We start from the raw sequence: 144,179 nt of genomic DNA, 5'->3' as shown, positions 1-144,179 counted from the left end.
GAGCTCTCTGCAATTACTTTCAGTAAAAGTTCCTTTTGAAATAATGCTTGTTTCAAGAGTCATCACGAGAGGAGCCCCGACTGCTCATCTCCATGATTAGGGCATGCTAGCTGAAGAAGCAGAAATTGACCAAACCCAAGACAAGTACCGCATTGGCAAAGCCCGGAAGAGGCCACCTCCCAAAAGGAAGAGAGAGGTAGTCAAAGCTGAAGCCCAACTGATGGAATCCACCACTTGCTTTAACTGTAGAAAGAGGGCTTACAGAGCCATAGATTGCTGAGCTAACCATCCTGTTAAGAAGGGAAACCAGGCACTGGAGGAGGAGCTGAACAACCACAACCCCACACAAAGGAAATGGCCCTGAGGAGCATGGAGGTTGTAGAGTTCACCCCCTCACCTAAATGAGAGGAGGGAACTGACCCCACAAGAGGAAGACCAGGGGTTTATTGATAACAATTCAGATGACAATCCCTTGATAAGTGGCCTGATCACACCTATCACCATGCCCATAGAGTGTTGTGATTCCTCGCCAGCCAGTGCATCCGGCAGCTGAGTTTGAGGAATCAGATGAGCAGGAGGGAGTGATGTTAGAGTCAGAGGAAGGCTCTGAAGACTCCAAGACTTACAGTCGGACGAGGAGCCTGGCCCCTCTACTCGTGCTCAGGCTGAGATACAGCTGTGCTGGGACCCTGAGCTGGACAGTGATGAAGAACAGTTGGGACAAATCCAGGATGCACAAAAGTGCAGGCAAGAGAAGCGAGTAGGACAGAGACAATGCAATGGAGTGGCTGCAAAGGCAAAGGATAAGGCATTAGGAAGCCACGCCTTGGCTAAATTATAAAAGGGAAAGTGTGGGAAGTGCTAGTTACCAAAGGCAACCGTTCGTGTTGAGGATCACATTTCTGTGGACTGTGTTTGTTTTCCTTGGGACATTTACTCAGGCCTGTGAGAATAAAAGGGGTTGGTTTTTTTCTTGTGGTTCCTGCCTGTTTCTTGGAAGAGGGGTTTCTCCTTGTGAGCATAACAAGGACTCACGTAGGCTGGGACAGAACATAGAGCTAAAACCTCCTAGGCATTGAATAGAAGATACCCACTGTGAAGGGGTTAGCAAAGATGTTCTTACATCACATCTACCACCTGCATGGGGCACCACAATGAATTATCTCTGGCAGGGGGGTCCAATTAACATCAAAATTTTGGAGACTCTTTCTGGACTTGTTAGGTACTGACCAAGGGCTCAGTTCTAGTCACCAACTGCAAATGAATAGGGGCATCGGACAAACAAACTCAGTTTTGGAGCAGTGTCTTCAGTGCTTCATCAACTACCGATAAGACAACTAGACCAACCTCCTGTCTTCTGTGGATTTGAAGACTCTTCAAAGCTTCAGAAGACAAATGGGAAAACTATGGGTGGAGGGCGGAAACTCATTGTAAGTTCTTTCCCCTCATTTATTCTGTCATTAACCAGAGAAATGAATTCATGGAAGGTAACATTTGGGAATAGTTGGCACAACAAGTCCTGAACACTTCGGACCTTTGTCTGGTGGGAGGGAAATCTGTCAAAGATATTTTTTTCTACCTTTCTTGTAGCAATAGCTGCACACCCACGCATCATTCAAAACCTTCACCTACCTCTACATAAAACTGCACCCTAGGCACTAAGGTCTATTCATACCTCCTTACCAATTCCACAGGTAGGAACTTGCACCCCCAGACAAGTAACAATTCTTATTCCCTCACTGAAAAGGTGGCAGAAAAGATAGCTCCTATTCCCAATACTTGATTGTGACTCACAAACAGTGCTGCCCAGGAAGGCAGAATTTGTTGTACTGGCAGTCTCATTAGTGGGAGTCCCAGAGCTCACTGTGCCTAATTTCACAAATATTAATAGCCTGGCTTGCACATTGGCTAAAAACCTCAAGTCGACATCCCAAGCCCTGGACAAACTAAACCGATAGCCAAGGTATGTTCAGGAAGCAACTCTCAAAAATAGGGCAGCCATTGATTATTTACTCTTAAAACATAATCATGGCTGTGAAAAATTTTGGGGCATGTGTTGCTTCAACCTGACTGGAAGCTCACAGCTCATAAAAAATGACATCAAATGTCTAAGAAAATTGGCACAAAATATTGGGTACTATAAAATTTCCTTTTGACTTAATAGGACTATTGTCCTGGCTGCCAGACTTTCACTGGGTGAAAGCTCTCCTTTGTAAAACCACTGCCATAACCATCATGGGAATCCTTCTTTGCTGTCTTCACAGGTGTATTTTCCCTTGCCCCAATAGCCTGCAAAATAACCTCCCATCTCAATAGACACCCAAGTAAGGAAGCCAACCAAATATCCCTCATGATGTGCCAGATAGACAAGAAATACAGAGACTGTTCTGACAAGGTGTAGGTTGGGCAATATATGTAAATATACATAGCCCAAAAGGGGGAAATTGTGTGAAGGGCCCCCTCACTAGAATAAAATATTCTACAGAATATTAAAAGAGACAGAATAGAATATTTCCTCTAAAGGAGTAGAGAAGAAAAAATCTCCTTAACAAAGGCAGAAAGCAGCGCCAGTCTTTGTGCTATAGGAAAGCCACCCCAAGCAGGAGCCTGAAGAGGCTACTAGGGATTATAAATGGGCATTTTGTATGCTTTGATAAAGCTGGACCAGTCTATTTATAAACAAAGGGCAGCCAGCAGCTCCGAATAAGCAGCACAATAGGCAAGGAGCCTAAACTGACAAGATTAGTTCAAACAAAACACCTAGGATTTGCATTTCCCTTTTTGCCTGTGGAGCCAGTCATGACCCCTACATGACCCCATAGGAATCTGGCAATAGCCATTAAACTATTAAAGGACATATTGCACAGGAACAGACATCTCAATCACCCTAAAATTGTATAAAAACTCATATACTCTCAACCCCAATTTGTCAGCCACCCCAGAAATATGCTACTCTTACTGTTGTTTCTGGCTACCAAATGAATGGAGACCTTCTTTCCAAAATTGCAGCCTGCCTCCAATTCATTTTTTCTTACATCTCTCTCCCGGCCTGGAATAAAACACAGCCCAGATTTTACTTCCAACAGTTTTAAGTAGGAAGAGAAAAGGTAAAAAATAGTTACCTGCAAAATAATAAGTAATGGTGGAATAGAAACTGAGAGCTGCTCAATTCATCTTCCCTTAGTAAGATCTCTCTGGAAGTAGGAAAATGTACAGTGTATCCACTTTGATAATTAGTTCCATTGTTGAATTGCTTTTACAGTTAAGCTTCTCCTAATGTTCAGCCAGAAGTTCATTTCCTATCACAAACCCTCTTTTGTCAGGATTCTGTCCTCAAGAGCTGTGGTTATTAAACCTTGGCCTTTCTTATGTGACAGTCATTCAAGTGTAATGTCTTCCCTTCGTCCTTCAACCTTCCTTCTCATGGACCGGTTATTTTGTTGCCTTCCTCTTAATCTATTTATATTTTCTGCTTCCTTCTTAAACTAAAGAGTCTAGAAATGGAGCACAATTCTCAAGATGACTTTTCCTAAGGAGAAACTATTATTTTTCATGACTAGATGCTGCTATTCTAGTCATGTAGTAGATATTCTGTTGGGGTTTTGGGGGTGGTTTTTTTTTTTGGTAGACACATCCTATGACAAGACCAGTGATGGCGAACCTTTTAGAGTGCCCAAACTGCAACCCAAAACCCACTTATGTATCATCAGGTGCCGGGTGGGTGTGGCCCATTGGGTGGGTGTGGCCCATTGGGTGGGCATGGCTGCAGTGGTAAGAGCAGACTGGGTGGGACTAAAAAGTTCAATCTATCAATTCCAACTTTGTGAGATCTTTTTTTTCCCCGCAAGAAGTTGAAATTTATTGTTTGATTGAACCTTTTTTTTGCACACAGCGGCAGAGGCCTAAAGCAAAAAGGTTTTATAAAACTCAGCTGAAGGCTTAGGGCTGGGGTGACAGCATGCGTGCCCACAGAGAGGGCTCTGCGTGCCACCTGCATGCCATAGGTTCGCCTAGTGCTTTTTTTCTAAAAAAAAGGTGCCGGAACTCTCATCTTGGCGGGTGCAGGAGGTGGGGGGGTGGGGGGTGCTGCTGCAGTCACAGGTGCAATGGGAGTTGGCGGCGGGCTCCCCTCCCTGGGACCGGAGCTGGCGCGGCTGGTGCTGTGGGAGCACCACTCTTATATGGCGGGGCTGCACAATGCAGGCAGCGGAGGCGGTGCGGGCCAGGCGATGTTTTAATCTTATGATTTTAAAAATATATTTTTTCTATTGTAAGTTTCCCCAAACCTCGCATGTGGATTGCATACAAATATTATATAATTGGTAAATAAAGGTAGAACATATGTTAAATATATATCAAATGATAATATGCTTCCCTACAAAGTCAATTCTTGCTCAATGACAGACCAAAGAGTTAACTTGGAAAGGCAAGAGGAAAATCTAGAAGAGGTCTGTGCAGCTCTTCAACATCTTCATCAACGATTTGGATGAGGGGATAGATGGGGAACTCATCAAATTTGCAGACAACACCAAGCTGGCAGGAATAGCCAATACTCCAGAAGATAGGCTTAAGATACAGGAGGATCTGGACAGACTCGAATACTGGGCACTATCGAACAAAATGAAATTCAATTGTGAAAAAAGTAAGGTTCTACATTTAGGCAGGAAAAATCAAATGCACAGGTATAGTATAGGTGGTACCTTGCTCAACAGTAGTAGCTGTGTGAGAGATCTCAGAGTCCTAATGGACAATCACTTAAATATGAGCCAGCAGTGTGCTGCAGCTGCCAAAAAAGCCAACACAGTGCTAGGCTGCATTAACAGAAGGATAGAATCAAGATCACATGAAGTACTAATACCACTTTACAATGTCTTCGTAAGGCCACACCTGGAATACTGCATCCAGTTTTGGTCACCACGATGTAAAAAAGATGTTGAGACTCTAGAAAGAGTACAGAGAAGAGCAACAAAGATGATTGGAGGACTGGAGGCTAAAAAATATAGGGAACGGTTGCTGGAATTGGGTATGTGTAGAAAAATAGGGACCACTATGGTGGGAAGGTAACAGCGTTCCGTGCACCTTTGGCATCTAGTCATGCCGGCCACATGACCACGGAGACGTCCTCGGACAAGCGCTGGCTCTTCGGCTTTGAAACAGAGATGAGCACCAGCCCCTAGAGTCAGAAACGACTAGCACACACGTGCGGGGGAACCTTTACCTTTACCTTTTTTAGTTTAATGAAGAGAAGGGTGAGGGGTGACATGATAGCAGTGTTCCAATATGGTATAGGGTTTTCTGCCTGAGCTGGGGGTTGGACTAGATGACCTCCAAGGTCCCTTCCATCATCTTCTTCTTCTTCTTCTTCTTCTTCTTCTTCTTCTTCTTCTTCTTCTTCTTCTTCTTCTTCTTCTTCTTCTTCTTCTTCTTCTTCTTCTTCTTATTATTATTATTATTATTATTATTATTATTATTATTATTATTATTATTATTATTATTATTATTATTATCTTGTAGAAAGGAAAGGCCCACACTGATAAATTAAAAATCTTTGTGGTCTGCAAAGGAATGCTGGTGGGCTAATCAATGATTTGGTGACTAGAGGAGCATCTACAGTGTTGGAGCTTGTGGTCATCATAAGCCATGGAGGCACTAGGCAACATGACTTTCAGGACAGTGGTGGTGATTTTATTACTTTAAAAAAAAAGTCTGTGCTCTGTCCATGGGTGCTTGGTAGGCAGCATGTACAGGCCTGGTTTAGAATTTATTTTGGAGCATTCAACTATCTAGAGCAGGCATGTCAAACTCATTTTGTTTGAGGCAACTTTTTATAAAAGAATTGCCATTAATTTGTTTTAATAAAATAATTTAAATCAATTTTTCACTTGATTTCAAATTAAATGAATGAGATTTTTTTAGTACAATTGCCAAATGCAATAAACTGTTTTTAGGTATATGTTACTGGAAGGACTGATCCCAGAGAAACATTTGCATGTATGCAGGTACTGATCCCAGAGAAACATTTGCATGTATGCAGGTATCCTTAGGGTGCCATAGTTATGGATGAGAAATATTGGTTGCAAAGTTGGCATTTCTGGATGTAATACAGATATTTTGGACTTATTTTTGTTTCTTTGCATGTTTGATATTTTTAAAAAGGCATATGCTACTGACTACGCTTATGCACATATGTAACATGATCACTGCTTGTCCAAAATTTTACTATACAGATAATACCCCCAGAAATTATTTTAGCCTTTTTAATAAATGTTGTTATTGATGTTAAGCTCACCAGGGAAAACATCATATATTGTTATGTATATACCGTATTTTCCGGCGTATAAGACGACTGGGCGTATAAGACGACCCCCTACATTTCCTGTTAAATTATAGGTGTTTGGGCTATACTCGCCGTATAAGACTACCCCTCTTCCAACGCACACCAAATAAAAATTAAAAAACATCAGATTTGATTTTAATATGGTAATTTTAATTCAAATGCTTATGACATGCAGGTGCTTAGTAGGAAAACTGTCACTTATAAACATAAGGCTGTTTGTCATCAAACATGTAAACATAAAACTGCAAGTGGATTAAACTATAATAATAATAATAATAAGAAGAAGAAGAAGAAGAAGAAGAAGGAGGAGGAGGAGGAGGAGGAGGAAGAAGAAGAAGAAGAAGAAGAAGAAGAAGAAGAAGAAGAAGAAGAAGAAGAAGAAGAAGAAGAAGAAGAAGAAGAAGAAGAAGAAGAAGTAGTTGTTGGAGGGGACCTTGGAGGTCATCTAGTCCAACCCCCTGCTAAGGCAGGAAACCCTATACCATTTCAGACAAATGGCTGTCCAGTCTCTTCTTAAAAACTTCCAGTGTTGGAGCATTCACCACTTCTGGAGGCAGGTTGTTCCACTGGTTAATTGTTCTAACTGTCAGGAAGTTTCTCCTTAGTTCTAGGTTGCTTCTCTCCTTGACTAGTTTCCATCCATTGCTTCTTGTCCTGCTTTCAGGTGCTTTGGAGAATAGCTTGACTCTCTCTTCTTTGTGGCAGCCCCTGATTCCAGCAACCATTCCCTATTTTCCTAATTCACTTTTTCACTTTTCCTAATTCACTCTAAAGCTTTCCCTGCGCAAAGCCTTAAGTAACACAAGCTGCCTGCAATTAGTGCAGGTTCGCATCCCACCAGGCTCAAGGTTGACTTAGCTTTCCATCCTTCCAAGGTAGGTAAAATGAGGACCCAGATTGTTGGGGGCAATAAGCTGACTTTGTAATAATGCTGCTTGGGGGGGGGGTGAAAGCCCTAATAAACAGGCATATACACAGAATGAAGGCTATTGCTAAGCACATTGATTTGTGCTTTAAATTGTAAGCCACCCTGAGTCTTCGCAGAAGGGCAGGATATAAATGGGATTTTTTTTAAAAAAGACCAAATGGGAGATCCGCTCCAGGTTTTCCAGCCAGCCCGCCCAGTTCCTGAGTCAAATGTGTCCTTAGAGCTAAGCTGCTGCTCTGGCTGCTGCCTTCCCCACCTGCCTTTCAAGTTGGGATATACTACAGCTGCTCTTCAACTTTAGAAGGAAAGACGCCCAGACCCCAGCCTGTAAAAAATCACAGACTGCAGCTTCTTCTCCAATTGGTCCCGCTTTCCCTGCTCAGACTAAATGGGAGATCCGCTCCAGGTTTTCCAGCCAGCCCTGTCCCTAAATTTTCAGCACCCAGCGTATAAGACGACCCCTGACTTTTGAGAAGATTTTCATGGGTTAAAAAGTAGTCTTATACGCTGGAAACTACGGTACTAGGTTACGTAATTATTTAAAGACTGAAGTGCAACCTAACTAGATTCTAAATAATCTATTTTTCAAAACACACCAGTCCAAACAGTAAAAGTAAAGTCCAAATTAAGAATATTTCATTCTTAAGAATTGTTTAGATTCAAAATAGTTTTCAAGAGTGTACAAAAGATACTATTTTTTTTCTAGAATCAGCTAAATTAGACATATTACATTGAGAAAAATATTTCTCATTTCTTTCCTGTTACCTTTGATTTCATTGCAGAGATGTTAACATAATAGATTATTTTGTTATCTAATTTTACCTTCCAAAAGACAGAAGCAGATGAAAAATGTGAGGTTCTTTCCTGTTGGCTTTTCTGAATTAGCTGTTTTAGATTCTAAAAGTTTACTTTCTAAAGAAGTAATCCTGTAAATATTTTTAATGTCCTCCTCTAGTGCAGGCTCTTTTTTTTTTTATTGAAAAGTTTTAAAATACAGTTTTCCTTTAAAAAACCCCCCTTCCCCCTCCCTGCTCCCCCCCTACCTCCCCCCAACCTCCCTCCCTCCCCCCCTCCCTCCACCCCCCCCTTCCCCCCCCCGACTTCCCAGAGCTAAATACAAGGTATATATATATAAAAAGGCAATCATAAACAACCATATACTAACAACTATAAATTCTAAAATCCATCACTCTCTAGCTTATATAGGATAAGACACACCTTAACAATATTAAATATATATAAAAAACTAGAATAAAAAAAAGAAAAAAAAACGAAAGAAGACTTATTCGAATGCTACATAAAACTTCTTAACCCTATACTTGTTCTGGATAAACTCAATCCATTTTCTCCATTCCATAATATAACGTTCTTGCGAATGATCTTTCAAATAGGCCAAGATCTTCGCCATCTCTGCCAGGTCGGAAACCTTTAAAGTCCACTCTTCTATGGTCGGCAGTTCCTCTTTCTTCCAATATTGGCCTATCAAAAGTCTTGCCGCCGTAATTAAGTTCAACATCAGCTTGGTGTCCACAACTGTAGTGTCTGCAATTATTCCCAACAAAAAAAGTTGCGGACAAAACTTTATCCTCTGTTTAAAAACCTTCTGCATATTCCACCAGACTTTTATCCAAAAAGCCTTAACCTTCTTGCATGTCCACCATATGTGAAAATATGTTGCATCTTCATCACCACACCTCCAACATTTAGGCTGATAATTCGGATACATACTTGCAAGCCCGTTTTAAAGCAGCACGCGTTACTCTTTGCTCTCTAGGATCATCCAAAGAAGTTGTAGCTTGATCTCCTCCAGCACCACTTTCCTCTGTTTCATCCTCTTGATGTTCTCCTTCTCCAGATCCCTTTCCAGCTTCCAGAAGTGTTAATGGGGTTGCTTTTAAGACATTATTGTAGAAATCACGCGCTTGCTTCACAGTAATCAGCCGATACCTTTTACCTTCATGCATCACCATCAGCCCATCTGGAATCTCCCATCTGAACCTTATATCTCTTTGCTTAAGCTCATGCACGAGAAATGTATAGTCCTTCCTTCCCCTTAAAATCCTTGGAGGAATTTCTTTTAAAACCAAGACTTCTTGTTCAGCAATCACCACTTTAGCATCATAGGCAGCTTGTATAACTTGATCTCTAATCTCTCTTTTTGCAAAATAAACCACCACATCTCTAGGCAACTTTCTCTGTCTGGCAATCCATGAGTTCACCCGAAACACTTTATCCATAGCTGCTCTTATTTCAGATGCTGGCTGGTTTAATACCACTTCAAGAGCCTCAGAAATCAGCTGCTTTAAATCTTCTTTAATGTTCTCTTTTAAACCTCTGATTCTGACAGCAAACTGCATCTGGTAATATTGGGCTAGGCTTACCTCCCTTTCCACTTTGTCTCTTGCATTTTCATTCTCCCGTGCTTTTACTTCTAATATAGCATTCCTTTGAGCCAGATCATCCATTTTTTCATCTAATTCTTCCACACATTCCGCCACTTTATGCACTGAAGACAAAATGTCTACCTTCATCACGCTGAACTTCTGTTCCATCCTCTCTTCCATTCTCTCCTCCAATTTCTCCAATTTCTCCTCCATCTGTGCAAATTTATCACTCATTGATTGATTGATTGATTCCAAAAGTTTATCCAGAGCATCTCGTAAGTCCTTCGATGTCAGCGCTTCAGAAGGGTGCAACGCCTGTAGTGATGATTGTTGCACCGGCGAGGATCCACCGCTCCGAAGAGTTTTAGGGGGAGGTTTCGCCGCCATCTTTTAGTCCTCAATTATGACGCACTTTCACTTAAAGTTTAAAAAGTCCAACAAGCTAGAGAGTATAGTAAAATAATCCTCTTCACCTTTGCCACTTGTACCGCTCTGCCTGCTCCTTTAAATCATAGTCCTTTCTTCAGGCAGGGATGGTTCGCAGACGCCTGGCTCTGCTCCAAGAAGTTCGGAGCAGAGACGCCGGCCAGCTGGGAGCAACCCAGGCTTCGGGGGAGTTCAATCCTTCAGCCGCCCAAGCTCCAAGCTCAGGCGGCCCCGGAGAACTCTACCCCTACCAGGGGCCTCACCCCCTCCTCTTCTCCCGAGGAGGGGGCTTCAATTTCGCCCGAACAGCTGATCGGCGCTGTTTCGGGCGAAAAAACAAACAGCTGAGCCGCGGGCAGCCCGGGAAGGCTGTCTTCGGCGCCGCGCCACCACCGGAAGCCTAGTGCAGGCTCTTTTATGGCTCAAGGACTTCAGCTCCCAGAATTCCTGAGCCAGCATGGCTCAGCTTGGAAACCTCTCCCTTTCCCCTCAGCATGGCTGTCTCAGGATTTCTGGGAGTTGAAGTCCACGAGTCATAAAAAAGAGCCAAGATTGCTAGCCCTGCAATAGGCTTAGGAAAACCAATAAGGGAGCTGGGTTGTTTTTTTTGGTTGGTTTTTTTTGTGCAAAAAAAAAGGTTCTGGAACACCGTTCTGAGTGTTCTATGAGAAAAAAAGCCCTGGGTTCGCCATCACGGGACTAGACCATGTTAAGCAGTGAAAATGAAACATATGTAGACTGAAAATAGATAAAAGAAGGGCTTAACAAGCAATTTAATAAATGCTTTGAGAATGAATTTGTACAATCTCTACCAATATACAATGAGCTCTATCCTACTGGGAGGACAGATACCAAAGAGTTGAAAAAAGCCCAATATATCAGTAATATCTGAAGAGGGACAATATTTTTGTAATTTGATTCTCACAGGCTCAAGGTTGACTCAGCCTTCCATCCTTCCGAGGTCGGTAAAATGGGGACCCAGATTGTTGGGAACAATATGCTGACTCTGTAAACCACTTAGAGAAGGCTGTAAAGCACTATGAAGCAGTATATAAGTGTAAGTGCTATTGCTATTGCTATTTGATTTTAAAAAGAAATCCTGGATTGATATAATTATTGAACAATTATTACAAGTTATTCATAACAATTCTAGCTGATATAGTGAACATAATTTTGGAAGAATTTATTTGTGAGGATAAATGTGGATTTTTACCTAAAAAACCCCATTAAAAACAATGTCAAAACAGTGTTGGATATTTTAGAATATTTGGAGCAACATAATGAAAAACAAGTCACAATGATTTTCTTAGATGCAGAGACCTTTGACAATTTGAACTGGGAGTTTCTGTTCAAGGTTTTAGAAAATAGAAATTTTGGAAAGAAATTTATAAAATTGTAGGTCTGATTTATATTTCACAGTGTGCTGCCACCACGTGGCTGTTCTTGGGAAATTATGCCTACAAACATCACAGTCACCCCAGAACTGCAAGGGCCTGCACACCTTCAACACCACAGCACAAGTTCATCTTCAGCACTCCCCACTCACCAGTCAGAGACCACAGAACTGCCAGGGCCTACACCTTTTCTTCAAAGCAACACAGGTGCGTCAACCGTGCTTCCCACACACAGCACAGAAGTCCCGTGCCTGCCAGGGCCTACACCTCTTCTTTAAAGCAACACAGGTGCGTCAACTGTGCTTCCCACAAATAGCATAGAAGTCCCGTGCCTGCCAGGGCCTACATCTCTTCTTCAAAGCGACACAGGTGTGTCAACCGTGCTTCCTACGAACAGCACCCAGACCCCAAGCATGCAGAGACCTGCACCTATTCAACCCCACAACACAGGTGCGCCAACACTTCAAACGGCATCAACTCTTGTCAATGACAATGTAATTCCCAATAATGATCAATGGTTGACTCCACAGCCTGCACAAACCGCAGGGCATACACCACAGCTGAATGCTCTTGCAACATCTTTCCATCCCGGTGCACCTCATCCTGCTTCACCAGAGAACCTTCACAACCAAAGAATCCCACAGATTTCTTTGGCATCACGGACTGAGGGGTCAAAACGCTCTGATCATGCCAAATATATGTTTCGCCGAGAGCTTCTCAACTCTATCCTCTCAAAGTTTAATGACCGTCCAGAGAAATACAGATTCTGGAAAGCAACCGTTAAAGCTGCTATTGCCGATCTCAACTTCAACGCCAGAGAGGAACTTGAACTACTCATAAAGTGGCTGGGCCCAGAATCCACAGATCATGTGGAAGGGCTGAGCGTAGCACACGTTGACTCCCCAGACACAGGTCTTGCTGCTGCATGGACAAGACTTGACCAAACCTACGGAAGCCCAGAAGCGTTAGAGGCTGCCTTATACGAAAGACTATATAACTTTCCAAAGATAAGCAACAATGACCATTATAAGCTTCAGAAACTAAGTGATCTCCTTACAGAAATAGAATCGGCAAAAAAAGACCCACGTCTAGTTGGTCTATGCCACCTGGATTCCTCCTACGGTGTTAATCCACTGGTGTCCAAACTGCCATACAGCATGCAGATGGACTGGAAACGGCAGGGCACAGATTACAAACGACGCCATGATGTTTCTTTTCCCCGTTCTCACTTTTTTGTGAATTCATAAGTCCACACGCCTGGATGAACACTGATCCCAGTTTTAACCACCCTCGATCCAGTGCGCATGCTACATCATCATCATCAAGGTTCACCGGCAGACACACCTGGACAAGAAACGATCACAGTTTCAACCAACATCAATCCAGTGTGCCTACTGCATAATCATCATCATCAAGGCATGATTGCACCACACCTAAACACAGAAACTCACGTGGAGCTGTGTTTACAAACAAGACGGACATCTCACCTCCTGTATCATCCCCTACTCAACGGAGTGGGGCAGCTGGTGGAGAGGAACATCCCAATCATCAGTGTCCTATTCACAAAAAACCTCACCCTCTCAGGAAATGTCGTGAGCTTAGAGCCAAGACTACACATGAGCGGAAAGAGGTTCTCCAAAAACTTGGAATATGCTACAGGTGCTGTGCTTCATATAACCATATCGCTAAAGATTGTAAAGCCCCTGTCAAGTGCACAGAATGCAACAGCGACAAGCACGTTACAGCTATGCATCCTGCCCCACTTCCAGGCAACCGACAGCAATCACCTACATCCAACCCTGCTGCAAACCATGGCGGGGAGCACCAACGTCATGCTCCAGTTACACATGTGTCAGCTTCATGCACTGAAGTGTGTGGACACAATTTCACTCATAAATCCTGTGCCAAGATATTTCTAGTTAAAATATATCCAAAGGGTCAGCCTGAAAAGGCCGTCCAGGTGTACGCCATAATAGACGAGCAAAGCAACAGATCCTTGGTCAAACCCAAATTCTTTGATATCTTTGGCATAGAAGGACATGCAACACCATACATGCTCAACACCTGTTCTGGTCGGATAGAGACTTCTGGCAGAAGACCTGATGGGTTCATGATTTCCCATATCAAAGTGATTAAGGGCATACCGTTGCCATCATTGGTTGAGTGTGACCAAATACCAGACAACAGGGCAGAGATTCCCACCCCAGAAGTTGTGTATCACCACCCCCACTTAAGGCACCTGGCTACGGAGATTCCACCAATGGATATGGACACCGACATCTTACTCCTGCTGGGAAGGGACATGATCAGAGTTCATAGAATATACCAGCAGTGCGTAGGACCTGTTGATGCCCCACGTGCACAAAGACTTGACCTAGGATGGGTAATAGTGGGAGATGTATGCTTAAATAGGATGCACACGCCGGCTGAGATCAACTCCTCTAAAACCAATATTTTAAACAATGGATGGGCATCTCACTTCAGACAATGTCCTCACCACTATGAAATGAAGGAGAAACCTCTTGACATCATCAAGGTATCTGATTTTACCTCCGTCACCTGTGATGACAACTTAGGCAGCACAGTGTTTCATACTACACGTGATGACAACAGAATAGCCATGTCTGTTGAAGACAGAGAATTCATCAAAGTGATGGACACTGCATTCTCCAAAGATATGTCTAACAACTGGGTTGCACCTTTACCCTTTCGTTCTACCAGAGCCAAACTCCCAAACAATCGCAATCAAGCACTATCTAGACTCAAATCACTACAACAAACATTAAAGAACAGGTCCGAAATGAAGGATCACTTCATTGCCTTTATGGCAAAGATCTTTGACAACGACCATGCTGAGCCAGTCCCACCTCTTCAAGAACATGATGAGTGCTGGTATTTGCCTTTCTTTGGTGTGTATCACCCACGCAAGCCAAAGCAAATCAGAGTAGTGTTTGACTCCAGCACCAAGAATCAAGGTGTGTCCCTGAACACCGCCCTTCTCACTGGTCCAAACTTAACCAACAACCTTGTAGGTGTACTTATGAGGTTCAGAAAAGAACCCGTAGCCATAACAGCTGACATTGAGCAAATGTTTCATTGCTTTAAAGTAAGAGAAGACCATAGGAACTTCTTAAGGTTTCTGTGGCACAGTGATAACAACATGGACAATGACGTAACCGAATATCGCATGAAAGTACATGTCTTTGGAAACAGTCCCTCACCTGCTGTTGCAACATATGGTCTACGAAGGACTGCTCTTAAAGGTGAGAAAGACTATGGTGCAGATGCTCGACATTTTGTCGAAAGGGACTTCTATGTAGACGACGGACTCAAATCCTTACCCACAGATGAAGAAGCCATAGACCTGCTCCAAAGGACACAAAGTATGCTTTCTGAAGCTAATCTTAGACTCCACAAATTCGCCTCAAACAGTGCTGCAGTTATGAAAGCCTTCCAGCCAAGTGATTATGCCAAAGGATTTAAAGACCTTAATTTGGGAGTGGACACGCCCCCCGAACAGAGAAGTTTGGGTCTACGGTGGAACTTATCTAACGACACCTTTGGTTTTCATGTCAGCTCCATCGATAAACCATTCACCAAACGTGGCGTTTTGTCAGTAGTGAATAGCCTATATGATCCACTTGGTTTTGTAGCTCCCATCACCATACAAGGTAAATCCTTACTACGACAGCTTTCAGAGTCCACCAAAGACTGGGACACACCATTACCAAGAGACAAGCTCCCAAAATGGGAGTCCTGGAAACAATCTCTACATGCCTTAGATGGGATCGACATACCACGCTGCTACACTCCAGCCTCCCTTACAGCAAGTCAGACAAGGAAAATTCACATTTTCTCAGACGCATCCACTGAGGCCATAGCAGCTGTTGCCTACCTCAAGGTTCAAGACTTTATAAACCAGAAAAAAAGACTTTATAAACTTTATAAGACTTTATATTATTTTTTATTTTTTGCCCAAGATGGCAGCGACCACGGGCGGCGTTTGCTGAGCTCTGCGGTGAGCCGACACAATGGGGGACTGGGAGGCTCACAAAAGCCCAGCCGAGGGGCATATTCGGAGGGGGGGTGTAGGAACAACAGGCTAGCACCGTTTCGCGGTGTGGAGCCTTTCCCCCCCCAGAGAAGTAGCAGCGGTAGCGGCAGCGGCCGGGCGGCCTGTAACCTGCCGCCGATCAGCTGGTGCTCTGGATCAGCTGTCGGGCGCTGTGCTGGCTTGAATTGATCGCTTGCTTCCACTTGCCTCGGGCGCTGGGGAGCTTCGTCAGACTGAAATGACTTCGGCAGCCTAGGATCCTGCTGCGGACCCCTGGATGGATTATCAGGCGCCTGAACTCAATTGGAGGGCACCGTTTGCAGCCGCGTGGATCTCTCTACTCCTGACTGTTACTACTGGCCTTTCCGCTTATAAAATGGCCACGGATTCCCGTTTCAGCGTGGAGGCCATGGGGGAGACTTTTCTGTCTCCTTCTTTGTCTCAGAGGACGATGGAGATTTGGCTGCTTGAATCTGAGCACTTGACATTTATGACTGAGTTCCCTGCTGCCCTAGGAATGGATTTAGCGTGTTTGGATGGTCTTTGCTTGTTACTTTCCAAGATGGATTGGAGGCTGGAACAGGATTTGGGACATTTTTTCTCCTGTTCCCGTGACCTCCCTATGATGTTCCGGAAGGAGTCTAGGACAGGCCATGGTGAGAGGGCCCTGGACTGGCTATCAATCCCCTGCTGGTGTGACAGACTAGCAAGGGGGATATCTGCTCCCCCAGCAATGCTGCCCTTATCCATCCCAGGCTGGATCTCATGGCTAGGTGAGAGGACAGTCATGGGCTCTTGTCTGGACCAGCTCAGGTGAGAGCAGAGCCGGATTGGCGGATTGCTGGATGAAGACATGTTCCAGACTTAATGTTTTTACATCTTAACTAACATCTTATCATCTTAATAACATCTGACCCCATTTGTGAACAATGGGTCATATGGACAGTTCTATCTCATGGCTCGAGTACAATACTCTAGATCGGACTTGTATGCCCTCAGGGGGGTTTCTCCCTCCTGGATACGACCAGCCTCCCTTTCTAACATTTCCCTTGATGATGGGCCCAATTGCTGGGACCCCGAGAGGTGGCTGGGCTTAACTAGGGGCCTCTGGTGGAGACGCATTAAGAGGCCCCTGATATATTTTTAGCTAGGTATTTTAAAGGGTTAGGGATGGGGAGAGACAGTAGGGTGGGGAGGGACTTTTTAATTGGTACCCAGTCTGGGCCTATGAAGGGTTCCGGCGAGATAGGGTTGGGGGCGGAGACTGCTGGTTCTGTGTGTGCTGGGGTGGGGCTGCAAATCCCCACGACGATAGGGAATGGTGGCAGGTGGTTGCACGGAGGGCCATATCAACATCTGGGATCGCGCCCCCGCTGTCTTCGAGCGGTGGCGCACTCCGACCCTCCGGTTAGCACCCTCTTGCCCGGGGGTGAGGGTGATCAGGTCCCTGAGCTTAGGCTGGTTTATTTTAACGCAAGATCCGTTGTCAACAAGGCTCCCCTCATCCGTGACTTGATCGAGGAGGAATGCGCAGATCTGGTGTGCATTACGGAAACTTGGGTGGGCTCGGAGGGAGGGGTCCCTCTGACTGAATTTTGTCTCCCAGGTTTCCATGTGCTACACAGGCCGCGGGCTCAGGGCAGGGGTGGAGGGGTGGTGGTGGTTATCAGGGAGACTTTATGTCCGCGGGAGACCACCATTGTCCAGACTGGCGGGAGTGAGACCCTCCTCCTGAGATGTGGCCCTCGGGTTCAGATGGGCTTGTTGCTCACATACCTGGCGCCCAGCTGTGTGGCAACAGCCCTGCCCGAGCTGCTCGACACTCTCTCAGGGTTGGCAGTGGAGTTCCCCAGGCTTATGGTACTGGGTGACTTCAACCTGCCTTCACTGGGAGGGTCGTCTGAGTTGGCTCGGGAGTTCATGGCTTCCATGACAGCCATGGGCCTGACCCAAGTAATTCAGGGCCCGACTCATGCGGGGGGTCACACTCTCGACCTGGTGTTCCTGTCCGGACAGTGGTTGGATGTTCTAGGAGGGGGTTCACCGGTCATTGTTCCCCTGTCATGGTCCGACCATTATCTCCTGCGGCTGGTCTTCCGTTATGCTACACCCCACTGCTGGGCGGCGGAACCGACCAGGTGGTTCTGCCCCAGGCGCCTAATGGACCCGGAACGGTTCCAGATGGCGCTTGGGTCCATACCCATCGCCCTCACCCACAGCCCAGTTGAGGCCTTGGTTGATGCCTGGGATAAGGCAGCCACTGAGGCACTCGACTGTGTTGTACCCTTGCGACCCCTGACCCGGCGCAGATCCCGTTGGGCTCCATGGTTTTCTGTGGAGCTCCGGGAGATGAAGCGTCGGAGATGGGGTCTAGAGAGCTGTTGGAGATCCACCCAATCCGAATCTGACCGATTGCAGTTAAGAACCTTTATAAGGTCTTATCTTGCGGCGATGAGGACAGCGAAAGCTGATTACTTCTCTGCCCTTATCGCGTTCGCAGATAATCGCCCGGCCGCCTTGTTTAGGGTGACTCGCTCCCTTCTTAACCAGGAGGTGAGGGAGGATCCCTTGCAGGGGCGGGCCGAGGAGTTTAGTCATCATCTGATGGACAAAATCGCTCAGATCCGGGCCGGTTTGGACTCGTCCGGTCTCCAACATCCGCTTTCTGGCGAAGGTTGTTGAGAGTGTGGTGGCCCATCAGCTTCCTCTGTTCCTGGATGAAACTGATTATCTGGACCCGTACCAATCGGGTTTCAGGCCTGGGCACAGCACGGAGATGGCATTGGTCGCGCTGGTGAATGATCTCTGGCAGGCTCGGGACAGGGGTTGTTCCTCTGTCTTAGTCCTATTAGACCTCTCAGTGGCTTTCGATACCATCGACCATGGTATCCCACTGCGGCTGTGCATACCGGCATCTCAGGTCAACCAGACTATTCCATCTCTAACGATGGGGGGTGAGGTGTTACCCCCCGTTGATAGGGCTCGCAACTTGGGCGTCCTCCTGGATTCGCAGCTCACTTTTGAAGACCATATAGGAGCTGTGACCAGGGGGGCTTTTGCCCAGGTTCGCCTGGTGCACCAGTTGCGACCCTACCTGGACCGAAATGCCCTACGCACAGTCACTCATGCGCTCGTGACCTCCCGTTTAGACTACTGCAACGCTCTCTACATGGGGCTGCCCTTGAGGACCACCCGGAGGCTTCAACTGGTGCAGAATGCGGCCGCGCGAGTCGTGATGGGGGTCTCCCGATACTCCCATGTAACACCTCTACTTCGCGAGCTGCATTGGCTTCCATTTGCCCTTCGGGTGAGATTCAAGGTGCTGGTGATGACCTATAAAGCCCTAAATGGCGAGGGTCCGGGATATTTGAGGGAACACCTGCTGCCAGCATCAAGTTCCCTTCGTCCAGTGCGCTCCCACAGGGAGGGTCTCCTCAGGGTGCCGCCAGTTAAAGACTGCCAGCGGGTAACACCCAGGGGTAGGGCCTTCTCAGTGGGTGCGCCTGCCCTGTGGAACCAGCTGCCTGCGGAGCTTAGGACTGCCCCCAACCTCCGTTCATTCCGCCGGGACCTGAAGACCTGGCTCTTCGAGCTCTCTGGCCCAGGCTGAGAATATTTTTAACTTTAATTTTAACTGGGTTTTAATTTTCTCAGGGTTCTATTTAATCTCTTTTAATTTGTTTTAACGTTTGTATTGACTGTCTTTTAAATGCCCTGTAAATTGCCCTGAGTCCTTCGGGAAAGGGCGGTATATAAATCTAAATAAATAAATAAATAAATAAATAAATAAATAAATAAATAAATAAATAAATAAATAAATAAATAAATAGATAGGGTTTTTGTTTGGCAAAGCCATGTTGGCACCCAAGCCTGAGCACAGAATCCCTAGACTTGAACTTTGTGGGGCCGTATGTGAGACAGATTCGGGGTGGTTGGCGGCCAGGAGCCAACCTCATGGGTGGCTGCTGATTCCAGGGTGGAACCAGGCCAGTGGTCCCTTGCTGGGGCTCCAGCAGGCTGGTCTGGGCCGTCCCGTTCCCCTTTGGTTGGTCCACCGTTCCAGAGTCCGCCCGGTCTCGGTGTGCCCCATGAGGGCCTGGCTCCTGCGGCCCTCGGCCGGGGTGCTGCGGGGATTTGGTCGGGAACAGACGGCAGACCCGGTCAGCCGTCAACACGGCCGGTTGGGCCCCCCCCGGCTTTGGGGTCACAGGTGGGCTCTTGGGGACCTGGTGTAGTATGGGGCCCACCACCACTGTCGATTTCATACGACGGCCACCCTGACCGCTTGGCGATGTTCTTAAGCCAGGTGATAGGCCACATGGACCAGTATGCCCAGGCCTATGTATCTCAGTGGGCAATGGTGGTGGCGGTGACGGCTTGCCTGCAAGGAGAGGCTGCGGCCTGGGCGGTCGACTTATACAGCGACCATGCCCGCGAGCTCGGGGATGTTGGCCTCTTTCTGGAAGCGTTACGGGCCCGCTTTGAAGACATCTCCCGAGTGCATCGGGCCGAAGCTGACATCCTGTCTTTACAGCAGCGAGGCAAATCGGCAGTGGATTATGTACGAGAGTTCCGTAAGGTGGCCGGAAAACTGCGCTCATGGCCAGAGCGCCTTCTTGTTCACCATTTCAGGGCCGGCCTGGACGGTGCCCTTCATTTGGCTTGTGTGGTACGTGGTGTCCCGGCTTGGCTGCAGGAGTGGTTCCACGTGGCTGTGGAGCTGGACGTGGGGTTGCAGGACGTTCGGGGATGGCCCAAAGCCTTTCCTGGTGGCCGGCGGCCCACTGAGAAGGCAAAGACCGTAAGAGCGCATGCCCAAGATGGCGGACGTGCTGGGCTGAGCTCAATGGAGTGTTTCCAGTCCTGGCGTCCTTACCGGTCTTCTGGGGACCCTACGAGCCCACGGAGATGCTTTTCCTCTGTGTCGAGGCTCGGAGGGACGATTGAAATGAGAGGGAGGAAGGGTCGGCACGCTGTTGGAGTTTCAGCCCTCCATTTTTCCATCCGAGCTTCGGCGTCTTCATCTTGGAGGTCCCAGTGGAGCTGGGAGGAGCCGCGGCTTGGAGGGCTCTGAGTGGTGGATCCTCGGAGCCGATAGAGCCGCGGCCTAGAGTGGCCTCTGATACCCCCGTATGCTCTGCAATGGAGGTTGACTTGGCACTGGGATAGAGTGGTGGAATGGTCGGTGGTCGGCGGCGAGCAGAATGGAGGCGTTTTGCCGGTTCGTGGTCTCTGCGAGGTCTGTGGAGGATTGCTTGAGGCTGCTTTTTGCCTGTTCTCGACCGGGAGACCTGTGGCTGGCGTGGGGCCATCTGACTTTGGGCGCTGTGTGTGGCTGGCCAAACAACATGCTTTTTGCCACCCGGTCTTCGGCTGCCTGCATTGGGGTCCATCTGTCTGCCATCCGGCGTCTCCTGCTCTCCTCGCTTTGCTCTTCCCGCCTTGAAATGAACCGTGCTCTCCAACCTAACCATGGTTACCTTCAGGTTATGCCTGATAACTGCTGCTCTTTTCCTTCTCTCCCTATGGTCCCTATTGTATTAAGAAGGTCTTGAACGAGCCTCCCTGAGAGGGCGGCTCGTTTGTATTTTCATTGATACCAACCTATACCACCTGCTGCCTCCCTAGAGGTAAGAGATCTAGGGAGGTATGCCCTACTGGGTTGGTATTTTGTCCATCCCATGATAGATTCGGGCCCTTTGTGAGAGGGAGGTGCCTGTTCTATTTTGGAAGTCACCTGAATGGTACCCAGCTCAGTGGCAGGGAGCTGGTGGACTGGACTCTCTTGACCTTCCAGTTCTTCATCTTTAGACTGACGGACTGCCTGACTGGACTTACCCGGACAAATGGTTTATTTATCTTACTCCAGCACAGACTTATTTGCGCTCAGGGGTGCCCCCCTCTCCTGGGCGCGACCCGCCTTCCTTTCACATTGTTCCTCTTGATGACGGGCCCAATTATTGGGACCCCCAAGAGATGGCTGGGCAGGGACAGGAGCCTCCTTTGCAAATTTAGCAAGAGGCCCCTGGTGTGTTTTTTAGCGAAATATTTTGTGGGGTTAGGGAGGGGGGTGGGTTTACAGGTTCGGTTGGAAACTGGGGGGGTTCCACCAACCGTTTCTCAGACCAGGTCGGGGATTGATCGTGCCATGGTGGGGGTTGGGTTGGGGGCCTACGGGGCCCCAGAGTGGGGTGTGAGATTGCCTATTCCCATGGCGGTAGGGAATGGCCGCAGGTGTATGAACAGAGGGCCATATCAATATCTGGGAGTGCGTCCCCGCTGTCTCCAAGCGGTGATGCGCTCCAACCCTCTGATTTTGGCCCGTGGTACCGGGAGCGAGGATGAGCAGCCACCTGAGCTCAGGCTCGTGTATTTTAATCCCAGGTCCGTAATGAATAAGGCTCCTCTCATTCGTGAGCTGATTGAGGAGGAGCATGCGGACCTGGCTTGCATTACGGAGACCTGGTTGGGCCCAGAGGGCGGGGTCCACATGGTTGATCTTTGCCCATCAGGCTTCCGGGTGCTGCACCAGCCTCGGGCTCAGGGTAGGGGCGGTGGAGTGGCAGTAGTTGTGAGGGAGACCTTATGTCCGCGGGAGGCCACCATAGTCCAGATAGTCGGGTGTGAGTCCCTCCTCCTGAGATGTGGCCCTAGAGCTCAGTTGGGCTTGCTGCTGGTGTACTTTTCGCCTAGTCGTGTAGCAGCAGCCCTGCCTGAGCTTCTCGATATCCTTTCAGGGTTGGTGGTTGAGTTCCCCAAGCTTATAGTTTTGGGTGACTTCAACCTACCATCCCTGGGAGGATCATCTGAGTTAGCTCGGGAGTTCATGGCTTCCATGACGGCGATGGACCTGATGCAGGTTATTCAGGGCCCAACTCATGGGGGGTGTCATACGCTCGATTTGGTTTTTCTATCCGGACGGTGGTTAGATGATCTTGGTGGGGGTTCCCCAATTATTACACCCCTGTCATGGACCGATCATCATCTCCTGTGGTTGGTCTTCCGTTTTGCCACTCCCCATCGTGGGGTTGCTGAGCCTATGAGATGGTTCCGTCCTAGGCGCCTGATGGACCCTGAGTGGTTCCAGGCAGCGCTTGGGCCCCCACCTGCCTCCTTTGCCCACAGCTCGGTCGATGCCCTAGTGGAAGCCTGGGAAAAGGCGGCCACAGAGGCACTCGACCAAGTTGTACCCATGCGGCCCTTGACCCGGCGCAGATCCCAATGGGCTCCATGGTTCTCCATGGAGCTCCGGGAGATGAAGCGTCGGAGATGGGGCCTAGAGAACTGTTGGAGATCCAGCCGATCCGAATCTGACCGGTTACGACTAAGGTCGTTCACGAGAACTTATCTCGCGGCGATGAGGGTGGCAAGGTCTAAACACTTTGCCACCCTCATCGCGTCCGCAGATAATCACCCGGCTGCCCTGTTTAGAGTAACTCACTCTCTCCTTAATCGGGAGGTGAGGGAGGAACCCTTGCAGGGTCGAGCCGAGAAGTTTAGTCGATTTCTGTCGGACAAAATCGCTCAGATCTGGACTGGTTTGGACTCCGACTGGGCAGAGTCTGACAACGAGGATACGGGCAGCCTTGTCGATGTTATCTGGGAGGAGTTCAATCCTGTGACTCCTGAAGAAGTGGACAAGATCATGGGGAAGCTGAGCTCCACCACGTGTTTGTTGGACCCGTGTCCCTCCTGGCTGACTTATGCGGCCCGGGATGGGACACGAGGCTGGCTCCAGGCAGTGATTACTGCCTCTTTGAGTGAGGGTAGCTTTCCTGCCGCCTTGAAGGAGGCGGTGGTGAGACCCCTCCTCAAGAAGCCTGCCTTGGACCCAGCAATAATAAACAACTTTCGTCCGGTCTCCAACCTTCGCTTTTTGGCGAAGGTTGTTGAGAGCGTGGTGGCGCAACAGCTCCCTTTGTTCTTGCATGAAGCTGATTATCTAGACCCGTACCAATCGGGCTTCAGGCCCAGGTACAGCACGGAGATGGCATTGGTCGCGCTGGTGAATGATCTCTGGAGGGCTCGGGACAGGGGTTGCTCCTCTGTCCTAGTCCTTTTAGACCTCTCAGCGGCTTTTGATACCATCGACCATGGTATCCTGCTGCGACGTCTCAGGGGGTTAGGAGTGGGAGGCACAGTACTCCAGTGGTGCCCGTGCAGTACGAGAGCACTGAGGAGCAAGAACAGGAGGAGGACCCAATGGTGAGTGCTCCGGTGTGCCCTTTTGTGTTCCCTGTGTTATTAGTCAGTCCCCGTATGGGGCAAAAGAGAGCATACAAAGCCCTGGTTGATTTGGGCAGTACTCGATGCCTCATGAGCCAGGCAGTGGTGGTTGGGTTGGGGGTCACAACAAGGCGGCTGGCAACTCCCCTACGGTTCCAACAGGTGGACGGGTCTCTCCTGGGGGCGCGCCCATCACCCATGTCACAGAGCCTGTCAGGTTGGAGATGGGTGACCATTGGGAGACCCTGCGGTTCATAGTAGTGCCCTCCATGACAGAGGCGATCATCCTGGGGCTCACGTGGTTGGACCGGTGGGGCCCCACAATTTGGTGGGAGGGGGGGTTGTCGCCATCTCCAACTGGGGTTGAGGCCCCAGCCCCCTCCAGAACACACCTTTATGGGTCCAGCCAACACGGGGGAGCGGGAGAGGGCCTGTGGGGGCGGGTTGGTCCAGGAAGTCCAGGTGCCTCGGGACTACTCCAACCTGATGGATGTGTTCGATGAGCATGAGTGCAACACACTGCCACCCCATCGTTCTATGGATTGCGCTATCGAATTGGAACCTGGTGTCAGACTTCCGAAACCACGGATGTACGCCATGTCACCAAAGGAAATGCAAGAACTCCGGCGATATATCGATAAGAACTTGAGAGGGGGTTCATACAGCCAGCACGGTCCAGAATGGTGGCGCCCATCCTGTTTCGCGAGAAGGACGGAGGGCTTCAGCTGTGTGTGGATTATCGCGGAGTGAACGCAGTATGTGTCGAGCATCTCTACCCACTCCCGCTGATGAAGGACTTACTAGCACATCTGGCTAAAGGCCGTGTCTTCACCAAACTGGACCTCAGAGAGGCATACTACCGGATCAGGATTAAGGCCGGGGACGAGTGGAAAACAGCGTTCAACTGTCCCCTGGGGAGCTTCCAATTCCGGGTGATGCCGTTCAGGTTACAGGGAGCCCCTGCTGTTTACATGCAGCTGATCAATCAAGTCCTGCATGAGGTTTTGTACCGCGGAGTCCTGGTCTACTTGGACGACATTTTAATCTACACGGCAACGTTGGAGGAACATGTTGCCTTGGTACGGCAAGTGCTGATTAAATTACGGGAAGCACGGCTCTACGTAAAGCTGTCTAAATGTGAATTCCACAAGACACAGCTCGACTATCTGGGGTATAGGATTTCCGCAGGAGGGGTGGAAATGGATCACAAGAAAGTGGAGGCCATCCAACAATGGCAAGCCCCACGGATGCGGCATCAACTGCAAAGCTTCTTAGGCTTTGCTAACTTCTACCGGCAGTTTATACCGTGCTTCGCAGCCATCGCCCTGCTGCTCACGGACCTCCTTCGTACGCGACAGCTGACGGTACAGCCACAACCCGGACTTCGACTGGCATGGTCTTTAACGTGCCAACGGGCCTTTGAGACACTCAAAACCCTCTTTGCCAAAGAACCGGTTTTGCTGCATCCAAACCCTGACCTGCCCTATGTGGTCCAGGCGGATGCGAGTGATGTTGCTCTCGGGGCCGTCCTCCTCCAACGGAACAAGGAAGGGGTGCTCCAACCATGCGCCTATGCGTCCAAGAAGTTTACTCCCATGGAACGTGCCTGGGCGATATGGGAGAAGGAGGCTTTCGCGGTTCGCTGGGCCCTTGAAACGTGGCGACATCACCTGGAGGGGGCTGTCCACCCATTTGAGGTGTGGACAGACCATAAAAATCTGGAGGCCCTACAGGCACCCCGACGGTTGTTGCCCAAGCATGTCCGGTGGGCACTCTACTTCTGGTGTTTCCGTTTTGTGTTAAAGTATTTCCCGGGGCGGAAAAACTTCCTGGCAGATGCGCTGTCGCATATGCCACAATATGAGAGCAAAAGGGAAGACGTCGTTCAGGCACTCGTACCAACCGGGGCAGAGGGAACGGCCTGGGAGGGGGACGTAGTCCTAGCGACACAGGATGAGCTGTGTGTGGACCTTCGAAAGGCTCTTCAGGGGGACGACTGACTGCAGACCCACCCAGGGCTCCTGACAATGCGGGATGGTTTGGCTTGCTACGGAACTTGGATGTACGTGCCTGCGTCCTTGCGGGAACAGATTTTATACCAGTGCCATGACACCAAACAAGCAGGACATTATGTGTTCCTGAAAACCCTACACCTGGCACGCCAACAATTTTGGTGGCCCCATATGAAGAAGACCGTAGAAGAATACGTGTGAAGGTGTCACATCTGTGCTACCACCAAACCCATGGTTGGGAAACCATTGGGCCTTCTCCAGAGGGTAGCTGACCCCACCTGGCCATGACAAGACATCGCTATGGACTTTATCCTTGAGCTACCTGAGAGCAAAGGCCACAATGTCATCTGGACATTCGTGGACTTGTTTTCCAAGCAGGCCCATTTTGTCCCCTGTAAGGGTTTGTCCTCGGCCTGTCGGTTGGCCTGGCTCTTCGTGACACACATTTACCGTCTACATGGGGTGCCGCACCGTATAATATCAGACCGAGGCGTGCAATTCACGGCACGCTTTTGGAGGGAGTTCGTTCGGTTCATCGGGTCATCACAGGGGCTCAGCACAGCATATCACCCTAGCACCAATGGTGCAGCAGAACGGGCCAATGCCACCGTAGAACGTTACTTGAGGTGCTATGTGTCCTACCAACAGACCAACTGGGTAGACCTTTTGGCATTTGCAGAGGTGGCATACAATAACGCCGTTCACAGTAGTACGGGGTTCTCCCCCTTTAAAGTAGTGACTGGCAACGAATTTGTCCCGATCCCTGAGTGCACCCAGAAAGACGGGGCCCCCTGTCAGCCTCAGGAATGGATGATGCAGATAGAGGAGGCCTGGGGTGCAGCAAAGAAGGCACTAGAGCAAGCTGCGGTAATGTATAAGGAGCAGGCTGACAAAAAACGGAAGGCATTCGCAGTACCAGGGGTGGGGGATCTGGTCTACCTGTCCACCAAGTACTTGCGTATGCAGGTTCCCTGTAAGAAACTGGGGCCCAAGTACATCGGACCGTTCCGGGTGGTACAGGTGATTAACCCCGTAACGGTGAGGCTCCAACTACCAAAGATCCTGGGTAGACTCCACCCGGTCTTCCATAGTAGCCTGCTGAAGCCCGCCACCGCGGTCTCTACTGCGGCAGGAGAGGGGGGACCTGGGCCCATTCACGACGAGCACTTTGAGGTACAGGAAGTCCTCGACTCCAGGGGACTGATCAGATGGAAGGGGTACCCCGTAGAGGAGGCAACATGGGTGTGGGAAACGGATGCGCATGCTCCTTGGCTAGTGCGGGCGTTCCAGCGACAACACCCCGGCAAGCCGAGTGGGGGACGGGTGGAGGCCGCAAGCCGGGTGAACGATTGCTTACCCCTTATGTCTTTCCCTGCAGGAGGGGCCCTAGTAGGAGGGGCGGCATGTCGTGCCCCGCGGGCCCGACATTCAGTGGGGCTCCGACAACTGGCGCTGCACCCCCAGACCCTCGCCTTGAGGCACCTGCACTCCTCCCGTCTCCCTGGCGAGCCTGATCTGAGGCGGGCAGCTCCTGCACCTTGCCCTTCGCTGGAGCAGCAGCGGCGGCAACACGGGGTGCACGGCCAGCTGGGAGGCACGCACATGCGCACGACGAGCCTGTTTCTGCTGCGGCGCCTGTTTCCACGGACAGCTGGGAAGCGCGCGCATGCGCAGAACGGCCCGGTCGGCTCCACTCGGTGCCGACAGGCTCTGCGGCCTCGTTGGGGGATGGGCCTGAGTCTGCCGCGAGGCCTGCAACCGAAACGACGCCGGAGCCGGTGGAAGGACTCGGCCTCGGCAGGCCTGCGGGGAACTGCTTTCTGCCTCCTACCCTCCTGTGTGCAGGACAAGGGACTGTGGCTTGTGGACCGGCTAGCAAGGCTGAGAACCCGACAGGCTTACATACCTGACGGTGTGGGGGTCCGTGGCAGGGCGGGGAGGTGTCTGGGGATCGGGGATGGGTGGCGCCGGCCCAGGGGAGGGGTGTGAGGGTGGCACATGATGGTGGTGGGTCAGGGTATCGGGTGGGGGCTTACCTGGGTGATGGAGGGTGCCGGGTGCCAGGACAGGGATCGAAAGGAGTTTCCGGGGAGGGACGGTCTTTAAGTATGGGATGGGCGGATATGGGTGCGTTTGGGTGGGGTGTGGGCGTTTACATTCGACAAGTATTTAGCAGCGTTTGTTGCGGGTAGCGGCCAACGCTGACTTTGTTTCCTTGGATTTGCTGTCTGTCGACAATACACCTTTCCCTGAGGACTTGGCGCTCATTTCGGTTGCTTTTTTCCCTGCTCTCCGAACGAGGGCTGAGACAGTACACATTGAGGTTTTGGAATACATGGATACCTCATGTTTCATTAATGCTCTAAGGCGATTTCTTGCCATAAGAGGACCAGTAAACTCATTAAGATCTGACTGTGGAACTAATTTCATCGGAGCCTGCAGAGAATTAGAAATCAATTCTAAGTCAGTCCAGGACTTTTTAGCTGGAAAGGGCTGCACTTGGATCTTTAATCCTCCTCACTCTTCCCACATGGGCGGCTCATGGGAGAGAATGATAGGAATCACACATAGAATATTGGACTCTATGTTAATGGACTTGAACTCCACAAGGCTTACTCATGAGGTCTTGACCACTTTATTAGCAGAAGTGTCTGCTATAATCAACTCAAGGCCACTAGTTACAGTGTCTACTGATCCAGAATTCCCGACTATCCTCACTCCAGCTACTCTTCTCACTCAAAAGCTCAGATCTGTTCCTGTTCCACCTGGAGATTTCAGAAAAGGAACTCTGTATCATGATCAATGGAGGAGAGTAGTACACCTTGCCAACTGCTTCTGGAATCGATGGAAGATGGAATATCTTTCTCTGTTGCAAAGTTGCAGAAAATGGAAAAATCAATACCCCAATCTTCAAGTTGGAGACCTTGTTCTGCTCAAAGACCAACAAGTTCAAAGAATTGAGTGGCCCATGGGACTTATCGAGAAGGCCATTCTTAGTGATGATGGGAAGGTACGTAAAGTGGAAGTAAGGGTCGCAAAGCAAGGCACCATAAAAACCTTCATCAGACCCATTACAGAACTCGTTCTGCTTTTACCTCTTGAAGACTGAACTCGTTTTCCTTCTTGAATCCTGCCTTTAAGAAGAAAAGTGCCTTCAACCTGATCCAGACTATTGAAGCCTGAAAAGGCAGTTCTTATTATTGCAATATATATGCATGTTCTTTTATATCTTTCAGGTCTCGAATGCAACAAGCAAAACCTCAGCCTGAAATGGCAGTTCTTATTATTGCACTATATATGCATGTTTATTTTATATATCTCAGGTTTTATGTCCTATATGGACGCATGTTTACCTCTTATGACTCTCAGGTTTTATGCCTCATATATATCATGTTTGTTTTGTATTCCTCTGATTCATGTCTTATATGTATGAATGTTTATTTTTATATATGTTTCTCAGATTTATTACAATATTTCTTAGGTGTTTTATGACAACAACAAACCACAAACGTGTATTTGCATTTGCATAACTACCGTTATGGGCTTTATATGGTGGTATTATGAAATACCAGACGGGGAGTGTGCTGCCACCACGTGGCTGTTCTTGGGAAATTATAATATGCTAATTGGGTCTACCAGTACCTTCCCCCTTTGTGATGTATTTCCTATCCTGCTCATGATGCTGCACTAGGATCCACCCCTTCTGGGTTGGACTTCCTCCTTCTCCTTGTTCCCTTGTGTTCCATCCTCCATTGTAACATCTGAACACAAGCCATGTGGACAGTAATCCTGTTACTGTCTTTTGACTTTAAAGTACCGTCCAGTCTTCACCTGACCACACCTTCTCTGCTGTAACCTTCTTCTACATGCAAAATAAAGGTATTTCAGATGAACCAGGTGCTTTATGAGTTCACTGTCTGGAAAGGGCCATTAAATGTGACTAAATTCGCTTAAACAGACCAGCAAGAGTCTTAACAAGGAATTAAATCACGATTACAATGTGCTTGATCCAGAACACACAGAAAGCACAAATAATTGTTAATGGAGATATACTGTAACAAAGGAAAACAAACAGGTGCCAAGGTGGTGCAGTGGTTAGAATGCAGTATTGCAGGCTTACTCTGCAAGCTGCCAGGAATTGAATCCTGACCTGCTCAAGGTTGACTCAGCTTTCTATCCTTATGAGGTCAGTAAAATGAGGGCTCAGATTGTTGGTGTGATGACTCCCCCAGGCGTTTCCCCAGTTATCTCTCCAGATGTCAGCTCGGAGGAAAATGTTAAGTTTAATAAGCATAAGATGAAGATGTTAACAAAAATATGAAAATAAAAGATTAAACCATTGCTGAATTCAACAGGTTTTAAGATTGAGAAGAAAGTAAAATATTTGAGTATCACCATGATAAATATGAATTGTATGTTATTTCAAAATAACCAAGTGAAGACGTGGAATTAAGTTTAAAAAGATATGTTAAGGTGAAAGAAAATACAATTGTCATTGTTGGGGAGAATTTCTGTGATTGAATGTGAATGTCTTTTCTAGAATGTTGTATTTGTTTCAGACAGTACTTGCTTTGACAACTGATTCACCATTTAAACAATGGCAAAAGGATATATCTAAATTTCTGTGGCAAGGGAAAAACACAAGATAAATATAAGTTATTACAAGAGGCAAAGAAAGGAGTTGTTCTTCTGAGTCTTCTTGAGTCCAGGAGATAATGTGTAGCTGGTCTATCTCAAGCTGTGAGAGCAGTTTCATTTTCACTATGTTGAAATACTAACTGTTTCTTAGTTAGTGTGGGTGCAAGTTATCTGTCCATTCATAGTTCCCTCATATGTTTCATATATTCTCTTTCATTAAGTGGACTGTGTTAGCATTCTATCAGTTCCAAGTTTTCTTGTCCAATTCTTTGACAAGGTGACAAAATTAGTGGACCAGAGGAATTCTGTGGATATTATTTTGCTTGGATTTCAGTAAGGTATTTGATAAAGTAGACCACAACCTACCACTTGATAAGATTAAAAAAATGTGGGTTAGACAGCATCACCACCAGATGGATTCGTAATTGGCTGATCAACTGCACTCAATGTGCAGTTCTCAATGGAACTGCATCTACATGGAGGGAAGTATGCAGCGGGGTACCCCAAGGCTCTGTTTTAAGCCAGTACTCTTCAGCATCTTCACCCATGATTTGGATGAGGAGATAGATGGAGAACTCATCAAATTTGCAGATGACACCAAGTTGGCAGGAATAGCTAATGCTCCAGAAGATAGGCTTAAGATACAGAAGGATGTTGACAGACTTGAACATTGGGCGCTCTCTAATAAAATGAAATTCAAATAGATGCTAGTTTGACAAGACAACAAAGAAAAACCCTGAAATCTACACATGATGCTAATTCCAGAGAGAAAGTCCAACTTGGAAACTCCATTAAATAAAATATTAATATTATTACAAAACACTCTTATCTGTTTTCAGGATATTAATCAAATTAAATTCTCTGCAGATCCTGAGAAATAAGCACATACCTATGGAGAGTGGTGGGATTCAGCCAGTTCACACCACTTTGGCAGAACTGGTAGCTAATTTTTTGTTTCCCAGGCCCAGAATAGACTTCTGGAAGCAGCATCCACCCAGAGAACCGGTTGTTCACATATTTGAATCCCACCACTGTCTATGGATGACTTTGAAAAAGATTTGAAATAAGCAATGAAATAATGAACAATAAAATACATCACCACTAGGTGTCAGGCAACCTTCATCGTGCCCTTTTGGGTTGGGTGCATCAAAAATTCAGAAAATGCCTAACTTGATTCTCCTGGCATGTCATCCCCAACCCACTGAATAAAAGAGAAACAATTCTTTACATAAACATTTATTTGAAAAAATATAGCCCAATCATGTATGTTGTTGCAAAGAACATCAAATAATTACACAAATGAAATACGAGTGAAACAACTCAAGAAGGTCCGGAGATTGCGTGAGCACACCTCACTCTTGTGGGGCCTCTGAAAATTGTGTGAGAACGGCGTGTGCCTTCGAATAGTTGTTGCTGGATGTTGGTGAATGTTGATGTGTCACTCAAAACATGGTATGTCGCCTTTGATATGCGTGTCATACGTTCACCATCACTGCCCTAGAATTTCTTACTAAAGGATTTTTATCTTTGATGAACAATTTCTGATCAGCTTCCCAAAATATATGTGCAGCAATCCATATGTTCCTTCCTGACAAATTTTCTATAGCAGTAAAAATAATGGAAACATTCATGAGAAAAGGAAACAAGGTTAGTAACAAAGCAACACTGAGCTGGAAGAGTTACTCTATACCAGTATTTCTTAAGGTTTGGTCCTAAAACCCCTGGGGGTCCCCCACCTCCAAAACCCTTTCAGGAGCTCACAAAATCAAAATGATTTGCCAGGCTATGTTGAAAAAAATAATAGAAAATTTAAATCCCACCAAACAATTCTGAGTGAATGCATCAACTTTGAATGTATACCTGCATTCAGTATTTGTCAATCCTGAGCCCTGAGAAGAAAATAGCCCAACCCTGAAACATTAAGACTAACATCCCACACCCAGCAGATCATGAAACAGAAAGTCTCAATCCTTTTATTGTTTAACTTTAGCAAGCTTGTTAAGTTATGAAGATTAAACTACTGTAAGGAAACATATAGCGTGTCTCCATATTATTTTCACTTTCCAAGTTGCATCTATTGCTTTCTTTGTTCTGGCCCTTTCCCAAGTACCTTTAAACTACAAAGTCCTTTATAGATTTTGTTCAAAATTGTACACGTAGACTAGATTATCTGTATTTTGGCTTGACTAATATATTAGACCGAGAACATTCTTTGCATCACCCACTTTGAAAACTTCTTGTTTCTTTTTTACCATACTATGAACTCAGATACCCACAGAAAAAATGTTTCCCTTAAAAAGACAGAGTAATCTGAGTTTTGGGGGATGGGCATTTATTTTTAAAGCCTGTTCATCTGTAAAGCATGAATGCTAATTCTGTGGTAATCACTTGCTACAGATTGTGAATCTGACTGGAAATTTGAACTAACTCCCCAAAATGTTCAAAAATAAGTGCATTATTGAATAAACCTATTATGCATTAATTAAAATTTTTCTAACAGCTTCAAACCAAGGACATTCTGGATATAAGACAAGTATTACCATTAGACTAATAAAGGAGAAAAAGTATTATAGCATCTTTCTCAGGTATTATTCTAGAAAAGGAGGGGAAATGAGGGGGGGAAACATTCCTGACTCTGTGAAATAGCCAGTAATATGTGGGAGTGGCACTTTGTAATAAACTTACTGTATATGCTCATGTATAAGCTGAGAATTTTAGCTGCCAAAATGCACCTAAAATCAGGTTTGGCTGATCTGTGGATGGATTTAGCTGCAGTTACAAATGGTAATATTTTTAAAGTGCCTATATTTCTCATGTATATTACCAGGTATGCCCACACCTAGGTAAGCAGGCCCTTAACTTGATAATCAAAGCATCATGAAAAAACGTGAGAGAGTTTATTTGCCAGTGGCACATTTTTCATGATAGTTTTGATAAAAACCTGATGGTTAGATCCACCTCCTTGGGCATATATGTGAGTATATTTAGTACCTCTTCTAGATCTGTAAGAATCTTGTTTTCTTGATTGTGAGCTGCTGTAAATGACACATTCATACTGTATTGACTCTTTTTGTCCCATTATGCACGTCACACTTCTGTGAAAAGCTCTCATATTCTAGCATCAGTGCAAACACCTGCACAAACAGGTATGAAGAGAGTGCCTACTAATGGGACTTTCCAAATGCATATGGTCTGTGCACAAAATCTGGTTGCGTTTGGTTAAAAGGATCGTATTATCCCCACATGATTTGATAAAAAGTTGTGTGCTGAAAGTCAGCGTAGATTTCTTCAAGAGAGGTGAGATGAAGGATCCGGCCCAGTAGAAGGCAGTTGTCTACTTTGATAATATTATCATTATCATTATCGTCATCATCATTATCATCATCATCAGGCAACAGTAATAATACGTTGTTTTTTTAAGAATTTTCAGATTCCAGAACATCTACTTGAGAATTATAAGGAAAATGGAACCTAATTTGGAAAGAAAAGAAAAGGGTCACCGTAGGATTTTCAATTATTTTGTTAATTAGATTTCTCATCTGTGAGAGCCAGCATGTCAGTGTATTGCCACTGCTTAATTTTCTACAAAAACAGGGGGAGGGGAATTAAAGCACAAGAGTGGGTGCTCAGTTACCCCTTCCCCAACTGCCTTTTTCTGGTTGAAACTGCTTTTCTTAAAATGTGCATATTCCCCCTTATGGTATAGATTACCTCACTCAAAGAAAAACAGCCAGGAAAGGGAAGAAGAAATTCTGAGGAGGATCAACAGTCCCCCTCCATCCATGGATTCTGTGCTTTATATTCATTTTCCCCTCCGTTTCAGAGGAACCTGGCAGCAACATATGGCTGCTGCCATCACGTCTAGCTTGGTCCTTCCTTGCTAGCGGCACAGCATGTGCCTTTTCTTAGCTTCTGATTACTTCAAGATGTTAAACTGTTGCTGAGGCCAAAGGCGAGAAGCAGAAATTCAATACATTGCCAGAAGTATGGCTTAGAACAGATACTGAATTAGAATATATACTGCACATTTAAAAAAAATAAAAATAAAAAAGAAAGTACTGGCTTCCTATTCATGTTTTTATTTATTTGCTTTTGATATCCACTTTATAAGGTCCAATGTCTTTCATGTTCCTCTGTTTTTGAGTGGAAAGACATATTAATCCACTGCAGCAACTATAATTAAAGATTAGCATAATCTAATGCTAATCTAGCAAAAATATAGAAAATCTTTCCCATCAAAAAGTAAAGATTTCAGATCCTATGAAAGTTCAGGTCAGATTTAAATTAATAGTATGTACCATTAATAAACATGTGATCATGTCTCTCATTCTTTCCCCACATCCCTGCTACCCCATTCCCCATTTTATGGAAAAATAAACACTGGGGATTTCATACAGAGTGGGTTTTTAATGTGAAAGCTGAGAGAAAGCTTTTAACCATTTACTCCCTGCTAGGTTTTCATTTCTGATTAATAATCTAGATTTGAAAAAACTCAATTCTTTATCAGGGGACTTTTTAGAAAGAGGTAAGATAGATCTGAAGAATTAGGTTCAGGACAACATTGATTTGTATACCAGTCTCACTTGAATTACTTTATAGTTCTGAACTTCTGATAAACTTTTTTTAAAGATAGTAGCTAAATTATACATCATTTATAGGGCAATGTTTGTAGAGTGGAGAGGCACGTGCTTTTTATATGTATTAGATTAGGAAGTATTATCTGGGGTCTTTCAAATCTTTTTGATTACAAAGGCCATTGCATGAATTCGGTTCTGCTTCTTTTAAATTTCATAAATTGTATTAAACATTCTGTAGAATTACACATTAAAGTTTCATAAGTTCTAATCTAGAGAATTTAGAAAGCCATATAGCTTTTTAGAAAAAATATTTTAGCAGATGTCAGGTTATGGAGAAATCATTCTCTAGTTATCAGAGGAACTCTAGAGGAAATCTAAATAAAGCCTATTAAATCGCACCAATCACTCTCCATCATTTTATCTTCAAAAGTAGGAAAAGAAAGGTTGAGATTCAAGAGTTCTTTACAACACCATAGATTTTCATTTGATGCTAACATGCCCGCACATAAAACCTGCATAGAGGAAGAGGATTTTAAAAAAAAACTTGGGAAATTCAGGTAACATTTCAGGGTTCATTTCTACAACAAACTCAAGGGCTGTTATAGAAATGAAGATACAAAGATTAAAGGCTGACGAAGCAGTATCAGTAGTTTGCATTTCACGAAGGTAGCTCTGTCGGCAGTCTTCTGCAATCAGAGCCTCCAGTCCAGATCATCAGGACACTTATCGTCCTTTCCGGGAAGCCCAACCTTTGCCCGTGCCACCTAGAAACGATGGGCAATGAAAGTCACCGGGTGGCTACAGTTTCTCCAAGACAAGTGTATCGCTTGACCTAACACACATTATTTTAGAAATAGATTTTCTTCTTCAGACTTCATTCCATACACATTAGACTACAACTCCTATTTCATACAAGCTTTGGTCACAGTTGGACTGGATTCATAGTACAAACGGAACGGAACAGATTTAATAGAGTTGGAAGGGACCTTGGAGGTCTTCTAGTCCAACCATCTTTCTCAGGCAGGAAGCCGTTTCAGACAAATGGTTCTCTCTCTTTCTCGCTTCCTCCCTCTCCTTCTGGAAGCTATTTCTCTATATGGGGATCCAATCCCCCTCCCTATGCAGAATTCCTCCCGTCCCCCGCCCGCCGTCCTCTATCCCCTCTCAGCCGCAGGCAGGCCCGTCCCATCCCGCGTAACCCACCTCTCGCCGCCAGCACCGAGTTGGAGGCGGGGCTTTCTCCTTGGCGCCGCCTCTCCGTGAGTTGCCCGAGAACTTTTGTTTTGGGCACAGCATTCTGGCCGGAGGGAAGTTTTGTGGAGGCAGCTGGGCGCCCGAGAACTGCTCGACCGCGGATCGGGGTGGTCGAGGTGGTGAGAAAGGGGAGCCCCAGAGTGCCCGGATCGGATTCTGCAGAAGTCTGCCCTCGCCGCCATGGAGGGGTCTCGGGGGCTGCCACTCTTACTGCTGCTGCTGCTGCTGGCCTCCTCCGCCGAAGGTAAGGGCGTCTCTCCAGCCTGCTGGATTCCCACGGGCGGGACGCAAGCAGTTCTTTGGTTCCCCTCTTACGGAGGTGGCAGAAAGGTGCTGTGCCTCACTGGGGACTAACTATCCTGAATATCGGGGCGCCCGAAGAGACTGGCCAAAAGTCGGGGTGGAGGGCTGATGGGTCGTGACCTGACACTTGCAGCTGTATACACAGAAAAGGCTACTAACCGGTCCTCTCCTCAGAGGCTGGTGGACAGAGTACAGCCCTTCAAGGCAGGAATCTGGAAAACACCCATAAAAGAATGTCTGCGGAGATTCTCGCTCATCCAGGTCGCGATGGTCCAATAGGTGCTTTTTCGAAAGGCAACCGGACTTTCTTTGTCATGAGAAATGAAAGGTCTTCAAGGAAAAACCAAGTCCAGTTTCGGGGGGAAAAACACCTTTAGGACACCCATAATGAATGCTGATTTCCATTTCCCGCATACCAAGTATTCCTGACTAGTTTCTAGCGCGGAGGCAGGACTATGCCAGAACCAGAAAGTAAGACGTGGGTTTTGTCTGAACTCACCGAATCCTCAAATGTTTCCTACTACGGGGAGCCAAGTCCAAATGGAAACCTCCATTGGAGAGGCCTGATATGCTTCCTGGGATGCCCGGGGCGAAGACAGTTGCCTGCCTGGCGCCTCTTTTCCTTCCTTGTTCTGGATGAGGCTCTAATCCTCAGGCTGCAATGCTTAGCCAGGCGCTGTAGAGTCCAGCGAGGAGATTGCAAAGAGGAAACTCGCATCTGCAGAGTAATCTCCTCTGAAGCCTGTCTCAGGCTGAAGCTGGTTACTTAATACTTCTTCCACTTCTTTATTCTAGTAAATGTTCAAAAAGGCAGCTTAATCAGTAAAGGACAATGCTAGATGGGGCTGTTGAAGAATGCTTTGTTTGTGCCTATTTTGAATGAGACAAACTTATGCTGCTGTAAGACAAATTCTGTGTTTAGAGAACCATTTGGTCAGGGTGAGATATGTACAAAGATAATTATTTGTGTTATGTTGAATTATTGGTCATGAAGGGCAGAATGCCCTAATTAAACAGAGATGATTAGATTACAATATTTTTTAAAAATTAATGATAGATCTTACACAAATAAATACATGCTATAATCTGTGCTTGCATTGATTTTACTGCTAGCTGTTCTTATAAAAATAAAGAACTAGGAATAATGGATGTGTCCCACAGTGATGTGCTAAACAGTGTACAAGAACCCCAATTCTAAATCTCATAAAATTATCTTCTACTCAGTTTTACCAGCTCATAAAATTATTCTCAGAAAACATTATTCTGCATTTCTTGGATGCAAATGTGATGAACTAGCATGGTAAAATATATACCAAACCTGCATTTAATAATGCATGTATGCAAGAAAACTGAGATCCAGTACCATTTTTGGCATGGGTTTAGGAAATGCGTGCCAGCTGGTAATATGAATCAGGCCATATCTGAAGAAAAATATGCTAAAGAAAAATATAGCGGCATTAAAAGGCTAATCTACAGTAATTATTCTGGGGATAGGAGGGAGCTATTTATAAAAGCCAAAGCTAATTGATTCCTTTGGTGCGTGCCTTAAAAAAGTCCTCTGAAATACCAAAGTCATTTTACTATAATCTGGAGTTTGGGAGTGAGGCTGGAACATGTGCTTCTTCAGCCTTTAGTTGTTGTTTTTTTCAAATCATAGTAATTATTTGCTAAGCAAGTCCCCCATGGATTACTTACTTTACTTACTTTTATTAAATTTGTATACCGCCCTTCTCCCGAAGGACTCAGGGCGGTTAACAGGGCATATATAAATAACAATACAAAAATTAAAAAGGAATTAAACAAGTGCCCAATTAAAAATTACAATAACAATAAAAGACCCATTAAAAACCCTAACGTTCCCCATCAGGCCAGACCAGCTAGTTCAAATAAGTGGGTCTTCAGCCCGCGCCGGAAGGAGCGAAGGTCCGATGCCATCCGGAGCTCAACCGGCAATTGGTTCCATAGCGCCGGAGCGCCCACAGAGAAGGCCCTCCCCCTGGGGGCCACCAGTCGACATTCCCTGACCGGAGGCACCCTGAGGAGGCCCTCTCTGTGGGAACGCACAGGGCGGAGGGGAGTTGACGCCGGCAGCAGGTGGTCCTCGAGGTACCCCGGACCCATGCCATGTAAGGACTTGAAGATCATAACCAAAACCTTGAATCTCACCCGGAAGACAACTGGTAACCAATGTAGCTCGCGGAGCAAAGGTGTAACATGGGAGTACCGGGAAACTCCCAAGACAACTCTCGCGGCCGCATTCTGTACCAGTTGGAGCCTCCGAGTGGTCTTCAAGGGAAGCCCCATGTAAAGAGCATTGCAGTAGTCCAGGCGAGAGGTCACGATTCCTCCCTAAAGGCAAAATCCATAGTACCCATGCAGTGAGGTGTCTGCACAAATGGTAGATATGCCAGAGATGCTTTGTCAATTCATGCTTCTAAAGGCAAAGTGCCTGCTGGATCTCTTCTAAGACATCTTCAAGCAATGCCTATCTCCCATTAAAGTACAGTGACACAAGCTACATTTTCAGTCATCCCTAATATTAATCACGCTAGCTGAACAGATTAGACTGAGGTCCATGATTATGTGGACGTTCATGATTTGCCCATGTCTGGTAATATGTGATTATTTTTCTATTGCTGCTATTGCTTCAGAAAAGGAGAACAGCTCCCCTCTCCCTTTTAACTAGAATACCCCATCTATTCTTTCTAAGAAGAACTTTTCAAGATTTTCTCTCTTATTAATTTCTGTTCCATAAGGAAGGTAAACTATTACTATACAGTTGCGGACAAATCAAGAGAAGTGATAACTATTAGATTGAAATAATAAGGCCACACTTGGAACACTGTGTACAGTTTTAGTCACCACAATACAAAAAAGATGCCAAGACCCTAGAAAGTGTGCAGAGATAGGCAACAAAGATGAGAAAGGGTCTGGAGGCTAAATCATACGATGAACAGTTGAGGGAGGGAGATATCAAATGCCCTTCGCCCAGTGCGCTCCCACAGGGAGGGTCTGCTCAGGGTCCCGCCGGTAAGAGACTGCCGGCGGGTGACACCCAGGGATAGGGCCTTCTCGGTGGGAGCGCCTGCCCTCTGGAACCAGCTGCCGGTGGAGCTGAGAACTGCCCCCGACCTTCGATCATTCCGCCGGGGCTTGAAGACCTGGCTCTTCGAGCTCTCGGGCCCAGACTGAGGAGGAATTTTTAATTTGGGGTTCTTTTTAACTGACTACAGGGTTAATTTAATATTTTTTAATTTGGTTCTTAATTTTTGTATTTTGGATTTTTAATTCCCTGTAAACCGCCCTGAGTCCTCAGGGAATAGGGCGGTATATAAATATAACTAAATAACTAAATAAATAAATAAATATGGTTACCTGTCAAAGAGAAGAATTAGGGGGGACGTGATAACTGTTTTCCAGTACTTGAGAGGCTGTCACAGAGAAGAGGGACTGACATTGTCCAAAGCACCAGAAGCAAAAACAAAAAGTAATGGGTGGAAGCTTATTAAAAGAAAGATCCAACCTAGAAATAAGGAGAATTTTTCTGACAACAATAAGAACAATTAATGGAATAAATCAGGGGTTCCCAACCCCCGGTCCATGGCCCAGTACCAGGCTGTGGCACGCAAGCAACTGGTCTGCACAAACAAGCAAAGCCCCATCCACGGGATGCAGGCAGCATACAAAACCATGCACCCTCCAGTTCGTGGAAAAACCTCTCTCCACGGAACCAGTCCCTGGTGCCCAAAAGGTTGGTCTCCCAGACATGTGGGTACTCCTCACTGAAGGTTTTCCAAAATAGACTGGACGACTAATTGACTGAGATGGAATAAGGTTTCCTGCCTTGAGCAGGGGGTTGGCGTAGAACAGGGGTAGGCAACCTTGGCTCTTTTATGACTCATGGACTTCAACTCCCAGAATTCTGGAGCCAGCATGGCTGGCTCAGGAATTCTGGGAGTTGAAGTCCATGAGTCATAAAAGAGCCAAGGTTGCCTACCCCTGGCCTAGAAGACCTCTGAAATCCCTTTCAGCCCTATAATTCTATATTTTAGTTTTGTTAGTTTTTCCTTCTTTTTTGTCTGCAATTGTAGTGGAGCTGTCAGCAATAGTATTAAGGGGAAGTTATGACAGTTTGATTTTTCTTTAAATCAAAAACAGTAAAAATGCAATAGTGTTGAAAAGAAGCAGGCTGAGTATGATCGCATTTTTAAAATTTGAATAAGGTGATCTGATAAGGTTTCCTCTTCATCTGCCCCATAAATTTCACCTTTCTTTTTGAAACTCTAAACAGCAACCCCTCCATCTCCAAAAATGGGCTCTCCCAAATCCAGAAGGTAGCCTTCCTGCTGAGCAAAATAATAATGGGGATAGGTGAGATGAGTTTTTCCACTGTGTATGGACATATTATTGAATGAATCACACGTTGTATCTCCAAACAAGATGAGGTATTAATTATACACTAGAATTCAGCTGAAAGTACAGTCAAATTTTGACATAAACCTTTAAAATCCCTACCACCAGTTCCTTAAAAAATAAAATATCTGGGACAAATTCTGGAAATACAACAATTCAGAAGATCATGGATTCTGAAGAAGACATAAAGAAATGCAATTAATGTCAAAAGAAAGGCAAGTGCAGGCGCCCCTTTCTAGCACCTCTCTGGCTCCTCTGCATTCTGACAACATGTAAGGCAGAAGTCTGTCACTTTGGAAGGTAGACAATGGAAAGTTCAGTTAACTTTTTCTCTAGATGAAGTTTGCAAATATGCAGAAATTAATTAATCACAATGTCTGTGTTTACAACAGTGAGTTTAAGGTTTCACACATGCAGTCCTATAGAAGTTCTATTTTGGGAGCAGGAATGATTTCCAATTTCATGCCTGCTTCTCCTTTGACTTTGTGGGAAGCTGGCTGGGAGCATTGGAAATCACAATCACATGATTATAGTAGCGTGGCAGGATCCTTAAAATTTCAATTACACAGGAGTGAATGGTCCTGGATTTTCTATGCATTCTTCAAGTTAGCAGGTTTAAGGTCCTTTATTCAAAAATTATTGTGCTATCCTGCCCTGTTTGGGATAATTAAAGGTTACAAACAGATAAGCAGGCAGGAGAGTTTTAGTACTATATAGATTATTACATAAATAATAAACCTTTATAGTCAAAGTACAACATGTGTACATTGAGATTAGCTGAGCCTCCCCCCGTGCTCTCTCCCCCCAACACACAGTGACAACAAACCCCCCATCCTACCACACCATGTAAACCAACTACACCACACACCGGCCTCCCAAGTCAATTCTGCATAAATTCAGAGAGATTATATCCCATTTAAAAGCCTAAAAGCCCACGGATGAAAGCTATTTTTCAGCCTGTTGGTACGGCTGGCTATATTCCTATATCTCCTACCGGCTGGCTATACTCCTATATCTCCTTGAATTGAACCTGGAAGCAAACTGGCAACCAATGTAGCTCCCAGAGCAGAGGTGTAATGTGTGCTGATCTGAGTGCTCACATAAACTGCCTGTGCTGCTCCACTTTGGGCAAGCTGAAACTTCCAGATGCTCTTCAAGGGCAGCCCCATGTAGTAAATATTTGTCATGTGGAACTTTAGTTTTGCTGAAGACGATATTTGCTGTTTATGCTTTTTTCACAACATTCTAATGTATAAATGCATTGGAGTCTATAACCCATTTCTTTGTGAGAAAAGTTGTTAATAAATGTCTCAGAGGCTCTGGGGTGTCTGTCTATCTGTATATGTGGGTAACCTCTAGCAAAGTACAGCAGCTGGGAGAAGGTCTTTTCCTCCATATCCCAATAGGACATTAATTATCAGAGACAACCATGGATTAATAAAGGGCTTCACAAAAACATCCCTCCCACAAAAGCACCTTAGATGTTTAGTAATAATTTTTCATATCAGAAAATAATCAAGGAAAACAATACAGAAAAAAAAGAATTCTTACAAAACTGTTGTAAAGGAATGTTTATAAAGAGCTGTTGTAAAAGGTTTTGTTAAGAAACTAGCACACAAATGCAGAAGCAAAACTATTTGGCTGAAATATGGTGAAGACAATAAGAAGTTTTGAAGATAACAGGGAGGACATTGTTTCCGAAATTGAAATTGAACATGATAAAACTATACCTCTTAATTTACAGGTCTTGCTAGTGGAAAAAGAGAAGCAAAGGAATTTGCCTTGACAACATCTACAAAGTCATATTCATATGAGATGGACTCAGTTGATATACAACCGGTAGCGCAGTCCTTTCTGGCCTGGTTAAATTATACTTCTCCAGTCACTGCATTGTCATCTCCTATGGATTCCAGGCTTGCAAAGATCAATACAGTCACCTCATCAGAAGATCGTGCAGGTCATCTTCTCCAGTCAATTAAGTTTAATCCTACAGTAGGAATTATACTAAGCGCTGAACATATGGATATCAAATTTAATTGCTCGATCGATGTTCCCAAATCACTGGTCAAGCAAGACTTCCCACCTTTTACCTTGTGGAAAAATGGAAAGGAAATTCTTGATGTTGGCAGGATAGCCAGCCAATATTACCAGTTTGATGATAATGAAGTAACCACTATGAAAGTTGCTTTCAGGTAATCAGTGTTTATTCCATTTAATTTTAACTTCTTAAAATTTTCTGGAGTTAAATATTTATGGAAGAATCCATAGATCACAGATGATTTTCACATTTACTTATTTAGACTCACCCTAGGGGACAGTTTTTCCTAACCTGTTGCCTTCCTTCTTCTCACCTGTTATAATTATGTGTTTTCTTCAATGATCCCAAAATCAACTTACGTACTACTCTCCAGATATATTGAGACTATCAGACACTTGCTGACTAAGAAATCTGAAAGCTCACATACCATGCGTTTGAAAGGCACACCACATTTAAGAAATCTAATTTTAGGACTGTTGTAAAAAATTCAAATATGAAACAAAATAGGGAGAGTGAGTGAATTGATTTCATTATCTCCTCATCTTGAATTATGGAACATTTATTTCACTGAACACCCCGAGACAAGATAAAAGAAATTCAGTAACTACAATGCAGCAGCAAGTGTTCTCTTGCTAAAATATTTCTGTACCTTATGGGATGAATGTAGTCACTGTGTTTGCAAAGAAAAGATTATCTAGAAATGTATTTAGAGAGCTTGTAGCAAAACACAGCATCATTACTTTTGAGTTTGGATTGTGTGAGCAGATGCCTCCTTGTAGTGGTATGTGAGAATGACCTTGGGAGATAGGAGGAAGAGCCCTAGGTAAGACAATGGTTTTATAAACAAATATGAGTGTGAAGGAGAAGGGGTGGCAAAAATGTCTCTGAAGGAACCTTCCCTAATTTTTTGGAGCGTAAAAGTGAGGGATGGGAGAGGTACTTTCATATTTGCAATATTCTATTAATGTAACCTTATAATAAGGATAGAGCTAGTGCTCTTAGGTGTGCTTCTTATGTGGACTATTTCAGAAGGCTAAGAATCATCCTCTATTACCCATACATCTTTCCCCTCACTATATATATGCAAAGCAAAATGAAATCACAAACCATGGAATTGTTACTCTCTCTTGTTATTCTGTCTATCCCAGGAGGCTTTCTGAAAGCCACATATGTAAAACTCTACTTCGCTCTTGCTAATGAGAGCTATATGCATCCATTTTGGGACTATGAAGAATGAGCATACACCACGCTATTTCCAGTACTTGGAAACATTTTTAAGTGCTGAGAATGCTCTTTTTAAAAAGTCCCAGAGTTATTTCCCTTGTGGGCTGCCTTCCTATGATATTTATTTTTAATGAACCTTAAAATACTGCAGCATTTATTTCATTATGAAGAAGGAATACCAGAGTCTTGACTAAGTCACAGAGTGAACACTGATGGCCTTATAAGTCTTTTTTCCCCTTTTCTTCTGTAGTATATCCAATGCTCATCATTCTGATAATGGGTCTTATAGCTGCAAGTTGAAAATTCAGAATGAGGAAATTGAATCAGATCCTATTTTGGTTTTGTTGGAAGGTACGTTTAGATCTGAAATAAATACTTGTTGCCTAATGTGTGGGATGATTTTGCAAAATAATCTGACAGTGATAATTCCTAGAGAACCAGAGGTACAGGAGAAATAAATTAAACTAAGACAGGGAAATTTTTTATAGAATAAGTAAGGAAGTGCATGGCTGAGGTGCTTCCCATCATGCTGATTCCTTGAAGATATTGGAGAAAAATCTATCTTTCTCTCTGTGTCTCTATCAGTTTCTAGGAAATAAGTGGAAATTGACTACCCCTTGCCCCCCTACATAGATGCTACTTACTATAACTTTTAACATTCTTATTTTGGTACTTGTTGTCTAGATAACTGCAATTTAGCATCACCTGGGAAAACCCAATGTTTCTCACATCAGTTCTAGCTGAGGGTGAGGGGAGAAACTCCATGGGTAGGTGGAATTGTTTTTAAATGCAAAAAGAGGACCGTTGTCTACATTCTCACATTCTCCTTTGCCAAGGAAGAGATAGAAATATGGTGGTATTACCTGAATGATAGAGATACTTTGGTTGTCCCTGAGATCTTTTTATGTTCACTTAAATAACATCATTGGTTACATACTGTTCAAGAGAATGGAGACCAATCACTTCCCACTTTAGTGAGCAAGTACTTAATGCATCTAACGGGACTGGATTATTCAAAGTATACTTCAGGCTGTCTTCCGTTACAAACTTAGAAGTCACTACCTTGTTAAGTTAAAAGGGACTTCAAAAACAACCTAAGGGACTTTAATATGGATTCCAACTCTCAGAATTCCATAGATAGCATGTTGGCTAGGGTATTTGGGGAGTGTACACATCTTGAAGTTGCTGAGGCTGAGAAAACTGACTTAAAGTAATTTTTCTCATGCTGGACCCCTACAAGTGTGCTCATTGACTGGGAATACTGGAAACTGTAGCTCCTAATGCACCAGTTTGAAGCTGTTGGAAGGTTGGGACATCATGGTATTACATTTGATGATTTGCTCCATTATTGGGGAGGAAGATTTATCACCAATCCATAAACTTCCCACTTCAGATCTGCTGTAATAAGTCAAGATCTAGTATTTAGTGCTTGATCCATGGAGGCTGTTTACTTGAACCACACTGGGCACCTGACTGGGCACATAGAGACTGAGAGAACAAGGCCTTGGGGAATCGCTGTGACTCTCTTCCTTAATGCATAATTTCCATCTAAGTAGACAGATTTTTTTTTTAAAAAAAACCCTACAGTAGGAAAACAGAATAGGGTATGGATGGCAGTGTGAGCCAGACCAGCACCACGCCAGACTGGTAGAAATAGCAGGTTAAAGGAGATCTTGATGGACTATCAGATTGATTTTACAATCAATTATATTATCTATTAATTAAAATATGAAGGCAAAGAGGAAATGCTCTAAAGGCATGCAGAGCTTTTAGATTTTGTACAGCGTAAGTCCTATCTCAATTGATATGGGTAAAAATGAGAATAGCAAGATTACTACTCCATCTTGCTCAATTGCTTAATTCTTTCATGCAGTGAAGACCTTTGGAAATTATTTTGAAAGTACTATTTTGGGGCTTGAGTTTCAAGTGCTCCTATCCATTTTGGCTGGTGCACTTAACTTTGTTGTTAATAAATCAATAAATAAAAATACAACAATTCCAGCACGCCATTAGTCATTGTGCTGAGTATCAAGGCTCTTTCCTTACCTTTTTTTATATAATTCACCATTTTTAAAATACACAACATGAATTGGTTCAGTGATCATTCATATATGTGTGTGTGTGTGTGTATATTCATTCTTATGTGATTGTAAAAAATAGTATTTAAAAATACCATAATGGAAGATTACTGTATAAAACATCAAAAGAACCCACAACCTCCTTGCTTGTTTTAAAATTGCATGGTGGCAGGAGTTTGGGAGTTGACGTCCACACATCTTAAAGTTGCCAAGTTTGAGAAACACTGAACTCTTGTGTTTATCATTTGATCATATTAAGATTGCTCGTCTCTAGCTATTAAATATGGCACTTAGTATCTCAGGTTCGAGACTGAATGACACTGCAATGAGAAATCATTGTACTTAATGCTTAAAGCTTAATCATATAAGTCCAGTCTTTCCAATTTGAGGAAATCCAGATGTTATGGTTTATAACTGCTGTCATCCACAGTCCCACAATGGAGAAACCATCATGGGTTGGAGAGGCCACTGTAGTCCTACGTGTCTCTTGTTTTCAACTTCTTAGTAGTGCTTTTACTTCTGCTGCCTGCAGGACTGCCACATTTCATTAAGCAGCCCCAGGGGCTGAATGTTACCCGAAATAAACCGTTCAGTCTCACATGTCATGCTGTGGGGCCTCCTGAGCCTGTTGAGATTCGCTGGCATTGGAACAGCAACCAAATCCCAAAGAAAACTGACAGTTCTCCCTCTGTGCTGAGCATACCAGGTGAGTTAAATCCATCTGTTTTGACAAAAATCTAGCATGAATGGTTTGCTATTCTGCATTGGAACAGCGGGACAATAAATATAACTGAAGTGTGTAATTTATCATATAGTTGAGTCCTGGACATTCTTGTCTTGTTTTTATAATGAGGAGATTAATGATAAAGTTATTTTAAAGGGAGTATCCCAAATGGACTAAAACCGTTTATTTTATTTTTTTGCCTATTTCTATAGGAAACAATTTAATAACAGAAAACAGAGTTTTTTAAAGTCAGCAATATATATGTGTGGGATGAATGCACACATAATACAGTATATATTGTGTGCAGATGGATAGAGAGATACTTTACATGAAGATGATCCTAGATTTAATTAATAATATGTCATAGTTAAAAGACTAAAATAATATTTATTATGCTGTCATAATAAGTTGTTTTAAGATGGATGGCTATACAAATGTTAGAAATCAATCAATTCTTCAGGTTTTTATAGTTGAATCTATTGGTAGATAATGGATTTAACTAGTACTTTAACTAGTGATGCTACTAATAGAGTGGGCATTAGAAGATTGTTATTTAACCTCACTATTTGCCATATTACTTCAGTATTTGGCAAAATCTATACCTTAGATCAATTAAAGTTGTATTTAAGAGAGAGAGAGAGAGAGAGAGAGAGAGAGAGAGAGAGAGAGAGAGAGAGAGAGAGAGAGAGAGAGTAGAGTGATGGCTCAGGTATTAGATTTGGAGATCTGTTCAAATGTACTCTCAGCTTTGGAACATCAGAGAATGATTTTGGGTTCATCAATCTGGTAGGATTATTGTGGGGTTAAATGAAGGGAGATCCTATGTAAAATGATGAGAGTCCCTGAAAAAAAATGCAAAATATAAGTCTAGGAAAGAAACAGTAAACATGTATTGTAGGAAATTATTTTAGAACCCTAAGAACACAAATCAAGTTTTCAGTAACTGGAGAAACTGGGAAATGTGTAGCTTCACACCTAAGGTTCCTCAGGGTTATTGTTGAAAGTTTTTATATGGGACTTAAGTATTTTTAAATAATTTCAGAAAATCATGCAATTTCCTTGATTTGATGGATTGTTTTAAAGGGTATTATCCTTCCAAGTAGTTAATTTGTTGTTGTTTTTAAACTCAACCATTGAGAAAGTTATTTCAATAGTATAATGGACATGTCTAAAATTTATTTAAAGATACTTTCAAATGAAATATAATTAATATAATTTATATCTATATAACTATTTTGAGTATAGAGTGCTTGTGGAAAATGCACAGTGTGTGTGTGTGTGTGTGTGTGTGTACTAGAAAAGAATACTCGAACACCAGGATAAAGTCAAAACTAACCAGTTTAATATACGTAGCTTTCGTTGGCCAACGTATTGTCCTGAGCTGCCCCATACTCACTCTCATCTGTGTGTTCTCAGGTTGAGGGTGTTGCACCCTCCTCGTAAAGTGTGAATGTGTCCGAATGCCCGTTGTCAAGGGCAGGTCGTGAGCTGTTCTTTCTACCGCGATCAGCCCTCCCGTTGTCACACGTGCCTCCATGGTAGGTGTCTTAGGGGTTCCCCTCCCTTTTTACCAGTCACGATGCGCTGGTGCCGCATGGCCAGGGAGTCCTGGTCCTGCCTTGAAGGCACCCTCTGTAAGTGCTTGCATTGCTTGCATTGCTCCTCCCAGCTCCTCAGTGCCTGATAGGCGGGGAGCAGATCTATACGGCGATTGATTGAAAACTCTTCCAAAAACCAAGCCTCCTTGAGCAGTTGGCCGCCCTTGGTGCTGTCCTGGGCAATGGCCTCGGCTCCCGCCAAGTCAAAAGTATGGTTATGACTGGCTGTGTGTGTCCACACCTGTGAGTGTTGTTCTTGCCATCTGACAGCAAGCTCATGCTCATGCATCCTGGTCCTCAGCCATTTTGCTTTCTCCCCAACATAGTTACAACAGTCCTCACATCTCACCCTATATATCACTGAGGATCTTTCCTCGTTGGGGAGCGGGTTCTTTGGACGCATTACCCTGGCACGCAGGGTTGGTCAGGTTTATAGGCAATACTGACGTTATAGGGAGCTAATATCCACGCTGTGGCTTCAGATACACCATTGATATACAGCAGCGTTATCCATGCCACCAGCGTGCCCTCTTGTTGGTCCTTAGGGGGTTCATGTGGCCTACTGTACTGTCTGATAAAGTGCAATGAATACCCGTTACTCCTGCAGATATGGTAAAGGTGGCACCTCTCCTCCTCCCTTGCCCTGTCCGTACTGCAGTGTATATCCACCCACTTGAACAGCGTCGTGATACAGCTGACCTTATGGGCTATAGTGTGGTTGCTGCTATAATGAAGAATTCTGTCAGTATGCGTGGGTTTGCAGTAGACTGATGTATGGAGAGAACCATCCAATTGGCGGCTAACCAACACATCCAGGAAGGCTAAGGTTCCATTGACCTCTACTGTAAAGTGGATATCTGGATAAACGGAGTTCAGCTCACTCATGAACATGGTTTTGTCCTGCCTATTGATGACCACAAACGTGTCATCCACGTAACTAGCCCAAAACTTGGGATGATATGTGGACATCACCTGGGCCTCCAATTGTTGCAGGACAGCCTCTGCAATGACCCCCGAGATTGGGGACCCCATGGGTGTACCCTTTACCTGCTCATAGATGACATCTTGGAACGTAAAATACATTCTGACGCATAGGGTCATAAGTTGCATGAGGTACTCAGTGTCAAGTGAGTCCTGGTGTCACCTTGCCCCCTATTGCAGGCGATTCCTTATCACCGCAATCACTAAATCCTGCAGGATTGAGGTAAACAGCGAGGTGACGTCATAAGATATCATGACCTCATCCTCCTCTATGCTCAAAGATCTTATCTTGTCCAGGAACTCCCCCTACGAGCTTACTGTGGTGTCACTATCCGCCACCAGATACCCAATCCTACCACTCAGTCATTTAGCCAACCCTGAGGTTGGGGTTCCCCTGAACAACACAATAGGTTGCAGAGGAGCCCCTTCCTTATGGATTTTTGGAAGTCCATAAAACCTGGCCATGGGCACATCCCTAGGACGCAAAGCTCTCAGCACGTCCTCGATCTTCCCCTGTTGTTTGAATCTGTCCAGCACCTTGGTGAACTAATTTTTGAGGGTTGCCATCAGATCCTTTTTAATCACCCGGTAGGCACTATTATCACTGAGCAACATAAGGGCCTTATGGATATATTCTGGCCTGTCCATGACAAACGTTGCTCTGCCCTTGTCCGCCAGAAGGATGATGATGGTCTTGTCATCGCACAGTTGTTGCAGGGCCTCCTCCTCCATAGCCGACAGGACCTGGCATCACCTATGGGCCATAAGCAGACCCGTAACACGCTGCCTAATTGAACTCCTGGTCTCGTCATTAGCCCCAATCTGCTGTACAGCTGGCTCTAAGGCAGCCAAGAAGTCGACAGTCCGTGCATCCATTAAATTGTGGCCGGCATCCCGTTGCAATAGTCCGATCTGTCCTTGAGTAAGGGTTTTAGATGACATGTTATGGACTAATTTGTCAGCGGGGCCGGGGTTGTCCAATGCACGCAGAGGCTCCATCTTGCGGCGCAATATGCTGCCTAGCCCTCTCTGTGACCTCACGTATATGGTGACCAAGGAACTGGTATATGGTGACCAAGGAACGTATATGGTGACCAAGGAACTTGTGAGAGCCTGACAACAACACTCCTGACATCCATGGACCCCTGTCATCAAAATGCCAATTCGCGGACTTCCGGCATGATGTCAAAGGAAAGCGGAATGGTAGGGAAAACATTCCTGAACTGCCGAGCTTTGTTTTTTTGTCTACTGAGCGGCTAAATGAGCTGTTGCTGATCGTGGAGCAATTGGCAAAGAAGGATAGAGGTCCGGGCTTGCTGGAGTAGTGTGAACCTCCGGTGAAGTGAAGGACAGTCCTGATCTCCGGTAAAGAGAAGAGGGCCCTGCCGAGAGGATATCGGGCCCATCACCATGACAGAGTGCTTTTGGGTAAATGGAGCAGAAGTGGTGTTGGTACAGTATTAATTAAACTGCGAGAGAGGAATGGATCGCCCCCTTAAAATTGAGTTTGAAGGGATTCGGGAGGTGTAAGACTGGATTGCGGCTGGAAGCGGCAGAATAGTTTTTCTTGTGAGCAGCTCAGAGGTGCTGTGAAGACTGGGGAGATCGGGCTCTAGACCATTTGCTGAATTAGTAGAACTGATTGGGCGCAGCTTTTTCCCCATTTCCAGTGTATTTGGGAACCTCCTTGGACTTTTTATGATCTACTTTTGCCGCTGTGGTTTTTTTTCCTATAAACTCATTTGACAATCAGCTGGCAAGCGGCAGGAAGCTACCTCTTATTGTCCCTCTTCTGGCTTGGATGTGGATTGTATGGTGATTAAGCTACTGCTATAAATTAGCCACGGGGAACTGCAGGAGAGCGGTGAGGAACGTCTGCAAGAAAGGAGACTTGTAACATTGTTATATATATCTTTGTTCCTTTCTACTGGTTCCTTATCCATTAGCCCACTAGAATATTAATTAACTATTGGGGGGGCTGCAAGGTTGCGGACTGCTGAGAGGAGTTTACAGACCAATTCATTAAATGTTAAAGCCAAGGAAGCGGTAGATGCTGGTAAACATCAACCTCTTTTATTAGACCAAGAGGAGTTAGCTCATAAGCTTAAAATGGCCAGACAACACCACTTTGAGCATGCTAATAGGGCGGGCTGGTGGCTCACCTATAAATTAAAGAAGGAAAGGGAAAGTAGACAGATAGATCAACTGCAAGATAAGAGAGGAGTTATACAGGTGGATAATGAACGGAAAAAAGAAATTGCTCAGGAATTTTTCTCACAACTCTATACAAATGAGCAGATATCTGATAAGAAAATTAAGGAATACTTAGATTGTTCGAACCTCCCCAAATTTCCAGAATCAGCCAGGGATTTGCTAAATAAGGATGTTACGGAAGGAGAGATAGAGATTGCGATCAAGGGACAAAAGACAGGGGAAACCCCTGGCACTGATGGCCTACCAGCAAAGATTTATAAAATCTTCACAGATCTATTTATAATATATATGAAGGATATCTTCAATATGGTGTTGAAGGAGTCTAAAGTTCCTAAGTCATGGTTAGAAGCCTATATTTCTTTGATACCGAAAGAAGGGGCGGACCACACTCTTATACATAACTATAGGCCCATTTCACTTCTTAACTCTGATTACAAAATCTTCGCAGCTGTAATGGTGGCTAGACTTAAGCGATACCTCAATGAATTTATTCATATTGATCAAAATGGGTTTTTACCTGCTAGACAGCTAAAAGACAATGTGCGAATTATAATGGATGTTTTGGAGTATTATGAGGCCCATCCTGAAAAGCAGGCGGCGCTTCTCTTTTTAGACACCCAGAAAGCCTTCGACAGGGTTAATTGGAATTATCTCATATTACAATTGAAATATATGGAGGCTGGCGATTATTTCTTGAATGTAATTCAGGCCATCTACAGTCAACAGAAGGCTAAGATTTTGGTTAACGGCGAAGAGTCGGATGAAGTGACGATAGCGAAAGGCACGAGACAAGGTTGCCCACTTTCTCCATTGTTGTTTATATTCTCTCTAGAACCTCTGCTTAGGTCAATAAGAGAGGATTTGGGTATAAGAGGGCTGAAGGTTAGAGAACAAGAATATAAAGTTCAGACGTTTGCAGATGACCTAGTCTTTGTCTTAGAAGAGCCATTAACTTCTGGCTGCCAACTTATTGATAGGATACAGAAATTTGGTGAAGTAGCTGGATTACGAATAAATAAAGAAAAAACGAATATTATAGTTAATATTGTAGTTAGAACTACAAAATACTTTGGGCTTCCAGATAGTTCATAAAATTAAATATTTGGGTATATGGCTGTCCGATAGATGTTCCTCAATAAAGGTGGATAATCATTTAAAATTGGTCGGACAATTGGAGAAAGAGAGAAATGGGGTAAGCTACAACTTTCGCTAATGGGTCGGATAGCTTTGATCAAAACCCAGGTCTTGCCTAGATTGGTATTCCTTTTTTAGACGGCCCTGGTTAGATTAGATAAAACTTTTTTTAGGAATTTGGATAGGAGTACCAGTAGATTTATTTGGCAGGGCAAGAAACCCCGAATTAGATTAAAAATGATGCAGAAACCGAAAGAACAGGTTGGATTCGGGGTTCCAAATTGGCAAAACTATTATAATTTGGCGATCCTGGTATGGATTTGTGAATGGGTCACACTGGCACGTAAACGTTTGTTGGTAACTTAAGGCCACGATATCCCGCAGGGGTGGTACGCCCACCTATGGTGAGAAAGAGGTAGACCCCCAGAATACTTTACTAAATATTATTTACATGGAGTTTTGATTGAGATCTGGGCCAGAATTAGGAAAATATATTATAATAAAGTGCCACCTTGGACCTCACCCCTGGAAGCTGTGCTATCCGACATTATAGAATTTTGAGAAAAAGTTGACTTATAAAGAGTTATTAGATCTAAATGGGAACTTAAAAACAAAGTTATCACTTCAGGAACAGGGGTTAAATTTAGATTGGTGGACCTATCTGCAAATTAGTAGTAAATACATGAAGGACAGGCAGACGCTTGGAATTTGTCGAGAGCTCCATACCCTGGATAGGATTTTGTTGGGAGTGGATGATAAGATCTTATCTAAGTGTTATAAATTTTTTATGGCTATGGAAGTAGCTGAGGAGGGCGCGAAGGCCTTGATCCATGCCTGGGTGAGAGATTTAGGTTGCTCAATAGATATTGAGAGGTAGAGCGAAATTTGAGTTAAGAACATTAAGTTAACACGGTCAATAGCATACAAAGAAAATATATATAAAATGGCATATTGTTGGCATTTACCGCCGGCTAGGCTCGCCAAAATGTTTCCTGGAACATCCCCAACTTGTTGGAAATGTGGTGTCAACGAAGGCACATATTTCCACCAATGGTGGACCTGTCGAGAGGCTATGAACCTCTGGAAGAATATCCAGAAATGGCTAAGTGAGATGTTGGGATACCATATACAATTGTGTCCTGAGGTATTTTTATTGGGGATAAGACCACGAAATATAAACAGAACTGCGTGGTACCTGTTGTTACATATAACCACTGCTGCAAGATTGGCGTGGGCCCAATATTGGAAGATGGATGTTAGCCCACCCGACCAAATAGTAATTCAGAAAATAATGAACTGTGCGGAATCAGTTCGGCTCACTATGATGTTAAAGGGACGAGAGGACACAGATTATTATTTGTCTTGGAGTCAATGGTACAATTGGATGTCAAAAAGAGCTATTAGTTGAATTTTATTACTTGTTATATGCAATAAGTTTTCCTTTCTTGGTGGTTGCTTTCTTATATGTAACGGGACAACCTTATTTCCTCATCGCAAGGTGATGTAAACCGCTATTGACTTAATGTTTGCTTGATACACAAATAAACAAAAAAATAAAAAAACGCTAATTTGCCTAGGGTGGTCATTAATCAAGGCAGGTATGGTCGGATGCTGGAATTGGCGGACCGCAAGCAGGCATTCCACAGAGTCCACAAGAGGTCTTCTCTGGAGTGACTTGGGAGGCAAATCACCCTGGATGCAGTCATGCAGGAAGGGCAATTTGTGATAGATGTGTTGTGACCCCGGCCCCAGAGGGTGCTTTATCTTCGTATGCTGACTCGGAGGATGACTCAGAGGATGATATGGGAAAGGAGGAAGCTGACACGAGTAACGTACCGGAGGGGCCAACTCCCCTGATGAGTCAGCAAGAACTGACTGTGGCTGACGTGCCTATGGACCCCAGCCAAACAGAGGAGGAAACAGAACAGCATGTTATTTAATTCTATTTTAATTTTAACTGTATTCTAACTTTTGTACTGTTTTAACTGTTTTTAACTTTGCCCTGTAAACTGCCACGAGTCCTTCGGGAATAGGGCGGTATAGAAATCTAATAAATAAATAAATAAATAAATAAATAAATAAATAAATAAATTGCTCTTAACCCCTCACGCCTCTCCAGTGGCTGCCAGAGGCCTCATTTGGGGAGGGTCCACCTCCATGCATTTCAGGAGTATCCGCAGTGGCCCCGTCCTTCTACCTCACTATGTAGGGAGCAGAGCTAAGGGGAACTGCCCTGGCTCTCCTACTTCCCAAGATACGCTAAGGTGATCTCTGCGGTAATGCCTCTGGTCTCTTTCAATGCCTGTCCATAGCAGATGCTTTTTTTAAAAAAATCTATTTCTTCTTTGTAATTCCAGATTGCTTTGAAAAACCTAGCCTCCATCCCCGTCGGCTTCAGGCCTTTGCCACTTCATAAGCAGGATCCCGTCTGTGCCAGGCGTGTAGGCCTTTTACGTCAGACACAGGCAGCCTTTTCTTTATCGCAGCGTGTCGTTCGCAATCTGTCTCAAAGGTTTTGTATAAGAGTTACTTCATCGATGGCATGTGGCATTGAGTTCCACAGGCCCTGCTTCCTGGGTCTTCGCGGTAAGATGTTGACTTTCTGATTTCAGCGTGTGCCTTCTTGCCGTGGAGAGTGGCTGGGCGTCTCCTGATGGTTTCAGCATTTTTAAATACCTCGGTTTGCATTTCCTGTTACTGTCTGTCCAGATAGAGTTGCATGTTGTCCTCTTATGCAATGCTCACATCCCTTCCTCAAAACCTAATCGAATGGAAGGGATACGGGCCCGAAGACCTCTCATGGGTGGATGCCTCCTCCGTACATGCTCCGGACCTCGTACGGGCTTTCCACGACCAGTTTCCGTCCCGACCACATCCAGACCATCAGACCCGGGGGAAGGGCCCTGCGGTGGGGGATAGTGTTGTGACCCCGGCCCCGGAGGGTGCTTTATCTTCACATGCTGACTCGGAGGATGACTCAGAGTATGATAGGGGAAAGGAGGAAGCTGACACGAGCAACATACCTGAGGGGCCGACTCCCCTGGTGAGTCAGCAAGAACTGACTGTGGCTGACGTGCCTATGGACCCCAGCCAAACAGAGGAGGAAACAGAACAGCAAGCAGAGGCCGGCAGCAGCAACGGGGAGCCCCTATTAGATGCAAGAGAAAGACGTAGGATACGTCGTCAGCAGCAGCAGCAACTATTGCAAAGTCCCAAGCGGTGTGGATGGGAGACATAGGGCCACACCCTACAGAGTATAAAAGGGGCGTGGCTGCGCAGGAAAGGAGTGGTGAACAAGTTTTTTGCGTTTTGAGTACTGTGTAATTACAAACTGTTCTTGAAATTTGTAACGTGTCTGCCTGTCTACATCTGGACTTTGAAGCTGCTGGCCATCTGCCAAAGACCTTGGAACATCGCCCGGTAATTACAAAAGTGCTATATGATTCAAACCTTGGGAAGGAGTTAACTGTTAAAAGACCAGCTTCCGTTTATTCAGCCTGCGTTTGCTTCTGCTGGACTTTTGAGCCTCTTTAAGGCTACTCATTGGGAGCGGACAGAACAAATTTGTTCACCACCCTATAACAAGCCACCTTTAATCAACATGGACCCCCAACAACAACAGCAGTTGCTAGCTGAGAACCAACTGCTACGCCAGCAAGTCACACAGGTTGCTGGTCAAGTGGCTCAATTGACTGTGCCTGCCCCTCCCCAGCCACGTTGGAAATGTCCAGTAGCCATGCCAGATACGTTCACTGGGCAGCCGGACATGTTCTCAGCATTCATGGGGCAGTGCCAACTGTATATGGCCCTAAGAGCGAAAGACTTCCCAGATGATCGAACTAGGGTGGGGTTCATCATCAGTCTTCTCTCTGGCTCTGCTGCCCGATGGGCCACGCCCTTATTAGCCCAGAATAGTTCCCTTCTGACTGACTGCCAGGGGTTCTGGCGCCACCTACAGCAAATGTACAAAGACCCCATTAGGGCACAGACCGTGGCGAAGCATCTCAGGGACATTAAACAGGGGAGGCACCTCCTGCAGGATTACATCGCAGAATTCCGACTGCTGTCTCAAGACTCCACCTGGAATGAGGCGGCATTAATGGATGCCTTCCAAGATGGCCTGTCGGAAGAACTGCAGGATGAATTGGCCAGAGTTGAGGTCCCCCCAACCTTGGGCGCTTTGGTGGTTCAGTGTCTCCAGATCGACGCACGCCTGCAGCATCGGAAAAGTTGACGGATGGCCCCAGAGCCGCTGCCTGCACCAACACCGTCAGTTGCTTCTCGCCCCGTGCCGGCAGCACCCCGAGTCGCCCCAACCTTTGCAGCTACGGCAGAAGAACCGATAGAGCTGGGAGCAGCCCGACCCCGCTTGACGGCCCAGGAAAAGACTCGCAGACACCAGGGGGGTTTGTGCTTGTATTGTGGTGCACCTGGACACTTCGCTGCCTCCTGTCCACCAAAAGAAAGTTGGGACGTTGAAGCCTGGCCCCAGGCCCCAAACTCGAATAAACAAACTGGGAAATGGGGCAGGCTCGGTCTAAGGGAAACCCTAGGCCGGGCACGTGCCAGTTCGCCACCCGAAGTGGCAGATGTGGACTCTGGGCCCCCTCTGCATTTGATCCTTGCTTCCCAGGTTTTTGTGTCGAACTGACAAGGGAGTATTCCGGCGCATGCGCTGGTGGACTCAGGGGCCACCACAAACTTTATGGACTGGGCCTTTGCGACCCAGTGTAACATTCCCCTGTATCTAGTGGATCCCCCGTCGAGGATGGAAACCATCGATGGGCGGGAGCTGGTGGCAGGACCCATCAAATTTGCCACTTAGCCCCTGCGTCTGGTCATTGGATCGCATGAGGAAGCGATCCAATTCTATGTAACCTGTGAGCTCCATTTCCCTCTGGTCCCGGGGATGGCCTGGCTTCGGACTCATGATCCTCAGGTGGCGTGGTCACGGAATGCCATCTCCTTCCCGAGTCTACAATGTGTGGACCACATCCGCCACACCTGTGCCAGCCAGGAAGTTTCCGCCCCTGCCACCTCCTTGCCTTCTGAAATAGCAGATTTCGCCGTGTTCAGTGAAAAAGAGGTGGACCGTCTGCCCCCACATCGGCTGTACAACTGCCCTGTGGACCTCCTGCCTGACGCGCCGCTGCCAGTGGGATGCCTGTATCCCATGTCAGAGCCCGAATTGGCCACCTTGCGGGACTTCCTGGAGAAGAACCTAGCCAGGGGATTCATCCAGCCTTCGTCCTCTCTTCTCTCGGCCCGAGTTCTCTTCATCAAGAAGATGGGGCATCTGCGCCTATGCTGCGATTACCACCGACTGAACGCCATCACTATGAGGAATCGATATCCCCTGCCACTGATCCCAGAGCTCCAGGAGAGGCTGCGTGAGGCGACCACCTTCACGAAGCTCAACCTATATGGGGCCTATAACCTGGTGCAAGTTCATGAGGGCGATGAATGGAAGATGGCATTTGGCACCCAATACGGCCACTTAGAGTACACCGTAATGCCGTTCGGGATGACTAACACCCCCGTGGTCTTCCAACACTTCATGAACGAGGTGTTCAGGGACATGCTGGACGGGTTCGTAGTGGTCTACCTGGACAATATTTTGATCTACTCCCGGTCCAGGGAAATCCACCTCCAGCAAGTACGCCTGGTTCTGCAATGCCTTTGGGAGAATCAGTTCTATGCGAAGCTGGAGAAGTGCCAATTCTTCCAGACTTCCATAGAGTTCCTGGGCCACATCATCTCTCCCGAAGGCATCGCCGTGGACCCTTGCAAGGTGGAGGCCTTGTGTAGTTGGGAACCCCCTCGCCGGGTGAAGGATGTTCAGCGCCTTCTGGGGTTCGCCAACTACTACTGCACCTTCATCCCGGGCTATACGTCCCTGACGGCTCCGTTGACCCAGCTCCTCCACAAGAAAGTGTCCTGTTCCCCTACTCGCCCTTAACTCTGCCCTCCCCAGCTGGGAGGTGCTCATGCAAATTCCAGGTCAGCCATCTCTGTCTTACTTCCTCGTAGTTTCCTGAGTAAACAGTCTTACTGTGTTATTACAGTGAATACCTCATGATAAGGGCCTCTGCCTCTGAGATTCAAGGTTCTGGTGATGACCTATAAAGCCCTAAATGGCATGGATCCGGGTTATCTTAGGGAGCACCGGCTGCCAGCATCAGTCTCCCATCCTGTGCACTCCCACAGGGAGGGCCTCCTTAGGGTGCTGCCAGTCAGTGAGTGCCGGCGGGTTATCCCTAGGGGGAGTGCGTTCTCTGTGGGCACGCCTGCCCTGTGGAACGACCTGCCTGTGGAACTCCGGACTGCCCCTGACCTTCGTTCATTTCGCTGGGACCTAAAAACCTGGTTGTTTGATTTTAGCTGGCCTGGACTGAGGGGTTTTAAATTTTTAAATTTTTAAATTAAATTTTAAATTTGGGCTAACGTTATTTAATTCTATTTTAATTTTAACTGTATTCTAACTTTTGTACTGTTTTAACTGTTTTTAACTTTGCCCTGTAAACTGCCCTGAGTCCTTCGGGAATAGGGCGGTATAGAAATCTAATAAATAAATAAATAAATAAATAAATAAATAAATAAATAAATAAATAAATAAATAAATTGCTCTTAACCCCTCACGCCTCTCCAGTGGCTGCCAGAGGCCTCATTTGGGGAGGGTCCACCTCCATGCATTTCAGGGGTATCTGCACTGGTCCCATCCTTTTACCTCACTATGTAGGGAACAGAGCTAAGGGGGACTGCCCTGGCTCTCCTACTTCCCAAGATACGCTAAGGTGATCTCTGCGGTAATGCCTCTGGTCTCTTTCAATGCCTGTCCATAGCAGATGCTTTTTTTAAAAAAATCTATTTCTTCTTTGTAATTCCAGATTGCTTTGAAAAACCTAGCCTCCATCCCCGTCGGCTTCAGGCCTTTGCCACTTCATAAGCCGGATCCCGTTTGTGCCAGGCGTGTAGGCCTTTTACGTCAGACACAGGCAGCCTTTTCTTTATCGCAGCGTGTCGTTCACAATCTGTCTCAAAGGTTTTGTATAAGAGTTACTTCATCGATGGCATGTGGCATTGAGTTCCACAGGCCCTGCTTCCTGGGTCTTCGCGGTAAGATGTTGACTTTCTGATTTCAGCATGTGCCTTCTTGCCGTGGAGAGTGGCTGGGCGTCTCCTGATGGTTTCAGCATTTTTAAATACCTCGGTTTGCATTTCCTGTTACTGTCTGTCCAGATAGAGTTGCATGTTGTCCTCTTATGCAATGCTCACATCCCTTCCTCAAAACCTAATCGAATGGAAGGGATACGGGCCCAAAGACCTCTCATGGGTGGATGCCTCCTCCGTACATGCTCCGGACCTCGTACGGGCTTTCCACGACCAGTTTCCGTCCTGACCACATCCAGACCATCAGACCCGGGGGAAGGGCCCTGCGGTGGGGGATACTGTTGTGACCCCGGCCCTGGAGGGTGCTTTATCTTCACATGCTGACTCGGAGGATGACTCAGGGTATGATAGGGGAAAGGAGGAAGCTGACACGAGCAACGTACCGGAGGGGCCGACTCCCCTGGTGAGTCAGCAAGAACTGACTGTGGCTGACGTGCCTATGGACCCCAGCCAAACAGAGGAGGAAAAAGAACAGCAAGCAGAGGCCGGCAGCAGCAACGGGGAGCCCCTATTAGATGCAAGAGAAAGATGTAGGATACGTCGTCAGCAGCAGCAGCAACCATTGCAAAGTCCCAAGCGGTGTGGATGGGAGACATAGGGCCACACCCTACAGAGTATAAAAGGGGCGTGGCTGCGCAGGAAAGGAGTGGTGAACAAGTTTTTTGCGTTTTGAGTACTGTGTAATTACAAACTGTTCTTGAAATTTGTAACGTGTCTGCCTGTCTACATCTGGACTTTGAAGCTGCTGGCCATCTGCCAAAGACCTTGGAACATCGCCCGGTAATTACAAAAGTGCTATATGATTCAAACCTTGGGAAGGAGTTAACTGTTAAATGACCAGCTTCCGTTTATTCAGCCTGCGTTTGCTTCTGCTGGACTTTTGAGCCTCTTTAAGGCTACTCATTGGGAGCGGAAAGAACAAATTTGTTCACCACCCTATAACAAGCCACCTTTAATCAACATGGACCCCCAACAACAGCAGCAGTTGCTAGCTGAGAACCAACTGCTACGCCAGCAAGTCACACAGGTTGCTGGTCAAGTGGCTCAATTGACTGTGCCTGCCCCTCCCCAGCCACGTTGGAAATGTCCAGTAGCCATGCCAGATAGGTTCACTGGGCTGTTGTGATTCAGGGTCAGCCTGTGGGTTCAGCAGTTGGGTCGGACGACTCAGAGGAGGAGGAGGGGGGTGTTGAAGAGCTTGCTGAGGGGATTGGACAGCTTGATGAGAGCCCCCAGCCAGGCCCCTCTCATCTGGTCACGACGCAGACCCAGCTGTGTGAGCCTGACAGCGTGGATGAAGATGACCCACAGCTGGCCCTGTTCTAGGACGCCCGACGCAGGAGGCAGTCAATCAGGAGTAAACAGAGGAAGGCAATGGGGCACCTCGGAAGGAGGGAGAGAGAGGCCACGCCCTGAACTATATTTAAGGGGAATGTGTGGGAGGGCTGGTTTGCTGAAGGCAACCACTTGGATAGTTCCTGTTTCTTAGCTCCTGGTTCATGGTTGGTGTCTTGTCTTGCTCTGTTTTATGTGAATAAATTTGGCAGGCTTTATTCCAGCCTCTTGCCGTTTGTAAAGGGGTTGTCCCTGCTTTTGCTGCAGGGCCGGTAGCAGGCTGGTACAGAACATGGGCAGCCGGACATGTTCTCAGCGTTCATGGGGCAGTGCCAACTGTATATGGCCCTAAGAGCGGAAGACTTCCCAGATGATCGAACTAGGGTGGGGTTCATCATCAGTCTTCTCTCTGGCTCTGCTGCCCGATGGGCCACACCCTTATTAGCCCAGAATAGTTCCCTTCTGACTGACTGCCAGGGGTTCTGGCGTCAAATGTACGAAGACCCCATTAGGGCACAGACCGTTGCAAGGTACCTCAGGGACATTAAACAGGGGAGGCACCTCCTGCAGGATTACATTGCAGAATTCTGACTGCTGTCTCAAGACTCCACCTGGAATGAGGCGGCATTAATGGATGTCTTCCAAGATGGCCTGTCGGAAGAACTGCAGGATGAATTGGCCAGAATTGAGGTCCCCCAACCTTCGATGCCTTGTTGGTTCAGTGTCTCTGGATCGACGCACGCCTGCAGCATCGGAAAAGTCGACGGATGGCCCCAGAGCCGCTGCCTGCGCCAACACCGTCAGTTGCTTCTCGCCCTGTGCCAGCAGCACCCCAAGTGGCCCCAAGCTTTGCAGCTACGGCAGAAGAACCGATGGAGCTGGGAGTAGCCCAACCCCACTTGAAGGCCCAAGAAAAGACTCGCAAACACCAGGGGGGTTTGTGCTTGTATTGTGGCGCACCTGGACACTTTGCTGCCTCCTGTCCACCAAAAGAAAGTTGGGGCGTTGAAGCCTGGCCCCAGGCCCCAAACTCGAATAAACAAACTGGGAAACGGGGCAGGCCCGGTCTAAGGGAAACCCTAGGCCGGGCACGTACCAGTTCGCCACCCAAAGTGGCAGATGTGGACTCTGGGCCCCCTCTGCATTTGATCCTTGCTTCCCAGGTTTTTGTGTCGAACTGACAAGGGAGTATTCCGGCGCATGCGCTGGTGGACTCAGGGGCCACCACAAACTTTATGGACCGGGCCTTTGCGACCCAGTGTAACATTCCCCTGTGTCTAGCAGATCCCCCGTCGAGGGTGGAAACCATCGATGGGCGGGAGCTGGTGGCAGGACCCATCAAATTTGCCACTTAGCCCCTGCGTCTGGTCATTGGATCGCATGAGGAAGCGATCCAATTCTATGTAACCTATGAGCTCCATTTCCCTCTGGTCCCGGGGATGGCCTGGCTTCGGACTCATGATCCTCAGGTGGCGTGGTCACGGAATGCCATCTCCTTCCCGAGTCTACAATGTGTGGACCACATCCGCCACACCTGTGCCAGCCAGGAAGTTTCCGCCCCTGCCACCTCCTTGCCTTCTGACCTAGCAGATTTCGCCATGTTCAGTGAAAAAGAGGCGGACCGTCTGCCCCCACATCGGCTGTACAACTGCCCTGTGGACCTTGTGCCTGACGTGCCGCTGCCAGTGGGACACCTGTATCCCATGTCGGAGCCCGAATTGGCCACCTTGCGGGACTTCCTGGAGAAGAACCTAGCCAGGGGATTCATCCAGCCCTCGTCCTCTCTTCTCTCGGCCCCGGTTCTCATCGTCAAGAAGACGACGGGGGATCTGCGCCTATGCTGCGATTACCGCCGGCTGAACGCCATCACTGTGAGGAATCGATATCCCCTGCCACTGATTCCGGAGGTCATGGAGAGGCTGTGTGAGGCAACCATCTTCACGAAGTTCAACCTATGTGGGGCCTACAACCTGGTGTGAGTTCGTGAGGGCGATGAATGGAAGATGGTGTTTGGCACCCGATACGGCCACTTCGAGTACACCGTAATGCCGTTCAGGTTGACTAACGCCCCCGCGGTCTTCCAACACTTCATGAATGAGGTGTTCAGGGACATGCTGGACGGGTTCGTAGTGGTCTACCTGGACAATATTTTGATCTACTCCCGGTCCAGGGAAATCCACCTCCAGCAAGTACGCCTGGTTCTGCAACGCCTTTGGGAGAATCAGCTCTATGCGAAGCTGGAGAAGTGCCAATTCTTCCAGACTTCCATAGAGTTCTTGGGCCACATCATCTCTCTCGAAGGCATCGCCATGGACCCACAAGGTGGAGGCCTTGTGTAGTTGGGAACCCCCTCACCGGGTGAAGGATGTTCAGCGCCTTCTGGGGTTCGCCAACTACTACTGCACCTTCATCCTGGGCTACACGTCCCTGACGGCTCCACTGACCCAGCTCCTCCACAAGAAAGTGTCCTGTTCCCCTACTCGCCCTTAACTCTGCCCTCCCCAGCTGGGAGGTGCTCATGCAAATTCCAGGTCAGCCATCTCTGTCTTACTTCCCCGTAGTTTCCTGAGTGAGCAGTCTTACTGTGTTATTACAGTGAATACCTCATGATAAGGGCCTCTGCTCTTATCCCCTCACGCCTGTACAGTGACTGTCGGAGGCCTCATTTGGGGAGGGTCCACCTCCATGCATTTCAGGGGTATCCGCACTGGCCCCTTCCTTTTACCTCACTATGTAGGGAGCAGAGCTAAGGGGAACTAAACTGGCTCTCCTACTTGCCAAGATATGCTAAGGTGACCTCTGTGGTAATGCCTCTGGTCTCTTTCAATGCCTGTGCATAGCAGATGGTTTTTTTTAAAAAATCTATTTTTTCTTTGTAATTCCAGATTGCTTTGAAAAACCTAGCCTCCATCCCCGTCGGCTTCAGGCCTTTGCCACTTCATAAGTAGGATCCCATCTGTGCCAGGCGTGTAGGCCTTTTACGTCAGGCGCAGGTAGCCTTTTCTTTCTCGCAGCGTGTCCTTCGCAATCTGTCTCAAAGGTTTTGTATAAGAGTTACTTCATCGATGTATCATGTGCCTTCTTGCCGTGGAGAGTGGCTGGGTGTCTCCTGATGGTTTCAGCATTTTTAAATACCTTGGTTTGCATTTCCTGTTACTGTCTGTCCAGATAGAGTTGCTTGTTGTCCTCTTATGCAATCCTCACATCCCTACCTCAAAACCTAATCGAATGGAAGGGATATGGGCCCGAGGACTTCTCATGGGTGGATGCACATTGTCCTCTTATGCAATCCTCACATACGACTGGATGATGATAGGAGTTTGTACAGAATTGTTGACAAGAACCCAATGACGTCACTCAAGAACCAAATTACCAAGATTACCGACAGACTCAAGAGGCAGAAGAAGGTCCATGAGGAAGATTTAAATATGATCCGACCTAAGGACTCACCCACAGCGCAAATCTATGGGTCACCAAAGATCCACAAAGCAGGTGTCCTGCTACGACCAATTGTTTCACTTAGAGGCACCCCAACCTTTGGATTAGCAAAGTGGCTGAGCGGACAATTCCAGCACCTGGTCGCAGACATTTCGACCACAGTAAAATCCTCAGAAGATTTTCTGAAGAGGTTAAAAACAATAACGGTGGAGGTTGATATAATATCATTTTTTACCTCTATGTCCCAAGGGCTGGCAGTGTCTTGTTATAAGAGAGCTGCTACAGGATGAGGAGCCACAGAATCCCAATTTACTCAATTCAGAGGATCTTGTTCAGCTATTGAATTTTTGCCTGAGAACATACTTTACCTTGAATGGTTGCATATACGAACAAATAAAAGGCACACTCATGGGCTCTCCCATCTCAGGGTTTATTGCCGAGGTAGTTCTACAAAAATTAGAGCATAAGGCTATGATCGACTGTAAACCCAAATTTTCGGCAAGGTACATCAAAAACATCTTTGTCATCATCAAACACTGAGACAAGAGTGGATTCATGGAAGGACTCAATTCAATCTATCCAGATATCCAGTTCACAGCAGAAGAGCAAACCAATAACAGCTTAGGTTTTCTAGATGTACTAATTAGTCATGAGCCTAACTGTACTCTCTCCACTTGTGTTTATCACAAGGCCACAAACACTGATCGGATTTTACACAATGATAGCAACCATCCTATCACACACAAAATTAGCTGTATCTAGGCGTTATTTAGCAGAATTAGCACCCACTGCAATACAACAGGCCCGGTTGCCCTTCGGGTGAGATTCAAGGTGCTGGTAATGACCTATAAAGCCCTAAATGGCTTGGATCCGGACTATCTAAGGGAACACCTGCTGCCGGCATCATCTTCCCATCGTCCTGTGCGCCCCCACAGGGAGGGCCTTCTCAGGGTACCGCAGGTTAATGAATGCCAGAGGGTTATTCCCAGGGGAAGGGCGTTCTCTGTGGGTGCGCCTGCCCTATGGAACCAACTACCCACGGAACTTAAGACTGCCCCCGACCTTTGCTCATTTTGCCGGGACCTGAAAACCTGGCTCTTTGAGCTGTTTGGTCCAGACTGTGGGGTTGTTAATTTAATTGGGTTTTCGATTTACTTTTGGGGCTTGAATTTAATTTAATTGTTTTAATTGATTTTGATTTTAATTTTTGTATTTCATGGTTCTAACTGCCCTGTAAACCACCCTGAGTCCTACGGGAATAGGGCGGTATACAAATTCAATAAAATAAATAAATAAATAAAATAAACAGCAGCAAAGTCTAAAGAACGAGCACACCTCTATGAGGTATGCATGCAAAATGTATACTTGGCGAATTTCATCCGACGCTGCTGCTGACATCAAGAACCACAACCAGTTGGAGACAGATCAACCACTGCCACCTGGGTGATACTTCCGTATATCAATGGAGTATCCGAGGCGGCTGCATGGATACTCGTGACCCATGACATCAAAATAGCACATAACCCACACAGACCGTGCAGACAAGAATAATGTGCCCTAAGGAACCCCTGCCTGAAGGTGAAATGTCATCTGTGGTTTACAGAATTAATTGTAACGATTGCTCATGCAATTATGTTGGAGAAACTGCGAAACGCCTTCGGACATGAGTTAGCAGTCAGGCGTAATGAACAACAGTCTCAGGTGTGGACACATACCATTGAGAACAGTCACACTTTCAACGTTGCAGGAGCTGAGGTCATCACCCAAGATCTGACCAAGGGCAGTCACCTACTGAATGAGGCCTGGCTGTCTAACCAGCATTCTATCAATCAGCATGTCAAGCTACCACCAGCTACCAGGCGCTGAGACAATACAGTCATGCAGGTAGCCAGAATGGGCGAATCACTGACCACCCTTCTCCCATATGAACAGGATACAAGGGCGCGACAGGGGACTACAAGGATTGGAAATACGGAAGCACAGACTGGACCCATTACAAGGTCGGGGAGGAGACAGCAGATCAGTGCGATTAATGCGACAATCATAGTGGAGAGATTACCATCCAGGATAAATACATTGCATGCTGACAGCTCATCCAGACATGACAGTGGGGAGAGTGATTCGGCAGCAACGTCAGACAGCCGTGCATCACAAGACAGACGTGACCGGTGGGCAGGGCAGGTGGAGAGAGGCAGAGTGGCAAATTTGAAGTGGATGTCAGCCAGCGCAGCCGAAACAAGAGTAATACAGCCAATTACGGGAAGGCGGGGGGTGGACGGACCTATTACATGCTCTGTGACTAAGTTGTTAACAACTAAAGGGATATAAGGATGAGTGTTCTCAGATGCTAGTTCTACTGAACTCCAGGATACAAAAGAGCCTTTTATTGTCACCATACCAAACATTGAGGAGGCATGAACAATAACACAGGTTAGCTGAATGGGTTAACCTTTTACCATCTTCACATTGGATGAATAAAAATATGAAAGAGCTGGCTCGCTTACCCATCGAACGACATGATGGCATGACAGGTGGAGTGATGAAAATGCAAGTGGAGCCCACTGTTGAGCCAAAGGAAGGACAGCGGACTAATATGACTGTGGCGAGATGTATGATAGGGACATCAACAAGCTGACACATGCAGCAGACCAACACCACGAATAACTGCGACAGCAAGAGCAATGATCCAGCCACAGCACTGAATGACCACGTGCAAAGCATAAATGCACCCGGCAACTGATGGAGAGAGTATCAAGATCAGAACAAGGGCCGGCTTATACAGCACAGCCTGAGTTGGTGCGGCCGAACACGGGAGAGCAGGGGGCAGGCAGACCGATTGCATGCTCTATGAGGACATGACATGCCTAAGCAGCAGACCAACACCACGATAGAATGAGACAGCATGAGTGATGGTCCAGTGACAATGCCAAGCGGCCGCGCGCAACAGGATGGATGCACCAAACAGCTGGGGGTAGGGAAGATGTCAAGATCTAAATGGAAGCCAGCTTGTACCGCTGAGCCGGAACTAGTGCAGCTGAATGTGGGAGAGTGGGGGCAGGAGAGCGGGGGCCGGGCAGGCCGATTACACATTCAATGAGCTGACAGTTAAACTGTCACACAGGTATATATGTAGGTTCTTCCCACCTTTAGCCCTTAATCTGATGATGTCAACAGGAGGCTGACAAAAACTCAGTGATTAAAAGGCTCTTTTGTATTCCAGAGTTCAGTAGCTTTATTGGTTTTCTAAATGTTTACTCCTGGGATTCAAGTATTTAAAATGATTAAGAATATGTGTGTGTGTGTATCTGTATATTGATATCTTCTATCTATCTATCTATCTATCTATCTATCTATCTATCTATCTATCTATCTATCTATCTATCTATCTATCTATCTATCTATCTATCTATCTATCTATCTATCTAACTATCTCTATATATATCTGCTTTGAGTATGGGATGCTTGTGGAAAATGCAGTCTGCAAAAACTGTACTTTAGTGATATTAAAGTCTATAGAAGAAGGAATGGCAGAATCTGAGGACAGAGTTAATAATAATAATAATAATAAGTTGGAAGGGACCTTGGAAGTCATCTAGTCCAACCCCCTGCTAAGGCAGGAAACCCTATACCATTTCAGACAAATGGCTGTCCAGTCTCTTCTTAAAAACTTCCATTGTTGGAGCATTCACCACTTCTGGAGGCAGGTTGTTCCACTGGTTAGTTGTTCTGTCAGGACGTTTCTCCTTAGTTCTAGGTTGCTTCTCTCCTTCACTAGTTTCCATCCATTGCTTCTTGTCCTGCTTTCAGGTGCTTTGGAGAATAGCTTGGCTCCCTCTTCTTTGTGGCAGCCCCTGAGATATTGGAACACTGCTATCATGTCACCCCTCACCCTTCTCTTCATTAAACTACACATACCCAATTCCAGCAACCGTTCCCTATATGTTTTAGCCTCCAGTCCCCCAATCATCTTTGTTGCTCTTCTCTGTACTCTTTCTAGAGTCTCGACATCTTTTTTACATCGTGGTGACCAAAACTGGATGCAGTATTCCAGGTGTGGCCTTACCAAGGCATTGTAAAGTGGTATTAGTACTTCACGTGATCTTGATTCTATCCCTCTGTTAATGCAGCCTAGCACTGTGTTGGCTTTTTTGGCAGCTGCAGCACACTGCTGGCTCATATTTAAGTGATTGTCCACTAGGACTCCGAGATCCCTCTCACAGTTACTACTATCGAGCAAGGTACCACCTATACTATACCTGTGCATTTGATTTTTCCTGCCTAAATACACAACCTTACTTTTTCACAATTGAATTTCATTTTGTTAGATAGTGCCCAGTGTTCGAGTCTGTCCAGATCCTCCTGTATCTTAAGCCTATCTTCTGGAATATCGGCTATTCCTGCCAGCTTGGTGTCATCTGCAAATTTGATGAGTTCCCCATCTATCCCCTCATCCAAATCGTTGATGAAGATGTTGAAGAGCACTGGGCCCAGAACAGAGCCCTGGGGCACCCCACTACACACTTCCTTCCATGTAGATGCAGTTCCATTGAGGACCACATGCTGAGTACGGCCTGTTAGCCAGCTACGAATCCATCTGGTGGTGATGCTATCTAACACACATTTTTCTATCTTATCAAGTAGTAGGTTGTGATCTACTTTATCAAATGCCTTACTGAAATCCAAGTAAATTATATCTACAGCATTCCTCTCGTACACTAGTTTTGTCACTTGGTCAAAGAATGCAATAAGGTTTGTCTGGCACGATCTGTTTTTGACAAATCCATGTTGGCTTTTAGTAATAACTTTGTTCGCATCAAGGTGTTCGCTGATTTGTTGTTTGATTATCTTTTCCAGAATCTTCCCAGGTATTGAGGTCAGGCTGATAGGTCTGTAGTTTCCTGGATCTATTTTTTCCCCTTTTTTGAAGATGGGAACTACATCAGCTCTCTTCCAGTCCTCTGGTAGTTCCCCAGTGCTCCAGGATCTTTGAAAAATATAGTTCAGTGGTTCTGAGATCACGTCTGGCAGTTCCTTGAGAACCTTGGGGTGTAATCCATCTGGTCCTGGTGATATGAACTCGTCTAGGCTGGACAAGTGCTCACTTACCATTTTCTTGCCTATCTTAACTTGCGTTTCTATTCTGTTTTTTATGGCACTGGTTTGGGTAGGTTGGACTGTTTTTTTCCCTTTGTGTAAAGACAGATGCAAAAAATGAGTTAGATAGTTCTGCTTTCTCCCTGTTGCTTGTCACCTTCTTGCCACTTTCCCCCACTAATGGACCAATCATTTCCTTAACTTTTTTCTTGTTTCTTATATGTTGAAAGAAGCTTTTTTTTGTTATTTTTGACTTTGGTCGCAAGCCTTAGTTCATTTTGAGCCTAAGCTTCCCTCACTTCATCTTTGCAGGCATGGGCCTAGAATCAGCCTAGAATCCCAGATAATCACAAGAAGACTAAATCCAACCTACCTTGAATTCTGTTGACCTTTATTTAAGTCCAGACAGTGCTAACTGTTAGTTGAGAAGATTCCAGTGCATACCCATGATTAGTAATAAATTAGTTTAATTGGAACTTGAAGTGTGGTCCTAATCTTTTGTGCCAGACAGAAATTATAGTTATGGATTAGGCCAACATTTGAAAGCTGTATTCATTCTGAGGTTGTGGAGTGAAGGAAAACATGGTCATGCTATCAGCTCTGCTGGGAGGCCAACCATTTTTAATTCTTCTTCTTGAACCATTAATATTGTTTTAGGAACATAGCAGTCCCATTTTCTCCATAGTGTATTTAAAATTATAGGTCTCAGTCAGAGGCTGGAATATAAGTCTCTCATATAAGTGTCATTTGGAAGATGAAGAGTAGGCTAAAATGTTAATAGAAATATTACTATTAATCATCTTATTAATAATAAGTTAATTAACCCAAATCATAATGGTTGGAACTGAGAAGAATTGAAAATAAACAACACTGGGAAAAACTACAGATATGTCACTGCAGTATAAGATAATGGAGGACAAGATTTTTCAAATGATAGTTAGTCCGCTATCATTGCTGTTTCCCTGAACAGATATGTTTTGTGGATATTGTAGCAGAAGCAGTGGGATTAATGTTAAGCATGAGCGATTAAGTCCACAGGTGAAAGACCAATTAAACTGATTTGTTGCTTATCATACCTATGCACAAGAGTTTTCTCAACTAATGGTTAACACATGCTTGGAGTTAGATAAAGGTCAACAGAATTGTGATGTGACCTTGAGCCAGTCACTCTCTCAGCTCTAGGAAGAAAGCCAGGACAAACCCCTTCTGAAATCTTGCCAAGAAAACTGCAATCAGCAGGACTCAACATAGATACAGAAAAAGACACAAGGCCCTGCCATTTTGTTTGAGGCCTATCAAGGAGCACACAGCGGTGGGGCTGGTTAGTACTTAAAAGTGATCTAAGGGCAGGGGGGACACTCTTTAAACTCTCTTTGCCTCTTATCTAAATTTTATATACAGTTTTTATGGTTTAATATTTTACTTGTACACCACCCAGAGATCCCCTGTGAGGGAGATGGGCAGTTACTAAATTTTTTTTTATTAAAGAGTTTTACAAAAACAAAATTTTACAATATATCCCCAAATCCCTCCCACCCCAAACCCACCCACAGTTACTAAATTTAATAGATAAATAAATAATGCTGATAAAGGCTGATTCTAGGATAGTTAATTGGTTAATTTGATTGTGGTGCAATTATAGCTTTTTCTCCCAAATGTGGGAATCCAAAGCAAAGTAAGACCTTACGTGACCATCAGTGCTTTTTTTGTAAAAGAAAAAGGTGCCGGAACTCACACATGTCATACAATCCGCCTTGCCTACCCTACAAGGTTGCATCCAAAAAAGGTGCCGGAACTCCGTTCTGGGCATTCTATGACAAAAAAAGCCCTGGTGACCATAATCAGCAATTGATAGCAGGTTCCCAGATCCCTTATGTTTTGAACGCAAAACCTTTTGCATCAATGTTTTGCACTCTTCTTGAGCAATAGTTCTGGAAAAGGGATTTTGTTTGTAAACCGCCCAGAATTGCCTTATTGATGAGATGGGAAGCATATAAATGTAATAAATATCTAAATAAATTTTGTTGTTGTTATATATAGTTGGAAAACTATAGTTTTATACTGGATAGAGGAAAGAGAAACAAGGATGATATTTGGGATGGAAAAATATACTTGGAAAATCTAGACTGTCCCCCTTGGGTCATCCTTGGGTTAAAATATACTTCAGTAGCCACACTGTATGAAATTATAACCTGTGCCTTCATTGTTATACATAAGCACACAGCCTACAACTGCACTTTAACTCATACCAAAAATAAAACTGATTTTTTAGAGCACAACCAGCTGAATGTCAAACAACTACTGTGTCTGAGACAAGGTTATGGTAAAATCATCCAAGAGAAGCAGGGCTGGAATGTCAAAGTTCAAGCTTTGGCAGTTGGAAAATATTTATATGGTTTTAGTATATTTAATATGTTAATTATTAACTTCAATGCACACACCTCTTTTTACCAAAAACTAGCATGAAAGTTGCAGTTCTGTCTCTTACTAGATTGCTACTGAATTTCCTGTAGTTTAAAAAAGTTTCGTGGCATTACATGCTGGCTGTGCACAAGAGGTTACCTATCTCTGTTGTGTAAGCTTCTTTTTGAACTATTTGCTGCAATTGATTTGCTGAACTATTCCATGCCTTGACATGGCTGTTGTGCCCCAAAGAAATAGAATAGGGCATTAAAATAGCTCTGTCAAAGAATTCAGTTATATTTTTGGTAAAAGAAAATATCTTAAAAAAGAACAAGAAACACAAAGAAGTCAAGCATTCTCATAAATGCTACCCTTGTGGTCAGAGAAATGTTGTACTTCCAAGAGAGATTTGCCCAAAATGTAAAATAACACTTAAAAGTTTGTTCATAATCTTTGTTCAGGAAAGAAGCCAAACTAAGTCATACTTTATTTTACTGTGTCCCATGTTCATGTTTTCCCACTTTGCCGCATTCTCGGTTTGTATGTTTATTTTAATTTGGGTTTGCAGGTCTTAATGAAGCCGCTGTTTTCCACTGTGAAGCTCATAACAAGAAAGGATTAGCAACATCATCTGAAGCCCGAATCAATATAAAGGGTCAGTGTTATATGTGAGAGTATCTTTATTGTTCTAACTAAAATTTTGTTAATATGCATTCTGGGAAAACCAAGTTGCATTTCTTGCTGAGGTCCACTGCTCTTAACAATAATTGTTTCATAACTTACCCTATAAAGTACCTTTTAAATTAAATTTAAATTTATCTTTAAATGTATCTTCCAATGTTTTTGATGAGGCAAGGAGATATACGTATTTTCTATAAAAATGAGAACAGTACTGTACTGAAAAAGCCCTTTTTAAAGACTGCTTTGCATTTCTCAAAGTAATAGAATTCTTTATTGGCCAAGTGTGGTTGGACACATCTCACTGTCAAGCAACATATAAAAGTGATCTTAAGTTTGCAATCCTATCCTGCTGATTAGGAGGAAAATTGATTGAACTCAGACTAGCTTTCTTTTCAGAAGACATCTATAGGACTGCACTGTTCAATATTTGTTTTACATTTTTAGTTGGAGGGTTTCTCCAATTCACTATAGGATAAAGTCTAAGATAAAAGTCAAAGCCCCAGATAAAGACAGAGTTCAGATCTGGTGCTCAAACAGTCATGTGAACTTCCCATACTTTCCCGGCTGGGCTTATCTGGTAGGATTGCTGGAGTAGCTTTCTTAAACTTGGATGAATTGTGCATTATACGTAATTCCCATTATCTCCAGATGACATGTGGACTGGGGAATGAAGGTTATATTCCAAAATAACTGGAAAGTGCTTGCTTGGGTATGGCTGAATTAGGATACTGGATTTTTGTCAGATAAGCTTAAATTCAGATCCTCACAAAGTTTACTGAGTAAGTTTGGGTAGCAGCCCAGCTCACCAGGTTGTTGTAAAAATGACAGTGAATGAGAAAGCTGCATTGAATTCCTTGAAAAAAAGCTGGGAGAAAAATCAATATATAGTAAAATGATATTGAGAGAATATGCTTTCCAATACATTGGCAAATATCCATCCCAAATATTCAAACAGATATTTTGGACAGGCTGACAATCATAAATGAGAGAATTATTTTTGAATATCTTTTTGTTTCTAACACAGAACTTCCATCTTCACCTGTGAAGGTTCACGTTCTGAGTGCAAGAGCCCACACGGTGCTGCTCTCCTGGGTCCCAGGGTTTGATGGTTATTCACCTTTGAATTCCTGCAGTGTTCTGGTAAATAAAAAGTCATATTTAACAATTTGTAGTGGTTCTTGACGTGACGTTTTATATAATGCTTACTTTTTCTGTTTTCAGCAGCAAGGCTGCAAAATAAACAATTGGTGAGATGCTGATTCTCCTGAGTGTATTGGGGTTGCACTCTTCTTTTCGCTAAACCAGCCTTCCAGTCCCACCAACCCTAGTCAGTGAAACCAAGAGCCATCTTTTCTTGAAATGGTGCAAATTATGATCTAGGGAGAGAGGAGGTGGGGAAGATTGTTTTAAAGCCTAAAAATTCTAAATGTATAGCTGGCTTGGTAAATGTAAGCAACTCCTCATCCTGAAGATTTAAGCTGAACATTAATAATGGCAACAGCAACAAAAACAACAACAAAATCTTAGCAAAAAGAATGAAATTCCCTGACAGCCTTCTTTACTTTGTCCTTTCTGTTAAGTGGAGATGAATTCTTCCAGACGTTTCATTAGCCAACTAGATATGCTAGAAGGGAGTAGGGTTTGTTCTCTGTTTATGTACAAGTAGCTTGCCCTGTTAATGTTGGTGGGAGTGCTCTTGGTAGTTTCTTTATTAGGGTGTTGTTTATTGCTTGACTGTTTGTCAGAGTTGGTGACTCCTTAATTGGGGTATTGTTTACTGCTTGTAAACAATAGAATTAAAAAAGCAAAAAGACCAAAATTCCTCCTTACCCAACAATCAACATCCAAATAAACAGAGATTAACACAAGGATTAATACCAGATGAACAATAAGCAGTCTTTGGCAAGATATGAATAGATTTAGCTTTTTGCTGCTGTTTGCATGTTACCTGTTGTATTTGCTTGTCTCTTCTCCATAATCCAATCATCACCATTTCTTAAAATTGATGGGTGAAAGAGGACAAGTCTGTAGGGATCCCTCCCCTTCCAATGAAATCCTTGCCTTCAAATGTTGTCCTTGAATCACACCTACTCTAAAGAATGCGTGCAGATTTCTGGATGTGGGTTTTAGTGAAAATCACAGTTGAAGCCATGAAAATGAAGCTAGGGGCAGCTATTGTGATGCTGATCCATCTCTCTTAGCATCCAGTCTACTCTCAACAAGCATTTGCACACGATGGTAGATGTCAACTTTTGTGAAGTCTCTGTATTTTTTTGAAACTGTGTCCCACTCAGGAGAACCTTTTTTTTTCTTCCCCTTTAAATGCTTTTGCTTCTTGCCAGATTTTTTTTAACCATGTGTTGTTTATGCTAGCTTTCAAATGCCCTGCCTTTTCCCCACTGCTTATTAGGCTGATTTTAACTGCATTCCACATTCTAATTATTGGAATGTTTGGTGTATAAGCTCCTCAGCAAATGAATTAATGAACTTTTTGAACATCCATCCATTTTGCTTTTGTATTCTATCCCACAGGATTCCTGTAATCAACAAAGGAAAAAAATAGAAATAATCAAATGTTGCATAACCTTAGGCAGTGGCCACTTAACATTTAAATATCTTACAGCGCTGTTGTATACATTTTTGTACACAGTCCAGCCATGTCAAGAACTGTGGGCTTTTATGTAAATGAGTGCTACCCAATCATTTTCATTTCTACTGAAAAGTGGGAGACTTTCTTTTTTCTTCCTTTCTTTTGGCTTCTCTGAAACTTCTGGCATCACAGTAACAGTTCTTATTTGTGGCATTCCTGGAAGAGAGGACTGCCAGCCTTGGCACACTTAACTCCTTGGATTCCATCAGCTTCTGTAGACTTAATCTAATTACATATTGCACAGGATTGCAGCCTTAGGGTTAGGCCAGATTTAATCCTAATTGTAGCGCAGCAGACTCATAGAAATTAACTCCGTAATTTCATTGAGCCCACTGTCTGGATGACCCAAATCTGAGTATAGTTCATAAATGATAAAGGAGGAAGATATTGCTTATATATTTTGCCTGAAACGAAGCAAAAGAAAAAAGAAAAATTCTGAAAATGTAAAAACACAGCAGGTATTTGTATTTGTTACTGTTCTAATCTCTGTCTGTAGAGCTGTGCAAGAGCTTACTATTATAACCTTTCTTTTTTGAGAGAGAGAGAATACCTCTCCAGGGTCACCCAGTACACTAGAGGTATTAATGGAGATTAGAATGGTTATGGGTCATCCAACATTCTAGCTTTTACACTGCAATAGTGGTAATAATTGACAAATCACATTCCTTAATGTACTCAGAAATTATTAGCTTTTAGAGAAGAAAACTTTGTGCACCCTGTGGCAAAGAAAACAGCTGTTACATATATAGGATCTAATAAGATCAACAATCGAATCTTATGTCCTAATATTCAAATTACTTTGGAGGTTTGATTACACATATTTATGAGTAATATTTAACTGAGCTTTCTTTTGGAATCTGAATTAGGTTTTCATTTTGGGACTCATCATTTTGGGATATTTGCTGTGTTTTAAAAGAATTTTATTCTTGTATATAATTTTCATTACAGAAGGTTTTTTCACAGGGTGAAAACAATATAATTTTTAAGTTAAAGATAAATGAAGAAAAGTAGTAGAGAAGTGAAAAAGTCCCTAATGTCTTCAAATATGGCTGAGAAAAAGACTTATCTGAATGCCTGAACTGCTGCTGATTAGGTTAGCAGTCTAGTTCACTACACTGTTGGATGGCTTCCCATGTCTCCTGGTTATTAGCTGAAAAGTATCTCCAACTTCTTGATGTTAGTTGTACTGTGAGATAAGTCTAAAACATCTGAATATTACATTTGAATAGTTTGGATTGGAGCCATAAGGTCATTGCTCTTTATTTCTTTTGTGATTGTTTATTGACAAATGGAAAACTCCAAAGAGATGACAAAGTAAAAATTGCACATAAACAGAAAGCCCAATTCCTCAAAAAAAAAAAAATGCAAGGGCACAGAGTCACTTGTGCAGAGCAGGTTTATAGTCTTCACCCTTTGAGATCATGCTATGGTTTTAAATAATTGCTTCATGCTGGCAAGGAAGTGCCTTTCCTTGTTGATAGCCAGGCCACATCAGCATTTCCTGAAACTTGATTCATTCCATTGCGAGGCCAGGGCGAATGTTTTTCCTTTTAGTACCTAAATGAAATTTAAGGAAAGATTTCCTGGCAAATTTATGTGCAGGTGATCCTGGCTTTTCAGTTTCCTATGATATAGGCACAAAGTCTATTTAAACCATCCTCATTACCTTTTAACTATTCTGAATAAACAGCTTTTAGGGACTGTAATAGCTGGTGGAAAATGCCTTTCTTTTCCGGATGTCATGTTGATGGTATTCATACTGCATTGTTACTGACGCTACGGAAATAGATTAAAGAGTTTTAAAAAGTTAGCCACATTCTGAAAGTTAATATTTTATATTAACTATTACATGCATAAATGAAAACTATAGAAATACAATTCTTATTCAGAAAGTATCAAACTTCCAAAGTTAATCTATTTTTAAAGCAGTGTATCTGGGATATCAAACACTGGACTAAAATTACTGAAATGTTGATGTTTTAAAAGATACCATGGTTTAGTTACTATGCTTAAATCAAGTTAAATCAATCTCTTCCACCTCCTTTTTTACTATATAGGGGGATTTAAAAGCCAGAGGTATATTTATAACTCTTAGAAATAAAACAATCCAAAAGTAGGAACAGCTGGTTATAATTACTTCTCCATTTACTTGCCAAAGCATCTCATAGCACTATTGAATGCTTTTTATGCTTTTCTTTACAGAGGGTACAATAGTATTTAATGCTATTATTTATTGAATGCTGCAAAGGCTGAAAAGAGACTGAATTGAAACGGTACCTATTTTTCTGCATGCTTAAATGCATGTGTGTATGTGTGTGTGCTCAGGAATGGGATTGGGAATCCTGTGAAATGTATCTTTACTTATTCACTGAGACATTGAAATGCCTACAAAAGGGAACAAAGCTTTTTCCACTGCAAGTGGGAGTATGAGACATTCCTTTGCTCTCTGATGACAACCATAGTCAAATCTGATTGGGTAAACAACTATATGACCTTGCCTTGCTAATTATGTTATTCCTGATAGCCTTGTTGTGTCTACCGAGAGAATGGCCAACCTTACATTATAATTGTATAATTATCAAAACCTGTAACATAAGGTAGTGCCGCAGCAAGTAAAAGGCAATGAGTTTTGTGGGAGTCATAGAACACCTGAATATATGAACATTTTGGGCTACTTAGAACCCTTCCTTAAAAACAATTTCAGTCATAAACCCAATCCCACCCCAGTCTCTTTGACTTTAGTTCCAATCAATTTTTGTAAAAATAAGCAAAGCTTATATTGTTAACAGCATTACTTTCATCTGCTACTGCCTGAGTTCCACGTAATGGCAGGACTCCAGATAAGGCCAAGTCTTTCTTTAATCCATCCAGTTCCCATCATGGAGGAATACCATTTCGTACTTTTAGTCATCAAAATGTTTTCTGTCAGCCCTGGCAAAGAAGGAATCCTCAGCCTCCTTCTTCAAACTCAAAATGAAGCATGGATATTGACAAGAAATATTTTCAGAGCATTCCTTCCTTAACCATCTTTGCTTAATATTTTTTTAAACTAGGTGAAGGAAGTTGATGCACCAAGTAATACTTCTATTATGATTTTTAACACTTCTGTACCACCACATCAGTATCTTATTCAAAATCTATCAGCCATGAAGGATTACAACATCAGTGTTTCTTGTATGAATGAAATAGGATGGTCAAGTCTCAGCCCTTGGATTATGTCCAGTACAACTGAAGGAGGTAAGAATTATGAACAAAGCAGCATGATGGACAGAGGAATGAAAGGTCAGTCTCAAGGATATTTGCAATAGGTCAGCTAAAATTTCTGATGCTCTATGGTTTAACCATAAGCCCATTTCTTCCTTAAATTTGTGTATTGAAATAAAGATAGGGGTAAATAAAAATAAATGTGATGCAAAATGAGATAAATGCATATTCCAGTTTGTACAAACAAATCCCTGAGCTGATCAAATGCTCAGAGGCACTTTGTTCAATAGGGCAATATCCTCCTTCCTAGCCACAATTTTACATTTGATTACAATTGGTAGTTAGTACCAATGAGATAATTGGCAATAAGTAATGAGCCTCTCCTATTTTATGACTGTGCCAATTGGTTAATGTACCCTATATTATGCAAGTAGCATATATAATTTTTAAGAAAGACTCTAAAATGAAAAGCACTAACAAAACTATGGACTCAGTGAGATAATGACCTACAAGCAGTGGTGAGATTCAGCCAGTTCACACCAGTTCGGCAGAACCGGTAGCTAATTTTTTGTTGCCCAGGCCCAGAATGGACTTGAAGTGGCATCCACACAGAGAATGGGTTGTTCACATATTTGAATCCCACCACTGCCTACAAGTAATTATTTTGTCATATACTTGCTTTTCTTTTTGAATAATATATACTGCATTCCCTCCGATCTTTAGTACAAATTTTTCTTAATGAAAATATATGTTATAATTCTGCTATTATTCATAGAACTATAATTTAGGGAGGAATGAACATATAGAAAGGGATGTAGCTAAATACCTTATTTGTAAAAGGCAGCCTACTAAAATTTGAATTTCTGTCAATCCCAGTAAGGATGTTATCTCTCCCCTCCTCCCCCAAATTTCGTCTAGAGAGAACCAAGCCATTTATTTCTGTTGCTTGTTTTTTCTGTTTCCACCCAAAAGATTAATTAGGTTTTTTTGTTTGTATCTATATTCTGTTCTTAAGCTCCATCTGCTCCCCCTTTGAATGTCACAATCTCTGTCAATGAATCCAGTTCTTCAGTAATAATCAAGTGGATTAAGCCTCCTGCTTCACAGATGAATGGCAAACTTCAGAGCTACAGGATCTCTCATGTATGGCAAACATCAGAACGATCTGTACGTATGAATTAATATTGATTAACTAGTCAACACTGGCTGTCCCAAAGAAAGGTCTTTTTTTTAACTTGGACAACCATCAGCCTTTTAGGTGGCATAGAAATACCATGTTATGAATACAAGCTGCTTTATCAAGAATCACAACATATCCATTTAATTATGCCTTCTATCCTGTCATTAGCTACAGCTTTTCAAAATCTGAAGCAAAGATCTTTTTCCTTCCTCTACCCTTGATCTTAGCCAAAAATCCAAGAAGCAATCAGATGTGGATCACTTTACATGAGCTTTCTTATTTTTTGTGTCTCATGCTGTATGATATAAAAGAAAGCGATCAATCAGAAATTGTGTCAAGAACATAAACTACCTTCTTTTTGATTCTCTCTTAGGTCCTCTTTCAACACAGAGCAAGATACCTTGAAAAGAACAGTTAGCTCTTATATAGGGTAACCAGACTTCCCACAAAAGAAGGACATGACATTTTTTTTGTTCTTTTATCTCTATCCAGCAGGCATAGCCTGAAAATCAAATAATGTTCAGCTTCTTGAGTATCTCTTCCTGAGCAGTTTTTCTCCATGGTGCAGTGTTTCCCTAAGAAGTCCTAATTGCAAGTTAAGAACCACAGCTCTGTTATTTTAATTACAGTTATTCCTTGGGTTACAATGGCAATTGGGACTGGAATTGGCTGTCGCTAAGGGATGGGGGTTGTAAAACACAACACTGTGACTGCATTCTTTAGCGACAGCAATCCCAGCAGTTCTGGTTGCGATGATAACCCCGGGACACCTGGGTCATTAAGCAGGAAGAGATAGGAGTTCCAGGTAAAGAGCATGGGGAGGGTACACAGGTGTCACAGGCAGGCGCTAGGAAGTGCAGGCAGCCAGTGGAGTCCACAGGTGGGTCGGCAAGGGCTAGTGGGAGGTGGGGGATGCTGGGAAGCCTGAGAAAGCCGACTGGGAGTTTGTAGTCTGTAGTGGGTCTCCTTGGGAGAAAATGTCTTGAGAGTGATTACAGAAGTGACTTGAAAATTTCCCTCCCAGCTTCCCTATTGAGTTTGCTTGTGGGAAGCTGGCAGGCAAAATTGCAAATGGCAATCAGGTGGCCAGATCATGGACATGAAACTGTGGGGTTACTGCAACAGCTGCAACTTTGTGTATCAGTCGTAGCTCCCCCTCATTCAGTACCCTCATAATTTTGAATGGTTGCTGAACAAGTAACCCAAGGACTAGCTATAATTGATTAGTACCATCCAGAAGGCTTGCCTGCTGCCACAAATTGACAAGATTTTAATCTATCATATGCTGAATGCCTCTTAATTGATGTAGCTGCAGATTCCTACAATCGAAAAATCAGTCTTACTGATGCTGGAAAAAGTAATTTCATATACATGCTGGCCTAAGTACCCCCCCCCCCCAGTTTTCACTGTAGTTCTTTGAATTAAATGAGTCATACAAGTTCCCCCTACCTGGTTTATGGACTCTTATTTCCTGAAGCAAATTCCTCAGCTGTACAGGTAGTCCTAGATTTACAACCACAATTGGGACTGGAACTTCCATCACTAAGCAATGTAGTCATTAAGTGAGTTATCACAATGTCATGCCCAATTTCACGAACTTTTTTGCTGTGGTCATTAAGCAAATCACCATAGTCATTAAGTGAATTCAGCTTCCCTTATTGACCATGCTTTTCATAAACAGCCTGGGAAGATTATAAATCATGATGTATGACCCGAGAAACTGCAACCGTCGTAAATATATGCTGGATGTCCAGTTCCTGAATCACTATCACATGACCATAGGAATGCTGTGATGGTTGTAAGTGCGAGGACTGGTCATAAGTCACTTTTTTCAGTGCTGTCATAACTTTGAATTACAGTCATAAATCAAGGAATTTATATATATATATATATATATATATATATATATATATATATATATATATATATATATATATATATATATATATATATATATATATATATATATATATATATATGCCATCATAAAGGATGTCATGGTGGCTAACTTCTCTCTTATTTTATTTATGTAATCCTTGTTTTACAGAGAATTGTTTAGCACTACCGCAGTCACTTTCAGATTAGTGCTGACCTCTCCTTTAACTGTGTAAACAGAAATGAATCCCTTTGCCATTGTGATTGTGATCACAAGATTATAGTCCTATGTTGCATCTAAGCTTCATCATGCCCCAACTCACCTCTTAATAGGTATTATAGATAAATTCTGCAAAAATGAATTTCTTCCTCTAGTAATCCAGCTGGCCTATTCTGTTTAGGCTGTAGCTTCCAAGCTATCTTCAGAGGCAGCCCCATCTATATCATAGTGCAGTAATCCAAACACAGGATGATAAGGGTGTAAGTCACTGTTCACTTTCAGATGTGTTTTGGCTTTCTGCTTTTCAAAACCTGTTATTAAGCCAGTTGAACCTGAAGTGTTGTGTAGCTGGGAATCTTCCTCCAAAGATTAGTGTGGCCACCCTCAGTATTGTGCTAAATGTGCTAAATACAACAGAGAAACAACAGCTATGTTACAGAAATGAGGTTTTCTGGGTAAGCAGGAAAAACAAGCTGACACTTTTTAAAATATCCATTTCTCTACCCCAGATGATTTTATTTACCTTAAAGTTACTTTTCTAATCCAAAATTGTAGCACAGAAGATAAATTGTACGTTCATTAACATGATTTGAATATCTGCTCAGAGATTATCACACTGAGCTATTTAAATATGGTTGATTTTCCATAAAAGATTATTTATGTTTGTTTTCTTTAAAACTTTAGCTTTCTGTTCCCTTTTTAAGTAGTTCGTTTTTAGGATTTAGAAATCACAGCACAAAGATACTGAAAACAGCACAGTAGTGTTATGGTCTTCTGACTAGTACAGAGTAAAGACGCTAACTCAGCAACTTATATTACTGATGGTAAGCTAAAGGTTACTTCCTGATCCTCAGAACAAGATATAAATCTGTGTATCTAGCTTTCCCAATAAAATATGCAATGTCTAAATGTTTTCATATATGGATTTATCTTTTAATATAGTTCATTCCCAAATCCTTTTTTTGTCTGACTAAAGGTTAGACATTAACTGACAATATGGTCAAACTGGACTGGCAACAAACTGATTTGGATGCTAGTGACAATTTAGTCTTCTCCATGACATTTAAATAAAAGTTTAGGGAATTCTGGGCAAACTGTGTCACATGTTCCCTGTTTGAAGAGGCTGCCCCATTCTCCAGTTGATAGGGCTCAGCCAGACGCATCCAATGCACAGAATCGAATATTTTTGTCAAAAAAAAAAGATGAAAACAAGCATTACACTGTTGTAACACTCATTTTGTCCTTTGCCTCTCCCTTGACCCCTTTTGCGGACACTTCTGTGCTCAGCTTCCTCTCCAATGTAATAAAGTTATCTCTGCTCTTTGTTTTTCATCCTTATGTAAGAACGTTAAGTCGGTGTAGGTGAAACAGTTATAACAGTTATTTGCCTTTCCAAAGGTTTAGTTGGCTTTTAAGAAGAGGAAGAATGTATTAGGCAGAAAATTCTTTTAGATAAGATAGAGATGTTTGCATTGTACATTTGTATATATACTGCTAATCTTAACATTGTTAAGAGATTGGAAATGGGACATAACAGAATAGCAAGAGTTGGAAGAGACCTTGGAGGTCCTCTGATCCAACCCCCTGCTCCAGCAGGAAACCCTATACCATTTCAGACAAATGGTTGTCCAATCTCTTCTTTAAAATCTCCAGTGATCGAGCAGCCACAACTTCTGGAGCAAATCATTCCACTGATTAATTGTTCTAACTCTCAAGAAATTTCTCCTTCGTTGTAAGGTTGGTTCTCTCCTTGGTTAGTTTCCATCCATTGCTTCTTGTCCTACTTTCATGTGCTTTGGAGAATAGGTTGACTCCCTCTTCTTTGTGGCAGCCCCTGAGATCCTGGTACACTGTTATCATGCCACCCCTAGTCCTTCTTTTCATTAAACTAGACATACCCAATTCCAGAAACCATGTTTTAGCCTATAGTTCACTATTCATCTTTGTTGCTTTTCTCTGTACTCTTTCTAGAGTCCCAACCTCTTTTTTATATCATTGCAACCAAAACTGGATGCAGTAGTCCAAATGTAGTCTTACCAAGGCGTTATAAAGTGGTATTAACACTTCACGTGTATGTTTTAGCCTCCAATCCCCTATTGTCCAGTCCTCTACTCTTATGCCAAATGTTTCACTTTTCCAGCTATCTTTTCTTGTTCTAAAGCTAGTACTGTGTTTGTATTTGGATCAAGTCTTTTCACAACTAATATTAATTAATCCCAATTAATGCTAAAACAAATTCACATCCTTATAAGAGAGTCTAATGTGATTTGCTTAGTTTTATTTCAGCATGATATGTGACTCTAACCATTCTAAATTATATTACCCTATATGGCTCTGTATGTGCAAACAGTCCATCATGACTTGTTAAGTAAGCTATGGTTTAAATGAAGGGTGATCATTTGTGTGGCTGGTCACAAAACACCCACTTATCAGAAGACAAAGTGATGAAGTTGCCCCCCCAGTTGTCTTAGTCCCTCAGCAGCCTCTATCTACTACCTAAGTTGTCTTGGCGATGCACAAGTTAATTTGGAACAAGAGCTTCAGATCTAGCACCTCTTTAATATGGTTTAAAGCAGCCCAGCTTTTCTCAGCCTTCAATGTGAAACTGGAAAAAAAGCTGCTGCTTTAAGAAGTCAGTACTTAGGACTGTTAAAATGGCCACACCTTATTTCAGACTACTGTTGTGAAAGAACCCATGTACATTCTGAAGCACTTCCTCCAAATAATCTTTAAAGCATATACAATTCTTTCAGTTTCCCATTGTCTTCTGGATAGATAGATACAGTTCCAAACAGAGTTCTGAGCTGCAACCATTATTTCTAAGAAAGAAACCAATCCCCCCAAAATTACATAATGGTTTACAGTGATGTGTGAAGCCAGTCACAGAATAAAGGTCTTTACTGTACTATAACCACAGTGGGATTTAGGTAAAATGAAAAAAAATTCATGCAGTGCTTTTTTTGTAAAAGAAAAAGGTGCTGGAACTCACACATGTCATACAACCCGCCTTTCCTACTCTACAAGGTTCCATCCAAAAAAGATGCCGGAACTCCGTTCTGAGCGTTCTATGAGAAAAAAAAGCCCTGTTTTCATGTATAAAAAAAAATTGCCCAGAGTCAATTTACAGGGGAGAGGGCAGCATAAAAATTTAATAAATAAAAATATTGGTCCAAAAAGATCTATATTGCATGATACTTTATTTTGCACTCATACAAAGGGGTATATCTTACTGAACATAGCAGAAATTAATTTTGAATAAACATCCAACATAAAAGGATATTTTATCACTATATTTTATGAAGTTATTCTGGATTCAATTATTTAAGTTGACATAACCTAATTACTCCCATTTTGTTATACTTTTCCTGATAATGCCAGTTTCTCCTTTTGTACAGTTTTTTTTACTTACCGGTATTCTCCTTTGTGAAATAGCTCTGACTAATTATGTTGTTATGTCTGGTAACCCTTAATGGACTTTTGCTGACCAGGTCTAAATGACAGGGCATTAAGGATCTGTTCAAAGATAAGGGAAGAGATATGTATGAAGAGATTGTTTGTGACATTTTACAAGAAGGATGTTAAAATTGTTTAGACTTGTGGTAAAGGGGAAGTCATTTCTTTATGTGTATATATATATGTGTGTGTGTGTGTGTGTGTGTGTGTATATATATATATATATATACATATACGTATACATTTAAAGGTAAAGGTTCCCCCACACATGCATGCTAGTCGTTTCCAACTCTAGGGGCTAGTGCTCATCTCCATTTCAAAGCCGAAGACCCAGCGCTTGTCCGAGGACGTCTCCGTGGTCATGTGGTCGGCATGACTAGACGCCAAAGGCGCACAGAACGCTGTTACCTTCCCACCGTAGTAGTCCCTATTTTTCTACCTGCATTTTTTACGTGCTTTCGAACTGCTAGGTTGGCAGAAGCTGGGACGAGTAACAGGCACTCACTCTGTTATGCAGCACTCGGGATTCGACCCGCCAGACTGCCAACCATTTGATCGACAAGCTCAGCGTCCTAACCCACTGAGCCACTGCATCCCTAATACATACATACATATATATATATATATAAATTTTAAATTGCTAACAAAGAATTAAGGGAGACTGATATGCATTTCAAACTTATTAGTTTTCATCAGTCAGCCATACCCTTCTGAGATTCGAACCTGGGCTGATTGCACATTAGGCAGTTGTTTTCGCCTCTAAGCCACAGGATCTCTCTCGCTTTGTTAGCTGAGAAGCAAGGGGAGATATATGTCAAATGCTTGTTAACTATTTTTAGATTACCTTGCTAGGCCCCAAACATGGGACAAATCTTTATTTCCTGTGTCAGCCTAACCTGAAGGCCATCGACAGGCAGTAGTCACACCGGTGACAGCTCATATTTGTATAAATTTTAAATTGCTAACAAAGAATTAAGGGAGACTGATATGCATTTCAAACTTATTAGTTTTCATCAGTCAGCCATACCCTTCTGAGATTTGAACCTGGGCTGATTGCACATTAGGCAGTTGTTTTCACCTCTAAGCCACAGGATCTCTCTCGCTTTGTTAGCTGAGAAGCAAGGGGAGATATATGTCAAATGCTTGTTAACTATTTTTAGATTACCTTGCTAGGCCCCAAACATGGGACAAATCTTTATTTCCTGTGTCAGCCTAACCTGAAGGCCATCGACAGGCAGTAGTCACACCGGTGACAGCTCATATTTGTGTAAATTTTAAATTGCTAACAAAGAATTAAGGGAGACTGATATGCATTTCAAACTTATTAGTTTTCATCAGTCAGCCATACCCTTCTGAGAGTGCAACCTGGGCTGATTGCACATTAGGCAGTTGTTTTCGCCTCTAAGCCACAGGATCTCTCTCGCTTTGTTAGCTGAGAAGCAAGGGGAGATATATGTCAAATGCTTGTTAACTATTTTTAGATTACCTTGCTAGGCCCCAAACATGGGACAAATCTTTATTTCCTGTGTCAGCCTAACCTGAAGGCCATCGACAGGCAGTAGTCACACCGGTGACAGCTCATATTTGTGTAAATTTTAAATTGCTAACAAAGAATTAAGGGAGACTGATATGCATTTCAAACTTATTAGTTTTCATCAGTCAGCCATACCCTTCTGAGAGTGCAACCTGGGCTGATTGCACATTAGGCAGTTGTTTTCGCCTCTAAGCCACAGGATCTCTCTCGCTTTGTTAGCTGAGAAGCAAGGGGAGATATATGTCAAATGCTTGTTAACTATTTTTAGATTACCTTGCTAGGCCCCAAACATGGGACAAATCTTTATTTCCTGTGTCAGCCTAACCTGAAGGCCATCGACAGGCAGTAGTCACACCGGTGACAGCTCATATTTGTGTAAATTTTAAATTGCTAACAAAGAATTAAGGGAGACTGATATGCATTTCAAACTTATTAGTTTTCATCAGTCAGCCATACCCTTCTGAGAGTGCAACCTGGGCTGATTGCACATTAGGCAGTTGTTTTCGCCTCTAAGCCACAGGATCTCTCTCGCTTTGTTAGCCGAGAAGCAAGGGGAGATATATGTCAAATGCTTGTTAACTATTTTTAGATTACCTTGCTAGGCCCCAAACATGGGACAAATCTTTATTTCCTGTGTCAGCCTAACCTGAAGGCCATCGACAGGCAGTAGTCACACCGGTGACAGCTCATATTTGTGTAAATTTTAAATTGCTAACAAAGAATTAAGGGAGACTGATATGCATTTCAAACTTATTAGTTTTCATCAGTCAGCCATACCCTTCTGAGAGTGCAACCTGGGCTGATTGCACATTAGGCAGTTGTTTTCGCCTCTAAGCCACAGGATCTCTCTCGCTTTGTTAGCTGAGAAGCAAGGGGAGATATATGTCAAATGCTTGTTAACTATTTTTAGATTACCTTGCTAGGCCCCAAACATGGGACAAATCTTTATTTCCTGTGTCAGCCTAACCTGAAGGCCATCGACAGGCAGTAGTCACACCGGTGACAGCTCATATTTGTGTAAATTTTAAATTGCTAACAAAGAATTAAGGGAGACTGATATGCATTTCAAACTTATTAGTTTTCATCAGTCAGCCATACCCTTCTGAGAGTGCAACCTGGGCTGATTGCACATTAGGCAGTTGTTTTCGCCTCTAAGCCACAGGATCTCTCTCGCTTTGTTAGCTGAGAAGCAAGGGGAGATATATGTCAAATGCTTGTTAACTATTTTTAGATTACCTTGCTAGGCCCCAAACATGGGACAAATCTTTATTTCCTGTGTCAGCCTAACCTGAAGGCCATCGACAGGCAGTAGTCACACCGGTGACAGCTCATATTTGTGTAAATTTTAAATTGCTAACAAAGAATTAAGGGAGACTGATATGCATTTCAAACTTATTAGTTTTCATCAGTCAGCCATACCCTTCTGAGAGTGCAACCTGGGCTGATTGCACATTAGGCAGTTGTTTTCGCCTCTAAGCCACAGGATCTCTCTCGCTTTGTTAGCTGAGAAGCAAGGGGAGATATATGTCAAATGCTTGTTAACTATTTTTAGATTACCTTGCTAGGCCCCAAACATGGGACAAATCTTTATTTCCTGTGTCAGCCTAACCTGAAGGCCATCGACAGGCAGTAGTCACACCGGTGACAGCTCATATTTGTGTAAATTTTAAATTGCTAACAAAGAATTAAGGGAGACTGATATGCATTTCAAACTTATTAGTTTTCATCAGTCAGCCATACCCTTCTGAGAGTGCAACCTGGGCTGATTGCACATTAGGCAGTTGTTTTCGCCTCTAAGCCACAGGATCTCTCTCGCTTTGTTAGCTGAGAAGCAAGGGGAGATATATGTCAAATGCTTGTTAACTATTTTTAGATTACCTTGCTAGGCCCCAAACATGGGACAAATCTTTATTTCCTGTGTCAGCCTAACCTGAAGGCCATCGACAGGCAGTAGTCACACCGGTGACAGCTCATATTTGTGTAAATTTTAAATTGCTAACAAAGAATTAAGGGAGACTGATATGCATTTCAAACTTATTAGTTTTCATCAGTCAGCCATACCCTTCTGAGAGTGCAACCTGGGCTGATTGCACATTAGGCAGTTGTTTTCGCCTCTAAGCCACAGGATCTCTCTCGCTTTGTTAGCTGAGAAGCAAGGGGAGATATATGTCAAATGCTTGTTAACTATTTTTAGATTACCTTGCTAGGCCCCAAACATGGGACAAATCTTTATTTCCTGTGTCAGCCTAACCTGAAGGCCATCGACAGGCAGTAGTCACACCGGTGACAGCTCATATTTGTGTAAATTTTAAATTGCTAACAAAGAATTAAGGGAGACTGATATGCATTTCAAACTTATTAGTTTTCATCAGTCAGCCATACCCTTCTGAGATTCGAACCTGGGCTGATTGCACATTAGGCAGTTGTTTTCGCCTCTAAGCCACAGGATCTCTCTCGCTTTGTTAGCTGAGAAGCAAGGGGAGATATATGTCAAATGCTTGTTAACTATTTTTAGATTACCTTGCTAGGCCCCAAACATGGGACAAATCTTTATTTCCTGTGTCAGCCTAACCTGAAGGCCATCGACAGGCAGTAGTCACACCGGTGACAGCTCATATTTGTGTAAATTTTAAATTGCTAACAAAGAATTAAGGGAGACTGATATGCATTTCAAACTTATTAGTTTTCATCAGTCAGCCATACCCTTCTGAGAGTGCAACCTGGGCTGATTGCACATTAGGCAGTTGTTTTCGCCTCTAAGCCACAGGATCTCTCTCGCTTTGTTAGCTGAGAAGCAAGGGGAGATATATGTCAAATGCTTGTTAACTATTTTTAGATTACCTTGCTAGGCCCCAAACATGGGACAAATCTTTATTTCCTGTGTCAGCCTAACCTGAAGGCCATCGACAGGCAGTAGTCACACCGGTGACAGCTCATATTTGTGTAAATTTTAAATTGCTAACAAAGAATTAAGGGAGACTGATATGCATTTCAAACTTATTAGTTTTCATCAGTCAGCCATACCCTTCTGAGAGTGCAACCTGGGCTGATTGCACATTAGGCAGTTGTTTTCGCCTCTAAGCCACAGGATCTCTCTCGCTTTGTTAGCTGAGAAGCAAGGGGAGATATATGTCAAATGCTTGTTAACTATTTTTAGATTACCTTGCTAGGCCCCAAACATGGGACAAATCTTTATTTCCTGTGTCAGCCTAACCTGAAGGCCATCGACAGGCAGTAGTCACACCGGTGACAGCTCATATTTGTGTAAATTTTAAATTGCTAACAAAGAATTAAGGGAGACTGATATGCATTTCAAACTTATTAGTTTTCATCAGTCAGCCATACCCTTCTGAGAGTGCAACCTGGGCTGATTGCACATTAGGCAGTTGTTTTCGCCTCTAAGCCACAGGATCTCTCTCGCTTTGTTAGCTGAGAAGCAAGGGGAGATATATGTCAAATGCTTGTTAACTATTTTTAGATTACCTTGCTAGGCCCCAAACATGGGACAAATCTTTATTTCCTGTGTCAGCCTAACCTGAAGGCCATCGACAGGCAGTAGTCACACCGGTGACAGCTCATATTTGTGTAAATTTTAAATTGCTAACAAAGAATTAAGGGAGACTGATATGCATTTCAAACTTATTAGTTTTCATCAGTCAGCCATACCCTTCTGAGAGTGCAACCTGGGCTGATTGCACATTAGGCAGTTGTTTTCGCCTCTAAGCCACAGGATCTCTCTCGCTTTGTTAGCTGAGAAGCAAGGGGAGATATATGTCAAATGCTTGTTAACTATTTTTAGATTACCTTGCTAGGCCCCAAACATGGGACAAATCTTTATTTCCTGTGTCAGCCTAACCTGAAGGCCATCGACAGGCAGTAGTCACACCGGTGACAGCTCATATTTGTGTAAATTTTAAATTGCTAACAAAGAATTAAGGGAGACTGATATGCATTTCAAACTTATTAGTTTTCATCAGTCAGCCATACCCTTCTGAGATTCGAACCTGGGCTGATTGCACATTAGGCAGTTGTTTTCGCCTCTAAGCCACAGGATCTCTCTCGCTTTGTTAGCTGAGAAGCAAGGGGAGATATATGTCAAATGCTTGTTAACTATTTTTAGATTACCTTGCTAGGCCCCAAACATGGGACAAATCTTTATTTCCTGTGTCAGCCTAACCTGAAGGCCATCGACAGGCAGTAGTCACACCGGTGACAGCTCATATTTGTGTAAATTTTAAATTGCTAACAAAGAATTAAGGGAGACTGATATGCATTTCAAACTTATTAGTTTTCATCAGTCAGCCATACCCTTCTGAGAGTGCAACCTGGGCTGATTGCACATTAGGCAGTTGTTTTCGCCTCTAAGCCACAGGATCTCTCTCGCTTTGTTAGCTGAGAAGCAAGGGGAGATATATGTCAAATGCTTGTTAACTATTTTTAGATTACCTTGCTAGGCCCCAAACATGGGACAAATCTTTATTTCCTGTGTCAGCCTAACCTGAAGGCCATCGACAGGCAGTAGTCACACCGGTGACAGCTCATATTTGTGTAAATTTTAAATTGCTAACAAAGAATTAAGGGAGACTGATATGCATTTCAAACTTATTAGTTTTCATCAGTCAGCCATACCCTTCTGAGATTCGAACCTGGGCTGATTGCACATTAGGCAGTTGTTTTCGCCTCTAAGCCACAGGATCTCTCTCGCTTTGTTAGCTGAGAAGCAAGGGGAGATATATGTCAAATGCTTGTTAACTATTTTTAGATTACCTTGCTAGGCCCCAAACATGGGACAAATCTTTATTTCCTGTGTCAGCCTAACCTGAAGGCCATCGACAGGCAGTAGTCACACCGGTGACAGCTCATATTTGTGTAAATTTTAAATTGCTAACAAAGAATTAAGGGAGACTGATATGCATTTCAAACTTATTAGTTTTCATCAGTCAGCCATACCCTTCTGAGATTCGAACCTGGGCTGATTGCACATTAGGCAGTTGTTTTCACCTCTAAGCCACAGGATCTCTCTCGCTTTGTTAGCTGAGAAGCAAGGGGAGATATATGTCAAATGCTTGTTAACTATTTTTAGATTACCTTGCTAGGCCCCAAACATGGGACAAATCTTTATTTCCTGTGTCAGCCTAACCTGAAGGCCATCGACAGGCAGTAGTCACACCGGTGACAGCTCATATTTGTGTAAATTTTAAATTGCTAACAAAGAATTAAGGGAGACTGATATGCATTTCAAACTTATTAGTTTTCATCAGTCAGCCATACCCTTCTGAGATTCGAACCTGGGCTGATTGCACATTAGGCAGTTGTTTTCACCTCTAAGCCACAGGATCTCTCTCGCTTTATTAGCTGAGAAGCAAGGGGAAATATATGTCAAATGCTTGTTAACTATTTTTAGATTACCTTGCTAGGCCCCAAACATGGGACAAATCTTTATTTCCTGTGTCAGCCTAACCTGAAGGCCATCGACAGGCAGTAGTCACACCGGTGACAGCTCATATTTGTGTAAATTTTAAATTGCTAACAAAGAATTAAGGGAGACTGATATGCATTTCAAACTTATTAGTTTTCATCAGTCAGCCATACCCTTCTGAGAGTGCAACCTGGGCTGATTGCACATTAGGCAGTTGTTTTCGCCTCTAAGCCACAGGATCTCTCTCGCTTTGTTAGCTGAGAAGCAAGGGGAGATATATGTCAAATGCTTGTTAACTATTTTTAGATTACCTTGCTAGGCCCCAAACATGGGACAAATCTTTATTTCCTGTGTCAGCCTAACCTGAAGGCCATCGACAGGCAGTAGTCACACCGGTGACAGCTCATATTTGTGTAAATTTTAAATTGCTAACAAAGAATTAAGGGAGACTGATATGTATTTCAAACTTATTAGTTTTCATCAGTCAGCCATACCCTTCTGAGATTCGAACCTGGGCTGATTGCACATTAGGCAGTTGTTTTCACCTCTAAGCCACAGGATTTCTCTCGCTTTGTTAGCTGAGAAGCAAGGGGAGATATATGTCAAATGCTTGTTAACTATTTTTAGATTACCTTGCTAGGCCCCAAACATGGGACAAATCTTTATTTCCTGTGTCAGCCTAACCTGAAGGCCATCGACAGGCAGTAGTCACACCGGTGACAGCTCATATTTGTGTAAATTTTAAATTGCTAACAAAGAATTAAGGGAGACTGATATGCATTTCAAACTTATTAGTTTTCATCAGTCAGCCATACCCTTCTGAGAGTGCAACCTGGGCTGATTGCACATTAGGCAGTTGTTTTCGCCTCTAAGCCACAGGATCTCTCTCGCTTTGTTAGCTGAGAAGCAAGGGGAGATATATGTCAAATGCTTGTTAACTATTTTTAGATTACCTTGCTAGGCCCCAAACATGGGACAAATCTTTATTTCCTGTGTCAGCCTAACCTGAAGGCCATCGACAGGCAGTAGTCACACCGGTGACAGCTCATATTTGTGTAAATTTTAAATTGCTAACAAAGAATTAAGGGAGACTGATATGTATTTCAAACTTATTAGTTTTCATCAGTCAGCCATACCCTTCTGAGATTCGAACCTGGGCTGATTGCACATTAGGCAGTTGTTTTCACCTCTAAGCCACAGGATTTCTCTCGCTTTGTTAGCTGAGAAGCAAGGGGAGATATATGTCAAATGCTTGTTAACTATTTTTAGATTACCTTGCTAGGCCCCAAACATGGGACAAATCTTTATTTCCTGTGTCAGCCTAACCTGAAGGCCATCGACAGGCAGTAGTCACACCGGTGACAGCTCATATTTGTGTAAATTTTAAATTGCTAACAAAGAATTAAGGGAGACTGATATGCATTTCAAACTTATTAGTTTTCATCAGTCAGCCATACCCTTCTGAGAGTGCAACCTGGGCTGATTGCACATTAGGCAGTTGTTTTCGCCTCTAAGCCACAGGATCTCTCTCGCTTTGTTAGCTGAGAAGCAAGGGGAGATATATGTCAAATGCTTGTTAACTATTTTTAGATTACCTTGCTAGGCCCCAAACATGGGACAAATCTTTATTTCCTGTTTTCTATTTTGTAGAAATCAGATCTATTACTTTTTGCTTCTTTTTAAAATTAATACAGCAGGAATCAGTGTAAATGGCCCATCAGTTCTAAACCATCACGGATTACAGAATTAGCACAATGGAAGCAAACGAGAGTTTCTGTTTTTGTAATAGACAGGGAAGAAGACTGAGCATGGAAAAAGAAAAAAAAAGGAATCAATTGTACAAATTGCTTCCTACAATGTGCTTTGTTTTTGTGTTAAGTTACACCCTCTTAATATTTTATCTGCCAGTCAGATGACAGATTTGTAATGAGTTAATCTGATCATCCACAGCTATTTATTGTTTACAATGGGGGGAAAATTAGCATCTGTTCCAAACAGCAGTGAAATGGATTTAAATAAATTATTGTCAGCTTTTTCATTTTTCTCTAGTGCTTGAAGGACTATTTACCAAGACAGTTACTGTACAGAAATATATAGTTTTTATGTTGGTATTAGGAAGTTTCTGTTAACGTAAGCAAATAAAGACAAAAGTTTATTTTCAAATCTTGTCATGTACCTATGAAGCTTGTCCACTAGATAGAATAAAATTATTTTTCTCTTTACAGACGAATTTCTCTACATCTGCCAATAAAGATACAAATGTCATCCGTATTCCTTTTGTGGCCACAAATGTCACCTGCATCGTGCAAGTCGCTGCTGTCACTAACGGTGGAGCTGGGCCTTTCAGTGACCCTGTAGCAATGTTCATTCCAAGCAATGGTAAGTCAGATTAATGCAGTGACATAGCAATAGCACTTAGATTTATATATCACTTCACAATGCTTTACAGCCCTCTTTAAGCAGTTTACAGAGGCAGCATATTGCCCCTAACAATCTGGATCCTCATTTTACTGACCTTGGAAGGATGGAATGCTGAGTCAACCTTGAGCCGGTGAGACTCAAACTACCGAACTGCTGGCAGTCAGCAGAATTAGCTTGCAATATTGCATTCTAACCATTGTGCCACCACTGTTCTCGAGATATGAGTTAACTTGGAGAACACAAGTAATGCAAAATAAAGTGGTTGAAATTCTAGTCATGCGGCCACAGCTTAAGAATAGAACAGTAGCTTTTTATATGAAAAGCTCCAAATTCATTACAAATTCAAATTCTCAACATCTATACTGCTATAGTCAGTGATCTGTTTTACAGGAAGATTCCAAGAAAACACATGTTAGAAAAGCCATATAGATTAGGTACAGGAAATGAGAAACTGCTGGAAATTGTGTTGAATTTTATGGGGAAAAAGTGTTGTGTGCCCACACACACGCCACACGTATGGATATTTTAAGTCAGTCTTGACTCCTGGCAACACCTGGACTGGTCCCTGCAGTTTTCTTGGCAAGATTTTAGAAGTGGCTTGCCATTGTCATTTTCCTAGGGCTAAGAGGGAATAACTGGCCCAAGATTACTCAGTTGGCTTCATGGATAGGGCTGCACTAGAATTCAAAGTCTCTTATTTTCTAGCCTGGTGCCACTGTCTCCTTTTGTGGTTTCCTGGATATTCTGTTGATGAAATTTTGGAATTTTACATGTTACTATAAAATATTCAGATTATGTAAAGAGAAAAGGATAGTAAAGGAGCTTTCTTCCAGGAAGACAGTCAAGGGCAGTAGTTTATGCAATTCCAGAAATTCAAACAGGAAGGACAATAGAAAGCAAAATACATCATTGCAAATCTAGAATCAGGGTAAAATAAACAGAATAATTATGATGGGTGGATGGATGGATGGAAGGAAGGAAGGAAGGAAGGAAGGAAGGAAGGAAGGAAGGAAGGAAGGAAGGAAGGAAATGTCAACTCTATCAACCAACTAGCATCACTGGGAATCAGGCAGCATAACAATTCAAGGTGTGTAAAAATTGTTTTTGTGAATCTGCTATTCCCTTTCTTTCTTGATTAACTTGTTCATTAATGGAGTTCTTATTTCTCATTCTCCCAAAAGACTTGAAAAAGGCAATGAGTACTACAGTTTAATACTGTAGGTTGGTGCTAAATTTCCAAAAGTATAGCCTTTTATAAAAGAGTCAAAATGATAGAATAGTTGGGAACCCAACTGAATAGGTTCACATCTTCAAATATCTGGGAGTGATTTTTCCACTTCAAGGGAACATGGAGGGCCCATTGTAATTATGGCTCTCAACTCGCAGTAATATCTGCAAATACCAGCAAGTGATTCTATTTTATTAAAGGAGGTAAACCTGCAGCATCAGAAGGTTGCCGAGGTCATCCTCAGGTTAGAGCAGAGATGTCAAATATTGACGTTAAGGCCTGTAGCTGATGTTAAACCACTGGTTGAGGGTCCAGTTCTCCCAGTTGGGATTATTGTAATGATGATTTATAATAGCCCCGTAAATTGGAATAATGTCAAAGAACAAAACTAATAACTTGTGAGTAACTAACAGAGATTCTATGAGTTTTGGGCTATGACCATACCAAATACACACTTCTCCAAAAATTTAATGATTTTGAATTTCAAACAGCAATGAATACCTTGTCACGGAGAAATAGAATTTGGGTGACAAAGGAAAAAAGTCCAATTCCCTAACTCCTCACTGATATTCTCCAAACTAATGAAAGCTTTTTTCTGGGTAAGGCACAAAATTTTCCCTTCAACATTACTGCAGAGAAGATATTCTAAAATTCCATTTGAAGCATATGTTTTCCCATGTGGAATTACAGCTATTGAAACTAGAGCTGTTGAATCCTGTTATTTTATTCTACTATGAGACAATTAGTGAATCCTTGCATCATTGTTTCAGAGATACTTCCTTATCAGATTCTTCAGTGCCTTCAACAATGGCAGAGCTTCCAATGCATTTGAAAAGTTGGGATACATGTTTTATGTTTTATAAATGTTTTATAAAGTTTACCAAATTTCAATTCCATGGAGTCATAGGTCCCAGTTTTTTAATTAATTCTGGGAGTGAGTCCATTTAAAATATGTTGTCCTAAAATGCACTTTTTGTCCAGTTAAAAGTTACAGGAATGATAGTGTTGGATCTATAGGAATTTTTGTAATATCTGTATTTTACTTTTTACATTAGTGTCCTGCGCAATCTGACAATACTCATATATTCAACTATTTTTCAGATTGTAAATCATTTCTACGGTAAATGAAAATCAGACATCAGTCCCACAGTTATAATGTACTTTTCATATCAACTATCACAATTGTCTTTAATCCGTTCCTTTTCAATTTTTAGTTATACCTTTTATTTCTAACTTTAAGATCCCTCCCTCCCTTCCTTCCTTGAATCTGCATATAATGCCTTCCCCCACCCAACTATAACAAGACGGCCGTTTCCTTTTCTCTGTAACTTGTCTTATTCTTATAGGTTTGATATCTGTTGCACCTTCTACAACACTAGAATCTAGAAATACAGATTCACTTACAATAATCCTTGGATTTATATGTGGAGTTGTCGTCATTGGGCTAATCCTATATATATCTGTGATTATCAGGAAAAAAATTACAGAGGAGACTAAATTTGGGTAAGTCCCTAAACAAAAAGCAAGGTTAGTAATTCAATCTTTGAAATGCGGTTACTAAAATTTAATTCAGACATTAATCTGCAGTTCTTTGATGGGTGATAGGGCACTTGTTGCAAACACTTCCCCAGATAGCTGATATTCATGTCCACCTTCTAAACAGGATCTTTGAATGAAAGACAAATTATTATGTTGAGTTTGGTTTAAAGTTCAGGCTTGGCCCAAGACTAATTATTGAGCTACAGTCCAATGTATGGAACTTCTTCTGAATAATCACATTCAGTGCATGAGTAATTACCTAAGGGTGTCGTGCTAGTGCCCTTAATTCTTCATCTGGGTATTGGAAATAACAATGACACAATTAATCAAGATGAATAACTCAAAGGTTGTTCTTTTGAGGCCAAAGTTCTTTGAAAATTAAGTGTGGTTAAAAAAATCAGATTTAACCACAATGTAAGATGGCAGCATATCTGTTCAAATGTACATTCCAGATTACTATAGTAACAACTGCAGGTTGTGAGCACTGATTTACTTTTCATTTATTAAAATCACTAAGATTGGAATAAGATAAATCTTGCTTTAATGATGCTTGAAAAACGTAATAAGAGAAAATACAGGATGGGAATTCGTATAATCAGCAAGTTTAGATAACAGAGGTCTTGTTGTGCAGAATGTTTGTGAAGCATGATTCATTTGTACATAGGATTAGAAACAGCTTTGTGCACACTAAGTAACTTAATCTCTCTTTGTTACTTTTCCTGCAAAATACTCCATACAGATTCTGTAAACTCTTAACCTTTTTATTCCATTTTCTCAAACTTATGTTCCCTTCATTAAATTGGCAACATGTATATGTTTAGTTAGGGGGCTGTTTGGTCTAGTGGTTAAAGCACCAAGCCAGAAAGTGGGAGACCATGACTCTCAAGTTCGACCTTAGCCATGAAAGCCAGCTGTGTAACTTTGGCCATCACTCTCTCTCAGTCCACTTCACCTCATAAGGTTATTGTGGAGAAAATAGGAGGAGGAATATGTGCTGGGTATATTTACCACCTTTTGTTACATGTAATAATAATAAAAGTGGGATACAAATAAATAAAATTTGAACCAAGTTAGTGTAATGATTATGCACCAGACTTAAAACAGGAACTCTGTTCTAGTCCTGCCTTGGACTAGAAGGAAGCCAACTGAGTGATTTTGGGCCAATCATTCTCTCAGCCATAGGAAGTAGGCAATAGCAAACCACTTCTGAAAATGTTGCAGAGAGAATGCATCGAGAGACGGCAGTTCCAAAATCACTTGCTGGTTTTTCCCGCTTCTCCAGCTATCCACTTTTTCCTATTATTTCCTTCCCAAGAGAGTCCTTACTTCAAAAAGCAAGATTAAGCGATAGGACAGAGAAGAAAGAAATAAGAGAACCTGCAGTTACCATATTTCATGCTTTAGTAGCCAGATTTTGCAAGCTAACAGCTTTCGGTTTTATGAGCTTTTTGATGTAATATTCCATGTGTAGCAGGGCTGGCTGAAAGGCTTTGCAGGAGCCTGCCCGGGAAGGCTCAGACAGCTTTGGGGCGTGGATTGGGTGAAAGGAAACAAAAAGGAGGAAAGAAAGGGGGTGGTTGCTGTTGCTGTTGTTGGAGAGAGAGCAGGTGGAGTCAAAGAGGGATTCGAGGTTTTAGCTGATCCTTTTCTGTGAAGGAGAGGGAAGAGAGAGAGTGAGAAGATGGAATTTTACTGATTTCTTTTGCAGTGGGGATATCCTGAGCGGAGGCAAGAGAGAGAAAGAGCGAGGAGAGAGAAAGTTGCTGGGGTTGCTAAGTTCAGATTTTAACAATAAAGGAAAGGGGGGGGGGTTGACACCAACAAGACCTGAGACTGCAAGCGACGACAGAAGAGAAGGAGAGGCTGGTGGTTACTGCTTTGGAGACTACCGGCCATCTGAACTTTGATTATTGTTATTTGTGCAAGTTATAGACATTGTGGGGAGTTGCCTTTGTGGGGTGAGCTGTTACTGCAGAATGCTGACTACCTTCATTCGTGTTCCTATCGCTGCCTGGAGCCAGGGTTTTTTCCACCCCACTTGTTTCCAAATAATCACTGTGAAATCATTGCTGTTATGACTGCCTGGGGCTGTTAAACATTGTCACGCATTGACTGTTGGGGCTAGGGGTTGGTCATCTTTGTTCCTGAAAGCCTCCCTCCCTTTGACAACGAGAGTCTGCCATCTCCTCAGTTCATGTGAGCTTCTGCTACCAACACCTTGAGAGCACATCTGCAGAGCGTGGCTGAGAGGGCCTGGGCTTTGGCAGCCTCTGAGGGGGTAACCCTACACATGGAAGAAAAGCAAAAGATTATGTAGAAGAAAGAATTCCTAGCTTCTTGAGATTGTTTCTTTTTCGAGCTTGACATGTGAAAAGTTCTGGGGAACTTCTTTACATAACTGCTAAAATTCTAAGACAGTTATATATTTTTAACATGTTAAGATTTCTAGAGTTTTGTGGGTTTGGGAATATTGTTTCTAATGGAATTTGTGAAAGAAATTATGTAAATGAGGGTCAGATGTAGATTGAAGCACCAAAACCAGATTTGCATATCGTGCTAAGGCAGGGGTGTCAAACTTGCAACATCACGTGACGTGTCACGATGTATCGCGACTTTTCCCCCATTGCCAGAGCTGGGGTAGGTGCGGTTTCAGCATGCCGCATCCAGCCTGCAGGCTGGCAGTTTGACACTAAGGTATCTTTTCAAACCATGGTTTCTTGAATGAGTTAATGAATTCACAGATTGTGCTAAACTGTAATTTGCCTGTATTTAATGCAGGCAACCTAAGAGGCTTGTGCTACCTTAGTAATTTATTTTTGCATTATCTTTATCAAACCTGATTCTTCTGTTTCAGGTACATTTGTATTTTCAGCCCAAATGTACACATAGATGTAGAAATATTAGCACTAAAATCCGGATGCATTACAACAGATACAGAAGATATACCATTTTAGAACTTAAAAGTATGTAAAATAATTACAGATACCAGTAAAAAAAATAATCCTTGACAAACATCCTGACATTGACAAGCTGTAATGTGGTGAATCAGCTTAAAAATATGACAGATTGTATCCTGTTTTTAGCACATACATTTTTGATCTCTAATCTTTTCCAAAATGGGAGGAACCACTTTTGGTTACATTTTGTAAAGATTGTTTTATATGACCAACAAAGACTTATTGTAATCTCAGTTCACAAACCTTGTGATCAGTTCTTGCCTTTTCCTTTTTAAACTTTTGAAATAACTAGCTATTCTAAATATACCAAGAACATTTTTTCATAGCATGCTTCTGGAAATTCAGCTCCGCTGAGATCTTATTGTAAAACCGTTTTTATTTCTTTAGGGCAGGGTTTCTCAACGTAAGGCACTTTAAGATGTGTGGGCTGCAATTCCCAGAGTAAATTCCCTTTGTTAGATAAGAGTACATTATCATATTTTAAATCCTACTGTATGTAGGTTACCTTATTTAAGTACAAATGTAGCTTTTTCAGAGCATGATTCTCTAATAAAAAAGATGGTACCTAGAATCTCATATCATTTGAACCAACTTTTATTCATGCAGTTGATCATTCACTTTTCTTCTTCTCTCATCCCAGAGTATTTTGCTACCCAAATTGTGCCCAGAAGAAGATTTGAGGGTAATGATAGTAAATGTTGGCAGAAGAAATGGCTCTTTCCTTTTGAGTGTACTGGATATGCTGACCCAATGGATGGTGATCTCAACTTGTTTGGGCATTTCCTTCCTGGGGCTAAGAGTAGTTGTGGGGATGAGTTTAATTGGACAGTGGACAGAAGAGGAAGGAAGGAGAATGTTGTGAGGGGTAATCCTGAAACTATTTCTCCACTGACAGTTTTTAAAATAGAATCTCAGTTGCATTAACCGACTTGGCCTCTTTATCCTGTAGAAGTTCTGATTTCTTTTTAAAATGTTGCAACTGTAAGTCATGAGAGTGAAATTAAGTAAAAAAAAATGAAAAAGAAAGTTTTAGGTAGTACATTGCTATTAATGAAAACCATTTTCAAAATGAGTATTTAAAGTAATTTTCCAGTTCACCAAAATGACTCAGCCTTTCTTTTATATGGGAGATAAGTGGTAATTATTTAATGTCTGTAGAGATAAATGAATGGAAATAAGTATATCATATAACTCCATCAGGGGGAAAATGAAACATGACTGGAAGGGCTGGAATTTCCTTTCCTTTTTCATTGTTTTGATTCAACCTGAGCCAAACACCTGCCCATAATAATCCCAAAGGAAGAGAATAATTGTTCATAATGCAGCTGCAATCCCCATATACTCAATTCCTAAAGAATTCACAGGAATAAAATTATTGTATTTCTTTCCCCACCAGGTATGCTTTTAGCGGACAAGAGACAGAACTGGCTGTAAATTACAGAGTCAAGAAATCTTATGGCCGCAGAACTGTAGAACTGACATGTAAGTTTTAGACTGTTGTTACAATCTGACTTTATGGGAAGGAATTAAAAAAGCTAAGAAGGAAACCAAAAGACACATCCTCCAGCAGCCTATACCCAGATAAGCAGGGATTAACATTAGACAAACAATCAAGCAGAAAACAATACCCTAATCAAGAAACTACCAAGGAGAAAATCACACCCCTTACCAATATTGGCAGGGCATGCTATAAACAGAAGCAAACCCCACACTCACTAGCACTGATAATGTTACCTAGTATGCGTGACTCTGCCACTTGTGTAACTCAGCCACTTGCACTATACACTATATAAACCCTGTTTGGGTTTGTACTTCATACTAAACCATAGTTATTAAATAAACCGCAATTAGATGTATTTATAGGACTATAATTCTATCTCATACCTGACTATGAAAGCTTGTGGCTAGCCAAGATATTCCAGTATTCAGAATATTCCAATATTCAGGAATGTTCAACTCCTATGGTATGAAGTGGAAGTCAGTTAAATTTCTTTCCTGAAGCATCCTGAAGGTGAGTATACTCTGTACAAAGAGACAGCCATCTTCAGTCTATTTACCCACAAGATATTTGGACTTCACATCTGAAAATTTTGAGCAGTACTATCTTGGCAGAGATATTCCGGGAGTTAAAGTCACACACTTGAAGGGTGGCCAGGTTTGGAGAAGGCTGCTTTTAAGCTCTCCCTTGATATAGGAGAGTTAGTACCACATAGGACAGAATAATATACAAAAATCATTGACTGTGATCTATTTTCTAAATATGAGGAAATTCAGAACATTCATTCTGTCCCTCCTGGATCAGGCATTTTCTATGACATTTGTATGGACTCATATCCCTAATATGCTGTTATGCATGCTATATAATTATAGATATCAAAATTCCTCGTCCAAGGAATGGAATGTTCTAAGAAACAGTAGAACATTAAATTTATTTTCTGGATCCTCTTTTTCGGAGATGGTCCAACAGTTTTCAAGAAGTAAATCTTTTGGAAAAAAAAGGAAATTGTTCATGGTATTCCATTGGTGGTCTTCTGCAAAATCGATCATAGCTAGAGAGACTACAATTGTTCACACTGAGGGTGGAGAAACCTCTTTTTGAATGCATTGTCCCAGGAAAATTTATCACACATAATGCATTTGAATCAATCTTTCTTCCTTAATAATCAGGCTTTCTGTAAGAAGAAAAGTTTCCTATCCTTTAAAGATGAAATATTTAATTCATAGGCAATCTAAAGTAATATAAAGAAAACTTTTCTAGTACTGGAGACATTTGTGCCCATATGTTGAATAGCTCTAAATTAATCATAAAACTGCAGGATTTGATGGTGTCTTCCCGTATCAAGTATGCAGTCATGAAAGCCATATACTAAACACAGGTATCTCATATATCATTTGCACATTACTTTCCCAGTGGGTAACCTAGGAGTAAGTGAAGAACTTCAGGAAAAACTCCAAGATGTTATGATTGTCCGAAACAACTTGGCTCTAGGAAAAATCTTGGGAGAAGGTGAGTACCATCTATCTAGGCAGCTGTCATAAGTGTCAAGCAAGACAACTTTCCTCACCTTGCAACACTGGGTCAAGCAAACTCAAATTCACATGGTAAAAGCATTTCACTTGTAAAGCAATTCCCTTAAGAGAATTACCAATCAAACATGCTCCAAAGAGCAGCTTGTATTAAACAAAATAGGCAGGAGCCTTGTAAATTAAAAGATTTTTATTATATCGCTTAATTTGTTAATTTATTATAGTCACAGCCCAGAGCAATTTAAATATAAAATAAAAATAATAAAATAGATACTTCAACATTGAATTTTTTTTAAAAAAACACAGCAAAATGCAGAAAATTTTCTTAACTTCAAACAATATTTATACTTTCCCCAAAACAGTGATTTTTGTTCCCCTGTAGCCAACATTCAGAATCTGGCTAGACTTTCTGAGATCTTCACTACATGATCAGCTGATAGGTATTTTCAATCGCACCCAAATATTTCTATAAAAGAAACAGTGCAGCAGTACATGACTTACAGTTTCAATTTCCTTATTACCATATTACCATATGGTAGAGATGCTGTTATTTAGAAATGTTGCAAAATCTTCCCATCAACTAAGCAATGTGAAGGGAATTAGAGAAGGCCAATGTAACATCTCTTCTGGTATCTTTGAAGACCGTATTAAACAATGGGCAAGTACAGTGCTTTTTTCGGTTGTCACTGGGATAAAGTAAAATGGAGATGGGTTGAAATTATGTTGGAGGTCAGTAGCTCTAGCATTTTGACATGGTCTAATCAAAATCCTTTGAGACTATACATTAGGTCAAAGTCCACAATTCCCTAGGTTCAAATTTAATGATTTCCACCAAGAAAAATGAAATTTATCTTGAATGGTCAAAACAACCCAACAACTTGAGCTGAGATTTAATTTAAGGTAATAGCTAATATAGTACATAATTTTTGCACAGTTTCAATTCGTGCTATTTTCATCTCTGGGCAAAGGATAAGTTTGGGACTCATTGTGGAACCACAAAGATGTTTTTTTAAAAAAACCTATTTCAAGAGTTTCTAATGGCTACATATAAAATAGCTGTAAGGTAGCTGTGGTATTAAATTTGGCTTCAAACACTTTTAGCCCACATATTATATAATTACTTCATTTTGTACAGAAAAACTTTAAAAGAGATGGTGAAAAGAAGTAAAGATTAAATTTGAGCCTTCTAAGTGCCTATAGTTGGAAAACAATTCTGAGAAATGTAAAAATCTGAACCTGTTCAGTAACATTCTTTGTCCTGTTGCCATCTTTGTTTCTTTGAAAATATCATAATTTCCATTTTGATAGTCAAAAATGAAGTTATTTTCCATGCTAGAGGCAGCTGATCTTAATGTTTTCTCTCCTATACATAAAGTTGAGATAATGGTTGCACCATCTTCATACAAAGGTAAAGCAATTGCTCTTTACTTTATATGAAAGTGATGTCAAATGAGGATTATATTACTTTTAAAATGTTATAAATATATTCCTTTAAGGTTACAGTTCAAGATTCCTTTCAAGCATAGAACTTGGTTAACTCTCCATGACTCTTTATAACTTACGTTGTACAAAGTATTGTACAGTACTAACCTTTTCATTTCTAGGTAATAAATATTGAAATGTCATTAACCCAGTTATTCTGATAGTTAGAGGTTTGTCTTCAGTTAGGACTCCAAACTTCCATCAGACTCATTCTTCTATCCATACCCCTCTCCAAATCATTTTTACATAAGTTCTGCTGATATGCAACATCCAGCAGTATTGTCAGTAATACAGGTTAAAATATGTGTCCCACCGGATCGACCCTTTAACAGTTTCCAATGCATGCCCAGTATTGAAATTTAAATTAAATACTTTGTCCATTTAATACATTCTCAAAATGTCATAATTGTAGTCCTTTGCACTGGCCTATTCTGTGAACCTTTTTTTTGTCCTCTTCCAGGAGAAATTTCTGTTGTTCTGTTCCAATCACTTTTTTAGTACAAATACTATCCCTGACACATTTTAATTTTATCCCCAATTGGGTTCTGAAGTGGGAAGTAAATCTGTAGTGTATGCAGCTAGCATACACAAGCTGTCAGCACAGCAGGAGGCTCGGAGCTGGACAGCTCCAGTCTATAACCGCAATTGGCGGGAAAGCCTGCTTCAAACAGGTTTGACAGCTCCAGGCTATAACCGTACCGGCGGGAAGCCAAGGTTTAAAGTGATTGGTTACCTGCAGTGGCGGGAAGCCCAGGTTTGGCTGGCATTCACCTGGGCAGGTATATAAACAAGCCAGGTAAACCCTTTCCTCAAGCTGAAACACCACCAAGCTAAATAAAGGTCTGCTACACAAACCCGGGCTACCATCGTTCTTCCTGTGACCTGCGATCTAACAAAATCCAAAGGGAGGGGGAGGCAGAGGGAACAGTCTGAGTTTGTAAAAGAAAATTAATGGGCATGGTAGAGATTAAGCTCATTTATGTCCTTTCTGCCAATGTTCCAATGCAGATTTTACCTTTGTTTTTCTGTGAATATATGTAATCTTAGTAAATTTGGGATAGCTTGATAAGATGAGGCAAGTATGCTTCATGAAGCAGCTGAGCTTATCCCCATTAAGCTTTGTTGGCCTGAAGAATCTTCTCAGTCTTACTAACTAAATTTCATAATGGGATTTTGTGTGTATGGAGACAAACATAGTATTATTTCTCCATTCAGGGGAATTTGGATCAGTCATGGAAGGGAGTCTCAGTAATCCTGATGGAACCACTCAAAAAGTTGCTGTGAAAACAATGAAATGTAAGTGTTACTTGGTCTCTACAGATTTAAAGTTTTTTGTGTTTAAGAAACATTCAGGAGCATTTAAAAATATAATCACACACTGTTGTAGAGCTCCTCTAAAAAAGAAAAAAATCTTTTCCAATTAAGAATCCAGAAAATCTATGAAAAGACAGAAGATTGTCTATTACTCAGTTATCTATTTTTAAAAGGTATGTACTACTTTTCATTTTATCAAGTAATTTTAAAAATAACCACAAATCTGCTAGAAGTGTTTATTAAAGGGCTTATCTCTGTTTTGATGAATTTTTTTTCAAAAGGCACAGAGAAGGTAAAAATATATGTTCAATTTCTCTTAGCAAACTAAATAATAATATCATGTAACCTGGAATGTATCATGTAATCTTAGGGGGATGAAAGAGATTGTAAAATAAAGGTTGCCCACTATCATCATTATTATTTGTACTCTCTTTAGAAGTTTTAACAAGAACAATCCGAAAAGATAAATTGATTAAAGGCTTAGAAACTAAGGAACAGATATTTAAATTACAGGCCTATACAGATGATTTAGTCTTTATTTTGGAAGAGCCCCTAGAGTCTGGAACAAGACTATTACAGGTTTTCGAAAACTATGGAGATGTAGCAGGGTTGAAGATTAACAAAGAAAAAACTAAAATGCTAGTTAAGAACATGACCAAATCACAAGAAAATGAGTTAGCAGAAAAAATTAACATTCAAATAACTAAAACAGTAAGGTACTTGGGGATTCAACTGATGGCAAGATGCATCACACTTAAAAGAGAAAACTACGATAAAATAATAGATCAAATTACAGTGGATTTAGATAGATGGAAAAACTTGCAGCTCTCCTTTATGGGGAGAATCACGACAATTAAGATGAATGTACTCCCTAAACTACTTTTTCTATTCCAATGCATATCGATTAAATTAAGCAAAGACTTCTTTGAAAATTTAAACAAAATTATATCCAAATTTATTTGGCAAGGGAGAAAACTGAGAATTAAATCAAAATTATTACAAGACGCAAAGGAAAGAGGAGGATTCGGCATTCCAAATTGGGAAAAATACTGTCAGGTGGCAACATAAAGGATAAAGGAATGAATACACCTAAGGAATAGGAGATTGTTAGCATTAGAAGGCCACGACATGCAGATAGGGTGGCATGCAATACTGTGGGACGGGAAACACAAGGCACACCAGTATTTTCAGAAACACTATATTAGACGGGCACTATTAGATGTGTGGACTAAAATTAAAAAAAATTAACTACATAAAAATTCCCAATTGGATATTGACATTGGAGATATTTATGGAGCCAAAATTTATGAACTTAGGAAAGGTAATTACATATAAAGACATTCTAGATGAGAGTGGTAAGTTGAAAACAAGGAAAAAATTATTAGAAGATGGCATAGAGCTGGAATGGTGGGCATATCTGCAAATACAATCACGATACAGAAAAGATAAAAAAGAATCCGGGGTAAAATTAGAACACACAGAATTAGATAAAATCCTATTAGGAACAGAAGATAAAACGATAAAAAAGATATATCAATATCTACTAGAACAAGACATGCTAGAAGAACAAGTAAAAGACACTGCTAATTTGGAGCAAAAATTTTGGCTATAGTATCGATTTAGATAATTGGAAATTATTATGGGACTGGAACAGAAGGCTAACATTAGCCCACCACTTATAAAGAAAATCTATATAAGATTTTTACAGGTGGCATCTTCCCCCCACAAGACTAGCAAAAATGGACAAAAAACCGTCATCGATATGTTGGAAATGCAGAAAATTACCAGGGACCTACTACCACATGTGGCGGGAATGCCCAAAAGCTCAAGAATTTTGGCATCTGATAAAAAATTGGCTGGAAGAGATATTATCACAAAAAATCGAATTAAAACCAGAAACTTTTTTATTCGGGATTACCAAGGATAAACTCAGTAAAGGATCTTTATACTTAGTACTGCACATTCTAACTGCAGCAAGACTAGCCTATGCTCAGAAATGGAAGCGAAAAGAAACCCCTACCGAACAAGAAGTAATAAATAAAATCCTATCCTGCGCTGAAATGGATAGGTTAACATTAGAGCTTAAAAATAAAACCGAAACAGACTATTATGAAATTTGGAATGAAGTGTATAAACGGTTAGAGTCAAGGAGGAATGCTGGAACAAATGTTGATTGATAAGTTGACAGTTTAGAAATCTGTATACCAGTATTCTCTATAAGATACATGTTGAGGAAGAAAATGGCAGTAAGGCTGTGATAGCCTTTCCCCCCCCCCCCCACTTCCTGGTATAGTTTTGCAGCTTGGCTCCAGAACTCAGTCAGTGTTTTTTCATTGAAAAGTTCCTTCAAACTGCGGTTTGATGTCAATTCCAGAAGTGCCTCTTGCTCTGGAGACGAAAAGTTATATTTCTCAACCTGATACATGATGAAGGGTGATGCAACCCAGCAAATTCTAGTATCGCATCCTGTTGACACGAATGGAAAATACAACACAAACTCTGTGTGCAGTTTTTCCAAATGATTTTGATGGCTCTTTCAGTGCCCTCAGTGTCAACAATAGAATTTAGTTCAATAAACTCTGACACTTTGGGAAATGAGGCAATATTCCTTTTTTCTACTTGTCCTATCCACAGGAAGATTTTTTTGTGGAAGGCACAAACTTTGTCTTCCATAACAAACACATTATGACCGTGGCCCTGCAGCAACCAATTAAGTTAATTTAGCTTTTTAAATATGTCAGCCAACTACGCAAGGCAGGATACCCCAAAGACATTTTCAAACTTTTCTGCTAGGGGTGATGAAACATTTGTCAGGACCAGGTGCGTTTCATCTCGTAGCTCGAATAATCTTGATAATGTTTCACCTCTTGACAATCAACGTACTTCTGTATGAAAGAGAAGAGTGCTCTGCTCAGAATCCAAATCCTTACATAATTGTCGGAATAAATGTCCATTCAATGGCCGGCTTTTGATGAAATTTATTATTTTTGCAGTATCTGCCAAAGTCTCATGTAACACTGGGCTCATCCGTTTAGCAGCAAGTGCATGTCTATGCAAGATGCAATGATTTGAAACAGTGGAGCTGTTTCTTGTCTTAGCTCATGCTATCGCCCCTGAAGCTCTTCCTGTAAGAGCTGCTGCACCATCAGAACAAATTCGTACACACCAGGTCCATAATATTCCATATTCACTGAAAAAAATTATTATTGTGAATATTGTCAATTATTGTGAATATTTCTTCCCCAGTCATTCTGCCAGGCAGTGGGTGGCAAAATAATACGTGTTCCAGTATATTGTCCGAATCAGGAACATGCACAAAGACAATTAATTGCGTCTCACCAGCGATGTCAGTGCTTTCATCCAATTGAAATGCAAATTTTTCTGCTGCTGTGATTTTTTTCACCACTTGTTGAATAACATCCGTGGCCATATCTTGTATTCGTCTTTGGACGGTGTTATCAGAATAGCAGCAGTCATTTTTCCATCAAACCGAACTGAGGAAATTGCAATGGCAGAGGGAATCACGACTTCTTCCACAATTATGTGAGGATTATTTCATTTAGCTGCTATCAAGGACAATTGGTAAGATGCTTCCAGACATTTTTTGGAGATGGTAGTGGACTTCACAAAAGCAGCACGGCATTTTATAAATTCATCTCTCTTCTTCACAAAAAATGCTACTGGCTTTTCAGTGTTCTTTTTATGTTTTGTGGTAAAATGTCTCTCGAGCAAAGAAGGCTTCATGGAATGCTTGGATAATACTTCATTGAAGATAACACAAACAGGAAGCTGCTGAAGGACGCCACAGATCCCGCACAAGAACAGATCAATCAATGAGTTCCTGGGGAGGGTGGGGCCTCACTCTGTGCCTGCGCTCTTTGCGTGCCCTCGGTAGGGTTCCTGCAGGCCGCCGCCAAGCACCATGTTTTCCAGCAGCAAGTGAGCTGGGAAGGAGCAGAGCACAGAGGGAAGTGGGGGGGAAGAAGACGCTGCATACCACCAGCCAGGTGCTCGTGTACCACCAGTGGTACGCGTACCACCAATTGAAAAGCCCTGGACTAGAAGACCCTGACTCTTTCAACTCTGTTATTCTTTATTCTGCTTTCTATTCTAAACAAAATTAAAGTGTTATATTGTGATTTCTATTTGCTGACTCCATTGTCTCCTTCAGGAGCTCCAATAGAATTGTTTCAGGTGTGCTGAAATTTCTGCTGTACCTCCTAAATATGACAGAAATCACAGAATAGATTGTGTTCATTGTGGGAGAAGATACAGACAACTCATCAGAAAAGGAAGTCAATCAAAGATATTTATTGTTTCTCTACAATAGAACTGCAAGGTCTTGACTTACACCTGCAACCCCATAGAGGTGGGAGCTCTATGGGGTATGCCCTACCCAGAGTGCATATTCTGGACCACCCCCGGGAACAGTTGCAACCCGTCGTGAGAGGATGGGGGGTGGCCTGTTTCTGGGGTTCACCCAGCTGAGTGGCAGTGAAGCTGGGTGATGGTCCAGATACTCACTCACCTCTGACTTGACCCTCCTATTGAATTATTATTATGGGACTGCCTCTCCTGGATTCTCCCGGACTTTTATGCACTTTCGTTATACTAGCACGAATTTGTTCGCCCTCAGGGGTGCCCCCCTCTCCTGGGTGCGACCCACCTTTTTTACCACCTCCAACCTCGATGAAGGGCCCGATTATTGGGACCCTGAGAGATGGCTGGGCAGGGGCAGGGGCCTCCAGTATAAATCTAATAAGAGGCCCCTGGTTAATTTTTTAGTAAAATTTTTTGTGGGGTTAGGGAGGGGGGTGGGAGTGGGTTATGGTTGTTCGGCTATGGGGGGTGGTCCATCAACCATTGCTCAGGCCAGGTCCAGGACTGATCGCGTGGGGGGAGAGTGGGGTGTGGTTGCCTCCGGGGCTCGGGAGCGGGTCGTGGGACTACCGATTCCCACGATGTTGGGGAATGGCAGCAGGTGTATGAACAGAGGGCCGCATCAATACCGGGGGGGGTCATCTCCGCTACTTACAAGCGGTGAGGCGCTCCGACCCTCTGTTTCTTCCCCGAGGTCCCGGGAGCGAGGATGTGGAGCCTCCTGAGCTCCGGCTGGTGTACCTGAATGCCAGGTCCATTGTTAATAAGGCTCCCCTTGTCCGGGATCTAGTTGAGGGTGAGCATGCGGACCTGGCTTGCATCACGGAGACTTGGTTGGGCCCAGAGGGTGGTGTTCCTTTGGTTGATCTTTGCCCACCAGGTTTCCGGGTGCTACACCGGCCTCGGGCTCAAGGTAGGGGCGGGGGAGTGGCGGTAGTTATCAGGGAGACCTTATGTCCGCGGTAGACCACCGTTCCCCAGATAGTCGGGTGTGAGTCTCTCTTTTTGAGATGTGGTCCTGGGGCACAGTTGGGCTTGCTGCTGGTGTACCTTTCGCCTAGTCGTGCAGCGGCAGCCCTGCCTGAGCTACTCGATGTCCTCTCTGGGTTGGTGATTGAGTTCCCCAAACTTATAGTTTTGGGTGACTTCAATCTACCATCCCTAGGTGGATCATCTGAGTTAGCTCGGGAGTTCATGGCTTCCATGAGGGCCATGGACCTGACGCAAGTAATTCTTGGACCGACTCATGAGGGAGGCCACACTCTTGACTTGCTTTTCTTATCTGGACGGTGGTTTGATGATCTTGATGGGGGCTCTCCAACTGTTATGCCCCTGTCATGGACCGATCATCACCTCCTGCAGCTGGTCTTCCGTTTTGCCACCCCCCACCGTGGGGGTACGGAGCCAATTAGATGGTACCACCCCAGACGCTTAATGGATCCTGATAGATTCCAGGCGGTGCTGGGGTCCCCACCTGCCTCCGTTGCTCACAACTCGGCGGATGCCCTAGTGGAAGCCTGGGAAAGGGCGGCCACTGAGGCACTTGACCGAGTTGTACCCTTGCGGCCCCTGACCCGGTGGAGATCCCAACGAGCTCCATGGTTCTCCTCGGAGCTCCGGGAGATGAAGCGTTGGAAACGGGGCCTAGAGAGCTGTTGGAGGTCCAGCCGATCTGAATCCGACCGGTTGCGACTAAGAACCTTTATTAGGTCTTATCTCGCAGCAATGAGGACGGCGAGGTGTAATTACTTCTCTGCCATCATCGCGTCTGCAGATAATCGCCCGGCCACCCTGTTTAGGGTGACCCGCTCCCTCCTTAATCAGGAGGTGAGGGAGGAACCCTTGCAGGGTTGTGCCGAGGAGTTTGGACAACATCTGCTGGATAAAATCGCTCGGATTCGGACCGGTCTGGACTCCAACTGGGCAGAGTCTGACGAGCAGGACACGGGCGGTCTTGTCGATGTTATCTGGGAGGAGTTTGATTCTGTAACCCCTGAGGAAGTGGACAGGATTATGGGGAGGCTGAGCTCCACCACATGTTTATTGGACCCGTGCCCTTCTTGGCTGGTTTATGCAGCCCGGGAGAGGACACGAGGCTGGTTCCAGGCAGTTATATCTGCTTCCTTGAGTGAGGGTAATTTCCCCGCCATCTTGAAGGAGGCGGTGGTGAGACCTCTCCTCAAGAAGCCTGCTCTGGACCCAGCTGTTTTGAACAACTTTCGTCCGGTCTCCAACCTTTGCTTTCTTGCGAAGGTTGTTGAGAGTGTGGTGGCGCATCAGCTTCCCCTGGTCCTGGATGAAGCGGATTATCTAGACCCGTTCCAATCGGGTTTCAGGCCCGGGTACAGCATGGAGACGGCATTGGTCGCTCTGGTGAATGATCTCTGGAGGGCCCGGGACAGAGGACATTCCTCTGTCCTTGTCCTATTAGACCTCTCGGCGGCTTTCGATACCATCGACCATGGTATCCTGCTGCGGCGTCTCAGGGGATTGGGAGTGGGAGGCACAGTTCTTCAGTGGTTCTCCTCCTATCTCCTGGGACGCTTGCAGTCGGTGTTGGCAGGAGGACAGAGGTCGACCCCTAGGACTCTCGCTTGTGGAGTTCCTCAGGGGTCGGTCCTCTCGCCTCTCCTGTTCAACATCTACATGAAACCGCTGGGTGAGATCATTCGTGGTTTTGGAGTTGGGTATCATCAATATGCCGATGATACCCAACTTTTCATTTCAACCCCAAACCACCCCAGTGATGCCCTCGATGTGATGTCCCGTTGCCTGGAGGCGGTTCGGGCCTGGATGGGGAGGAACAGACTTCAACTCAACCCTGACAAGACTGAGTGGCTGTGCATTCCGGCATCCCGGGTCATTCAAAATATTCCATCTCTTCTTATGGGGGGTGAGTCCTTACCCCCCGTGGATAGGGCTCGCAACTTGGGAGTCCTCCTAGATTCACGACTTACTCTGGAAGACCATATAGTGGCCGTGACTAGGGGGGCTTTCACCCAGGTTCGCCTGGTGCGCCAGTTGCGGCCCTATCTGGACCGGGATGCCCTGTGTACGGTCACTCATGCGCTCGTGACCTCTCGTCTGGATTACTGCAATGCTCTCTACATGGGGCTTCCCTTGAAGACCACTCGGAGGCTCCAGCTGGTACAGAAAGCAGCCACGAGAGTTGTCTTGGGAGTCTCCCAGTACTCCCATGTTACACCTTTGCTCCGCGAGCTGCATTGGTTACCAGTTGTCTTCCGGGTGAGATTCAAGGTTCTGGTAATGGTCTTTAAGGCCCTACATGGCATGGGTCCGGAGTACCTCGGGGACCACCTGCTGCCGGCGTCAACTTCCCTCCGCCCTGTGCGTTCCCACAGAGAGGGCCTCCTCAGGGTGCCTCTGGTCAGAGAGTGTCGGCTGGTGGCCCCCAGGGGGAGGGCCTTCTCTGTGGGCGCTCCAGCTTTATGGAATCAGCTGCCGGTCGAGCTCCGGATGGCACCTGACCTTCGCTCCTTCCGACGCGGTCTGAAGACCCATCTATTTGAACAAGCCGGCCTGGCCTGATGGGGGATATGTTGGGGTTTTAATGGGGATTTTTATATTGTTATTGATTGCTTTAGCTGGGCTACTATTTAATTCTTTTTAAATTTTTGTATTTTGTATTTTTTATATGTGCCCTGTTCACCGCCCTGAGTCCTTCGGGAGAAGGGCGGTATATAAATATAATAAAACTAAAACTCTACCAAGATGCATTTGAGTGTGTGCCCTCTAGTGACTATAGTATATTATGATACTATTCATGCCAATCTTTTATTAGAAATTCCCTAGCAGTTTTTTTTCTCTGAGACTACATAAGGAAAACTATCAGATTATAAAATAAACTCAGATTCCATCTTGCATTCAATTCTATAATCTTTCATTTCTGAAATTGAAATTTATACTTGAGAATATAAGTCCTACCCTAATTTAATCGTGGAATGAAGTTGTGGTGTTTGCTCATAATTTTAGTGAAAACTAGAAACTTGCCTTGAAATATTCAAAGAGCCTGCTTCCAGATATGCAATCAAAGTAACAACTTTTATTTAGTTATGCTGCATTCCTTTATACTGACGTTTAACTAAAATCATGGGCAACAATGCCAGTCTTAGTTTTCACCACAATAACCTATTTATTTATCTGATCACATGAGATACATGTTCTGTTAGCAAGTGCTTAGGACAAGCTAAAGTTTTCTTTGAATATGCAAAAGATTGTGCTATGTTTAAAATGCTAACTTCTTACTAAACATTTTTATTTATTCTATTATGTTTTCAGTGGACAGTTTTTCCCAACGAGAGATTGAAGAGTTCCTCAGAGAAGCAGCTTGTATGAAAGACTTTGATCACCCAAATGTCATCAAACTTCTTGGTGAGTCAACTAGAAAACAGTACTTCTTGGGTAAAAATGTTTTATTCACAGCCTAACAGAAAGTCATTATAACTGCCTAAATTCATGTTAAGCACTTTTCCTGCATATCAATTACATATGGAAAAAATGTAGGCTCAAGATAATTTGAAGCATGAATCAGGAGAAAATTAGAATCAAAGAAGATCAGCTGTTTGTAACTGTGATAATTAAACAAAACTATTTCAGTCACAAACAATATATCATTAAATACATTTGCTAAATAAGCAATATTAGATAGGGTAGTTGGATACCTACATCATAAACCTAATCTTCTACAAGAAATAACAAAATAAATCATATGGGTCTTTAATCTCTTTTGTATGGCTATTTTGTTTTTCCCTCACAACTAGAACATTACTGTGTGTTCTGTTGTCTTTATTGTGATATCTTCCTGAACCAGTTCCCTGTTTATACTTTTTAGCCTGCCCTAATGAATGAAACAAATGGATTTGAAACAGGCTGATCTTGTAAAAAATCATTTTAAATAGTTGCTCCTTTTTATTTTTTGTAAATATTCTTGTTCTATTTGATGTTGTTATAAGTCAGAGATCTATATGGCTTCACTGTGATATGTTCAGAAAGTCATTGAAAACTTGGCTGTTGTTCCAGGCCTTTGGGTAAAGGTTGAGGATGCTTTGTAGGATGCTTTTTTGTTATTTAGCGTTTGTTTTCTGGATGTTTATGATCTGTTTCTTTTTATTGTTTATTGTATTTTTAAAGTATAATTCGCCTGGAATCAGGTGGCTCCTAAATTGCAATAAAAAAATTGTTGAGAGATGTGCAACTTTAAAAAGTAAATCTTTCAAAAGCTTTACAAGTAAAGATAAAATTAGATAACAGACAAAAAACTGAATTCATTTTCTTTATTTATTCATTTTCTTTATTCTTTAAGGTGTGTGCATAGAACAAAGTTCTCAGCAGGTTCCAAAGCCCATGGTAATTCTTCCGTTTATGAAGTATGGAGATTTGCATAGCTTTCTTCTTCGGTTAAGGCTTGGAGTAGGCTCCCAGGTAAGCAACAAGAACTGATTGTGAAATCTCCTTAATGCATGATTTCACATAATGTTCTTTTGATCATCAGTCATAAAATGCCCATTTATTAAACAAATCTCACCAGCTTCTTTTATGTTCTCTCTAGCCTTCTAGGATGTTTTCTATCTTGCTTTTGATATTTTTTGCTGGGATTTCAAACAAAGTAACGGGTTGTAGATTCACATCCTTTAATGTAAAGCTTAGAGTCATTTTTGGAATTAAGGATGTTGCTGAGAGTTTTGCTTTACCTTTTTATAAAAATTGAAAGGAATATTTAAAGTCAAATAAAATGGGATAGAAAGCCTGACAGGTGCCAAAGGATGCTAATATGCTGCAAAGCACTTCGGCATTTAAGAGTACCAAACTGGTGACTCAAGATTTAATTGGAAGATGAAGACTCTAAATTTATTTCAACCAATCTAGTTCTCTGCTAGATTATGTCTGGTTCAAGAACAAACCGCCTCATCCGTCTTATATAGAAAGAGATGCGCAGCCAGATGTCACCTACCTATTTGTGACAAATCAGTCTATGTCTCCTCAGCCCCCAGCTAGGGGGAACCTTGTTATTGACCAGTAGCAGTTTTACAATTTTATAAAGATAGTGTCAGGACCCACCTTAATCCACATTTTAGGAAATAAGAACTCTTGGATGCAAGTTTAGTCCAAAAGGAAAACGTTTACTAGGATGGAATCGATTGTGGCAATACAAGACGGAATCTAACAAAGTTACATTTCAATCCTATATAAAGCATTCCCATTTCAGCCCCCTCTCCTCATCCATTTGGTCAGGCTCCCATCATTTACTTAGGTGTCAGGCCCTTCCGTGGGAAAGGGAACTCTCCTTGGTTTTATTGTTATTGCTTCTTCCTTTTCAGTTGTAAATGAAGATGCGATCCAGATCCATCTCTGGTCCTCCCTCCCCTTCCCTGTTGTTTGAAGATCGCCTATTTCAATCTAAGTAACCATCCTCTCCCCCCTCCTCGGAGAGATGGCAGAATCCCCAGAATAAGCACAATGTTCTACCTATACATTTATGAAATGTGATATAAATGATGCAGAGGCCTAAATGAGACACAAACAGAGGATATTTAATTATGGCCAGACTGCTCCATCCAGATAAAATTGTAGCTTTGCAATAGTGGCAAATATCTGTAGCTCAGGTATAGGATGAGGGTGAAGGTTCTTTCTCCAAGCTTGTGGGTGGGTTTCTGAATGTTTCATTACCAGGCTAGGTAACATCTTCAGCAGAGTTTAGGGGATGTCAGTGTTCTTGTTTATAAGGGCTGTGTGTGGTCAGTAGGTCTTGTGATAGTGAGGTCACGTCAGGTGAAGTTCCCATCAGGGTCTTGTGATGGGTCTTGTGATGGGTCAGGACAAGACCCAGGATGGTGTCAAGTGAGGGACTTGTGGTGGGTCTTGTGATGGGTCAGGTGTGGATCACCAGTGAGTCTTGTGATGGGTCTTAGGATGGGGAGGTTACATCAGATGTGGGTCATTGGGAGGTGAATTGCTGGTTGAGGGGGACTTGTGTGGGTTGGTTGAGGGTCGGTGGTATCCGTGGTTGGCTGTGCAGTTCATTTAAATTCTGAGTGGTTCGTAAGCTGGTTGTAGGTCAATGTGTCTGTTGATGGAATTGGCTGTGAAGTGCCAGGCTTCAGTGAACTCATGAGCGTGGTGGGTGGTAGCATGGCCAACAATTCTTGTGTTGCTCCAATCAAACTGGTGCTGTTTGGTGTCAGTGTGGGTAGAGATTAAGAATTTGGGATCGTGGCATTGGACTGCCAGCCAGTGTTCATGGATCCTGATTTTTAATTGCTATAATGTTTGTTGATTTTGTAAATTACATTGTTTCTTTCATCCTTCTGTATCTTTTCTTTGGTTCTGGATAATTCCTGGCGGAGTGTGGCTGTGGGTTTGTGGGCTATTGCTGTTCCTAGAGGCTGAAGAATTCTGCCTGACACCCCTTTTGTGTATGATAGGGTTAGTTTTTGCATGGTGGTTGGCTGTGTGGTGTGTTGTGGTTTGGATGCTATGTGTTGGAATATAAAGTTTTTTGGTTAGCCATGCTTGTTATTCTAGAGTTATTGCTAGAGTTGATGGGAGCTTGAAAGACACCAGTTTATATACTCCCAATTTAGCAGGAATGGAAACCTACCTAGAACAGATCATAATTAGTCCATTACAATTACTTGGTCCTGGTTCAAAATAGTCAAAGCTTTATGTATCATATATTGTGTGGAGCTTTCCAGCCACAAATCTCCATCTTCTTGGCAAGGAAGTGAATATTAGCCTCTGGATATAGTTATGATTTAAATATTTTGCCTGGCATTTTGAACATGGGGTTGTCTTGTTTCAAGCAAAAAGCACTGTTGTTTTCCTGACCTTTGTGTTGTGTTTACTGGAATCATGCTGTACATGCCTTTTAAAAACCACAATCCTCTTGCCAGAAAGGAACTTGGCATTTCCCCACCCCCCACCCCCCAAAAGCTTGACAGTATCATCATCTAGTTAGGGTTTCTATGCCAGTTTTCACATAATTACCATTTCCTGTAATTGAAAAGTCTATGGTAATTTTTACTGTCAGGCATGAAGCAGATATTGTTCTTGCACTAGAGAAAGCATACAAAGATTTTAATTGTTTGGAAAGCAATACTTTTTGAGTACTTTATGACAAAAACAGTTGTTTCATTTTAACTTGTTCTTCAAACAAAGATAGTGTAAAATAGGACCACACATTATGTACCCTCAGCATGTGAACTTGCCTAAAAAGCAGATTAAGGGAAAATTAAATGACATTTTCATACACAATTGGGATTTCTTTCAAGAGAGGTTTTTTTTATGAGCTGCTGTGAACGAATGAAAACTGGACAACATTCCTTCAACTTTGTCATCCATTACATCTTTCAAAACAGCATCATTTATGAACTGATTGAAAAATAGATTTTTTTAATCATACAAGAAATGCTTAATCAAAATGCACATGCTCATATTTTCCCTTAAAGCAGGGAAATCTATGGGCAATCTTTTCCTTGGCATATGACAATGGCAAAGAAATTTGTTCAGAAAAGCTTAGGCCTAAATTTTCTGCCTTTTAACATTTTTAAAAAAATAAAATTGGAGACTTGTTTCTAAGAGGCAATTTCTTAACACAATTTTGACTACTTGTAACTATAAGGCATGTGTAATTTTGATAACAAAATACCATAATTTCTAATATTTTTCTTTAATTTTCTATCTAAAGATGTTCTGATAGACTCCTGTCCAAAAGTACTAAAATAATCTGATCCTACTTAAAATTTTAAAGATAACATAAGGTCAGATACATCCTGCTATCTGTTATGACACCTAATACATCCAGATTACTGTCCGTTTAAGAAATAAAAACATCATATGGCCATAATTCAGTGGATTAATGCTAAAGTTTGACAAAGTAATTTCAGAGGGAAGGCAAGAGTTACAAAATTGGGAATTGAGTCTCATTCTTGCCATAAATAAGAACCTTCACTTTAAAATGAAATTTCTTCAATATGGCAATGAGATTTATCTAATATTTTGAAGATCTTCCAAAATAAACCAGCTTTGTGACATAAAATCTTTACTTCCTTTCACTAATAATGAGAAAACATTTAAACTTTGATACAACTAAAATAAATATTTCATCAGTTAGACTTGATTGTATTTCATTTTTCTTTAAAATTTGTTTATATATGCCATCTTGAGTTAGATAGCATCACCTAGCTGGGCATTTGGGTTGGTAGAACCTGTTTTTTTCTCTCTCTTTTTCTCTCCCTGTCATCAATACATCAGTTTATGTAACAACCCAATTCACAACTACAAATAAGCTCGCTCCCTGGTATTCAGGATGCTGCTTATAAGCGCTAGGTGCTTAGAACTCAAAGCATTGTTAGAGGCCCCACACATATTGGTCTGTTTCTTTTGTTCCCCCTGAGAGGAGGATTCAAAGTATTTCTAGCAGGACTACCTGATTCTGTAATAGCTTTGTTCTCTATGGCATCCATCTGGTAAACTCACAAGATTCGTTTTTCTCGCCATGCACATGTATACATAACCCGAACTAGACTGTGTCATATAATATGTGTGAGTATATGCATAATTCTGTCTTTATTTTTGTCATATTTATGAAGTGTATATAGGAGGTGGTGTCCCTTTGAGAGCTGAATGCAACAAACTTTCATTTTAATATATGCCAATTAGTGTACATTTAAAGTGACAAAAAAGTTATTATTCTATTCTATTTCTATTATTCTAAATTTGGACTTTGCATATAGGATTAAAACCAAACAAAAACAGTGAAATAACTCAAATCTTAGCATAGCATCTTATTGACAAGCTCACTCAACCTCGAGACCCAATAATCAAAGAAACATCCAGGTCTTCAAGGATTTACCCAGTGTTAATAGGATCAGTTAGTGTTTCACTAGGAAGCCGTCGTAGCTACTATAGGCCAGACTGGGAAGTAAAAAAAAAATAATCTTCCTGAAAAATGAATACTTTTGAATTCTTGCCATGAAAAATGATACAAATATTTTCTTGAAATCACCATGTAATGAAAGCAATTCAAAGAAGATTTTACCTATTTTTCTCCACCATTTCAACTATCTTGGTCATAATACAATCAGTCAATGAACTACTATAATCATAACATATTTAGATATGAAATCGCTTTGACATTCATTTAGGCATTTTAGCCTAATCCTCCTCTATCTGAAAAGGTTATGTATTTATTAATGCCATTTGTACAGAAGAATGTGTATTCCAGGTTAAACCAACATGGATACACTGCCTCTCATTCTAGTAGTAGTATGTTAAATAAGTTATCTTTGTATTCTAGCCAACCCTGTTTTGTTTATCTTAAATCATATGTGGTTTATTTTTTCATTTATTTAGTATGATAATTAATCAGTATCATATATTAAGAAAAATGTGCATCTTATTCTCTTCCCAGTATGTTCCACTGCAAATTTTATTGAAGTTCATGATCCATATTGCTCTAGGAATGGAATACCTCAGTAGCAAACATTTCCTCCACAGGGACCTGGCTGCCCGAAATTGCATGTGAGTTCTCTAGAGTTCTCTTTTCTACTCAGAAATTCAGATTGATCTTCATTCAGAAACTGTAAATCTTAAAGTGGAAAACAAAATCTAGGAAATATAACTGTAACTGAAGCGGTAGCTGTAGCAGTTCGGGCAGCGGATTACCAACTTGCCAACTTTGTATCTGCCTCCTTTTTCCCCTTTGGACTGGGATGGACCTGGGTACAAGCCACAGTGGGAGAGTGGCTTGGCTCTACATCGGCAGCCCCATAGAGGTGGGAGCTCTATGGGACATGCCCCACCCAGGGTGTATATTTTGGACCACCCTCGGGAGCAGATTCGCAGCCCGTCGTGAGAGGACGGGTTGTGGTCTGCTCCTGGGAGCACCCAACCGAGTGGCAGTAAGCTGGGTGACGGTCCAAATGTTCACTTCCTACCCTTCGATCCTCCTATTGAACTTCTCAATTATGGGACTGCCTTCCCTGGACTCTTTCGGTCTTTATGTGTCAATATACCAGCACGGACTTGTTCGCCCTCAGGGGTGCCCCCCTCTCCTGGGGGGACGTTGTACAAGCGCTTGTGCCTACCGAAGGTCCAGGTCAGGAGGGGGACACCGCTCTAGCGGCGCTGGACGAGTTCTGTGAAGACCTTAGGAAGGCCCTTCAGGGGGATACCTGGCTACAAGCCCACCCAGAGTTCGTGGTCATGCGTGATGGCTTAGCTTGGCGTGGGACCCGCATTTATGTACCAGCCCCTTTACGGGAACGAGTGCTGTATCGGTGTCACGACACCAAGCAAGCTGGACACTATGGGTTTCTGAAGACCCTGCATTTGGCACGTCGGCAATTTTGGTGGCCACACATGACAAAAACGGTGGAGGACTATGTACGGCGATGCCACGTTTGTGCTACCACAGAGCCTATGGTGGGAGAACCTTTGAGCCTCCTACAGAGGGTGGCCGACCCTACTCGTCCATGGCAGGATATAGCCATGGACTTCATTGTTGAGTTACCCGAAAGTAAGGGCCATAATGTTATTTGGACAGTGGTGGACTTATTTTCCAAGCAGGCCCACTTTATTCCCTGTAAAGGGTTGCCCTCAGCACGTCGGTTGGCTTGGCTCTTTGTAACTCACGTCTACCGTCTACATGGGGTACCACGCCGTATCATTTCGGACAGGGGAGTACAGTTCACGGCGCGTTTCTGGAAAGAGTTTGTTAGATTCATCGGGTCAACCCAAGGACTCAGTACGGCGTACCACCCTAGCACCAATGGCGCAGCCGAACGAGCCAATGCCGCCGTTGAGCGGTATCTACGTTGCTACGTATCGTACCAGCAAACCAACTGGGTGGATCTTTTAGCGTTTGCGGAAGTAGCGTATAACAACGCTGTACATAGCAGTACGGGGTTTTCCCCCTTCAAAGTGGTTATGGGTAATGATTTTGTCCCCATCCCCGAATGCAGCCCGGGGCACGAGGATCCCTGTCAGCCACAGGAATGGATGAGGCAGATTGAGGGGGCCTGGGGTGCAGTGAAAAAAGCGCTGGAGCGGGCTGCGATAACGAATAAGGAGCAGGCCGATAAGAAGCGAAGAGCGTTCGCAGTCCCGAAGGTGGGGGACCTGGTCTACCTGTCTACTAAGTATCTACATGGCCAGGTTCCCTGTAAAAAGCTAGGGCCCAAATACATCGGACCATTCCGGGTGGTACAGGTAATTAATCCCGTAACAGTACGGCTACGACTACCGAAGATCCTAGGCAAACTTCACCCAGTGTTCCACAGTAGCCTACTGAAGCCTGCCACCTCAGGCGCAACGGCAGTAGGGGAGGGTGGGCCTGGGCCCACCCATGGCGACCATTATGAGGTCCAGGAGATCCTTGACTCCAGGGTTCGTAGGGGGGGCGTCCAGTACCTAATCAGGTGGAAGGGATATCCTGTGGAGGAGGCGACGTGGGTGGGGGATGCAGATGTTCATGCTCCTCGGTTGGTGCGGGCATTTCACCGGTTGCACCCTGGTAAGCCGAGGGGAGGACGGGGGAACACCGCGGATAGGATATCCCTTCTTTGCCGCCCCCAGTCTCGATGAAGGGCCCAATTATTGGGACCCTGAGAGATGGCCGGGCAGGGGCAGGGGCCTTCAATATAAATTTAATAGGAGGCCCCTGGTTAACTTTTTAGTGAAATTTTTTATGGGGTTAGGGAGAGAGGTGGGAGTGGGTGGTGGCTGTTTGACTATGGGTGGTGGTCATTCAACCGTGGTTCAGGCCAGGCCTGGGTCTGATCGCGTAGGGGGAGAGCGGGGTGTGGTTACCTCCGGGGCTCAGGAGCGGGTCGTGGGACTACTGATTCCCACGACATTGGGGAATGGCAGCAGGTGCATGTACAGAGGGCCGTATCATCACCGGGAGGGCCATCTCTGCTATTTACAAGCGGTGAGGCGCTCCGACCCTCTGTTTCTTCCCCGAGGTTCCGGGAGCGAGGATGCGCAGCCTCCTGAGCTCTGGCTGGTGTATCTGAATGCCAGGTCCGTGATTAATAAAGCTCCCCTTGTGCGGGATTTGGTTGAGGGTGAGCATGCGGACCTGGCTTGCATCACAGAGACCTGGTTGGGTCCAGAGGGTGGGGTCCCTTTGGTTGATCTCTGCCCACCAGGTTTCTGGGTGCTACACCGGCCTCAGGCTCAAGGTAGGGGTGGGGGAGTGGCGGTAGCTATTAGGGAGACCTTATGTCCGCGGGAGACCACCGTTCCTCAGATAGTCGGGTGTGAGTCTCTCTTTTTGAGGTTTGGTCCGGGGGCGCAGTTGGGCTTGCTGCTGGTGTACTTTTCGCCTAGTCGCACAGCGGCAGCCCTGCCTGAGCTACTCGATGTCCTCTCTGGGTTGGTGATTGAGTTCCCCAAACTCATAGTTTTGGGTGACTTCAATCTACCATCCCTGGGAGGGTCATCTGAGTTAGCCCGGGAGTTCATGGCTTCCATGACGGCCATGGACCTGACGCAGGTAATTTCTGAACCAACTCATGAGGGAGGCCACACCCTTGACCTGGTTTTCTTATCTGGACGGTGGTTTGATGATCTTGGTGGGGGCTCTCCATTTATTATGCCCCTGTCATGGACCGATCATCACCTCCTGCAGCTGGTCTTCCGTTTTGCCACCCCCCGCCGTGGGGGTACGGAGCCAATTAGATGGTACCGCCCCAGACGCTTAATGGATCCTGATAGATTCCAGGCGGTGCTGGGGTCCCCACCTGCCTCCGTTGCTCACAACTCGGCGGATGCCCTAGTGGAAGCCTGGGAAAGGGCGGCCACTGAGGCACTTGACCGAGTTGTACCCTTGCGGCCACTGACCCGGTGGAGATCCCAACGAACTCCATGGTTCTCCTCGGAGCTCCGGGAGATGAAGCGTTGGAAACGGGGCCTAGAGAGCTGTTGGAGGTCCAGCCGATCTGAATCCAACCGGTTGCGACTAAGAACCTTTATTAGGTCTTATCTCGCAGCAATGAGGACGGCGAGGTGTAATTACTTCTCTGCCATCATCGCATCTGCAGATAATCGCCCGGCCACCCTGTTTAGGGTGACCCGCTCCCTCCTTAATCAGGAGGTGAGGGAGGAACCCTTGCAGGGTCGTGCCGAGGAGTTTGGACAACATCTGCTGGATAAAATCGCTCGGATTCGGACCGGTCTGGACTCCAACTGGGCAGAGTCTGACGAGCAGGACACGGGCGGTCTTGTCGATGTTATCTGGGAGGAGTTTGATTCTGTAACCCCTGAGGAAGTGGACAGGATTATGGGGAGGCTGAGCTCCACCACATGTTTATTGGACCCGTGCCCTTCTTGGCTGGTTTATGCAGCCCGTGAGAGGACACGAGGCTGGTTCCAGGCAGTTATATCTGCTTCCTTGAGTGAGGGTAATTTCCCCGCCATCTTGAAGGAGGCGGTGGTGAGACCTCTCCTCAAGAAGCCTGCTCTGGACCCAGCTGTTTTGAACAACTTTCGTCCGGTCTCCAACCTTTACTTTCTTGCGAAGGTTGTTGAGAGTGTGGTGGCGCATCAGCTTCCCCTGGTCCTGGATGAAGCGGATTATCTAGACCCGTTCCAATCGGGTTTCAGGCCCGGGTACAGCACGGAGACGGCATTGGTCGCTCTGGTGAATGATCTTTGGAGGGCCCGGGACAGAGGACATTCCTCTGTCCTTGTCCTATTAGACCTCTCGGCGGCTTTCGATACCATCGACCATGGTATCCTGCTGCGGCGTCTCAGGGGATTGGGAGTGGGAGGCACAGTTCTTCAGTGGTTCTCCTCCTATCTCCTGGGACGCTTGCAGTCGGTGTTGGCAGGAGGACAGAGGTCGACCCCTAGGACTCTCGCTTGTGGAGTTCCTCAGGGGTCGGTCCTCTCACCTCTCCTGTTCAACATCTACATGAAACCGCTGGGTGAGATCATTCGTGGTTTTGGAGTTGGGTATCATCAATATGCCGATGATACCCAACTTTTCATTTCAACCCCAAACCACCCCAGTGATGCCCTCGATGTGATGTCCCGTTGCCTGGAGGCGGTTCGGGCCTGGATGGGGAGGAACAGACTTCAACTCAACCCTGACAAGACTGAGTGGCTGTGCATTCCGGCATCCCGGGTCATTCAAAATATTCCATCTCTTCTTATGGGGGGTGAGTCCTTACCCCCCGTGGATAGGGCTCGCAACTTGGGAGTCCTCCTAGATTCACGACTTACTCTGGAAGACCATATAGTGGCCGTGACTAGGGGGGCTTTCGCCCAGGTTCGCCTGGTGCGCCAGTTGCGGCCCTATCTGGACCGGGATGCCCTGTGTACGGTCACTCATGCGCTCGTGACCTCTCGCCTGGACTACTGCAATGCTCTTTACATGGGGCTTCCCTTGAAGACCACTCGGAGGCTCCAACTGGTACAGAATGCGGCCGCGAGAGTTGTCTTGGGAGTTTCCCGGTACTCCCATGTTACACCTTTGCTCCGCGAGCTACATTGGTTACCAGTTGTCTTCCGGGTGAGGTTCAAGGTTTTGGTTATGATCTTTAAGTCCTTACATGGCATGGGTCCGGGATACCTCGAGGACCACCTGCTGCCGGCGTCAACTCCCCTCCGCCCTGTGCGTGCCCACAGAGAGGGCCTCCTCAGGGTGCCTCCGGTCAGGGAATGTCGGCTGGTGGCCCCCAGGGGGAGGGCCTTCTCTGTGGGCGCTCCGGCGCTATGGAACCAACTGCCGGTTGAGCTCCGGATGGCATTGGACCTTCGCTCCTTCCGGCGCGGGCTGAAGACCCACTTATTTGAACTAGCTGGTCTGGCCTGATGGGGAATATTAGGGTTTTTTAATGGGTTTTTTACTGTTTTTACTGTTATTGTATTTTAATTGGGCATTTGTTTAATCTCTTTTTAATTTTGTATTGTTATTTATATATGCCCTGTTAACCGCCCTGAGTCCTTCGGGAGAAGGGCGGTATAGAAATTGAATAAATAATAATAATAATAAATAATAATCAGAAATCAAGGAAGAGTGTTTTTCAGATTATTCGCTGCATTTTGTAGGAATGCTGTTTGAAAATCTAATGTAAAGTAACTACACAATGTAATTCTGTTGAGATTCTTATACTTCAAACTCCAATCCCTGAGTGTACTTTATTCATGATAGAGGAATTCCTTATAAAACTAAAGCATTAGGCAAAAGAAAAGAAATACTTTAGAGCCTAGCTTTCTGGCACGTTAGCTTTATACTGATCTAGATGCACAAATATAGTTCTAAGCATTTGTTTCTATGAAACATGTAGAAAGTGTATTGCAGGGATTCTGATGTAATGAAGGAAGGGGCGCTTTAGTCTCAGTGTACCATGTTCTCAAACTTTTTTCTCTGAATCTTGGGAAATATGCATTAATAAATATAACCACTTAGAAAATAACTAGAGAAGAGACTGAAGGGAAAGAATCAAAGACACACAGAAGATGCCGCTTGTATATGAAATGTACAGCAGTAATATTTGGGAAAAGGATTTCAGATTTGCTGTTCAGTCACCCTGACAAAAGGGATTACAGGGTCATAAAAAGAAAAAAAAATGATTTCAAACTGGACATGAGCTAGCAAAGCCTATAGTTTCCACGTCATCAGAAGCATTAGTTCTACTTTACATTTAAAAGTATGAGTTATTCTGTGATCCATTCAAGTATTGCACCTTAGGAAGGAAATGACTTGGATTCTGCTTCTGTCCTTCCTTTCCATAAGTGTAAGGCTCTGGAGACTGAAGCAAAGTTATTAAGATGCCGATTGATTGAACTGTTCTCATTTAGACCTTCACATTTTCTCTGTTGTGTATTCCACAGTCTATGCTTTTTCTCATAATAACCCTCCATGGAAAATGGAGGAGAACAGTGACAATTAAATGTAAGAGTGAGCAAGAACTGAAAAGCATGCTACATGTAATTTTGTAAAAAAAACCTCACCACTTGCTTCTTTAATCTGAAGAACTTTCCATAGTTACAAATAGTGGATGATAAAGCAAACTGCAGTTCTGCAAACTGCTATTTTTATCAGGAGGAGGAGGGGCAAGAATTAAATTTATCCTATTATATGCCCATTCTTTATGGCATTATCTCCATATTTTATAACATGCATATCAAAATGAAAAACAAGTATAAAAGGGATGGAACTGCAAAAACCACTCTCTAAGACTCCCCGATAATTATAAGGACAACTAGATAACTTTACATTCTGCTGACCTCAGTCCCTTCTCCTTTTGTTATTATCTTTCATTGGTAAACTAGGAGGTAGAGGACAGTGGAAGAATTTTTGTTTTTATTGACCTTAAGCTATTCTAGAAGCTCTACCTGAAGAACAAGGGGAAAATGCTTCAAAGTTGTAATACATTCAGTATCATCCTTAGTTTGATTCTTAATATGTGTCAGAATCAGAAATAGCTTTAATTTGGATTTATTTTTTTGGCTGGAGTCTCCATTAATTGACTGTGTGCCATCAAGTCAGTTTTTCTCCAGAGAGACTATGTAAGAAAATTATTTTGATTCATATCATCTCTTTCCCAAAGCATACACACATATGAAGTAATGCTCGATCTTTGAGGAGCCTCTTTCTTATAATACGAATTCATATTAACTGACATACATTAATGGACAGGTTGCGGGACGACATGACAGTGTGTGTAGCAGACTTTGGTTTATCCAAGAAAATTTACAGTGGAGATTATTACCGGCAAGGGCGTATTGCAAAAATGCCTGTTAAATGGATTGCTATAGAAAGTCTTGCTGATCGAGTCTACACAACAAAGAGTGATGTGGTAAGTAAATGAGAAGATGGTGTTCCAGTTTAACAGTTAAGTCTGGCTATGGGAGGAAATTTGGATTGACAGAATTCTTATAATATAGGAAACATACCATATAATTGTGCCTGTTTTTCACACAGCAGTATTTATGCAGAGTAAACTAGATTGAGAAAAAAAGGCTTATTGCTATGAAATTTATATTCGACCTGTTCATTTTAATAACATAAATTATTCAAAAACTTTCTGCAGACAACTATGCCCTATACATTACTTTCTTCAGATTTTACAAAATATTTTATTTGTTACTCTGTATTTTCAGTTTTCTAACCAGGATTAGTTATTAGTTATTTAACATAATGTTAAAGAAAAAAATGCTCAAACTAGTTTACTTTTGAATAATTAAAACTAGTTTGCCTTGTTTTTTTAAAAAAAAGGTACAATGAAGCTACAAGACATAATTACAGTACAGAAAAATTGGGGATCCTATCCCTAAGCTTATTAGTCAAATAAAGCTAGGGGTGCAGCTCCCTCTGTTGAGAGAATATTTATCAACATGTCAGACAAGTTCTAGAGCTATTAATTATCCTTTTTTTGATGCTTTTGTAGGTGTAAGTTACCAGCAAAGTTAGGTTAAAGAACAAGTCTGCTATATACAAAATTACTCCTATCAACTCCTTTAAAATATAGTAAACATAGCCTAGATATCTGTGAGAAGAAATTACATGTAATTCAAAAAAAAGGTCGACTCTACCTTTTTAAACAAAGTACAGTCAGTTCCAACTAACAGTGGTTCTCTATTTCCAAGCCTCATTAACTGAAAAATTTTCAGTCTCAGATGCCAGAAATTAAATTGGTATGTTTCTGCATATTAACATTCTATTTCTAGTATATACTTTTTGTCAAAGAATTATGAGTTAAAATTACAATCCACAACATTAAGGTTTGGAAATTAAATATCTTGGTCTTGGTCAGCTGTTTTTATGTAGTTAAAAAATGTAATTTGCAATCATGTGAAATTACTGGGAGTACAAAATCACCAATATGATTTTCAGCAATGCATCAGAAAAGGCAGCATATTTTTTAATGGACAAAAATAATCTCAATATGTTTGGTGAGACTTATTCCCCAAAAAGCGTGCATAGACAATTATGGGTATCATTAAATTAAGTTCTTCTAAAATGCTGTTTAAGTAAGTTGTTCCTCTATTTTCTTTCCCTGTAGTGGGCATTTGGTGTTACAATGTGGGAGATAGCAACTCGAGGAATGACTCCATACCCAGGAGTGCAGAACCATGAAATCTATGATTACCTACTTCATGGGCATAGACTAAAGCAGCCAGAGGGCTGTTTAGATGATTTGTAAGTATTTTATAATTGTGATAATATCAAAGCATAATTGTAGCAATTGAATACATGGCTTGCTTATGGTAATTATTATATTTGCAGCTAGGAAATCTGTAAACCAAGAGTGGTTTTTCTTTGCTTTAATAGGCTGTTTTTGCGGATGTGTTTAGACTATGAACAATTGCTCTATGATAAAATAAACTGAAAATCTCTAATTGCAGCCATTGTGTTAAAGGGGAGGCTCTCCTGGGTGTTGTACCTTAACCTAGTTCAGGGCACCAATAGTAAAAATCCACAGCAAAAACAAATCAGTGAAGTTCTAAAAGCACAAAAGATGTTTGAAGACAAACCAAAATCCTTCATTGCTCTGGTATTATAGAGTTGCCTGTGGCAAGATGGGTGGCGTCAACTTCCCTCCGCCCAGTATGCTCCCACAGAGAGGGCCTCCTCAGGGTGCCACCGGTCAAAGAATGCCGACTGGTGGCCCCCAGGGGGAGGGCGTTCTCTGTGGGTGCACCGGATCTTTGGAACCATCTTCCGGTCGAGCTCCGGATGGCGCCCGATCTCCGCTCCTTCCGGCGCGATCTTAAAACCCATCTTTTTGAAGAAGCTGGCCTGGCCTGATGGGATGGGGTTGGATTTTATAAATGGATTTTAACTTTTAATCTGTATTAATTATTACGGGCACTGTTTAATTACTTTTTAATAATTTTTAATTTTTGTATCTTGTTTTTATGTATTGCCCTGTTCACCGCCCTGAGTCCTTCTGGAGAAGGGCGGTATACAAATTAAATTAATAAAATAAATAATAATAAATAAAATTAATTAAATAAATGAATAGATTGCAAAGATAACATATGTTCTCAGGCCAACCTTTCTAGAGCATTCAACAAATGGGACATCAAACTCTTCCTCCCATAGTTGCCTGCTTCAACTCATCTGGCAATGATACCAGCTTATGACTGTAAGGTTAACAGGCTGATATGGGAAGAGATGCCTCCAATCATTTGAATATCAGCTTTCAATTGGGCCCAAAAACTTAGAGCTTATGTAGATAACAGTTGTAGTGCTCAGCCCCTATAGATTTCTGGCTGCTATATTTTGGGTTAACCATATTTACAAATTGTTTTTAAAGGCAATCTTACATGTAATTCATTGCAACATGCTGAACCAATTTAATATTTTTTTAAAATTAGGCAAAGAAGCTACGATTCAAAATAAGCCAGGTTTGTCACTAGTGACATGTTCAGTTTGAAATGGATTAAAACAAAATTATCTATTCAATTGCTACACATCACTCCCAAAGGTAGTTTACTTGTCCTCAAAGGATTAACTTTGTCACCTTTCTATTTCTAACATTTCAGATACCCTAACAAACCCAACTTTTAATAGGACATTCACAAATGTCTGCCTTCCCCCCCCCTTAATAATTATCCAGCTTCCTTCCTCATAGCATATTTCCCATTTCAGGTATGAAATCATGTATTCGTGCTGGAGGGCAGATCCTGTGGACCGACCGACCTTCTCAGAACTTAAGCTTCACCTAGAGAAAATATTGGAAAGCTTACCTGCTCTGGGTGAACCAAGCAGTGTAATTTATATTAACACAAACTTGCAGGAAGCGAATGCAAAAGAACTAATGGAAGATTATGAGTTTCCCCAAATAGACACAGTCCTTGATCCAAATGAAATCATACAATCTTGTTCCCAGAGACCGGAGCCTACAGTAGTCACTGTGGATATCCATGAAAGCAGTGAAACAGGGGATAGATACATTTTAAGTGGAGTCAGTGGAGAGCACCAGGCCAGTCTGGTAAGAACAGAGGAGGAAGAAATATCATTGCTTCAGATCACTCACTTGCAGGACAGGATGCAGTGGTCTCAAGCCAGCACACTCCCCGTAGGAAGCGCATTGACTAATGAACTGCTCTTTGCAGATGATTCTTTGGAGGAGTCTGAAATTCTGCTGTGAAGTAAAACTAGCATTCTTATGAACTGCAGCTCAGAGACCCTTCTGAGCTCGAAGTGCTCTGGATAGCCACTGGACGTTCCCATCACGGAAAGCCGTTCCTATGTAGCATGCTCTCCCATCTTTGTATAGCAGCTAACTTTAGAGGAAGCATTTGTATCTTTATAGAAATTATATTTTAATAAACAAATTTGGTAATGGTCTGTCTTATTTATTTTGAACACAAGTTTTAATTTTTTTGGTCTCTTTTCTGTAACAGGTTCTTTCATGGATGGTTTGTCAATAGAATATCCTCTGGCTCCTTCACAACTTCTATGTTACAGTAGACATGGATAGATATTAACCCCCCCCACACACACACACACATACACAATACATACATATAATTTCTGACCACTTTTTTCATTGAAAAATATGCCCTTTCTCTTTTGTCAACCAGACACGTCAAACACAAGGCCCACAGGCCACAAATGGCCTGCCATATGATTGGATGTGGCTCGCACAACTCTCCTGGAAATGACGAAGGTCCAGCCCCCGCCACCTTGGCGCCAGCCCAGCTAAGCACTTGCCCTGGGCTTGTGCACAGGAGGAGGCAAACACAGTTGCAGCTCATTGGCCCCTTGACCACTCATTGGCCTGCAGTGATGGCCAGGGATGTCCAATAAGCTGCACTTGGCCCCTGCAGTGCATTCTCGCACCTCAGGACCCAGCAGTCGGGCTACTCCGCCACTTAGCAGCAGCAGCAGCACTAGCAACAGGAGCTCCACCACCCCTCCACCCTCCTCTAACCCAGGAAGGTTGTTGTGAGCCCAGAGGTGAAGTTGCCATCGCAGCCTGCTGGGCATATGGTAAGCCGTGCTCGGCCTGTCCCGCCTGTAGCGCATTTGCACATGTGGGGCCTGCAGCCAAACCATCCCTCCCACCTCTGGCAACAATCTTGTTGCCCCTCTGCTCCCCTGTAGTCCAGGAAGGCCTCCAAACTGAAGGAAGCTGCCATTGCAGCCTGCCTGGCATCCCATTAGCTGTGATTGGCCCATCTCGCCTAGAGCGCATTTGCGCACATGGGGACTGTAGCTCCGCGGTGGCACTGGCAGCAGCCTTGAGGAAGAGGTAAGCGCAGCCGTGCACTTCTTTGGGGGAAGCAGAGCTGGGCTGGGCTGGAGGGGGCAGGGTTCCAGGCATCCGTGCCGCCGTATGAGGGTCCTTTACATGGCTGAGAGGGATAGCGAGGGTCCCTCTGGTAGTCGAGGCTTTGAGGTTCACTGCTGGGCAAGGGAGTCTCAGCTGCTCCCTGCTCTGGAGACAGTGAGCATCACCAAATGGTGGTGCATCAGCTTCCTCTGTTCCTGGAGGAAACTGATTATCTGGACCCGTACCAATCGGGTTTCAGGCCAGGACACAGCACGGAGATGGCATTGGTCGCGCTGGTGAATGATCTCTGGCGGGCTCAGGACAGGGGTTGTTCCTCTGTCCCAGTCCTATTAGATCTCTCAGCGGCTTTTGATACCATCGACCATGGTATCCTACTGCGGCGTCTCAGGGGGTTGGGAGTGGGAGGCACCGTTTTACGGTGGTTGTCCTCCTATCTCCTGGGCCGCTTGCAGTCGGTGTTGACGGGAGGGCAGAGATCCACCCCAAGGCCTCTTGTTTGTGGAGTTCCTCAGCGGTCGGTTCTCTCGCCCCTCCTGTTCAACATCTATATGAAGCCGCTGGGTGAGATCATTTGTGGTTGCGGGGTGGGGTATCATCAGTACGCTGATGATACCCAACTTTTTCTTTCCACCCCGAACCAACCCAGCGATGCCCTCGCCGTGATGTCCCATTGCCTGGAGGCGGTCCAGGTCTGGATGGGGAGAAACAGGCTTCGTCTCAATCCTGCCAAGACTGAGTGGCTGTGCATATCGGCATCTCGGGTTAACCAGACCATTCCACCTTTAACGATGGGGGGTGAGGTGTTACCCCCCGTTGATAGGGCTCACAACTTGGGCGTCCTCCTTGACTCCCGGCTCAATTTTGAAGACCATATAGGAGCCGTGACCAGGAGGGCTTTTGCCCAGGTTCGCCTGGAGCACCAGTTGCGACCCTACCTGGACCGAGATGCCCTACGCACACTCATGCACTCGTGACCTCCCGTTTAGACTACTGCAACGCTCTCTACATGGGGCTGCCCTTGAGGACCACTCGGAGGCTTCAGCTGGTGCAGAATGCAGCCGCGCGAGTTGTGATGGGTGTCAAGCCCCGTGGGCTCGACATCACGAGGGGAGCAGGGGCACCAGTTGCGTCCCTACCTGGACCGAGATGCCCTACGCACACTCATGCACTCGTGACCTCCTGTTTAGACTACTGCAACGCTCTCTACATGGGGCTGCCCTTGAGGACCACTCGGAGGCTTCAGCTGGTGCAGAATGCAGCCGTGCGAGTTGTGATGGGTGTCAAGCCCCGTGGGCTCGACATCACGAGGGGAGCAGGGGAAACGCCGCGCAAACCGCCCGCCTGAACCTTCCTGCTGGAGCCACCTGGGAACAGCACATCCAGCAGTCAAACGGCCGCCAGCAACCACGGGCAGCTGTTCCGGGGCTTTCTGGCGTGTCTGCGTCGATGGAGCTGCTGAAGGGACCCATAGGCAGTCAGACTGGCAGCCGCAGCTCGTCCTGGGATTACCCAGCCGCCTGCTCCTCGGCGGGGGCGTCGGGCGGCTCAGAGGGGGCGTCAGGCGGTTCAGAACGAAGACCGGATAGCGGGGCGTTGTGGGGAGCTGTTAGGGGGGCTGTAACACTGACACGCTGGACGATGGAGGGGAGCACGGAGGAGGGGTGGGGGAGCACGAAAGGGGGGTTAAGGGCATACACTCACCTGGAGTCTGTGTGGGAGCTCAGGCACAAAGGGCGGGGTGACGTGCGGAGAGCTGGGAAGGGGGCGGGTTTTGAGCAGACTCAGCCGGATGCTGGTTTGCATGGGGAGGGGTGGGGCTAATCACCCCCAATGTATAAAAGACGCGTTGGGACGGCTAGCTCCCAACGCTGACTTTGTATCTGCTAGGCTTTTCTGAAGTAAAGAAAACCTCGTCGTCACCCGTAGCACGTTGTCGTCGTTCTTTCAGCGTGGACGGCTGTGACAGTAAGTCAGCATTGCTTACAGCATTTCCTCGTTGCTGTGTTCTGCTCTGGACTTCGAGGCAACTGACATGGCCGAGGGAACCCAGGGGGCTGTGCTTACTGTGGAGGGAGAGGAGCTGGCTGGGGCTACAGCGCCTCTGGACATGGGGGAGTTGGCAGAGGCCCCACCGGTAGTTCAGCCCAAGGTCCGGGACCCTTGCCCAGCGGCTGAAGGCATTGGGACCCAGGGGCCGACTGCTCAAGCAAAGACTGGGGAATGGTGGCTCAGTTCTGTACTGGGACAACTGGAGATGGGCAGGAGCGGCCACCCAGGCAGAGGGGGCCGTTGTTGGAGTGGAGGGAGCGTCGCATTACCGACAAAGAAGGGGAGGAGTGGAGCTACTCCACGGCTCCAGGGAGTTGTACTATGGACGTCCTGAGGGACAGTTTCGGGGAGCCTCGGCCATGGACCCCCATCGAACCCAAACCGGATGCTGGCCGTTGGTCTCAGGACAGGGCTGGCCCTGTGCAGCAGAGCCAGGCCCGTTTCCGCCTGGCTAGCCCCCGTTTTCGGGCTTTGCAGGGTTCCGGCACCCCGCAGGGGACTGCACCTTCGTTGCTGGGCCCCGCGGCCGCACCAGGTCAAGGGCCCGTACGGGCGGGTGCTACGGGGGGGCAGTGGTGCTGTGCTACACCCGGGGCCACCGGCAGGAGTGCTGGGTTGGCCACAACCAGGGCCCATAGTGCAAGGATTGGGTGCTCCGGCAGGGCTCTGGGGAGCACCAGCAGCGTGGGGCCCGCCACCGTTGCCCATGACTTTCGATGGCCACCCCGACTGCCTGGCCCTCTTCCTTGGTCACGTGATCCATCATCTGGATAAGTACGGCCCAGTGTATGCCTCTCAGTGGGCAATGGTGATGGCGGTCACAACAGCGCTGCAGGGGGAGGCTGCGGCGTGGGTCGCTAACCTGTACAGCGACCGTGCTAGAGAGCTGGGGGATGTCGGGTTGTTCCTCGAGGCATTGCGAGCCCGCTTTGAAGACGTTACCCGGGTACAGCGGGCTGAAGCCAAGATAGTTGGGCTCCAACAAAACGGCTGGCCAGCAACGGAGTTTGTTCGGGAGTTCAGGGAGGTGGCAGGCAAACTTAGCTCGTGGCCGGAGCGGATGTTGATCCATCATTTCTGGGCTGGGCTGGACGACCACCTCCAGAGGGCCTGTATCGTCCGCGGCATCCCTCCCAGACTCCAGGAATGGTTCCGGGTTGTGGTTGAGCTGGACGTCGGCCTACAGGGCTGCCAGCACCGTGCAAAACCTCCAGCAGACCCCCAACAGGCTCCGCAGAAGCCGCAAGGGGAGGGGCAAAAACCGGCGTCGCCGATGCAGAAACCCACAGGACCACCACCCCGGGCCGCTCTCCGCTGTTTCTGGTGTGACCAGCCGGGGCACCGTGTAGCTGACTTTCCAATGCCGGCGCCCCGGGCAGTGGCAGGAGCAACCCCAGCACGGGGTGTAACTTCCCCACGGTTTGTGGAGCGATCCCGAGCCAACCATCAGGCCTTGGACACAATGCCCAGGAGAAACAACCAAGCGGAGACTGAGAGGCCAACGGACGTGGGCCTAGAAGTTTACGGGGACGGTGATGGACAGGAGGAAGACCCAATGGTAAGTGCACCGATCTGCCCTTTCACGATCCCAGTAACACTGACGAACCCCAGCATGGGTGAGGCACTGGGATTCAGGGCCTTAATTGACTCGGGTAGCACACGGTGTCTTGTCAGTCAAGAGGTGGTGGCCAAGGTGGGTGTTGGGGTGGTGTGACTGGAAACCCCTATGCACTTCCAACAGGTGGATGGCTCCCACTTGGGGGGAGCGCCCATCACGCACGTAACAAAACCCATACGCCTGGGTGTGGGGGAGCACTGGGAGAGGTTACAGTTCATTGTGGTACCCTCCATGACCGAGGAGGTGATCCTGGGTCTCCTGGACAAGTGGGGCCCAACCATCTGGTGGGAGGGGGGGTGCCAACACCTTCGACTTGGGGTTGGGCCCCAACCTCCTGACCACGAACACGTGGGGAAAGACAGACAGCCAGGAAGGACAGAAGAAGGCTGCAGGGCCAGATCGGAGGTGCGGGTTCTGCCGGAGTATGCCGACCTCCTGGAGGTCTTCGGTGAACAAGAGTGTGACCTCCTACCACCCCATCGGGCCACGGTTTGCGCGATTGAGCTGGAGCCGGGGGTCAGGTTGCCCAAGCCACGAATGTACGCCATGGCACTGCGAGAGATGCTGGAGCTGTGGCATTACATAGACAAGAACCTGGCACGGGGCTTTATCCAGCCCGCCCGCTCACGTATGGCAGCACCCGTTCTCTTCAGAGAAAAGAAGGACGGTGGGCTACGACTATGTGTGGATTATCGTGGGGTCAACGCGGTGTGCGTTGAGCACCTGTACCCACTGCCTCTGATGAAGGACATGTTATCATATCTAGCCAGTGGGAGGGTGTTCACTCGCTTGGACCTGCGGGAGGCGTACTATCGAGTGCGCATCAAAGAGGGTGCCGAATGGATGTACGTGCCGCTGTTTGGTCTGCAGAAGGTCCGTTAAGGGCAGTGCGATTGCGGTGAAGGATGTACGTGCCGCAAGCTCTTCGAGCCGATGTCCTGTTTAGGTGCCATGATGCCAAACAAGCTGGCCACTTCGGGTTCGTTAAGACTCTGCACCTCACCCAGCGACAGTTCTGGTGGCCGGGTATGAGACGTCACGTTGAGGACTATGTGCGCCACTGTCATACGTGTGCTACCACTAAGCCCCGGCCTTGTAAACTAACGGGTCTTTTACAAGCGGTGGCAGACCCCTGTCGGCCATGGCAGGACATAGCCATGGATTTTATTGTGGAGCTGCCGGAGAGCCGAGGGTATACCGTGATATGGACAGTGGTAGACCTATTCTTCAAGCAGGCCCACTTTGTACCATGCAACGGATTGCCAACAGCCCGACGACTGGCATGGATGTTCATAACGCACATCTACCGCCTACATGGCGTGTCCAGGCGTATCATCTCGGACCGGGGGGTGCAATTCATGGCTAGGTTTTGGTGGGAGTTCGTCCAATTCATTGGATCATCCCAGGGGCTGAGTTCTGGGTATCATCCCTGCACAAATGGAGCAGCTGAGCAAGCCAATGCCGCAGTGGAGCGGTATCTGCGCAGCTATGTCTCCTATGAACAAACGGACTGGGCGGACCTGCTGGCATTTGCGGAGGTAGCCCACAATAATGCAGTGCACAGCAGCACCGGCTACCCTCCCTTTACGGTGGTGTCAGGTTATGACTTCTCCCCCATCCCGGAGTACGGCCAAGGGTCGGCCTCTCCCTGCCAACCCAGGGAGTGGATATCGCAATTGGAAGGGGTGTGGAAGGCTCCCAGACAAACCTGGGGGGGTCAGATGGAACCCGTCGCCCATATTGGTACCTGTGTAACATCTTCCTCTTGCCTTCCAGGTGGTGCCCTGGTAGGAGGGGCCACCTGTCAAGCCCTGTGGGCTCGACATCACGAGGGGAGCAGGGGAAATGCCGCGCAAACCGCCCGCCCGAACCTTCCTGCTGGAGCCACCCGGGAACAGCACATCCAGCAGTCAAACGGCCGCCAGCAACCATGGGCAGCTGTTCCGGGGCTTTCTGGCGTGTCTGTGTCGATGGAGCTGCTGAAGCTGCTGAAGGGACCCATAGGCAGTCAGACTGGCAGCCGCAGCTCGTCCTGGGATTACCCAGCCGCCTGCTCCTCAGCGGGGGCGTCGGGCGGCTCAGAGGGGGCATCGGGCGGTTCAGAACGAAGACCAGGTAGCGGGGCGTTGTGGGGAGCTGTTAGGGGGGCTGTAACACTGACACGCTGGACAGTGGAGGGGAGCACGGAGGAGGGGTGGGGGAGCACGAAAGGGGGGTTAAGGGCATACACTCACCTGGAGTCTGTGTGGGAGCTCAGGCACAAAGGGCGGGGTGACGTGCGGAGAGCTGGGAAGGGGGCGGGTTTTGAGCAGACTCAGCCGGATGCTGGTTTGCATGGGGAGGGGTGGGGCTAATCACCCCCAATGTATAAAAGACGCGTTGGGACGGCTAGCTCCCAACGCTGACTTTGTATCTGCTAGGCTTTTCTGAAGTAAAGAAAACCTCATCGTCACCAGTACCACGTTGTCGTCGTTCTTTCAGCGTGGACGGCTGTGACAATGGGGGTTTCCCGATACTCCCATGTAACACCTCTACTCCGCGATCTGCATTGGCTTCCGGTTGCCCTCCGGGTGAGATTCAAGGTGCTGGTAATGAGCTATAAAGCCCTAAATGGCTTGGGTCCGGGATATCTGAGGGAACACCTGCTGCCAGCATCAGGTTCCCTTCGTCCAGTGCGCTCCCACAGGGAGGGTCTTCTCAGGGTGCCGCCAGTAAAAGATTGCCAGCGGGTAACACCCAGGGGGAGGGCCTTCTCAGTGGGTGCGCCTGCCCTCTGGAACCAGCTGCCCATGGAGCTGAGGACTGCCCCCGATCTCCGTTCATTCCGCCGGGACCTGAAGACCTGGCTCTTCGAGCTCTCTGGCCCAGGCTGAGAATTTTAATTCTAATTTTAATTGGGGATTTTACTTTTTCAGGGACTGTTATAATCTTTTTAATTGTTTTTAATTTTTGTATTTCTTGTTTTAATTACCCTGTTAACCGCCCTGAGTCCTAAGGGAAAGGGCGGTATACAAATCCAATTAAATAAATAAATAAATACTCTGGCACAGCCCAGGAGCTGGCAACATCAGCCTTCTGGCCTCTTAACCCCTTGCGTGCTGTCAACTAGGAAGGGAGGGGAGGATATGCAGGCAGGAGAGACTTGAGGGACTCCTGTTCCTTTGGGTGCTCCAAAGACCATCTCATTCTGCGGAAGCATCCCCACAAACTAAAAACCCAGCAAACATACAACAATTGAGCCCCATCTCTCTCAATCTTTAAGACGGCTGAACTTCAACTCCCAGAATTCCCCACTAGCAAAGATCTGGACTAAAAGTACAAAGGGAAAGTCCTTGCTCCACAGTCCAGTGCCATGAAGCCCAAAACCCTTCATTGGCACACCACACATGTTAAACAACTGGCACTCAACACCTGATGGGCATCCTCCCCCATGAGCACCATCCCCTTGCCCCCTGGGTCCCCAAACCTCATTATGCTCTGAGGCTTTGTGGAAAATGCATTGAAGTCAATGGAGGGGTGCTTTGGGTCTCCCCCAAAGGACAGACCGACAGACTGAGAAATCTAATCAGCATTGCTTGTGAAAGCTAAATTTTGGATGGATATTTCAGGTATTTTGAGCTCTGTTTCTGGGCTTCATGGACATAGGATAGTTGTTGGAAAAAGATGGAGCAAGTGGTTCCTTGTTTCCTATTTAGGAAAGCTGGATGTGTCTTGATTCCCCCCCCCCCCGCAATCAGAGGCTGGAAGACAGCCCTGAAAATATCAGAATCTGATCAGAAATGGAGGTAGCTTAACTAGAGAGGCCGAGTAGTCCTTGTGGCTGCTAGACCAGCTTCGGAGTGATGGTGGATTGCTGATTTTTTCCTCCATCCATACAAGATCTCTCTTGTATAAAACATATAATTTCAATTGTATCAAAGAGGGCTGCAGTCACTTGCTTTCTCTCCATAGATGCTGTGATGTTGCTAAACCTGCTCAAAACATCTGGACTCGCAGCATCCTACTGAACCACCAGAGTGGATACCTAGCGTGCTCACAACTGCTTGCCTCACACAGCACCTGGGACTTGGAGCTTTCTGTCCAGTCTCATCTGCAGGGAAGAAGATACAGTATGTGTGCCGATATTTAAACCCCCCAAAATGGCCAAACAGAAAGTGGACTTTGAAAAAAGATGCTTTCAAAAGAGGTGGGAGGTAGACTACCTGTTTATTGACATTGAAGATAAGGCTGTGTGCCTTGTTTGTGAAGCTACTGTGGCTGTATTTAAAGAATATAACTTGAGACGAAGCATCAGGACAAGTACAAAAACTTGAATATGGAGCACAAAGCACAGAAGGTGGAAGACTTGAAAAAGAGCCTGATGTCACAGCAGCATATGTTCACAAAAGCAAAATTACAAAGTGAAGCTGCTGTGAAAGCTAATTTTATAGTGGCAGAAGAGATAGCTAAATCAGCCCGGCCATTTACAGAGGGGGAGTTTTTGAAGCGCTGCATGATTAAAGTGTGTGAAGTCTTGTGTTCAGACCAAAACCAAGCTTTTTTGAACGTAAGCCTAAGCAGAAATACTGTTGTTGATCGGATATGTGAGCTTGCCACTGATTTAAAAGGGTTGAAAAGGGAAAAGAATTTATTGCTTATTTCCTTGCTGTGGATGAGAACACTGACATCTCTGACACGGCACAGCTGACAATCTTCATCCGTGGAGTGGACTCAAGTTTATGCATTACGGAGGAGCTTCTGGATATAAAATCAATGCATGGCACTACCACAGGGAAGGACATATTTGAAGCAGTATCCTTGGTGGAGCAGTGGGCTAATGCCTCCTTAAGTAACACCAGCTGCCTGCAATTAGTGCAGGTTCGCATCCCACCAGGCTCAAGGTTGACTCAGCCTTCCATCCTTCTGAGGTAGGTAAAATGAGGACCCAGATTGTTGGGGGCAATAAGCTGACTTTGTAATAATGCCGCTTGGGGGGGGGGGGAAAGCCCTAATAAGCAGGCATATACATAGAATGAAGGCTATTGCTAAGCACATTGTGCTTTAGATTGTAAGCCGCCCTGAGTCTTCGGAGAAGGGCGGGATATAAATGGGATTAAAATAAAATAAAAATAAATAAAAATGATATGAAACTGCCTTGGGACAAACTTATAGGACTCACAACAGACGGAGCACCTTCAATGTGCGGGGAAAAGAGTGGATTAGTAGGAAGGATGCAAGACAAAATGAAGAGCGAGAATTGCAAAGGTGAGCTGACAGCATATCACTACATTATACATCAAGAAACACTATGCGGCAAAGCCCTGAAAATGGACCACGTAATGCACACTGTAACACAGTTAACTTAATAAGAGCCAAAGTTTTAAATCACCGTTAATTTAAGTCTTTTCTTGAAGAAATAAATTCTGAACTTAGTGATCTCCCTTATAACACAGAGGTGCGATGGCTAAGTCAAGGGAAAGTGCTCAATAGATTTTTTTGAATTGCATATGGAAATGTCAGTTTATTGAAGGTAAAGGAAAAGACTGCATGGTATTGCGGGATGAAAAATGGCTGTGTGAATTAGCATTTCTATGTGACATTAATAATTATCTCAATGCACTAAACCTACAGCTTCAGGGATGGGACCGTGTGATCACAGACATGTACGATGCTGTGAAAGCTTTTCAAGTAAAAGTGCAACTGTAGGAAACTCAGATGCAGCAAGGAAACTTGAGTCACTTTCCTAGTTGCCAAACAATAAAAAACCAAGTCTCCAACCACTGTCTTGTCAAGTGCTCAGTTTGCTGATAAACTGAGCACACTTCAGATGGAGCTTACACATCGCTTTGTTGATTTTAAAAGACAGAAATTCAGTTTGGGACTGCTCAGCAATCCATTTTCAGTCGAAGTGGAGAGCGCTCCTGTAAATATCCAGATGGAGCTGATAGAACTCCAATGTAATAGCACGCTGAAGGGAAAGTACGATTCTGTAGGACCCGCACAGTTCACCAGGTTCATCCCTGAAACAATGCCCCAACTCTGCCTACAAGCTGCTCGAATGCTCTGCATGTTTGGGAGTACATATCTCTGTGAGCAAATATTCTCCATCATGAGGGTGAACAAAAGCGCACACAGAAGTCTGCTCACGGATGCACACCTCCACTCTATCCTGAGTGTCCACAGCTCAAAACATATCCCCAAACATGGATGAACTTGTAGCCAAGAAAAGATGCCAGACATCCAGTTCAGACAAAATGGCACGAGAACTAAAAAGCTTGTGTTTTTCTTTGTTTTAAATTTGTTTTTGCAGATTTATCTGAAATAAATAATTTATTTGTTCATATTTGAAATTTGAATCCTTTTTGCCCCACTTCTTAGACATAATACACTTCTGAACTAATACGATACAATAGTCTTACATGCAACTGGCCCTTTGAAGGCAACCATGATGCTGATGTGGTGAAAGTTTCCAGGAAGCAGTTTCCTCCAAGTCCAACTTCTTCCACCTTGAAAGTTCTCTGGAGAGGAGCAGGAGGTGGCGGGGAAGCTGCATGAGGGAAGGCTACTCCAACAAGCCATCATCCTTACCACACATGTTTGGAAATGGGGATTCCCTTTCAAGAAGGGCCAGCATCCCTCATGCAGGACTGGGCAGTGCTGCTCCCCTGCCTCCTCCTCTTGCTCTCCAGAGATCTGTCAAGGCAGAAGAAGGAAACTACACACACACATACGCACACAAACACACACATTCCAAGCTTGGAGACTAGGAGGCTATCTACATCTAAGCTAGCCAACTACCAATCATGCCTGGGCTTGGGAAGAAAGCCCTTTCCATCCTCTGTGGATAAAGGTCCCCACACTTGGAATGCAGTGCGTGTGCGTGTGCACATGCTTGGCTGCCAGAAGTTTGGGGAGGTAAAGAGCTTGTGGGGCAACGAGTTGTCCCCACATCAAATTAGCTGGTGCAACTTATTCTGTCCTGACCCAGGTATCTCAAGTCAGCTGCGCTGAGTGAGCACCATTGAGCTGGCCACGCCCACCTGGCCATGCCCACCTGGCTCTTTGAGGGCAACGATAATACTGATGTGGCCCTCAATGAAATTGAGTTTGACATCCCTGCCTTACACAATACACAATACACAGGAAGATGATAATAAGTGATATACACCAGCCATTCTCAACTTGGCACTTTAATCTAGCTGAGTAGGCATGATGCAAGTGTTAATTGAACACTCTGGATTACAATTCCTATCACCATTTGGGAATGACTAATGTCAAGAAGCAAGAAAGTGTTGTGCCACATTCAAATCAGCAA

The 144,179-nt window shown here is 44.0% G+C and overlaps 1 protein-coding gene across 2 annotated transcripts; it reads left to right on the top strand.

Moving 5' to 3' along the window:
• The first annotated feature begins 36,266 nt into the window (after nt 1-36,266).
• On the top strand, nt 36,267-132,259 carry MERTK (MER proto-oncogene, tyrosine kinase). Of its 2 annotated transcripts, none has more exons than XM_081313096.1 (19): nt 36,267-36,474; nt 42,691-43,138; nt 44,459-44,559; nt 46,819-46,992; nt 72,946-73,032; nt 74,083-74,198; nt 78,762-78,945; nt 79,928-80,079; nt 94,819-94,972; nt 97,622-97,745; nt 102,135-102,220; nt 103,650-103,745; nt 106,463-106,543; nt 115,241-115,333; nt 116,265-116,383; nt 121,371-121,480; nt 128,610-128,769; nt 129,976-130,112; nt 131,568-132,259. In XM_081313096.1, exons 1-19 carry the CDS (start codon nt 36,411-36,413, stop codon nt 132,067-132,069), a joined length of 2,988 nt encoding a protein of 995 aa, XP_081169222.1. In that variant the 5' UTR covers nt 36,267-36,410; the 3' UTR covers nt 132,070-132,259. The 2 variants fall into 2 exon arrangements, with proteins under 2 accessions (XP_081169222.1, XP_081169221.1); XM_081313095.1 differs by having other exon boundaries at nt 97,589-97,745.
• The last annotated feature ends 11,920 nt before the right edge of the window (nt 132,260-144,179 follow it).

The sequence above is a fragment of the Vipera berus genome, assembly GCF_964194415.1.
Source record: "Vipera berus genome assembly, chromosome: 1".
NCBI classification, from domain to species: Eukaryota; Metazoa; Chordata; class Lepidosauria; order Squamata; family Viperidae; genus Vipera; species Vipera berus.
This window is presented reverse-complemented; position numbering and strand designations above follow the sequence as displayed.

Bases quoted from the DNA above. Each gene is read 5' to 3' on its own strand.
- MERTK (XM_081313095.1), top strand. From the start codon at position 36,411: ATGGAGGGGTCTCGGGGGCTGCCACTCTTACTGCTGCTGCTGCTGCTG. The intron at 73,033-74,082 runs GTCAGTGTTATA...TTTCTAACACAG, and splicing joins AGCCCGAATCAATATAAAGG to AACTTCCATCTTCACCTGTG. The intron at 78,946-79,927 runs GTAAGAATTATG...TCTGTTCTTAAG, and splicing joins GTCCAGTACAACTGAAGGAG to CTCCATCTGCTCCCCCTTTG.